Source organism: Nannobrachium achirus, assembly GCF_963921795.1.
Source record: "Nannobrachium achirus genome assembly, chromosome: 17".
NCBI lineage: Eukaryota > Metazoa > Chordata > Actinopteri > Myctophiformes > Myctophidae > Nannobrachium > Nannobrachium achirus.
Window position 1 is genome coordinate 62,491,104 of NC_137824.1, and position 144,179 is coordinate 62,635,282.

The 144,179-nt window shown below is 41.6% G+C and overlaps 4 protein-coding genes across 6 annotated transcripts in view; all 4 read left to right on the top strand.

Annotated features, from left to right (window-relative positions):
* Positions 1-17,810: 17,810 nt before the first annotated feature.
* On the top strand, positions 17,811-23,980 carry LOC308302596 (uncharacterized protein; the record flags this gene model as incomplete). Its single annotated transcript, XM_080746852.1, has 5 exons — positions 17,811-17,886; positions 20,487-20,656; positions 21,105-21,170; positions 23,049-23,258; positions 23,687-23,980. 5 exons carry the CDS (start codon positions 17,811-17,813, stop codon positions 23,978-23,980), a joined length of 816 nt encoding a protein of 271 aa, XP_080602978.1.
* A 12,517-nt stretch (positions 23,981-36,497) lies between these two features.
* prpf19 (pre-mRNA processing factor 19) lies at positions 36,498-71,833 on the top strand. Its single transcript, XM_080746381.1, has 16 exons — positions 36,498-36,671; positions 40,633-40,782; positions 41,114-41,190; positions 42,223-42,364; positions 43,134-43,207; positions 43,297-43,362; positions 46,576-46,617; positions 48,271-48,345; positions 53,381-53,456; positions 60,545-60,654; positions 61,752-61,907; positions 62,712-62,781; positions 65,096-65,269; positions 66,329-66,411; positions 67,317-67,422; positions 68,783-71,833. The coding sequence occupies exons 1-16, from the start codon at positions 36,653-36,655 to the stop codon at positions 68,878-68,880; spliced, it is 1,518 nt and encodes a 505-aa protein (XP_080602507.1). The 5' UTR covers positions 36,498-36,652; the 3' UTR covers positions 68,881-71,833.
* A 1,956-nt stretch (positions 71,834-73,789) lies between these two features.
* On the top strand, positions 73,790-103,709 carry tcirg1b (T cell immune regulator 1, ATPase H+ transporting V0 subunit a3b). Its single transcript, XM_080746380.1, has 21 exons — positions 73,790-73,917; positions 77,626-77,750; positions 78,472-78,550; positions 79,815-79,963; positions 80,287-80,382; positions 80,763-80,824; positions 81,847-81,973; positions 82,849-82,934; positions 83,142-83,235; positions 87,696-87,908; positions 89,533-89,683; positions 90,020-90,159; positions 90,366-90,523; positions 91,599-91,689; positions 94,009-94,127; positions 94,812-95,025; positions 95,888-96,058; positions 96,888-96,968; positions 100,121-100,238; positions 101,742-101,925; positions 103,381-103,709. The coding sequence occupies exons 2-21, from the start codon at positions 77,634-77,636 to the stop codon at positions 103,472-103,474; spliced, it is 2,544 nt and encodes an 847-aa protein (XP_080602506.1). The 5' UTR covers positions 73,790-73,917; positions 77,626-77,633; the 3' UTR covers positions 103,475-103,709.
* Positions 103,710-108,517: 4,808 nt separating this feature from the next.
* Positions 108,518-144,179, top strand: part of ints10 (integrator complex subunit 10) — a 43,040-nt gene continuing 7,378 nt past the window's right edge. For 2 of the 3 annotated variants that reach the window (XM_080745498.1, XM_080745499.1), the window contains exons 1-14: positions 108,518-108,716; positions 110,714-110,881; positions 112,453-112,520; positions 112,742-112,845; positions 117,503-117,642; positions 117,974-118,055; positions 120,691-120,816; positions 122,215-122,446; positions 127,010-127,179; positions 128,574-128,707; positions 130,466-130,628; positions 130,943-131,025; positions 137,576-137,719; positions 143,447-143,570. In XM_080745498.1, coding sequence (XP_080601624.1) covers positions 110,753-110,881; positions 112,453-112,520; positions 112,742-112,845; positions 117,503-117,642; positions 117,974-118,055; positions 120,691-120,816; positions 122,215-122,446; positions 127,010-127,179; positions 128,574-128,707; positions 130,466-130,628; positions 130,943-131,025; positions 137,576-137,719; positions 143,447-143,570 — 1,699 coding nt within the window. In that variant the 5' untranslated portion in view covers positions 108,518-108,716; positions 110,714-110,752. Of the gene's footprint in view, positions 108,717-110,713; positions 110,882-112,452; positions 112,521-112,741; positions 112,846-113,637; positions 113,654-117,502; positions 117,643-117,973; positions 118,056-120,690; positions 120,817-122,214; positions 122,447-127,009; positions 127,180-128,573; positions 128,708-130,465; positions 130,629-130,942; positions 131,026-137,575; positions 137,720-143,446; positions 143,571-144,179 lie in introns of those variants that run through there. The other variant, XM_080745500.1, reaches the window with a different exon arrangement.

Sequence of the window (144,179 nt, forward strand, 5' to 3'; positions counted from 1 at the left end):
TTTCATGACAGTACAGGTCAACTAAACAGTTTCATGACAGTACAGGTCAACTAAACAGTTTCATGACAGTACAGGTCAACTAAACAGTTTCATGACAGTACAGGTCAACTAAAAGGAAACTCAGGTAAGCCAACTTAGGCTTTTTTCCACTGAGATCCTCTCTTAACTCATATAACATTGAATGTTGCTACTGGGCCCTCCCTGGGGTCCCCACCCACAGGTTGAGAACCACTGGGGCCCCCTGGGGGTCCCCACCCATAGGTTGAGAACCACTGGGGGTCCCCACCCACAGGTTAATAATAATAATAAAGCTTTATTTGTATAGCACCTTTCATGACATGAAATGCAGCTCAAAGTGCTTTACAGAGCAGAAAATGAAGCACAGTTACTTAACAGAAAAAATAAAATACACATGAATACAATAAAGCAGAACAATAAAAACATAAAACATTGAAGAACAATTTCAGAACAGTGTGGACGTCAATAGCATCAAAGAGATAAAAAATTAATTCAGCTAAAAGCAAGAGTAAAGAAATAGGTCTTGAGCTGTGCTTTAAAGCTATCCACAGAGGCTGCCTGTCTTAGGTGTAGTGGGAGTTTATTCCAAACTGTCGGTCCGTAGAAGCAGAAAGCTGCTTCACCATATTTTTTATATTTCATTTTAGGCACATCGAGTAGGTCAGCACTAGAAGACCTGAGTGGGCGGTTTGGAACGTATCTATGCAGGCAGTCATAGAGGTACGAAGGTGCCAGACCATTTAGAGCTTTATAAACAAGTAAAATAATTTTAAAATCAATCCTAAAAACAACCGGGAGCCAGTGTAGCGACGCTAAGACTGGAGTAATATGTTCTCTCATCTTAGCTTTAGTTAAAACTCTGGCTGCCGCATTTTGAACAAGTTGCAAACTGTCAGTTGTTTTCTTTGGCAGACCAGAGAGAAGTGCGTTGCAGTAATCAAGCCGAGAGAAAACAAAAGCGTGGATCAGCGTTTTTGCATCGTCCAATGTTAGATAGGCTCTAATTCGCGCAATATTTCTAAGGTGAAAGAAGGCAATCTTGGTGACATGATTAATGTGTGTATTAAAATTCAATTCAGCGTCAATGATCACTCCCAGGTTCTTTACAGAAGTGTTACTTTCTTTAGACAGGTTACCAAGTCTACTTATTATTGATTCTCTCTGCGCAGTAGAACCAATTATGAGAACTTCTGTCTTGTCCTCATTTAGTTTGAGAAAGTTCTCACTCATCCAGCATTTTATGCTAGACACACACGTCAGCAATGGGTCTAGAGCACAGGGGTCGTCCGGAGCTACCGAAAGGTACAGCTGGGTGTCATCAGCATAGAAATGGAAATTCACACCGTGAGCGGAAATAAGTTCTCCCAGCGGCAGTATATAGAGGGAGAATAATAAAGGACCAAGAATTGAGCCCTGTGGAATACCAGAGCAGATGTTGTGTTTGTTTGACTCAAAGTCAGCTAGATTAACAAAGTAGCTTCTGCCTGTTAGGTAGGAGTAAAACCAGGACAAAGCTGTGCCTGACAGCCCTACCCAGTGTTCAAGACGTTGTATTAGAATTGTATGGTCAATTGTGTCAAAAGCCGCCGTTTGATCCAGCAGTAGGAGAACGGATACATTTTTGTTATCAGCAGACACCCTAAGATCATTAATTACTTTTAAAAGTGCAGTTTCTGTGCTGTGTCCTTTCCTGAAGCCGGATTGGAATTTGTTGTGCACCTTATTGTTCTGCAGAAATACATCCAATTGATGAAAGATAATTTTTTCTAGGACCTTGCCCAGAAAAGGCAAATTGGAAATGGGTCTATAATTACACAGCATGGACGGGTCGAGGTTGTGTTTCTTGAGTAAGGGCTTAACTACGGCCGTTTTCAGTGTTTCTGGAAAGACACCTGATTGTATAGAGTTATTTACTATTTTTAGGATATCTCCAATCACACAGTCTACAACCTCTTTGAGAAATGGCGTGGGTATTGCATCCAGCGAGCAAGAAGACGATGTCATTTGCGATATGGTTTTACGAAGTTCCTCTTCATCAATTTCACAAAATGATACTAGGCTGCCCCTAGATTTATCTACACTTTTACACATGGCACCATTAACCGCATTTGCATTTGTGACAGTATTATTCATAATACCAGCTCGAATGTTCACAATTTTGTTGTCAAAGAAGGATGCAAACTCATTACACTTTGCTTTAGAGGCAAGGAGTGACTGCTTGTAGGACTGGGGGGGGTTTAAGAGGCGTTCAATAGTGGAGAATAAGACCCTAGCATTGTTCTTGTTCTCATTAATAATTCCGGAAAAATAGGCCTGCCTAGCCAGACGCATGGTTTTATTGTACGTGGCTGTTAATGACTTGAGAACCACCGGGCCCCCTGGGGGTCCCCACCCACAGGTTGAGAACCACTGGGCCCTCTGGGGGTCCACAAACACAAGTTGAGAACCACTGGGGGTCCCCACCCATAGGTTGAGAACCACCAGGCCCCCTGGGGGTCCCCACCCACAGGTTGAGAAGCACTGGGCCCCCCTGGGGTCCCCACCCACAGGTTGAGAACCACTGGGCCCCCCTGGGGTCCTCACCCACAGGTTGAGAACCACTGGGCCCCCCTGGGGTCCCCACCCACAGGTTGAGAACCACTGGGCCCCCCTGGGGTCCCCACCCACAGGTTGAGAACCACTGGGCCCCCCTGGGGTCCTCACCCACAGGTTGAGAACCACTGGGCCCCCCTGGGGTCCCCACCCACAGGTTGAGAACCACTGGGGCCCCTGGGGGTCCTCACCCACAGGTTGAGAACCACTGGGCCAACAGTGAGGCAGAAGCAGGGCCGTCACAGTCATTTTATCCACTATTCACTATGTTTACTTTGGATTAAATGAATATAATGTTTATTGTACAGATTTAAACCTTGTGGCTGCAGTTTATATCACTGACTTCACTGTAATGTTATTTAAACCATCATAACATTGTATTCACTGTGTTTACAGATTTAAACCATGTGGCTACAGTTTATATCATTGTATTCATAATGTTTACATTGTATTCACTATGTTTACAGATTTAAACCATGTGGCTACAGTTTATATCATTGTATTCATAATGTTTACATTGTATTCACTGTGTTTACAGGTGTCAACCATGTGGCTACAGTTTATATCATTGTATTCATAATGTTTACACTGTATTCACTGTGTTTACAGGTGTCAACCATGTGGCTACAGTTTATATCATTGTATTCATAATGTTTACACTGTATTCACTGTGTTTACAGGTGTCAACCATGTGGCTACAGTTTATATCATTGTATTCATAATGTTTACATTGTATTCACTGTGTTTACAGGTGTCAACCATGTGGCTACAGTTTATATCATTGTATTCATAATGTTTACATTGTATTCACTGTGTTTACAGGTGTCAACCATGTGGCTACAGTTTATATCATTGTATTCATAATGTTTACACTGTATTCACTGTGTTTACAGGTGTCAACCATGTGGCTACAGTTTATATCATTGTATTCATAATGTTTACACTGTATTCACTGTGTTTACAGGTGTCAACCATGTGGCTACAGTTTATATCATTGTATTCACTATGTTTACATTGTATTCACTGTGTTTACAGATTTAAACCATGTGGCTACATTGTGTCCTGCTGGCTGCAGTTTACACCCTGCCTGTCATTTCAGGTATCAAATCATTTATCATTTATAATAACTAGAAAAGAAAATTTCCAAGAAATTTGAAGTGTGCCTGCAGCTCGCTAAGTCTGTGCAACCTTGTGTAGCGGTTGGTGTTAGCATTAGCGTTACATTTTTTAACATTAGCATTTTTTGCATAAGCTTTAACATTATGGTTCTTCATATGACACCACCCACAGCCATTTCGACTAATTAGTGGCGTTTTGGCGCATTTTCGGCCGTTATCACGGGTCGCACTAACGACATTTTTTTTTTGAAAAAATTGTTTTGTGAGAAAAAAAAAAGTTTTTTGAGAAAAAAAGTTTTTTGAGAAAAAAAAGTTTTTTGAGAAAAAAAAAGGTTTTTGAGAAAAAAAAAATTTTTGAGAAAAAAATGTATTTTGAGAAAAAAAAATTGAGAAAAAAAGATTTTTGAGAAAAAAAAGATTTTTGAGAAAAAAATCATTTTTGAGAAAAAAAATGTTTTGAGAAAAAAAAAATTTGAGAAAAAAAAATTTGAGAAAAAAAAAATTGAGAAAAAAAAATTTTTGAGAAAAAAAAATGTTTGAGAAAAAAAAAATTTGAGAAAAAAAATTTTTTGGGAAAAAAAAATTGAGAAAAATGTAAAAATTTAAGAAAATTTTTTTTGAGAACATTTTTTTTTTGAGAAAAACATTTTTGAGAAAAAAAAAATTTGAGAAAAAAAAATTGAGAAAAAAAAGATTTTTGAGAAGAAAAAAAAATTATGACACCAGCCGCGAGTCTGTACGACAAACGGTTCATGAGTTATAGAGGCACTTCCTGTTTGGCGAAGGACACTTCCTGTTACAGAGGGGGCGGGGCTTAATCAATTACAGCTCATCCCTATTGGCCGGAAAAAGACCAAAGTTGTGTGTGCATTTTAAAGTTTAAATCACGTTGATGGCAGAGTTATGTGGCGCCAAAGTTTCTGGGTTTTTTTCGGAGTCCCCCATTCTAAGTCAATGGGGTTTTTGGGCGTCGTTTTTTGCGAATTACATCGCAATCGTATCGCGGATCGGAAAGAAAAGTAATAGCACACCATTCCCGGCCAAGCCGCACATTTTGATGTATATATTGCGGGGGTGGCGTAAATTGTGCGGCAGTTATTACGAGCAGAAATTTGCAAGAACATGACTTACTTACTTACTGACTTAAGTATGGCGGATTACAATAAGTGTTTTGCCATTGCATGGCAGGCACACTTAATAATCAGGTATGTTATCATTTATCATTGAGTGATACCAGATCCTGGTGGCTTCTTCTGGTGATGTGACTTTTAGTGTTCCTCAGTGTGGAGAAGTAGTGTCATGTCTTCTACTCTGAGCCTCCCAGACTAGCACAGACCATGGAAGGATTTGAATGAATGGGCTTGAGACTTTAAGGCCCAGATAAACAGATTAAATGATTTGAATGAATGGGCTTGAGGCTTTAAGGCCCAGATAAACAGATTAAAAAATATCTTTCTCCATTCAGGTGGATGGTAAGATACTGATAAAAATAAATATATGTAACGGAGGTGATCCGAACCTCCCCACCCGGCTTCCAACCCGGGTCTCCCGCGTGAAAGTCCAATATCTTAACCATTTCTCACAAAGGGACATCCCTATGGGACGAGAGCAGATACTAGACTTTTGAGACTTCAGGCTGGGGCTGCGACTCTCTCGGCCACAAATATATATATACAGTATCTGTGACCGATATTTTGCCATTGAGGTGAATGGTAAGATACTGATAAAACAATATCTGTGACCGATATTTTTTATCTGTATCTTACCATCTAATCCACTTGAATGGAGAAAGACATGTTTTGGCCCAGTGGGAAATGTGCCTTAATGTTTATCTGGCCCAGTGGGAAATGTGCCTTAATGTTTATCTGGCCCAGTGGGAATGTGCCTTTAGACCCATTGAGAGATGCTGCACCCTGTCTTAAAGTTATTATCATAATTAATGATGTCATTAATACGAGAGATGATTATGTGTTGTGACAGTTTGTCTTGTGTCTCTTCTGACAGGTTTTTTGATGCGTAAGTATTGTTTTATCAATATTGTTTTATCAATATGTAAGTATTGTTTTATCAATGCGTAAGTATTGTTTTATCAATATGTAAGTATTGTTTTATCAATATTGTTTTATCAATATGTAAGTATTGTTTTATCAATGCGTAAGTATTGTTTTATCAATATGTAAGTATTGTTTTATCAATATGTAAGTATTGTTTTATCAATATGTAAGTCAACTGCAATCTTTTAATCAAACAAGTTATTATTTAATTATTTAACATCAAACATGAAAATGTGCTGTCAGAATGAACCCTGATGACCTTGCTGTGTGATTGACTGACAGGTGTCATTGTGATTGATTGACAGGTGAGTGTGAGGAGATGCAGGTGGTGTGTCATTGTGTGATTATTCTCGCGTAGCCAGACAACTATTCCACAATCTCCGAATGCTATATAGAGTCTGGAAGAGCAGCTCCCGAACGGCGAGTATCGGAAGTAGCCACTGCTGCACTGAACTGTAGTCCCATTGGAAACATAACAGAAGCACACTAGCACAGACAAAGTCATTCCAGCAGCATATTCTTGTTATGAGTGTATAGTTTAAGAAAACATTTGAAAACATCATGGAAGTAACACCAACAACACCAGAGAAAGACGAAATAACATCCCCAAAAATATTGAAAGAAGACATAAAGCTTCCAGTAGGACATGTTATTGCTACTGCACCAAGGGAGCGTTTGCATCACATCTGCTTTATCTCGCACTCATCGTTTCTATTTCCGTTTGCCAGACTGTATGCCGGGAGCATTTGCCCAGATCGCGTTAGGCAACAGTCTGGCCATGCGAGATCATTGTGTGAATGACTGACAGGTGTCACATGTGATTGACATACAGGTGAAAGTGAGGTCCTCCAGGTGGTGTGTGATTGACTGACAGGTGTCATTGTGATTGATTGACAGGTGAGAGTGAGGACCTCCAGGTAGTGTGTGTGGGGAAGGACTTCCGGCTGCCGGTCTACTCCGTGTCCAGAGTGGTGACATTTACACCCTCGTCCCCCCCGGGACCCCGCAGGGTCCTCCTGGAGAAGAATGATGTAAATGTTACCTTCCTACATCATGTTAGCCACGGGGAAATTTCGCTTTTGCGAACGCCCATCATTTTGACCGGAGGGTTAGCAACTCACTCCACGGAGGTTAAGGTTAGGGTGAGGGTTAGAGTTGGGTGTCGAAAAGATGACATGTAGTAACAGCGACACACTCCCGTTAGCAACATGCTATCCTATCCTATTAACCTCCGTGGAGTGAGTCGCTAACCCCCCGGTCGAAATGATGGGCCTTCGCAAAAGCGAGATTTCACCAATGTTTCTACACCATGTTAGCAACATAGCTTCATGTGCCTGCTATACTATAGTTTAATGTTCCTACACCATGTTAGCAACATGCTATCCTATAGTTTAATGTTTCTACACCATGTTAGCAACATAGCTTCATGTGCCTGCTATCCTATAGTTTAATGTTCCTACACCATGTTAGCAACATGCTATACTATAGTTTAATGTTTCTACACCATGTTAGCAACATGCTATCCTATAGTTTAATGTTCCTACACCATGTTAGCAACATAGCTTCATGTGCGGAAGTGTAATTCGTATTGGTGTAGATTAGGCCTTAGATAGCATGTTGTTTAGACACATGCTAGCTTCATTGTTTACCTGCTATCCTATAGTTTAATGTTTATACACCATGTTAGCAACATGCTATCCTATAGTTTAGTGTTTATACAGTTTATACATTTAAAAACTTGGGACATTCTCCATATTGATACTTTTACTTTAGTAACTTGTTCCTGCCGTTTTCAGGTTCGAGACCCACGGTTCGAGTGGACCAGAGACAGAATGCTGGTCCTCAGAGAAGTGTCTCACTCAGACCAGGGTCTTTATTCCATCAAACTGTCCTCTGGATTCACCTACGAGACCGTCCGTCTGTCTGTGTCAGGTCAGTCTGTTTGTCTGTCTGTCTGTCTGTCTGTCTGTCTGTCTGTGTCAGGTCAGTATGTCTGTCTGTCCGTCTGTCTGTGTCAGGTCAGTATGTCTGTCTGTCTGTGTCAGGTCAGTATGTCTGTCTGTCTGTCTGTAGTCTTGTGTGGCCACACACAGACGTAAAGGTGTTCAATAGCACTGATTTATTAAAGAAAATAAAAAGGTAGAACAAAGGAACTTTCCCTTAGTTTAAACTGCAGTGTTATTATCACAGTATTCTGCAGGTTAGTCCCTGGTAAATTCTAGTTTAAACTGAAGTGTTATTATCACAGTATTCTGCAGGTTAGTCCCTGGTAAATTCTAGTTTAAACTGAAGTGATATTGTCACAGTATTCTGCAGGTTAGTCCCTGGTAAATTCTAGTTTAAACTGAAGTGATATTATCACAGTATTCTGCAGGTTAGTCCCTGGTAAATTCTAGTTTAAACTGAAGTGATATTGTCACAGTATTCTGCAGGTTAGTCCCTGGTAAATTCTAAATGGTATCAGTATCCTGGACATCACAGCACCCTAAGGTGCCACAGCACCCACTGAGATTGAAACTCTGGTCTATGTTAAAGGCCAACTTCACCTCTGGGGCCGCGCTCACACATGTGCATCACGCATCGTCATCTTATCGTCTGAGAATGGCCACTGGGGGCGCCGTACTAATGCATTGTCAATGGAAGGTTGTTTGGTTTTATGTCGTTGCCGTGTCTCAAGCTCAACCGCAGCCTGTACGCTCTTGAAGAGACACGGCAACGACAAAACACCAAACAACCTTGCATTGAGAATGCATTACTACAGCGCCCCCAGTGGCCATTCTCATACGATAAGATGACGATGCGTGACGCAGATGTCTGTACGGCGCCTGGGACAACCAGATCTTATTTTATTGTTGTTTGGGACACAATCAACACAATCCTGAGTAATTATTTGTGTTCAAACTGTGTTTTGAGATATTTTAGTATTTCAGCAGTGCTAGTGATGCTTTTTGCATCATATGATGCAGCATGATGATGCAAAATGCATCATATGATGCAAAATGCATCACTAGCACTGCTGAAATACTAAAATACTCAGGATTGTGTTGATTGTGTCCCAAACAACAATAAAATAAGATCTGGTTGTCCCAGAGGTGAACTGGCCCTTTAAGTTTCTCATGGGCTCAAACATTACCATGAGGAGTACACACTTTGTCCACTAGGTGTCAGTCTTGTACTGTGTTGTACTGCACCAGTGGACACTGCTACTGTAGTAGGTAGGTAAATAAGGTTTGCATTGCAGAATTGCCGCATGCATTTCTGTATTGAAATAATGTAGATAACAGTGAAACATAGCAGATCTACAAGATGGAGGAAACTCAGGTCCAGTTTAGAGTTTAAGCTTTGAGGGTTTAGGACTCATTGTGAGGACAATGCAGATTTATATCATATTTATGTAACATTTATGTCAAGTCATTCAGGAGGAGTTATTAGTATTTATATAATATATATATAATGAAGTTATTAAAGGAGTAGTTCACCCCCAAATGACTTTTTTCCTATTGATTACTCATGCTATGGAGAGTAGAGTTCAATAATAATATATATATTTTTTTTTGTCGCATTCCTAAAAAAATTTGATAACAATAAATTTACCCCCATTCGTTCCGGATGGGGACCCGTTTCGAAACGGGTCCCCATCCGGAATCAATGGGGGTAAATTTACTCGAATCAAAAATTTCTCTTAGGAATGCGACAAAAAACAAAAAATATTATTGAACTCAAGTCTCCATGGCATGAGTAATCAATAGGAAAAAAGTCATTTTGGGGATGAACTACTCCTTTAATAGTATAATGAATAAACTCTAATTCCCAGAATGCATCAGGTCCTTCAGGAGGAGTTATAATGAATAAACTCTATTTCCCAGAATGCATCAAGTCCTTCAGGAGGAGTTATAATGAATAAACTCTAATTCCCAGAATGCATCAGGTCCTTCAGGAGGAGTTATAATGAATAAACTCTAATTCCCAGAATGCATCAAGTCCTTCAGGAGGAGGAGTTATAATGAATAAACTCTATTTCCCAGAATGCATCAAGTCCTTCAGGAGGAGGAGTTATAATGAATAAACTCTATTTCCCAGAATGCATCAGGTCCTTCAGGAGGAGTTATAATGAATAAACTCTATTTCCCAGAATGCATCAGGTCCTTCAGGAGGAGTTATAATGAATAAACTCTATTTCTCAGAATGCATCAGGTCCTTCAGGAGGAGTTATAATGAATAAACTCTATTTCCCAGAATGCATCAAGTCCTTCAGGAGGAGTTATGGAGAGATCTTCCAGCACTTCCTGCCTCACGACGCCTCCATCTTGGAGTTCTCCTCACGAGGTCTGATATTTATTATTATATTCATTATATTATACTAGAAGGTCGGCCGGCTACGCCGGCCTCCCCTCTAGGTCGTCGCGTTGCGTCTATAGGAGTAAATATTCGTCGAAAACAAATCCCTGAGGTACAGGGTGGCCACGATCTGATGTAGAGGTCTTCACGGGTCCAATTTGAACTACCCGAACCCAAAAGGACCCGGGGGAAATGGACCCGGACCCATATGGCCCCGTCTATCATTTGGAATTTGAGAACCGTTACCCGATCAGCCCCGAGACGTGATGGATCCGATCCGAACGGCCCCGCCTGTTATTAGAAAAATTGGATCCGAAACCCGAGCAGAACGGGAGATCCGAGACCCGAACCTGTCGCCCCGAAATGAAAGAATGCCAACGTTATTATATTAAGAGTTGTATCAGACATATTTCTTACCTAACGTCGCCACGGTGCTGCTGTTGCTGTCAGCGGCGCTGTGCCTCTCGCCAAAAGATGATCTTTTCCCAGACCAGTAAGTCAATGCGGACAGTTTGTAAATACAAATAAATCCATGTTTTTATTCCTTCTTTGGCTAGCCAATGCTAATGCTATCGTTTTCTGTCGCATGTGTTGTTCATTATATCTTTCTGCTTTGAGTGTCCATTTTGCTCTGCAGAGCATGACAACACGCAATGACAACTCCATTGTAAACCGTTAACCAAAACGTTACGTTAATATCTTTGATAATAATAACAATCCAACTGATACAGTCAGTGTTGTTGTGACTGAGTGAGTCAGTTCTCACAACCAATGCAACAGATTACATGCTGCATCTTTAGTGCCATCGTGTGGCGTTATCTATTTGGTGCAGTTGTTGCGTTCGCTTTCACTTCAATCTCGGCCTGTCTCGGCTCCACTCGGGTAACAGGAGATACCCGGAGAACCGGGGCAGACGGCCCCGGCCCCGGCCCGCCCCGCGGTAAAAGCTCGAAAACGGCCCCGTTACCCGGCTCGGGGCGGTTCGGATCGCGGGTAATTTCGGATCTCGGGCAGGTCCGAAGACCTCTAATCTGATGTTTTTTTTGAGAAAAAAAAGTTTTTTGAGAAAAAAAATTTTTTTGAGGAAAAAAAGTTTTTTGAGAAAAAAAAAGTTTTTTGAGAAAAAAAATGTTTTTGAGAAAAAAAATTTGAGAAAAAAAAAATTGAGAAAAAATTTTTTTGAGAAAAAATTTTTTTTTGAGAAAAAACAATTTTGAGAAAAAAAAATTTCTCCCAAAAAAATTTCTCCAAAAAAATTTTTTCGAGAAAAAAAAAATGTTTGAGAAAAAAAAATTGGAAAAAAAATAATAATAAATAAAACGTATTGGTGATGCGCTGACGTGGTGTATACGGATGTTACTGCGATTGAGGTGAAAGAGAAAAGTGGAAAGTTGTGAGCTAACTATTAGCTATTTTGTGTGTGTGTGTGTGTGTGTGTGTGTGTGTGTGTGTGTGTGTGTGTGTGTGTGTGTGTGTGTGTGTGTGTTCTGGCTACGCCCCCCTCGGTTGAAATTGGCACATGCAAACACAGTGGTGTCAAATTTCACTCTCTCTCTCTCTCGCTTGCCCGCCCCCCCCTCCCCTGTTGCCTCCTCTCTCTCGTGCTTAGCGAATGAGCGGACGGCATAGGGTTAGGGGCTGTATTCCTTACGTCCTAGACAACGACTACCTATGAGTTGAAGTCGATGTAAAGGGGGCGTTAATGGCTGGAAGTGGGATGCGGCAATAGGAGGAATGTATATATAAGATACTATAACATAACATTATATTATATCATACTACTCTTCCTCCTAGACTCCCAGCCTGTGGTTCTGTAGAACCATCAGTATGTTAGTTAATAGTTAGTATGTTCCTGCTTAGTGTGGGGCCTTAAGGGGAGCAAATGCTAATTTTGTGCAAATTTGTCTTAAAGCGCCAAATTTTGCACAGATGTAGGGGCTTGCTCTAATGATTTAGCTAGGGCGCCCGAGTTTGCGACCTTCGGGGTCGCCACAATCAAGTTGGGCTCCCATCGACTTTCTATACAGGAGGAATATACCCAGATTTGTCTTTCTTTTCTGGGTATTTAAGTAGGATGTGAGGGGTCTAACTAGGGGGTTGTCATGATGCTGAATCCATTGCAAGCATTTGTTTTGCACAAAAAACATTCCTTGGGCTACAAATGGTGCCAGAAAACGCCCACAAAACTGTGATTAGTAATGAAAAGTAATGAGTCATCACTTTTCATCACTAAACCAACATTTTCTGGCACCATTTCTAGCCCAAGGAATGTTTTTTGTGCAAAACAAATGCTTGCAATGGATTCAGCAACATGACAAACCCCTAGTTAGACCCCTCACATCCTACTTAAACTTTTCTGGGTATTTTCCTCCTGTATTGAGAGTCGATGGGAGCCCAACTTGATTTGACCGCTGTGGCGTCCCCGAAGGTCGCCAGCTCGGGCGCCCTAGCTAAATCATTAGAGCAAGCCCTGGGCTAACCCTAACCCTAACCCTGAGCTAACCTGCCCATCTGTGCAACATTTGGCGCTTTAAGACAAAATTAGCATTTGCTCCCTTAAGGCCCCACACTAGCTGGGGTGGCAGTGGCTCAGAAACCGTCATAAGAACAAGGAGGTCCCGAAAGGTTCCCAGTTCGATCCTGGGCTTCCCCAGAGTTAGTGTCAAAGTGTCCTTGAATTGAGCAAGACTCTGAACCCCTAACTGCTCCTGATGAGCAGGTTGGCACTAAATTCGCTCCATAGGTTGGTGCCAAGCATGGTTTCCTCTGACATCACTGTATGAATGTGTGTGTGAATGGGTGAATGTAATGAATGTGTGTGTGAATGGGTGAATGTAATGAATGTGTGTGTGAATGGGTGAATGTAATGAATGTGTGTGTGAATGGGTGAATGTAATGCACCATTTACCATTTCTCTTCAGGCTCCCCTCCAGACTCCCAGCCTGTTGTTCTGTGGAACCGCAGCGACCCGGACGTGGGCGGGGTTTGGGGGCAGAGGGGGCGTGTCCAGGAGCAGGAAGGGGGCGTGGTCTGGGTGGCGTCCAGGGTGACCCAGAAAGACCAGGGGAATTACACCGTCCGAGATGACCAGGGGAGGGCGCTGTCGAGGAGCGACCTGACTGTACATGGTGAGAAGACAACATGCACACGCACACGCACACACACACACACACACACACACACACACACACACACACACACATGCTTGTGTTTGGAACTACAACAACAGCATTCTCTCGAGACAGGGCTACTGAAAAGGAAGAGGGACAACCAGAGTGGGCGTTCCCTTTTGACGATGGCTAGCCAGATTGCAACAACAGTAATCAATCAATCAATCAATCAATCAATCTTTATTTGTCACATCACATTACAGGTAATATGGGTGAAATTCGTATTTGTGTAGACCCATCATTGCAGTGAAGAAAAGATAAAAAAAGCATAAAAAGCAAGAGCATAGGGGGAAAGGAGACAATAAAGTGCATGATACCACTAATCTGCCTAATAAATAAAATAGGAATGTATCTAGTGCTTGTTAATAAGATATATATATATATATATGTGCAAATTCTGTTAAACACAGTACAATCCAATCAGTCTCTGAGGTGGCAAAGATTAGCTCTTATTCAGCCTTCTGATAGCTGATAGGTAAAAACTGTTCAGGAGTCTTGTGGTGCTGCTCCCGATGCTCGTGTATCGTTTGCCTGGTCGGGGATGTGGGAGTGGTTTAAACAGACCGTGGCTGGGGTGGTGGATGTCCTTGATTATACTGCCAGCCTTAGCCACACAGCGTTTCTCGTGTATGGCCAGGAGGGGAGGAAGCTCACTTCCCACAATTCGCTGTGCAGTGCGCACCACTCTCTGCAACGCCTTCTGTTCAGCAGTGGTGCAGTTTCCGAACCAGGCAGTAGAGCCGCTCATCAGAACACTCTCGATGGTGCTGGTGTAACATGCCAGATCCAAACGTTGAAGAGGGTTTCAAATGATGGCTTACCCAGACATTGCATGCAGTATGTTTAACACACAGTGGAATAGTATGAAATGCAGTGATTATACTCTAGCACCAGTCAGCAAAAGAGTAGTGAAGTGTGACGTAATTTACACATCCTACCTGGTTTGCGGTTTTCTTCCCCCATTCTGAATTCCCATAGACTTTTTTCATATGGCGTCATATAAGAACTGTGTTCCACTTATAAACAAATGATCTCAGCGGTTTGACTCATATGGATATGAAGAATCAAGTGATGGTGAGAAAACGCTAATGTTACTGTTGCTGAATTAGTTACATTTTCACCAGAAACAGACCGTATCAAATATGAGTGACTGACTATCATAAACCAAACAGAGCTACCTCGCCGACAATATTGCAAAGACCGTTTGTTTATTTTTGGACCACAAATCTTATATGAGACAATATTCTCCATAGAGAATTACTTCATTGGATCCGGGGGATGAGTGAGTCACGTCATGACTTTGTTACTCTATAGCAAATGAAGAACATGTTAGTCCACTCAATGATAGACAAAGCATGGCCTCTTCCAGACAGAGAGACTGTTGGTCACTGTAGAGACTGTTGGTCACTGCAGAGACTGAGCAGTACCTGGCCAGTCTTTAGAGAGACTGTTGGTCACTGCAGACTGAGCAGTACTTGACCAGTCTTTAGAGAGACTGTTGGTCACTGCAGAGACTGAGCAGTACTTGACCAGTCTTTAGAGAGACTGTTGGTCACTGCAGAGACTGAGCAGTACTTGACCAGTCTTTAGAGAGACTGTTGGTCACTGCAGACTGAGCAGTACTTGGTCAGTCTTTAGAGAGACTGTTGGTCACTGCAGAGACTGAGCAGTACTTGACCAGTCTTTAGAGAGACTGCAGACTGAGCAGTACTTGACCAGTCTTTAGAGAGACTGCTGGTCACTGCAGAGACTGAGCAGTACTTGGTCAGTCTTTAGAGAGACTGCTGGTCACTGCAGAGACTGAGCAGTACTTGGTCAGTCTTTAGAGAGACTGTTGGTCACTGCAGAGACTGAGCAGTACTTGACCAGTCTTTAGAGAGACTGCTGGTCACTGCAGACTGAGCAGTACTCGGACAGTCTTTAGAGAGACTGCAGACTGAACAGTACTTGGTCAGTCTTTAGAGAGACTGCAGACTGAACAGTACTTGGTCAGTCTTTAGAGAGACTGCAGACTGAGCAGTACTTGACCAGTCTTTAGAGAGACTGCAGACTGAACAGTACTTGGTCAGTCTTTAGAGAGACTGTTGGTCACTGCAGACTGAGCAGTACTTGACCAGTCTTTAGAGAGACTGCAGACTGAGCAGTACTCGGACAGTCTTTTTGCAGCAATCCTCTGCAGTCCTCTGAGTTGCAGTCTGCGGAGCCCCAAACTTCCAAACACAAGACAATGAACTGCAGTTCTAACCAAGTGACTTGATGGCTCTACCAAGGGCTGATATTTCATGTTTGGATATGAAGCAAGTTTTCATATGCAGATCTAAAGAACAGCCTATTTCAAAGATGACAACTGATTTACTGGTACAAACGCACGCACGCACGCACGCACGCACGCACGCACGCACGCACGCACGCACGCACACACACACACACACACACACACACACACACACACACACTTGTGTTTTTACCACTTGTTCTCAAACCTTTTGCTTTTTGTTCTCTTTCATTTTTCATCCATTCATTCATCCTCTCATCACTATCCTATGTTCCTCACCATGATTGGTCCGTGTGCTGTATGCTATTCTCTGATTGGTTCCCGGTGCTCTATTTTTCACCCTGATTGGTTGGGTTCTCTATGCTATTCTCTGATTGGTTGTGGTGGTGACCAATCAGGGCACACCTCCAACGTGACGCGTTTCACCACAGAGTCCTTGTCCCTCCCCCTCCTGCTGCCCCTCCCCCAGTCCCATCTCATCTTCACCCCCTCCCCCCCACCACAGGAGGGCGCTGTGGGGCCCTTCGACCTGCGGCCCCCGCAGGGCCCCGTGCTGCTGCTGTCTGAGGGCCGTGTGGTGGAGCGGGTCGACCTGCGATACCGGGGCCTCATCTCTGTAGGAGGGGGGCGGAACGGGACCTCTGGACTGGTCACTATAGTCAGGTAATTATATTAATATATAACTCATCTCTGTAGGAGGGGGGCGTAACGGGACCTCTGGACTGGTCACTATAGTCAGGTAATTATATTATATTAATATGAATTAATATTAATATGAAGTCATCTCTGTAGGAGGGGGCCGCAACGGGACCTCTGGACTGGTCACTATAGTCAGGTAATTATATTATATATTATATAACTCATCTCTGTAGGAGGGGGCCGCAACGGGACCTCTAGACTGGTGACTATAGTCAGGTAATTATATTAATATTATATTAATATATAACTCATCTCTGTAGGAGGGGGCCGCAACGGGACCTCTGGACTGGTGACTATAGTCAGGTAATTATATTATATATTAATATATAACTCATCTCTGTAGGAGGGGGCCGCAACGGGACCTCTGGACTGGTCACTATAGTCAGGTAATTATATTATATATTAATATATAACTCATCTCTGTAGGAGGGGGGCGTAATGGGACCTCTGGACTGGTCACTATAGTCAGGTAATTATATTAATATTATATAACTCATCTCTGTAGGAGGGGGGCGTAATGGGACCTCTGGACTGGTCACTATAGTCAGGTAATTATATTAATATTATATAACTCATCTCTGTAGGAGGGGGGCGTAACGGGACCTCTGGACTGGTGACTATAGTCAGGTAATTATATTAATATTATATCAATATATAACTCATCTCTGTAGGAGGGGGCCGCAACGGGACCTCTGGACTGGTGACTATAGGTAAGAGTTAACTCATTTGATGCCCACGTGGTGTCAACGCGTCAATCTCTTTGATGTCTACGTGTGCCCATCAACGCGTTTGACGTGTTGTACAGTAAACTATACTGTACTGTAGCTACTGTACTTGGCTACCGCGGTGATGAAACAAACTCCATTTCCCTAAATGCAGCGTGAAATCACGTGACCAGGAAGTGCTGTCTCGTGCCTCGTTCACTGACCTGTAAAGCTGCTGCACAAACATGCAGTTTTCTCCGGATCTTTTCCTTTTTTTCTTTTCACGTTCAAAATGTGGCCTCTTCTACCGGCCGTCACACAAACGCTGTGGCACAGGATTATTAAAAACCGGTCCTGACTGAAAGAAAAGATTTTCGCGAAATAAACAGGACATGCTTGGATTACATTTACTCGGATTACTTTTTTCGCCAGGACCTCGAAGGTAGGCAGAATGGCGGGTTGCCATGGGCACCAGCAAATTAACCCTTGCATTCATCGCGGGCACCCGCTGTGTTAATAATATTATATTAATAATATATTAATAATATATAATTCATTTCTGTGGGAGGGGGGCGCAACAGGACCATGGGACAGGTCACTATTGTCATGTAGGCCCATTTACATTGATGTGAAAGCTGACATGTTGATTAATGTGCTTTGTCCCTGATAAATAAATAGGGTTAGGGTTACGAACCCTTTTCTACGCAAATTTCGAATAAAGTCTTCAGTTAATCAATCAATCAATCAATCAATCAATCAATCAATCAATCAATCAATCAATCAGTCAATCAATCAATCAACCAGATAAAAATAATAATAATAATATATATTCCAGACTCACCATGTCTCATGATGGAATGTATGACGTCAGAGACCAAGATGGAAACCTGGTGTCATCTACAACTCTGATGGTGATTGGTGAGTTCTGTGTGTATGTGTGTGTGTGTGTGTGTGTGTGTGTGTGTGTGTGTGTGTGTGTGTGTGTGTGTGTGTGTGTGTGTGTGTGTGTGTGTGTGTGTGTGTGCGCGCGCGTGCGTGCGTACATGTGTGTGTGTGTGTGTTAAGAGGACACCGAATGGAAAGCTGGACAGTCGCTCCCCTGGCTTTGTTGTGTGTTCAGACTGGTCAGACCTAAATGACTTGTGTTGCTGGGCTGATGTTAACTCTGAGGCGATGGCTGTCTCAGAGAATGTCATATCTGACCCCAGTATCTCTATCTCATAGTTGCTCTGACAAAGATACTGTCTCATAGTTGCTCTGACAGATACTGGGGTCATATATAAAGTCCTCTGAAAGTTGGTGTTCTGTTCCTGTACCAACTTTCACTGATAAATGCCTGAGGTCGCCTCCTGTGGACACAACAGCAATGACAGTGGCAGCACTGGACTGAGCTGAGACTGCAAGGTAAGACTGCATGTCTCCTTGCTGTGGACCACCTGTCTGTCTCTCTGTGTTCGAAATGTTGCCATAGATGAGTGTTTTAACAGCATTCATCTTTTGAGCATTGCTCAAAAACACCATTCCTTTGCTTTCATAATGTGTCCAGAAAGATAAGATATTCATTGCGACCGTAGGTCGCACTTACTATCAAAACCTGCACAAACTGTGAGTCAGTCCGTCAGTCAGTCAGTTTGTCCGTCTGTCTGTCACACCTCACACGTCACACTATTGCCCTGCTCATATCTCCGCAACCGTTGCCCCGATCCATGCCAAATTTTGCACACACGCTCCTTGGCTGCCAAACTACAACCTCCAATGACCCCCGGAGCTCCAGGGACCCCCAGGTCCCTGGGGGACCCCCAGATGTAAAAAAAGACCAAATGTGCAAAAATGACCAAATGACCACTCCAACATGGCTGCTCACGGGGAATTCCCGGGGAACACCGACTCCTGGTGCTCCAGAACGGATGCCAAAGTGGTGGCGCCCCCAGTGGAGGACCCCCTCCACTGCAGCTCACATAAAATGCCGTAACTCGGGCTAGGAGCGTCCGGGAGAGCCGGGGCCGGTACCTATTCGTCCGCCAAGGCAACGCGGAGACCCCACCCCTCATTTCTCACATAGCCCTCTTCTAGTGCCACCATGAGGCCGATTCTTGCAAAACACATTTTTGGACACTGCTCCTACAGATTTTGCCCTAAAATCACGCACATCGGTACACAGTATGTCTACACATTGCCCACACAACTAGGAACCAATGGCAGTTACAGCCCTCTTTGTGTGTACATGTGACCTACGGTCGCTTATCTCCCGATTAGGGAGTCTTACTGGTAATAACCATTTGTATTAAGCGAATGCAAAGTCCTTAGGCCAAGCAGTTGCCTCCTGGTCTGCTTTATGGAGGATGACTAATCCTCCTTCCAGTCTTTGGAGGGCAAACCTCTATGATGTGCTCCATAGTTTGCTCCTCTCCACAAGCACACAGTGGGCTTGGGCTGCTGCCCCATCTGTGAAGGCTGGCCAAGCAGGGGCCATGTCCAGTCCTGAAACCATTGAGTGTAGACCACTGTCCTCTTGGGAGGTTGGTGCCAGCAACCTGTTGGTTGAGTGTAGACCACTGTCTCCTTGGGAGGTTGGTGCCAGGAACCTGTTGGTTGAGTGTAGACCACTGTCCTCTTGGGAGGTTGGTGCCAGCAACCTGTTGGTTGAGTGTAGACCACTGTCCTCTTGGGAGGTTGGTGCCAGCAACCTGTTGGTTGAGTGTAGACCACTGTCCTCTTGGGAGGTTGGTGCCAGCAACATGTTGGTTGAGTGTAGACCACTGTCTCCTTGGGAGGTTGGTGCCAGCAACCTGTTGGTTGAGTGTAGACCACTGTCTCCTTGGGAGGTTGGTGCCAGCAACCTGTTGGTTGAGTGTAGACCACTGTCTCCTTGGGAGGTTGGTGCCAGCAACCTGTTGGTTGAGTGTAGACCACTGTCCTCTTGGGAGGTTGGTGCCAGCAACCTGTTGGTTGAGTGTAGACCACTGTCCTCTTGGGAGGTTGGTGCCAGCAACCTGTTGGTTGAGTGTAGACCACTGTCCTCTTGGGAGGTTGGTGCCAGCAACCTGTTGGTTGAGTGTAGACCACTGTCCTCTTGGGAGGTTGGTGCCAGCAACCTGTTGGTTGAGTGTAGACCACTGTCTCCTTGGGAGGTTGGTGCCAGCAACCTGTTGGTTGGGGTTTGACACCAGATGTTTGTTTGGGACCTCCTTGGACTCCCATTCCTTTTCCCAAGCTGATTGGATGGTGAAGTCAGCTGGTGGGGGGTTCTTCCAAATTGGTCGTCTAGATGGAAGCCGAGCAGTGGGTGGGTTGTATATGTCTGCGTGGATTGGTAGATGGGGAGAGTCTTTGGCCTTTTGAAGCATCCTTTGAGTAAGTGCTGCTCGCCGGATATGTGGAGGGGCCATGTTTGATAGGACAGGGAGCCAGGGGAGTGGTGTTGAGCCAATTGTCCTATTAATAACAGTAATGATAATATTCTCACATGTGTCCAGATAAGATATTCATAATAACAGTAATGATAATATTGTGTCCAGATAAGGCGGTGAAGTGGCGAGCGGTCCTAAAGTCCATCAGTGTTCCGTCAGGGATGTTCGTCTCTCTGGCCGGCTTCATCCTGTTCATGAAGCGTTACCCACAATGCAGTCTGGCTGACATCATCAGCAGCCTCACCAACCCCCGCACTGCTGCTGCACCGAGCGACCAGGTGGGGGCGCCACACACACACACACACACACACACACACACACACACACACACACACACACACACACACACACACACACACACACACACACACACACACACACACACACACACACACGCTGTCTATAGAACTACAGCCAATCATGTTGTGTTGTCTACAGGACTACAGCCAATCATGTTGTGTTGTCTACAGGACTACAGCCAATCATGTTGTGTTGTCTACAGGACTTCAGCCAATCATGTTGTGTTGTCTACAGGACTTCAGCCAATCATGTTGTGTTGTCTACAGGACTTCAGCCAATCATGTTGTGTTGTCTACAGGACTACAGCCAATCATGTTGTGTTGTCTACAGGACTACAGCCAATCATGTTGTGTTGTCTACAGGACTTCAGCCAATCATGTTGTGTTGTCTACAGGACTACAGCCAATCATGTTGTGTTGTCTACAGGACTTCAGCCAATCCCGACCCGGAACCCCCAGGAAGTGGACCCCGAGAGCCAGCCCTGCTCACATGGTAGGTTGAGAGAGCGTGGTCTGGGGACCCCCAGGGGTCCTTGGGGGTCCTTGGAGGGGATTCCAGGGGGTCTCCAGCTAAACGTGTTAACCCAATTAGCCCTCAATGCCAGCTATTTCCCGGTTAGCATAGTTTTGTACATATTGTACTTTCTGCTGTAGTTTCTGCTGTACCATGTTGGTGGCGCCGTAGAGGAGGCTGTTCCAGTAGTCTGGATGGCATGATTTTCTTTTTCGTAACGGCTATCTGGCAAGCCCCACCCTGGCAGCGTGTGATTGGCCTGCAGCAGTCCAAGGCTCTACAGTCCCTTTGAGCCGCATTGTCACTATGTGTACATGTTATCTTTTAGACAACCTAACTCTACCCCTAACCCTAAACATAACCTCCTCTACATGTTATCTTTTAGACAACCCAACTCTACCCCTAACCCTAAACATAACCTCCTCTACATGTTATCTTTTAGACAACCCAACTCTACCCCTAACCCTAAACATAACCTCCTCTACATGTTATCTTTTAGACAACCCAACTCTACCCCTAACCCTAAACATAACCTCCTCTACATGTTATCTTTTAGACAACCCAACTCTACCCCTAACCCTAAACCTAACCTCCTCTACATGTTATCTTTTAGACAACCCAACTCTACCCCTAACCCTAAACCTAACCTCCCTGGGGTGAAGCCAGAAAAAGTGGCACGACCAGGATACGAACCCGGGGCGCATGGATTGGAATCCTAGAGACCAATCCACCAAGCCACGGAGGTACAGGAGCTGGGAACAGCATTCTGTTTGTATTAGTAGGGGAGGAAAAGCCTCGCGTAGGGGAGGGGCCTCGCGAGGCTGCCACTCAAATGACGCCTGGCAAATCACAGCGCGTCTTTTCCGGGACAGATTGCCGTTACATTTAGATATCACGCGTCTGATGTGATGAAGGCATGGATGAGGGTCTCTGATGTGATGAAGGCATGGATGAGGGTCTGATGTGATGAAGTTATGGATGAGGGTCTCTGATGTGATGAAGTTATGGATGAGGGTCTCTGATGTGATGAAGTTATGGATGAGGGTCTCTGATGTGATGAAGGCATGGATAAGGGTCTCTAACCCTAACCCTAACCCATGGATGAGGGTCTCTGCAGCAGTTTGGGACAGTGTGGGATGGAGGTGGGCGGTGGGACTGGAAGGAGAGGGTGGGGTCCAGAGGGTGGGGTCCAGAGGGTGGGGTCCAGAGGGTGGGGTCCAGGATGACACCAAGGGTCAGCCTTGGGTGGAGGGATGATGTCAATGGAGCCGTCCATGTTCAAGTCATGAGTGGAGCGGGTGAGGACATCTGAACCAAAAATTATGGCCGTTGAGTTTCAGGAAGTTTGCTTGCATCCAGGTTTTAATGTCAGTCAGGTGAGGGTGGAGTGGGTGGAGTCAGTGGGTGGAGTCAGTGGGTGGCAGCAGTCATGGTTTTGGAAGGGAGGTAGAGCTGTGTGTCGTCAGCGTAGCAGTGGAAACAGAGGCCGTTGCGGGGGGAGAATGTAGAGGATAAAAAAGAAGAGGGCCAAGCTCTGAGCCCTGGGGGACACCGCGGATGACAGAGGTTGTGATGGATTTGCAGTTGTTTATGGAGATGAATTGACGTCTAATGGAAAGGTAGGGTTTGAACCAGGAAGAGGGCACTGCCAGAGACTGGTTCGATTTGAGGGGTAAGGAGTGGTCGATGGTGTCGAATGCAGCACTGAGCTCCACAAGGAGGAAGATGTTCACTGAGCTTAACTCTGCCTCTGCCTCTGACTCTCTCTCTGCCTCCCTCTATTCTCTCTCTCTCTCTCTCTCTCTCTCTCTCTCTCTCTCTCTCTCTCTCTCTCTCTCTCTCTCTCTCTCCATTCAGAGGTATACTCCTGTAACTGTAGACGGTGGGTGTCAGTTAACTCCACTCACTGTAAGACCCTGGATCCATGAGACACACACACCGGCCAATCGCAGCCCTGCTCCTCAACATGAGGCGCACAGATCGGCCAATGGCAGCCCTGCTCATCAACGTGAGACACACAGAGCGACCAATGGCGGCCCAGCTCATCAAACCACCACAACTACTGAGGTAATGATTGGTTGAGTTGTTGTATTGGAGTATCATTGATGAGCTGAGATTATATTTTCACCCATGTGCAGCTAATCTCCGGCACAGTTGGCCTGATCGACATCAAACATTCCCTGAATGCCAGAGCAGAACCTCTGACCCAAATGATTCTCATTGGCCCGTTATAGCGCCACAGATCGTTTTTATATTCCATCCTGATTGGCTAAAATCAGTTAAATCATAATCTGATTCATTAATATCATAATATTAGTTAAATCATAATCTGATTCATTAATATCATAATATTAGTTAAATCATAATCTGATTCATTAATATCATAATATTAGTTAAATCATAATCTGATTCTTTAATATCATAATATTAGTTAAATCATAATCTGATTCTTTAATATCATAATGAACTAAGTGTTTCTTCTCTCTGATCATCAGAACACCGCTGACGAGGAGCGTGAAGAAAGACAGATCTCCTTCTCGTTGCCCGGGGCGACAGACTGCCTCCAGACGTCCTCAGAATGTGTTCAGTTCCACTTCAGTGAAGACAGCTGGAGCAAAACCCCAGAAACACGACAACACATCCAACAACACATCTCTATACTCCCACTAGAAACACGACAACACGTCTCTACCCTCCCACTAGAAACACACCAACACGTCTCTACCCTCCCCTTGGACACAGACTCCTCTGCGTCCTGCTCTGTGTTCATCTCTCACAAACTATCATAGAGCAGGGCATTCACCAAATATTCGAATATTCGAATATCAATGTCACTATTCGACGTTGTTCACTGAAGTCGAATATTCGCTTATTTTTATTTTTTTATTGTTTTCTCTTTAAAACAATATATAGTTTATAAAGCTTGGCTAGGTAGGAAGTCATAAGAATGAGTTGTCCTGGTGGATGAATTTGTTAATGCTCTATACCAGGGGTTCTCAAACCTTTTTAGGCCGTGACCCCCAAAATAAGCATTATTTGAACTGGGGACCCCCACCCTGACAAGCACTTGGGATTGTAGGTATTACATTTAATGTGACTCGGTTCCACAGATAAATATTTGCGAGGCGTTGTGAGCATGTAGATCAGCTATTTTCACAATGTTCGCCTCTTGTACTTAATAATTGACAGTTTGGCCAGTCCTGTCGAATATTCCACTATTCGAATACTTTGAGGTAGAATAATTCAAATACTAAAAATCACTATTCGTGAATGGCCTAGATCACACATCAAACTATCATAGAGCACAGTGTCAGGCTGCGTTCACACATCAAACTATCATAGAGCACAGTGTCAGGGTGTGTTCACACATCAAACTATCATAGAGCACAGTGTCAGGGTGCGTTCACACATCAAACTATCATAGAGCACAGTGTCAGGGTGTGTTCACACATCAAACTATCATAGAGCACAGTATCAGGGTGCGTTCACACATCAAACTATCATAGAGCACAGTGTCAGGGTGTGTTCACACATCAAACTATCATAGAGCACAGTGTCAGGGTGCGTTCACACATCAAACTATCATAGAGCACAGTGTCAGGGTGTGTTCACACATCAAACTATCATATCATGGGGTTATTCTCTTAACATGGGAGTGGATGCGGATATTCTGTTAACATGGGAGTGGATGGGGATATTCTGTTAACATGGGAGTGGATGGGGATATTCTGTTAACATGGGAGTGGATGGGGATATTCTGTTAACATGGGAGTGGATGGGGATATTCTCTTAACATGGGAGTGGATGGGAGATATTCTGTTAACATGGGAGTGGATGGGGATATTCTGTTAACATGGGAGTGGATGGGGATATTCTGTTAACATGGGAGTGGATGGGGATATTCTGTTAACATGGGAGTGGATGGGGATATTCTGTTAACATGGGAGTGGATGGGGATATTCTGTTAACATGGGAGTGGATGGGGATATTCTGTTAACATGGGAGTGGATGGGGATATTCTGTTAACATGGGAGTGGATGGGGAAACATGGGAGTGGATGATTCTGTCTCTGACTGTCTGAACGTACCCTCACAGGGCCTGACCTCTGACCTGTCATAGTGAACACTGTGGAGTCTCTCCCAGTGGTCTTCAACAGCTTAGAGTTTCAACCAAATCTTTATTCTTACATGAACCACTTGAACCCTCTGAGAGTAGCACCCTAGTTGAACCCTAGCACCCCTACTCTGAGAGTAGGGGGTCCCTTCTTGAACCACTTGAACCCTAGCACCCCTACTCTGAGAGTAGGGGGTCCCTGCTTGAACCACTTGAACCCTAGCACCCCTACTCTGAGAGTAGGGGGTCCCTTCTTGAACCACTTGAACCCTAGCACCCCTACTCTGAGAGTAGGGGGTCCCTGCTTGAACCACTTGAACCCTAGCACCCCGACTCTGAGAGTAGGGGGTCCCTGCTTCACTCCTTGGCCTGGACAACATTGAAGACCCTGCTATAATATCCACAGCACTGTGACAGTCTATCCTGTTGTACAACAGGATAGACTGTCACAGTGCTCATCCCTGTTGCTCACTGGAAAAATAATACTGATTATAAAGCTAACATCAACACGTTGTGTGACAAAGTCTAAATTAGGTTTAAGACATTAGGAAAGTAGATGTTTGAAGACACTGATAAAACTGTAGACATTCCTTACGTTCCGTAGTGAAAGCTCTTATTGTACATAGTTTAGTGAAAGCTATTGTTGTACATATCTTAGTGAAAGCTATTGTTGTACATAGCTTAGTGAAAGCTATTGTTGTACATAGCTTAGTGAAAGCTCTTATTGTACATAGTTAAGTGAAAGCTATTGTTGTACATAGCTTAATGAAAGCTATTGTTGTACATAGCTTATCACCCAAGATAATCAACAGTCCTCGTTTCAACCAGCTTAATATTAATAATATATTTACACATTGTTTTGTTATTTTCTTCAGCATCTGTTTGACATCAGAGCCGAGTCCAGTGTCCACACAGAAATACTTTTTAACTGATGGCTTAGGATGTTCTGTCTTTATGGACCCTCACAGTGGAGTCAGTACTGCTGTATGAGACATGGACCCTCACAGTGGAGTCAGTACTGCTGTATGAGACATGGACCCTCACAGTGGAGTCAGTACTGAGACATGGACCCTCACAGTGGAGTCAGTACTGCTGTATGAGACATGGACCCTCACAGAGGAGTCAGTACTGCTGTATGAGACATGGACCCTCACAGAGGAGTCAGTACTGCTGTATGAGACATGGACCCTCACAGAGGAGTCAGTACTGCTGTATGAGGCATGGACCCTCACAGAGGAGTCAGTACTGCTGTATGAGACATGGACCCTCACAGTGGAGTCAGTACTGCTGTATGAGACATGGACCCTCACAGAGGAGTCAGTAATGCTGTATGAGACATGGACCCTCACAGTGGAGTCAGTACTGCTGTATGAGACATGGACCCTCACAGTGGAGTCAGTACTGAGACATGGACCCTCACAGTGGAGTCAGTACTGCTGTATGAGACATGGACCCTCACAGAGGAGTCAGTACTGCTGTATGAGGCATGGACCCTCACAGAGGAGTCAGTACTGCTGTATGAGACATGGACCCTCACAGAGGAGTCAGTACTGCTGTATGAGACATGGACCCTCACAGAGGAGTCAGTACTGCTGTATGAGACATGGACCCTCACAGAGGAGTCAGTACTGCTGTATGAGACCAAGACATGGACAAACTGACTCTATGGGAGCCAACCCAGGACAAAACAAGGATGCAATAGAAATGCATGTAATGACACATGGCCTCTGCTTCATGTCTCTGTTGTCACCTACCTCGACATGGACTGTATTGTACATTTGCTGTGATAATCCTATTAAAACACACTATAATGTACCGGTATATACAGTATATACTGTACATTATACAGTATATAGTCATGATTGATGAAATGTCTCCAGCTGCATATATTTTACCACTTTTAAATGAAATTATTTATCTTCTCTTTAAATTTATCTCTACTTTTTTCCTAATGTATATTTTTATAACGCGTCATAACATCCTGGAATAGTTATGCTTGAAATGATGATATAGATTTAAATGTGATTCTTACCTTAATAATAAATATAATCATCTGTGGTTATGAAATTCATTATTACATTCAAATTGTGTCACTGACTTTATCTGCTGTCAACGAGTAGTGTGTGTGTATTATTATTATTATTATTATTGTGTGTGTGTGTGTGTGTGTGTGTGTGTGTGTGTGTGTGTGTGTGTGTGCGTGCGTGCGTGCGTGCGTACAGTTTGAGAAGCAGTGAAATGCATGTTGTTATGACCAGGGATTAGTAGGTGAGCGAGGAACATAATATACTACTATAACATAGCGGTGGTCCTTGAGGGGTTCCAGGTGGTCTGCAGCCAAATGATGGAGAGTTGGTGACCAAATGGACCCTTATAGATACTCTAGAGCAGGGGTCTTCAACATTTTCAGGCCAAGGACCCCTTAGTTGAGACAGAGATGAAGCAGGGACCCCACAACCTTTTCAACGATTCCTTATAGTTTCATTGTTTGACAGCACAATCATCAGTGTATTTTGGCTTCATGTCAATTTGTGTTTTCAGATATTGAACCACTTGAACCGTCAATACTTAATAAAACTTGACCTTCTCTGTAGTCTGCTCCTTTCCCCTCTACACCAAACCTCTTTGCCAAAAATAGCCGATCTACAAGCTCACAACGTCTCGCAGAGCGAGTCGTTGTGAACTTGTAGATCAGCTATTTTTGGGCAACAATTCTCAGAATATGGACACTAGGGTTCAAGTGGTTAATAGGAGAAAAAACTTTCTATCACTCAAAGATTTGAAGGACCCCCTGTAGTAACTCTGAGGACCCCCTAGGGGTCCCGGACCCCCTGTTGAAGACCCATGCTCTAGAGTATGCTTCATGGTTAGACATTATTTTACAAGAAGTCTACAACACCATTAGAGGATGTAGAATAATTATTTTCAGCAATGTTTTGCTTGTTATCTCTTCTGTCACCAACATCCAAGGACAACAACATGTTCTTGGTGTTGGGTCTGAGAAGCAGTGGCGTTAGTTCAGAAAAAGCTACGGTATGGCAACATGATTGGTGTCTTGTATGGCAACATGACTGGTGTCTTCTTGCACGCGCGCCTTCGCGTGCGTGCAAGACACCAGTCATGTTGCCATACCTTAGCAACAGGCATGATATATTTATTTTAAGAAGAAGTACATATACTATATAATTATATATACCTAAAATATAATTATAACAGTAATACCTTGTTGAAGTGACCATTTTGTTAAACTTTGCATTTGTAGTTATTTTACTGTAATTTACCAACATAATAACTATAGGCGGGTGCAGATATGGTTTGACCCCAAAAAAATTGCAACAAAAGGTTTCTCAATGGTTTATTGTAGTATCAGGTGTACTTAATAAAATATCAAAAGTCTACCAAAGTCTGACCACTAGAAATGCATATTTTCAAGATGGCCGCCGCCAGTTCCTTAAAAGACCATTATTCCTTTATTATTCATCATAGACAAATATTTGTGGTGTCAAACCTCATATTTTGATGATCTAGGAATCCAATTAGCCTATATAAATTATAGTCAAGTGATTACAAGTACAATTATGTTAAAACAGTTGGTTATAATAAGGTTATAAGCATAATATGTTAAATTTGAAGACTTCCGAATGTAATTGGACTATGTGCCATAATGTCCAGTATTGATGATTTCAGTTATAATTAACATTTTGTTAAAGTTTTCAGGAGATTTCTTTTGATACCAATAAGGAATACATTCGTTATTACTGTGAGGTACTGTGAAATTTATAAAAACAGAGCGGCCATGTTATAGTCATTAAATATACACATTTGGGAACAAATTCCTTACCAAGAAATGTCTTCACCATTGTGTTTGATAAGGTCTAGTATCACATAAAAAAATATAATGAAATATAACTCCCCTAGGGGAACCTGTGACAGATGCTGAATGTTGTTGTGTTGCTGCAATCTTATACAGGAAAAATCTAAAGAATTGTAATTCTCACCTCAGTACGTAGCTTGTGATCAGTCAAACTAGAGTTTCTTCATAATTATGAATTCATTAAAAGCATTAGTTTTGCACTGAAACCACTGAGAGTCACACAACTGTTACCTCTGGAGGGTCCCCCCGGAGGGGAGTGGATGTGTGTAGCAGGGATAGAATGCACATTGGGCGGAAAAGGGAGCATGAGGGGTGAATGATGTGACGATCAGTGAGGGGGGCAGTGTGGGAGTGTAGAGGGGATGTGGTGGCTCTCAGGTGGGTACAGGTAGGTTCTGATAGGTGTAGGTTAAGAGGGGGTCTGGAAGCCTGGGATATCCTGTGATGTCCCCTTACCCGCTTTACATATCTGAAATGCTCCATACTTGAGGACTAAGCTGGGCCATCATGGGCTTGGAGAGGAGGTCAGTGCTGTCACCCTAGGTGTTTACTGGGTCTTGGCAGAGTAGTTGAGGAGTGTGGAATGGATAGGGTTCAGATTGACTTGTCACAAATGTCTTTTCTGGAGCATTTTAGCAGTAAGAGTGCAGATGGGACAGCTCATGACACGCTGTGCTCCAAGTCTTCCCATCTAACCAACTTCAAGGCCAAGGCAAGGCTGTGTCCTTGCTGCTATCTGACAGACAAGCATTGCTTTCTGCATACACCTCAGCTTTTTGAGCGGTGGTCACAACGCTCCTATACGTGGCCGTGTGTGTGGGTCTGTCTGTCTGTCTGTCTGCGTGTCTGTCTGTCTGTCTGTAGCCTGCAGTAACCTTTTCTGACCACACATGTTAAGGGAGGGGCGCTGTTGTTCAGGCCAGGCCAGACCAGGCACACACACACACACACACACGCACGCACACACACACAGGGGGGAAGGGGGGGGGGGGGGGGGGGGGGGGGGGGGCCACCGCTCAGTTCACACGGATGTGATTTTTAACTGGAGAGTGTAACAGCCAAGTACCCTCTGAGTCACATTGATAGATCACTAATACGCACTATGGGCTCCTGTTAATATTAATGGTCTTAGAAAAATACCAAACAACCAGACACTGACTCTCCTGTGAGCCGGTAATAGGGAAACCCCCGTCAGCCTGACACACAGTCATGCTCCACATGGTGGTTTTACAACCACCAACACTGGGAACTGGCCTTCCTCATTATCCATACCCACCCACAAGGGCCTATCATGGCCCGAAGAGCCACTTGGAACCAGTGGGACTATCAGTAAGCCAGGTGACACCCCTGTCGGCCAAATGCATGATCTTAATTCCAATACCTTACTTGCCTCCTCCTCACTCCATCCTCCAGTGATCCGGTTTGTGTCAAATGCTAATTTGTTTTTGGAGGAGCTGTGAGCCTCCTCCACATAACAACCCAGCTGTCTGACACATCATAACTAATTGTAGTCTCACCAAAGTTACGCTAAGCATGGAGCGTCTCTTAAAGCGAACCCAATTGTGAGGATGGAAGTTTGCGTATTGGCATTTGGCTATTGCACCACTAAGCATAGAGTTATAATAAGAATAGAGAGGACACCGGATCTCCCCGCCCGTCCACTTGTATTGAGTTGCTCACCCAGCGCATGAAGCCAAATTTCAACCCCTTCTTCCGGGTTTGAAACGTGACGTAGGCCTAGTGGGGCCTATGTGACGCGTTGTGCGTCATCGTTTGTGTTCATGGACACGATGTCAATACAAAGAAGCCTAGATGCAAGTTCATGTTTCTGGCCCCAACCGTTAAAAAGCTGCAGTACCTCAAACGGACACCATGTCAATTTGGCTTCAGGCCTCTCCCTGGTGTCTGGGGGCTTGCCACTAAGGCCTAAGAACCACCACCAGGAAATGACACGCCCCATTCTCTCTTACGGCCTATGGGCACTCGTCCTGGGCTTCCAAGTGCCCCACTACATAGCCCAATGGGACATATCTGAGCCAGTTGTTGTTGTTTTTCCACTTCTGACATGGGGGAGGAGAGAACTCATGTAACTGCCCAGTGCCCAGGGAGCTATCAAGATACCCTTACGCCCATACCCACCTGAAGGGCTCCTTATAGGTCCACTAAACTCTTAGACGAGAGCCCGCTTACCTTTTCACCCACCCCGGCCCCATCCCCATACTTTGCACCCTATGCCTTATTCACCACCTCTGCCTATAGGCACCCAGTAGACAATTACAGTAGGCTCAGACAGCTCTGCACTACCAAACCCCCTCTTTGCACACTCATACTGTTCCTAGAATATACACCTTCCTAATATATCAGAAAGTTGTTTTGAAAATCTATTTAATGTTGTTCATGTATTGCCCCTACAAGATGACACTGTGCTTGTCTGCAAGAAAAAGAAAAATCTAGTATGTACAGTAGGGGTGGAACTATGACATTTCAGCCTTGTTCAAGTGAAACACAAATGTAAAGAAATAATGGTATTTAATACGTATTAAGTTGGCCCTTTCAGTGGGTTTTAATAGAGTTACAGACACACTATTGGATTTCAGAATTATGTAATTGTATTTCTGCAATTTGGACAAGTCCAATGGATTCCTAGGCCACATAAACATAGGGTTTGACACAAAAAATGCTTGTCTAGGGTAAATAATGAAGGAGTTAGAGTATTTTAATGAATGTTTATCCATCCTGGACGCCATCTTGAAAATTACACCTTTCCAGTGGTCAGACTTTGGTAGACTTTTAGTATGTTATTAAGGACACCTAATACTACACAAAACAGTTGAAAAACCTTTTGTTGCAATTTTTTTGGGGTTAGGTGCTTTTTTTTCATAACTGCACCCGCCTACTAGCACAGATAGACAAAGTGGATTCATATTTAGAACTAACTTTTATCTTCCCCCCTGGCCTGGACCCAGGGTTCATACCCCTGCCATACCCAATTGACGCCACTGCTGAGAAGCTAAATGTCATCAAATGGAGGTTCTGTGGATCAAATGATGAATAAATAAATAATGGACCTTGATGTGAAGAAAGCTTGTAAACCATAAACCAGATATTACCGAATCAGCTAGACTCAGAGACAAAAGGTACGATGAAAAACGTAAGTGCTGCAAAAAGCTTAGAAAAAAATTCAACCCTGACCTCAAAATCCAAATCAAACATCTTACTGCTCAGTGCAAGAAACTCAGAAACCAGACAATCGCCCTAATTAGATCCGCCAAAAAAGACTACATCGACGTCAAAATTGACGAATACAAAAACAAACCACGAGACCTATGGAAGTTGCTTAACAACCAATTAGGCTTAAAACCTAAAACCATATGCCACAGCATAAACATCAAAACGGACGCCGCTCTCATTTCTGACAAATGTGAAGTGGCTACCCATCTTAACAAAACCTTTACCACCATGGCCCATTCACTGGTTGAAAGACTGGTCGCCCCATCTGGGCGGTATGGTGTAAAATTTGTTAAGAAATTCTACAATAAACTGGGCGTCAGAAAAGACAGTTTTAAACTTGCCACAGTGACAACTGATGAAGTGTTTAAAAAACTGAGCGCCCTACCTCAACACAAGGCCACTGGCCTTGATAAAATTCCAGCTAGATTTCTCAGAGATTCAGCCGCCACCATTGCGCCAATCATTACCCACATAATTAACCTTTCCATCGAACAGGGTCATGTCCCACAGGACTTCAAACTAGCAAAAGTAACCCCCCTGCATAAAAAAGGTAGCAAACTAGACCCTGGAAACTACCGTCCCGTTTCCATTCTTAGCTCCATATCCAAAGTCATGGAGAAAATAGTCTACGAACAGATTGCAAGATATCTCGATGAGAATAATCTGATTTACGAGTTCCAATCTGGATTCAGAAAATCTCATTCCACCGACACATGCCTTCTCTATTTGACCGACCAAATCAAACGCGAAGCGGATGACGGCAAATATAGCGGCATGGTCATGATGGACCTCCAGAAGGCATTTGACACCGTAAATCATTCTATTCTGATTGAGAAACTAAAAGCCATCGGTCTTGACAGCGCAGCAGTGAGTTGGATGCAATCTTACCTGGTGGGGAGGGAACAGGTGGTGGAGATTAACGGTACCCTGTCCCCCCCCCCTCCCAGTAAGCTGTGGTGTTCCTCAAGGTAGCATACTGGGACCTCTGTTGTTCCTAATATACGTGAACGACATGGCATCTGCTTGCGACTGCAACCTGTTCCTGTTCGCGGATGACTCGGCTCTCCTAGTCTCGGGCAAGGACCACTTGCAGGTTGAAAAGACACTTAACTCTGAACTAAGTAAGATCTGCACATGGCTTAACGACAACAAATTATCAATTCACCTGGGAAAAACGGAGTCCATCCTCTTTGGATCAAATCATAACCTCAAAAAAGTAGAAAACTTCACAATCAAAGTGGGTGACAAGGTCATAACACGAAAAAACGAAATCTCTTACTTAGGATGCATCCTTGAAGCTAATCTTTCCAGTGAAAAGATGACTTCTAAAGTAATAAATAAAATCAACCAACGAACTCGTTTCCTACAGAGGATCGCCCCGATGGTCAATTTCAACACACTGAAGACCATAGCTGGTGCAATAATCCAGCCCCTCTTTGACTACGGAGTCCACGTATGGTATCGTGACGCACCACAAGCCCTGAAAACTAAACTCCAAACAGCCCAAAATAAACTAATTAGGGTCCTGCTTATCCTTCCCTATCAGACTCACCTCACCGCTACTCACCAGTTAAGAGTGGGGTGGCTCAGAGTAGATGACAGAGTACAGCAACTTGCAATGGGCCTGGTGTACAAGATACACTACACCACTATGATACCCAAGTACCTTTCAAAATACTTTATAAACATTAAGGATGTCCATAATTACAACACCAGAGGCAGCGCCACAGACCACTTTCAACCCAGAGTCAAAACCAACAAAGGGTCAAACTCTTTTTTCTGCTATACCACCAAAATGTGGAAAGCCTTACCGAAGGCCATAAAGGAGTGTGGATCACTAGCATCCTTTAAAATTGCCCTGAAAAACCACTTACAGGCAGCAGCCGTTCGCAACTGGTAAAAAATGAACCCAGCCCAACCCTACCCTCCCCTGCCCCTTCTTTGTATATACTGTTTGTTTTAGACTTACTGTCTTTTTTTTTTGTTTTTCTTTACATATCTACTGCATAGTACTGTGTTCTATTTGTCTGTCATTCAATGTTATATGAGATACTTCAATGGTTTCCAGTGGAAATAAGCTTAGTCTTTTCATGGATCTCCTTTTAGTAGACCTTGTACCAGTGAACTGTACCGTCATGAATCTGTACATTTTCCTATGCAAACTTCTAATAAAGCCTTCAATCAATCAATCAATCAATCAATCAATGAAACTGTACCTTTTCCTATGCAAACTTCTAATAAAGTCTTCAATCAATCAAACCATGACATAATACAACCCACCTATCCTGTATCCTACATGGGCTATTTTTTACCATAACATTTTAGTTGACCTTGTGCCAGTGATGTCATGAAACTACTTTTTTTCTATTGCAAACTGCTAATAAACTCTACAAATCAATCAATCAATCAATCAATCAATCAATCAATCAATCAATCACTTACATTTTTGTATCTGTATTTTTAAATTACACATAATTGTGACTTAAGGCAGATGCAGTCTGGATTCTGGACACTGCGGTGTACACTTTAAATTATGTTATTCTGATGGAGAAGTAGGATGTCGACATTTGTAAAGCAGGATACAACCATAAGCTAACGTCGCGTCAACAGCGCTCACATTCACATCCGGTCTAGATCCCGCCCTACTGTATCCGGTACTTTCCCCGCACACACACATGCACTAACCGTTTCCGTTTCCGCTCTACAACCAGACCGGATGTTATCCCAGTCTAACAGGAGGAAACATTTGTTGCCATGTCTGCTTATTGTAAGCTACTTTGGGCTGGTTGTTATTCTGTAAAGTGACTTCTACATATTGATAGTTGTAGGTTGTTTATTGGTTGTTTATTGGTTGTTTATTGGTTGTTTATTGGTAGCCTCTAAAGCAGCTTCCTCCTGAAACCTTTGCTTTAAGAGGACTAGCAGGCCTAATGATTCCACAATGAATTGAGTACAAAGGACCCCAAAGGACCCCAAAGGACCCCCTAACCCTACCCTCCCTGCCCCTTCCTTGTATATACTGTACATACTGATTGTTTAGACTTACTGTTACCTGCCCCTTCCTTGTATATATTGTATATACTGTACTTACTGATTGTATAGACCTACTGTTTTCTTTTTCTTTCTTTTTTTCTTTACATGTCTACTGCATAGTACTGTGTTCTATTTGTCTGTCATTCAATGTTATATGAGATACTTAAATGGTTTCCTGTTGAAATAAGCTTAGTCTTTTCATGGATCTCCTTTTAGTAGACCTTGTACCAGTGAACTGTACCGTCATGAATCTGTACATTTTCCTATGCAAACTTCTAATAAAGCCTTCAATCAATCAAAACAAAACGTAAATAATGCCACGTCTGGCCCTGTTACAGATGTTGTCCAAAAATCATGCAGATCGGTACACAGTATCTCTGTAGCCTTAAACGAAACGGGTATTTCTTACATTGATGCTCCTACATATTATCATGCAAGCACCAGTTAAAGTTACTTTCCATCCCTCATATACTGTATGCACAGTGCACACCCCATAACCATAACCCACACCCTGCACATCATTTCACTGTGTGCACAGTGCACACCCCATAACCCACACACACACACACACACACACACACACACACACACACACACACACACACACACACACACACACACACACACACACACACACACACACACACACACACACACACACACACACTGCACATAATTTCGGAGCTCATATCTTTTAACGGGATAGTTATTATATATTTTTAAATATATATAGGCCTATAGCCTAGGCCTAATTATTAGGCCCTATTAGGTATTAAAAAGGTGTTCAAGATCCTTAAATTGTCATTTTACTGTCATTTGGGAGCCCTCCATGTGGCCCGGGGACCCCCTGTGGGTCCTCGGGACCCCTGTGGGTCCTCGGGGACCCCCTGTGGATCCTCGGGGACCCCCTGTGGATCCTCGGGGACCCACTGTGGGTCCTCAGGGACCCCCAGTTCAGTCTCTTCTCCCTGCTTGTTTTCTGAGCTGTTCTGCTTGTTTCTCTCACAAACCACAGACCTGGCAACCACCGGACCGTATCCCAGCATGCAGTGCGGTTTGTAGCGGCAGAGCAGCGCGTGCGACTCGTCAGTTTAAAACTTAAACATTAATTAAACAAAGTGTTTAATTAACTTCATTAATCAGCCTGTAAGGTCATTAATCTCATTAAAGAACCTGCAGCAGAAACAACAACAACAACAACAACATCAACATGTCTCTGGTTTGTGCCAGTAAGTAAACCTGATGCTAATGCTAACGCTGTTAGCATCCATGTTGTCTTTCATTCATTACGTTGTTTTAATTCATGCTATAATCATCATTAATGTGTTAATTAAAGCTATAATCATCTTAATGAGGTTTATTAATCATGTCAGTGTGTTAATGATCAGTCTAGTGATGTTAGTTAGCATCCATGTTGTCTTTCATAATCTTAATGTGGTTTATTGAGGTTTTAATTCATGCTATAATCATCATTGATGTGTTAATCAAAGCTATAATCACCTTAATGAACAGTCTAGTGATATTAGAATCCTTGTTGTTCATTTCATGGTTTAATAAACATGGCAATAATCTAGAGTTGCGGCTAGGGGGTCCCTAGGTGGTCCCTAGGTGGTCCCTGGCCCCTTCGGGACCCAGTTGACTTTTACTGTTGTATTGGGAAGGTAATTTAAGCGTCCCGAGAGGGGCTATAGGGGGTCCCCAGCCCTGGTCCTCTGTTCTCCCTCCTCTAGCGCTATGGACCAGAGCTAGGGGGTCCCCAGCTAAATGACGGAGAGTTGTTTATTTGGTAACCAAATGGACTCTCATAGATCTTTAACTCTAGAGTGTACGTGTGTTTGATTGATTGATTGAAGACTTTATTGTCAGTTTGCATAGGAAAAGGTACAGTTTCATGACGGTACAGTTCACTGGTACAAGGTCAACTAAAAAGAGATCCTAGAAAAGACTAAGCTTATTTACACAGGAAACCATTAAAGTATCTCATATAACATTGAATGACAGACGGATAGAACACAGTACTATGCAGTAGATATAGTAAAACAAAAAGTAAATAAAAATAAAATAAACAGTGCAAAAAATATATCCAGTAGGTAAATACAAAGAAGGGTCAGGGGAGGCTGGGCTAGGTTTGTTATTGCCAGTTACGAACGGCTGCTGCCTGAAAGTGGTTTTTCAGGGCGATTTTAAAGGATGCTAGGGAACCACACTCCTTTAAGGCCTTCGGTAAGGCGTTCCACATTTTGGTGGTATAGCAGAAGAACGAGTTTGGCCCTTTGTTTGAGTTGACTTGTGTGTGTGTGTGTGTGTGTGTGTGTGTGTGTGTGTGTGTGTGTTAACACTAACAGTATAATGATGTTTGCATCCATACAATGATGCTGCATGTATTCTTCGTTCTTTGATTGAGCTCCACATGCTGTTAGCTAAGCTGTCCTGCAGCAGTGCAACTATGTAGGTGTTGTAAATGGTAAATGGTGCATTTATATAGCGCTTTTATCCAAGGCGCTTTACATAGATTGTGCATTACATTCACCCATTCACGCACACATGCATACACCGGTGGCAGAGGAAACCATGCAAGGCACCAACCTGCTCACCGGGAGCAGAGTAACTAGGGGTCCAGAGTATTGCTAACTCAGGGGGAGCCCGGATTCGAACTGGGAACCCTTCGGGAACCCTTCGTTGCTCTAATAACGGGTTCTCTACCCCTGAGCTATGCCGCCCCCCTCTTTCCTTTCCTGGATTTGTCCTGGGTTGGCTCCCATAGAGTCAGTTTGTCCTGGGTTGGCTCCCATAGAGTCAGTTTGTCCTGGGTTGGCTCCCATAGAGTCAGTTTGTCCTGGGTTGGCTCCCATAGAGTCAGTTTGTCCTGGGTTGGCTCCTATAGAGTCAGTTTGTCCTGGGTTGGCTCCTATAGAGTCAGTTTGTCCTGGGTTGGCTCCCATAGAGTCAGTTTGTCCTGGGTTGGCTCCCATAGAGTCAGTTTGTCCTGGGTTGGCTCCTATAGAGTCAGTTTGTCCTGGGTTGGCTCCCATAGAGTCAGTTTGTCCTGGGTTGGCTCCCATAGAGTCAGTTTGTCCTGGGTTGGCTCCTATAGAGTCAGTTTGTCCTGGGTTGGCTCCTATAGAGTCAGTGTGTCCTGGGTTGGCTCCCATAGAGTCAGTTTGTCCTGGGTTGGCTCCTATAGAGTCAGTTTGTCCTGGGTTGGCTCCTATAGAGTCAGTTTGTCCTGGGTTGGCTCCTATAGAGTCAGTTTGTCCTGGGTTGGCTCCCATAGAGTCAGTTTGTCCTGGGTTGGCTCCCATAGAGTCAGTTTGTCCTGGGTTGGCTCCCATAGAGTCAGTTTGTCCTGGGTTGGCTCCTATAGAGTCAGTTTGTCCTGGGTTGGCTCCTATAGAGTCAGTTTGTCCTGGGTTGGCTCCTATAGAGTCAGTTTGTCCTGGGTTGGCTCCCATAGAGTCAGTTTGTCCTGGGTTGGCTCCCATAGAGTCAGTTTGTCCTGGGTTGGCTCCCATAGAGTCAGTTTGTCCTGGGTTGGCTCCTATAGAGTCAGTGTGTCCTGGGTTGGCTCCCATAGAGTCAGTTTGTCCTGGGTTGGCTCCTATAGAGTCAGTTTGTCCTGGGTTGGCTCCTATAGAGTCAGTTTGTCCTGGGTTGGCTCCCATAGAGTCAGTTTGTCCTGGGTTGGCTCCTATAGAGTCAGTTTGTCCTGGGTTGGCTCCTATAGAGTCAGTGTGTCCTGGGTTGGCTCCCATAGAGTCAGTTTGTCCTGGGTTGGCTCCTATAGAGTCAGTTTGTCCTGGGTTGGCTCCCATAGAGTCAGTTTGTCCTGGGTTGGCTCCCATAGAGTCAGTTTGTCCTGGGTTGGCTCCCATAGAGTCAGTTTGTCCTGGGTTGGCTCCTATAGAGTCAGTTTGTCCTGGGTTGGCTCCTATAGAGTCAGTTTGTCCTGGGTTGGCTCCTATAGAGTCAGTTTGTCCTGGGTTGGCTCCCATAGAGTCAGTTTGTCCTGGGTTGGCTCCCATAGAGTCAGTTTGTCCTGGGTTGGCTCCCATAGAGTCAGTTTGTCCTGGGTTGGCTCCCATAGAGTCAGTGTGTCCTGGGTTGGCTCCTATAGAGTCAGTGTGTCCTGGGTTGGCTCCATAGAGTCAGTTTGTCCTGGGTTGGCTCCCATAGAGTCAGTTTGTCCTGGGTTGGCTCCTATAGAGTCAGTTTGTCCTGGGTTGGCTCCTATAGAGTCAGTTTGTCCTGGGTTGGCTCCCATAGAGTCAGTTTGTCCTGGGTTGGCTCCCATAGAGTCAGTTTGTCCTGGGTTGGCTCCCATAGAGTCAGTTTGTCCTGGGTTGGCTCCTATAGAGTCAGTGTGTCCTGGGTTGGCTCCTATAGAGTCAGTGTGTCCTGGGTTGGCTCCCATAGAGTCAGTTTGTCCTGGGTTGGCTCCATAGAGTAGAGTCAGTTTGTCCTGGGTTGGCTCCCATAGAGTCAGTTTGTCCTGGGTTGGCTCCCATAGAGTCAGTTTGTCCTGGGTTGGCTCCCATAGAGTCAGGTTGCTTGCCTCTAGCTCTGGGTGTCTGACACAGTGACACAGTGCCCTGTGACCAGCCTCATCCTTCTCTTGTCTGTGACCTGTGGTCCCCATAGAGGACCAGTTTCTGATGTGGTCCATGAGACACCTGGTGCTGTTCGTAGCATTCTTGTGTAGACTGACTAGACTCCATCCACTTTCCTGTTGTGAGGATCCATGCCTCAGTCTGCCTCAGTCTGGATCCATGCCTCAGTCTGGTTGATTAATTAGTGTTTATGTGTTAATTAACAGTCTCCATTGAGGTGATTAATTAATGTTTGTGTTAATTAACAGTCTCCATCGAGGTGATTAATTAGTGTTTGTGTTAATTAACAGTCTCCATTGAGGTGATTAATTAGTGTTTGTGTGTTAATTTAACAGTCTCCATCGAGGTGATTAATGTTTGTGTTAATTAACAGTCTCCATCAAGGTGATTAATTAATGTTTGTGTTAATTTAACAGTCTCCATCGAGGTGATTAATTAGTGTTTATGTGTTAATTAACAGTCTCCATCGAGGTGATTAATTAATGTTTGTGTTAATTTCCGTCTCCATCGAGGTGATTAATTAATGTTTGTGTTAATTTCCATCTCCATCGAGGTGATTAATTAATGTTTGTGTTAATTCCAGTCTCCAACGAGGTTCCGGAGCATCCCTGCGTGTCTCCGGTCTCCAACCAGGTGTTTGAACGAAGACTGATAGAGAAATACATCGTAGAGAATGGAACTGATCCTATGAATGGACAACCCTTATCTGAAGAGCAACTCATTGATATTAAAGGTACCTTATTGTACTTGTTGTTGTTATTATTGTAATTATGAATCCAATCATGTGTTATTTCCTCAGTCTCATCCAATCACGTGTTATTTCCTCAGTCTCATCCAATCACGTGTTATTTCCTCAGTCTCATCCAATCACGTGTTATTTCCTCAGTCTCTCATCCAATCATGTGTTATTTCCTCAGTCTCATCCAATCATGTGTTATTTCCTCAGTCTCATCCAATCACGTGTTATTTCCTCAGTCTCTCATCCAATCATGTGTTATTTCCTCAGTCTCATCCAATCATGTGTTATTTCCTCAGTCTCATCCAATCATGTGTTATTTCCTCAGTCTCTCATCCAATCAGACCCAAGGCTCCCTCAGCCACCAGCATCCCTGCTATTCTCAAGTCCCTTCAGGATGAGTGGGTGAGTCTTTTATTCTGAAGTCCTTTCAGGATAAGTGGGTGAGTCTTTTATTCTGAAGTCCTTTCAGGATGATTGGGTGAGTCTCCACAGCTGTGCTTCTGACATTATTGATGAGATGATTGAGATCGTCTTGTAAATCCACGCTTCTGTCCTTTTATTAACTACACACAAGTAGCTGTTTTCCGCTATTTGAGTCCTTTGTGATGTTTTCACCGTTGATGCGTGTCGTTGCGACTCGCTGTCATATCCGTCATCGTGTCTATTTCATAATTGGCTCAGTTATCAAACCATTACATTTGTGTTAGAAGAAAAGCTCAAATATTGATTTAGATTCAGGTGTAATTCTGTCAAAATTAACTTCCTGTGGTCATAAGGTCATTTGTCTTTCCTGCCAAATTTGCACGCAATCGTAATGTTTTAGTAATTTAGTAATCGTCACTTGGCAGCCGATTCCAGTCATCACTTTAGGGGTGAAAAAGGTACAAAATAGTAATAATATAAACAGTTAGCTGTGATTAAACAAAAACATCTACTTTTCTTTAAACATACATGTATATCTCTGTTCCATCTGCATTCTCATCCTCCTTGCATGGGTTGTTGTTCTTCAGTCAACCTGTGGGTCGGCACCCCAGAGATACGTAGTTTACTAGTTAAATAAATCTTCTATGTTGATGTTTCCAGGATGCAGTTCTTTACTAGCTTATAGATTACTATAGTTAAATAATCTTATAGTTTACTATAATTAAATAATCTAATAGTTTAGTAGTTAAATAAGCATATAGTCTACTATTTAAATAATCCTATAGTTTACTAGTTAAATAATCTTATAGGTTTACTAGTTAAATAAGCATATAGTCTACTAGTTAAATAATCTTATAATTTACTAGTTAAATAATCTTATAGTTTACTAGTTAAATAAACCTTATATATATATATATTGTTTTCCAGGATGCAGTGATGCTGATAGAGCTTTTATTGTGATGTTTCCAGGATGCAGTGATGCTGATAGAGCTTTTATTGTGATGTTTCCAGGATGCAGTGATGCTGCATAGCTTCACGCTGCGCCAGCAGCTCCAGACGACCCGTCAGGAGTTGAGTCACGCTCTGTACCAGCATGATGCCGCCTGCAGGGTGATCGCTAGGCTGACCAAGGAGGTGGCAGCCGCTAGAGAGGGTAAGATATGATCTATAGACTCTATACCCGCTCTGTACCCTCTAGAGAGGGTAAGATACACTCTGTATACACTGTATACCCGCTAGAGAGGAGAGGGTAAGATATGTTCTATACTAGACTCTGTACCAGCATGATGCAGCCTGCAGGGTGATCGCTAGGCTGACCAAGGAGGTGGCAGCCGCTAGAGAGGGTAAGATATGATCTATAGACTCTATACCCGCTCTGTACCCTCTAGAGAGGGTAAGATACACTCTGTATACACTGTATACCCGCTAGAGAGGAGAGGGTAAGATATGTTCTATACTAGACTCTGTACCAGCATGATGCAGCCTGCAGGGTGATCGCTAGGCTGACCAAAGAGGTGGCAGCTGCTAGAGAGGGTAAGATATGACCTGTACCCGCTCTGTACCCTCTAGAGAGGGTAAGATATGTTCTATAGACTGTATACCCGCTAGAGAGGGCAAGATATGTTCTATAGACTAGACTAGCCTCACCAAGGAGGAGGTGATGTTCTAAACATGGATAAGGAGAAGGTAAGATGATGTAAACATCTACATGATGTAGATCAGCTCTCTTCAGAGCCCTGCATGGAGCAGAGCAGGATCCCACCGTATCCGCAGGACCGATACAGCTCTATATTAAACATGTTCTACTGCTCATATTCACACAGCTCTTGCTACTCTGAAGCCCCAGGAATACAGTATATAAGTTATGATTCTATAATATACAGCTCCATATTAAACACATTGTACTGCTTTCATCCAATCAGCTCTTGCTACTCTGAAGCCCCAGGCAGGATTGGTTGCACCTCAGGCTGTTCCCGCCTCCCAGCCCGCCGCAGTGGTGAGTTCATGCTGTCAATCAAAGCAGTCATCATTAAAGTGACATCACAATGAGCCAGTGTAGGTTGTAATGCTGCCTGTGTCCACCAGGGGGCCGGTGGAGAGCCCATGGAGGTCAGTGAGACGGTGGGGATGACTCCAGAGATCGTACAGAAGGTTGGTTTAATATTTATTATTATTCTATGATTATATAGTTATTTATTACGTTTACTATTATTATATGAATAATAATAATACTACTAGTTGTTAAAGGAATACCAGTGTTCATTTTGTCGACTAAGACTAAAGACTACCAGATTTTGATATTTTGTTGATAAGACAAGATCTTTACATTTGAGAAGGCACTGATCTGTTCTTTTCAAACCTCATTGGTTTTGCACAGAGAGTAGCAGACAGTATCAGATGTGATTGATACTGTTACTGTACTGTACTGTTTGATAAAACAAACCCGCTCCCGTCCACACCCGTTGACTTTATACAACCTGAAGGACAGACGGTATGAAAAGTGTGTCGGTGTGCCTGTGAGAGAGAGAGAGGGAGAGGGAGAGAGAGACAGATCAGCGGCTGTCCCCGCTGCTTGCGTCCGACAGAGGCTATATGCTGATCCCGAAAAATATCAAACATTTATTTTCCTGATCGTCCTCCGAGCCACTCGGCTGGGCTCAGATTGAATCTGTGAGCCCTCAACGCTAGACCAAATTTATGCCCAATAATCGGTCCCGTTTCAGATGCAGGCTGTCGGGAGGGTCATTAAATGCCCCGATTGTCGGCTAGTGTAAGGCCAGCTTAACCCTTTCAAAGCCACGGGGAGCCCCTTAAAAACAGTGGTACAGAGGTACTGCCGTGCAATCAATTTATTTATAAACATGTTTTAAAAAAGCAATGCACCAAATGATAACAACACGCTCGGATCGCTCCTGTGCAAAACGTGCATGAAGCAACTTTTTTGGTCGGCCAACTTACATTCAGGCATGCAAACGTGTAGCTTTTCGGCAAAAATCGCCATTTTGAATCCAAATTGGTCATTTGTGTGAATCGTGCAGATTCGTTAAAAAAACTGTTTAGGGGGGTGGGGGGGTGTCGTGTCGTCAGAGCAGCAGTGAGAAGAGGAGCGTTTATTTCTTATTCTCTACGCCGTCCGTTTTGTCAGTACAATTGTGTTGAAGGTGGATGGGGAAGTGGGTTGTTTTATTTTTTAACAAATCAAGCGCTCCCTTCTCTTGCACGCGACGTCAACTGCAGGCAGCGCTCAGTCAGAATTAGCCCAGCCAGCCACTGTACTGCGAGCCACAGAGCAGAGCGCTCAAACTCAAAGCTTGCAAAGTTGCTGTAGTGTGGTCGTGTAGTACTGTAGTTGTGGAGTGACTGTGGACTTATGGTTTTTGATTCGCTTCCATCGCGGTTGTGCGCTATTCTGCATCGATGTGTGACGTTATATAATCGATTGTAGCCTTGTTGATTTTACTCGACGATGATGCGCTAGCTACATGCTAACGCTAGTGCCGTGACTTGGGAGCGTTTCGCTGTTATGCCTCCGTTCTTTCTGCCTACAGAATGACGCTGAGACTAGTCACAAAAAGTCTCTCAAGAACAGACTGAGCTCGAGTTATAAGTGAAAAGGATCAACCTTTTCTTTGACTTTGACGATGGCTAGATTACAAAAAGTCAGCCAGGAGAATCCACTAAACCCTGGGTTGGGACCCATTTGTGGGTCGTTGACACATTTTTATGGGTCCCTTAATTTTTGGTTTTCTACATTTCGTTTTTAATTACAAAAAAACAATTACAAAACATTCCCTCCCCAAAAAGCTAAACATTTCATGATTAAAATTTTTTTAATTGTTTTTCTAATTTCATGAATAAATAAAATACAAATGATCAAAGAAATGATCTTAGAAAACAAATAGGCCTTTTTAAGAAGTAGTGAAAATAGCCGATCTACAAGCTCACAGTGTGCATTGTGTCTGTCTATGCCTATAGACAAGTCCCTAAATATTAGGATACTCCTATAACTATATCTGTAGGCTATATTATATTCTTATTGTAGATTTAATTTTCTTTATTATATCTAGAACAATCGGTGGTAGGCAACAAGTCCAATTTTTCTTCGTGCAAATTCACTCGACCCGTTCCGAAAAGGTCCAAAATTCCGAGCGCGGTGCACATTTTAACCCCTGAAATGTCACCTTTTTCACCTTGGGGCTGTTTGCATGTCTGTACATTGATCCACAGGGCTTAAAGTTCTCCGTCCTGGGGACGGATTTCCGTCTTGAGGAGTCCCTAGGGGCTATTTAACTCATACAGTGCCAAACGACTTTCAGAGCAACTTTCTCACTATGGACTTCCCTGCCAAGCGACTTTGGGCGACTTTTACTTAGAAAAAAACCCAAAAATGTTCCACCCCCCATACAACCCCATCTTTCAAACATGGCAGCCATGTTTGTTTACATCTGAAGAAAACATAATGGCTATTTTCTCAAGAATGCCTGAACGGATTTCCAATCTGATTTTTTTGTTTGAAAGCTGTGAACAGCCTGCACAAACATGGTGCATGATCTGTGCATGGGCGTGCATGATCTGTGCATTATAAATTACATGGAAGTCTATGGTCTATTTATGGCAATAATAGCGTAAAAGCCCATATTTAATTGGCACCGAGCGAGTTAAGAGATCAGAGCGGGGGGGGGGGCAATATACATTTCCGTCTCGGGATTTCTTTTTTGCTTTAAGCCCTGGATCCAGCTGCAGGCTGATTTCCACCGTTCATTTGCGTGGAGCCAGATGGGGTAAACCGCGAGAAAAAACAGAGGAAATGCGGAAAAAGACGAGGAGATGCGCTGGCCAACCGGCTGCATACACAATAGAATGGCACGTAATGGCCGCCTGTGGATGCCAGTTTCTCAGTTGCAGATGACGTCATCACGTCTCTGACGCTTTAACCCTTGAGATGATTTCTTAAAGAGACAGAGCACGACCGGTGACTGTTATCTTTTTTTTAATTATAATTAATTTAATTTTTAATTACCTAGTACGGGAAAAGACGGGCGGCTGATTGCGTGGACCGGACAAGTACGGGCAAGTACGGGAGGCTCCCCGTGGCTGGCAAACTGTTAAGACTCAATCAAAATTCACTGAAAAAAATTGCGGAATACTTCACTTAAAAATTGCTTATTTTCTATCAGTTACTCCCCACACAAAGCCTTGAATTCATGGAGTTGAATTCATTCCTAGGCCTGTAATTCAGTGACCGTTTGGTCTTAAAGCTGCTTTAAGATGTTAACATGTAATTCAGTGACCGTTTGGTCTTAAAGCTGCTTTAAGATGTTAACTTGTTCTGATGATCATTGTTGTGTTTCTCTTCCATTTCAGCTCCAAGACAAAGCCACAGTTCTCACTACAGAGAGGAAGAAGGTAAGGATATTATGATAGATAGTAGATATATATATATATATATATATATATATATATATATATATATATATATATATATATATATATATATATAATAGATAGTTAATAGATAGTACCACAGTTCTCACTACAGAGAGGAAGAAGGTAATGATATTATGATAGATAGTAGATATATATATATATATATATATATATATATATATATATATATATATATATATATATATATATATATATATAATAGATAGTTAATAGATAGTTAATAGATAGTACCACAGTTCTCACTACAGAGAGGAAGAAGGTAATGACATTCAGTACATTTTCACATCTTTACCTCTTGTTATTGAGAGCAGAGAGAGAACTACACAGTAAACTACCATGAAGCTAGCATCTATACACAGTAAACTACCATGAAGCTAGCATCTATACACAGTAAACTACCATGAAGCTAGCATCTATACGCAGTAAACTACCATGAAGCTAGCATCTGTAGACAGAGGATAAATGGTTTTCTGAAAAAACCCTTTTCATGTGGGTTACATGTCTCCATTCCGACACTAACCCTAAACCTAACCTCTATGGAAGTGTTGCCACTCCGACAATAAGAAGTCACTGTCATGTCAAGGACCCCCAGAATTGTATGTATTTGACCGTGGACTGCATCTCACCATATTGGGAACCCCAAGAAAGAAAGATTTGAGTTAGAAATGTTTGCTTTAAAAATATCTATTCAAAGATTTGCACAAATGGTTGATGTTGGGTGGAGTCATGTCTTTGGTAGATTTAAACTGTTGATGTTGGGTGGAGTCATGTCTTTGGTAGAATTAAATAGTTGATGTTGGGTGGTGTCATGTGTTTGGTAGAATTAAATAGTTGATGTTGGGTGGTGTCATGTGTTTGGTAGAATTAAATAGTTGATGTTGGGTGGAGTCATGTGTTTGGTAGAATTAAATAGTTGATGTTGGGTGGAGTCATGTGTTTGGTAGATTTAAATAGTTGATGTTGGGTGGTGTCATGTCTTTGGTAGAATTAAATAGTTGATGTTGGGTGGAGTCATGTCTTTGGTAGAATTAAATAGTTGATGTTGGGTGGAGTCATGTGTTTGGTAGATTTAAACTGTTGATGTTGGGTGGTGTCATGTCTTTGGTAGAATTAAATAGTTGATGTTGGGTGGAGTCATGTCTTTGGTAGATTTAAATAGTTGATGTTGGGTGGAGTCATGAGTTTGGTAGAATTAAATAGTTGATGTTGGGTGGTGTCATGTGTTTGGTAGATTTAAATAGTTGATGTTGGGTGGAGTCATGTCTTTGGTAGAATTAAATAGTTGATGTTGGGTGGAGTCATGTCTTTGGTAGAATTAAATAGTTGATGTTGGGTGGAGTCATGTGTTTGGTAGATTTAAACTGTTGATGTTGGGTGGTGTCATGTCTTTGGTAGATTTGTCAACATCAGTGTTTTATTCAGGGTGGAAGCAGTAAGAAGCAGTAAGTGGGAGAGGAGTTTCCTCTCCCTCCATTGGCTCCCAGTTACTGCTTACAGAAAGTGGGAGGGGGAGACGTGCAGAAAGTTCAGACTTGTTTTTATAAGAAAATGTTTGTATTGTGTGAACATTTATTAGGTTTTATAACAGTGTTTGTTGTGGTTTTGTTCCAGAGAGGAAAGACGGTTCCAGAGGACTTGGTTCGTTCTGAGGATCTGAGCAAATATCGTCAAGTTGCTTCTCATGCTGTAAGTATTATTATTATTATTTCTGTTATCCTCATTATTTATAGAGTGAGTTCCGCCGCATATTTCCGCCGCAGACAGTTGGCATTTTCCGCCGCAGACAGTAGAAAGGCAGCCACTAGCCAATGAGGTGGCATGATTGTATTTGAGTTCCGTCACAGACGGTATAAAGGCAGTTTAGCCAATGAGGTGTAATTGAGGTTTGAGGAAAGAAGTTGTAGCCAGCACTCAAGGAATCTCCTTTTCACATGATTTTATTTACCTCAATGGACAGAGTCAAGTCAACGGACGCGTTTCGACCCTTCGGTCTTCTTCAGCGTTGTATGAATACAAGTGGGAAGTGACGTATATAAATACGATGCATGACAATGTAATTCATGACAGCTGACAAAGCTGTAATCACATAGACAAATTCACAAAGCAATTATATTATCTACTTGGGTACCCAAGACAACTATCATGTGAATGACAATGTTTTTTTTTTTTTAACAAAATGTACAAAATACAGAGCCATATTTTATAATATATTGACAGAGTCAACTCTAGGGGTCTTGGGGGCACGGTGGCGCAGTCAGTAGTGCTGTCGCCTCACAGCTAGAAGGTCCTGGGTTCGATTCCCGCCGGGGGACACTGTGGGTGCTGGGGGCGTGTTCCCTCCTCCGCGTCATCAGTGCCCACACCCTAGGTGGGGTTGGCAAAAGGGCCTTTCTGTGTGGAGTTTGCATGTTCTCCCCGTGTCTCCTAGGGTAGATACCCTCACAAAAACATGCAGTAATCCTGGTCTCTATAAAGCCTCCCCCTGGCCAGCCGGGGCGCCTGATGGAGGGGAATGGAACTGGTTGGAATAACGTGTTCCTTCCACGCGCTACGTCCAACCGGGGAAGCTCCCCCTGTCAGGTGATAAGAAGCGGCCTGCTCACTCCTCATGCATTGAAGGAAGCATGAGCTCAGTTCGGGGCCCTCCCCAGGTTGGCAGAGGGAGAGTAGAGCCCAGGATCACAGCTTAGGCAATTGGCACCGGGTGAAAAAATGGGTTACAAAAATCGTGGGATAAAAATTTAGAAAAAAAAAAAAAAAAAACTCTAGGGGTCTTGGACCGGCCGGTCCTATGGCTTGCAAAGACCACATAGACACTAGATCAACTAGTAATGTACAGAGTAAATAGTAATATAAAGAGTAAATATATAAAATGTAAAAAAGTTTTAGGAGAAAGAGGACAATTGGATACACTGCATTTTTAATGCCTCAGGGTAGGAACATTTTTAGAATTGCCAATTAATGTACTCCAATGTTATATGAAATAGAAAAGTTATAATAAGAAATATTCTCAATTCACAGGAAGAGCTCAGTAAGAGCTCTTCATTTAAACCCTTAAGCCTCAATCAGAGTCCAGGGTGAAGAGCTATTCACTTCACGTGGTGTAGTTTTCTAGCTATCACCTAAAAATACATAACAAAGCATAGGTGATAGCTAGGAAACTACAACGCGGTGAAGTGAATAGCTCTTCACCATGGACTCTGTTAGAGCCTTTAGGCTGTTCAGTCTGGAGTGTGTGTATCCAATATGCCTCTCTGAAGTAAAGCTTTACCTCGATCACCACCTCTCTTTAGTGGGTTTACCACTTCAATACCCATGAACCTCAGAGTGCAAACGTCATGACCCACAGCATTAAAATGTCTAGCTACTGACGACTTTTCGTCTTTGTTACGAATAGAACGTTTGTGTTCTGAGAACCTGGTTTTGATTTCTCTGATCGTCTTCCCCACGTAACACAGTCCACATGGACACTTTAACAGATATACAACATATTTAGTTTTGCATGAAATTCGGCCCTTGACCAAATATTTTTTCCCAGAGTGTGGATGTAGAAATGACTCACTCTTAATCATTGCATTACAATGTATACAGTTTTGACAAGGAAAGTTCCCAGAAGGTAACGTGGACAAAAAGTGTTTTGGGGGATTATAGAGATCTGCTCTAAGCAGTGTATCTCTCAGGATCTTGGCCCTCTTATGGGCAAACACAGGCTTCTCTTTAAAGGCCTGGCCAGTAATTGAGGTGTGGAAAATCTGGGAGTGGTGTTAGCTGGGGTATTGGTTGAGCTTCACATGACAATTAACACGTCACCTTTGGGGGGGAAATATATAATGAGTTCTGCCGTATATTTTTGCCACATCAAACATAATTTTCCGAATGTCTGAGTGAGTGTCTGTCTGTCTGTCTGTCTGTCTGTCTGTCTGTCTGTCTGTCTGTCTGAGTGTCTGTCACAGTGTTTCTCCTCAGTGGCTGGAGCAATTGATCTGAAATCGCATCACCATTAGCATATGAACACACCTGACATAACTGTGAAGCCTGTTTGTCACTTTCACAAATCATATACTGTATATTAGCATTTTTATGGTGTCTCTACTATCTATTCTGCATCTAGCATGAGGCATATCTATTCTGCATCTAGCATGAGGCAACATGTTTAACCAGCTCTGTGTGTGTGTGTGTGTGTGTGTGTGTGTGTGGGTTAGGGTTCGGAGCTTATATATTTGAACGGGTAAGGGCTAGTATTCCTAATATGACAAGCGAGCCCACACTGTTTTGTAGGAACAGTATCTCTAGTTATTATTATTATTATAACCTAAGTCAATCATCTGTAAGTATATTTAAACCTAAGTGTATATTAGTGTGTGACATAGAAACAGTATATTTAAACCTAAGTGTATATTAGTGTGTGACATAGAAACAGTCTATTTAAACCTAAGTGTATATTAGTGTGTGACATAGAAACAGTCTATTTAAACCTAAGTGTATATTAGTGTGTGACATAGAAACAGTCTATTTAAACCTAAGTGTATATTAGTGTGTGACATAGAAACAGTATATTTAAACCTAAGTGTATATTAGTGTGTGACATAGAAACAGTATATTTAAACCTAAGTGTATATTAGTGTGTGACATAGAAACAGTCTATTTAAACCTAAGTGTATATTAGTGTGTGACATAGAAACAGTATATTTAAACCTAAGTGTATATTAGTGTGTGACATAGAAACAGTCTATTTAAACCTAAGTGTATATTAGTGTGTGACATAGAAACAGTCTATTTAAACCTAAGTGTATATTAGTGTGTGACATAGAAACAGTCTATTTAAACCTAAGTGTATATTAGTGTGTGACATAGAAACACTATATTTAAACCTAAGTGTATATTAGTGTGTGACATAGAAACACTATATTTAAACCTAAGTGTATATTAGTGTGTGACATAGAAACACTATATTTAAACCTAAGTGTATATTAGTGTGTGACATAGAAACACTATATTTAAACCTAAGTGTATATTAGTGTGTGACATAGAAACAGTATATTTAAACCTAAGTGTATATTAGTGTGTGACATAGAAACAGTATATTTAAACCTAAGTGTATATTAGTGTGTGACATAGAAACAGTCTATTTAAACCTAAGTGTATATTAGTGTGTGACATAGAAACAGTCTATACCTAAGTGTATATTAGTGTGTGACATAGAAACAGTATATTTAAACCTAAGTGTATATTAGTGTGTGACATAGAAACAGTATATTTAAACCTAAGTGTATATTAGTGTGTGACATAGAAACACTATATTTAAACCTAAGTGTATATTAGTGTGTGACATAGAAACATTATATTTAAACCTAAGTGTATATTAGTGTGTGACATAGAAACAGTATATTTAAACCTAAGTGTATATTAGTGTGTGACATAGAAACAGTCTATTTAAACCTAAGTGTATATTAGTGTGTGACATAGAAACACTATATTTAAACCTAAGTGTATATTAGTGTGTGACATAGAAACAGTCTATTTAAACCTAAGTGTATATTAGTGTGTGACATAGAAACACTATATTTAAACCTAAGTGTATATTAGTGTGTGACATAGAAACACTATATTTAAACCTAAGTGTATATTAGTGTGTGACATAGAAACAGTATATTTAAACCTAAGTGTATATTAGTGTGTGACATAGAAACAGTATATTTAAACCTAAGTGTATATTAGTGTGTGACATAGAAACAGTCTATTTAAACCTAAGTGTATATTAGTGTGTGACATAGAAACAGTCTATACCTAAGTGTATATTAGTGTGTGACATAGAAACAGTATATTTAAACCTAAGTGTATATTAGTGTGTGACATAGAAACAGTATATTTAAACCTAAGTGTATATTAGTGTGTGACATAGAAACACTATATTTAAACCTAAGTGTATATTAGTGTGTGACATAGAAACAGTATATTTAAACCTAAGTGTATATTAGTGTGTGACATAGAAACACTATATTTAAACCTAAGTGTATATTAGTGTGTGACATAGAAACACTATATTTAAACCTAAGTGTATATTAGTGTGTGACATAGAAACAGTATATTTAAACCTAAGTGTATATTAGTGTGTGACATAGAAACACTATATTTAAACCTAAGTGTATATTAGTGTGTGACATAGAAACAGTAACCTAAGTGTATATTAGTGTGTGACATAGAAACATTATATTTAAACCTAAGTGTATATTAGTGTGTGACATAGAAACACTATATTTAAACCTAAGTGTATATTAGTGTGTGACATAAACAGTGTTCTATGCTTGGTGAGTTCTTACCTTGACATGTGGAAGAACAGCTGCTCCACTGCACCACCTGCTGGTGGTTAAATGTAATTCAGGACTGATGCAGTTTTCACTTTAGAATGACTTGCAGCGCACGCACACACACACACACACACACACACACACACACACACACACACACACACACACACACACACACACACACACACACACACACACACACACACACACACAGCTGAGGAGAACATTTAGGGGTTTAGACAACCTCTTATTTGTGTTCAGTAATGAATCCATGTGTTCATAATATCAGGTTCTGCAACAATTACTATTTTCTTTTAGAGATTATTCAGTGGATTACTTTCATGATGAATTAAATGTGTTTCCAGGGTCCTATCAGTAATAATAATAATAATAATACATTAATGTGTTTCCAGGGTCTCCACAGCGCCAGTGTTCCTGGAATCCTGTCTCTGGACCTTTGTCCCTCTGACACCAACAAAGTCCTGACTGGTAACACATCTATATGTACAACCCTAACCCTAACACTATGCTATATATGCTGTATACATCTGGACCTGTGTCCCTCTGACACCAACAAAGTCCTGACTGGTAATATTATAACATTATATATATTATATATATATGTACTATATCTGACTGGTAACAATATAACATTATATATATTATATATATGTACTATATCTAACTGGTAACATATCTATATGTACAACCCTAACCCTAACACTGTTATATATACTGTATACATCTATATGTACAACCCTAACCCTATGTTATATATACATCTGGACCTGTGGCCCTCTGACACCAACAAAGTCCTGACTGGTAACATTATAACATTATATATATTATATATATGTACTATACCAGACTGGTAACAAATCTATATGTACAACCCTAACCCTAACACTGTTATATCTATACTATAATTTTGCGAATGTCTGAGTGAGTGAGTGAGTGTCTGTCTGTCTGTCTGTCTGTCTGTCTCAGCGTTTCTCCTCGGTGGCTGGAGCAATTGATCTGAAATCGCATCACCATTAGCATATGAACACACCTGACATAACTGTGAAGCCCGTTTGTCACTTTCACAAATCGTATGCTGTATATTAGCATTTTTATGGTGTATCTATATCTATTTAGCCTACAGTACCTTTTGTGACCACACATGTTAAGGGAGGGGCGCTGTTGTTCAGGCCATTAGCACAATCACACACAAACCCCCACACACACACACACACACACACACGGGGGGGGGGGGAGTGAAACGAAACGGGTATTTCTTACATTGATGCTCCTACATATTATCATGCAAGCACCAGTTAAAGTTACATTCCATCCCTCATATACTGTATGCACAGTGCACATCCCATAACCCACACACTGCACATCATTTGGGAGCTCATATCTTTGAACGGGTAAGGGCTAGTATACTATATACATCTATATGTACAACCCTAACACTATGTTATATATACTGTATACATCTGGACCTTTGTCCTTCTGACACCAACAAAGTCCTGACTGGTAACATTATAACATTATATATATTATATATATGTACTATATGTGTCTAACATATCTATATGTACAACCCTAACACTATGTTATATATACTGTATACATCTGGACCTGTGTCCTTCTGACACCAACAAAGTCCTTAATGGTAACATTATATATATATTATATATATGTACTATATCTGACTGGTAACATTATAACATTATATATATATATATATATGTACTATATGACCTGTGTCCCTCTGACACCAACAAAGTCCTGACTAGTAATATTATATTATATTATATATACATGTAGCACCCTAACCCTATGATACTGTATATATGCTGTATGTATGCTGTACATATAGCCTATATATGCTGTATGTATGCTGTACATATAGCCTATATATGCTGCAGCTGCAGGGTAGACATTAATGGAAGTTTACTACTGGCCCTCTGGACCAGTGGATTTTGATGATCACTGGCCCTGACACACCCGCACCCAAATCGCGAGCGCACGTCCTCGTTCATCCTCGAGACGGGCTTCTTTTTTCAAATTATTTTCATGAATTGAGTACAAAAGGACCCCAATGCAAACACGCCATTGAGCTTTCTGTGGTTTAAATCCTTTTAGTAGAACTTGTTGTATCTGTGACATGCAACATTCCCCTGACACCACTATAAGCACTGGCCCAGAACCATGTCATGTATTTTCTACACATTGTGTTACTAGTTTATGTGAGGAGACTCCTTTCACACTGTCTCACCACCCACACATCAGAACCATGTCATGTATTTTATACACATTGTGTTACTAGTTTATGTGAGGAGACTCCTTTCACACTGTCTCACCACCCACACATCAGAACCATGTCATGTATTTTATACACATTGTGTTACTAGTTTATGTGTGGAGACTCCTTTCACACTGGTTCACCACCCACACATCAGAACCATGTCATGTATTTTATACACATTGTGTTACTAGTTTATGTGTGGAGACTCCTTTCACACTGTCTCACCACCCACACATCAGAACCATGTCATGTATTTTATACACATTGTGTTACTAGTTTATGTGTGGAGACTCCTTTCACACTGTCTCACCACCCACACATCAGAACCATGTCATGTATTTTATACACATTGTGTTACTAGTTAATGTGAGGAGACTCCTTTCACGCTGTCTCACCACCCACACATCAGAACCATGTCATGTATTTTATACACATTGTGTTACTAGTTTATGTGTGGAGACTCCTTTCACACTGGTTCACCACCCACACATCAGAACCATGTCATGTATTTTATACACATTGTGTTACTAGTTTATGTGTGGAGACTCCTTTCACACTGTCTCACCACCCACACATCAGAACCATGTCATGTATTTTATACACATTGTGTTACTAGTTTATGTGTGGAGACTCCTTTCACACTGTCTCACCACCCACACATCAGAACCATGTCATGTATTTTATACACATTGTGTTACTAGTTTATGTGTGGAGACTCCTTTCACACTGGTTCACCACCCACACATCAGAACCATGTCATGTATTTTATACACATTGTGTTACTAGTTTATGTGTGGAGACTCCTTTCACACTGGTTCACCACCCACACATCAGAACCATGTCATGTATTTTATACACATTGTGTTACTAGTTTATGTGTGGAGACTCCTTTCACACTGTCTCACCACCCACACATCAGAACCATGTCATGTATTTTATACACATTGTGTTACTAGTTTATGTGTGGAGACTCCTTTCACGCTGTCTCACCACCCACACATCAGTAGTTTATGTGTGGAGACTCCTTTCACACTGTCTCACCACCCACACATCAGAACCATGTCATGTATTTTATACACATTGTGTTACTAGTTTATGTGTGGAGGCTCCTTTCACACTGTCTCACCACCCACACATCAGAACCATGTCATGTATTTTATACACATTGTGTTACTAGTTTATGTGTGGAGACTCCTTTCACACTGTCTCACCACCCACACATCAGAACCATGTCATGTATTTTATACACATTGTGTTACTAGTTAATGTGAGGAGACTCCTTTCACACTGTCTCACCACCCACACATCAGAACCATGTCATGTATTTTATACACATTGTGTTACTAGTTTATGTGTGGAGACTCCTTTCACGCTGTCTCACCACCCACACATCAGAACCATGTCATGTATTTTATACACATTGTGTTACTAGTTTATGTGTGGAGACTCCTTTCACACTGTCTCACCACCCACACATCAGTAGTTTGTGTGGAGACTCCTTTCACACTGTCTCACCACCCACACATCAGAACCATGTCATGTATTTTATACACATTGTGTTACTAGTTTATGTGTGGAGACTCCTTTCACACTGTCTCACCACCCACACATCAGTAGTTTGTGTGGAGACTCCTTTCACACTGTCTCACCACCCACACATCAGAACCATGTCATGTATTTTATACACATTGTGTTACTAGTTTATGTGTGGAGGCTCCTTTCACACTGTCTCACCACCCACACATCAGAACCATGTCATGTATTTTATACACATTGTGTTACTAGTTTATGTGTGGAGACTCCTTTCACACTGTCTCACCACCCACACATCAGAACCATGTCATGTATTTTATACACATTGTGTTACTAGTTAATGTGAGGAGACTCCTTTCACACTGTCTCACCACCCACACATCAGAACCATGTCATGTATTTTATACACATTGTGTTACTAGTTTATGTGTGGAGACTCCTTTCACGCTGTCTCACCACCCACACATCAGAACCATGTCATGTATTTTATACACATTGTGTTACTAGTTTATGTGTGGAGACTCCTTTCACACTGTCTCACCACCCACACATCAGTAGTTTGTGTGGAGACTCCTTTCACACTGTCTCACCACCCACACATCAGAACCATGTCATGTATTTTATACACATTGTGTTACTAGTTAATGTGAGGAGACTCCTTTCACGCTGTCTCACCACCCACACATCAGAACCATGTCATGTATTTTATACACATTGTGTTACTAGTTTATGTGTGGAGACTCCTTTCACACTGTCTCACCACCCACACATCAGAACCATGTCATGTATTTTATACACATTGTGTTACTAGTTTATGTGTGGAGACTCCTTTCACGCTGTCTCACCACCCACACATCAGAACCATGTCATGTATTTTATACACATTGTGTTACTAGTTTATGTGAGGAGACTCCTTTCACACTGTCTCACCACCCACACATCAGAACCATGTCATGTATTTTATACACATTGTGTTACTAGTTTATGTGTGGAGACTCCTTTCACACTGGTTCACCACCCACACATCAGAACCATGTCATGTATTTTATACACATTGTGTTACTAGTTTATGTGTGGAGACTCCTTTCACACTGTCTCACCACCCACACATCAGAACCATGTCATGTATTTTATACACATTGTGTTACTAGTTTATGTGTGGAGACTCCTTTCACACTGTCTCACCACCCACACATCAGAACCATGTCATGTATTTTATACACATTGTGTTACTAGTTAATGTGAGGAGACTCCTTTCACGCTGTCTCACCACCCACACATCAGAACCATGTCATGTATTTTATACACATTGTGTTACTAGTTTATGTGTGGAGACTCCTTTCACACTGGTTCACCACCCACACATCAGAACCATGTCATGTATTTTATACACATTGTGTTACTAGTTTATGTGTGGAGACTCCTTTCACACTGTCTCACCACCCACACATCAGAACCATGTCATGTATTTTATACACATTGTGTTACTAGTTTATGTGTGGAGACTCCTTTCACACTGTCTCACCACCCACACATCAGAACCATGTCATGTATTTTATACACATTGTGTTACTAGTTTATGTGTGGAGACTCCTTTCACACTGGTTCACCACCCACACATCAGAACCATGTCATGTATTTTATACACATTGTGTTACTAGTTTATGTGTGGAAACTCCTTTCACACTGGTTCACCACCCACACATCAGAACCATGTCATGTATTTTATACACATTGTGTTACTAGTTTATGTGTGGAGACTCCTTTCACACTGTCTCACCACCCACACATCAGAACCATGTCATGTATTTTATACACATTGTGTTACTAGTTTATGTGTGGAGACTCCTTTCACGCTGTCTCACCACCCACACATCAGTAGTTTATGTGTGGAGACTCCTTTCACACTGTCTCACCACCCACACATCAGAACCATGTCATGTATTTTATACACATTGTGTTACTAGTTTATGTGTGGAGGCTCCTTTCACACTGTCTCACCACCCACACATCAGAACCATGTCATGTATTTTATACACATTGTGTTACTAGTTTATGTGTGGAGACTCCTTTCACACTGTCTCACCACCCACACATCAGAACCATGTCATGTATTTTATACACATTGTGTTACTAGTTAATGTGAGGAGACTCCTTTCACACTGTCTCACCACCCACACATCAGAACCATGTCATGTATTTTATACACATTGTGTTACTAGTTTATGTGTGGAGACTCCTTTCACGCTGTCTCACCACCCACACATCAGAACCATGTCATGTATTTTATACACATTGTGTTACTAGTTTATGTGTGGAGACTCCTTTCACACTGTCTCACCACCCACACATCAGTAGTTTGTGTGGAGACTCCTTTCACACTGTCTCACCACCCACACATCAGAACCATGTCATGTATTTTATACACATTGTGTTACTAGTTTATGTGTGGAGACTCCTTTCACACTGTCTCACCACCCACACATCAGTAGTTTGTGTGGAGACTCCTTTCACACTGTCTCACCACCCACACATCAGAACCATGTCATGTATTTTATACACATTGTGTTACTAGTTTATGTGTGGAGGCTCCTTTCACACTGTCTCACCACCCACACATCAGAACCATGTCATGTATTTTATACACATTGTGTTACTAGTTTATGTGTGGAGACTCCTTTCACACTGTCTCACCACCCACACATCAGAACCATGTCATGTATTTTATACACATTGTGTTACTAGTTAATGTGAGGAGACTCCTTTCACACTGTCTCACCACCCACACATCAGAACCATGTCATGTATTTTATACACATTGTGTTACTAGTTTATGTGTGGAGACTCCTTTCACGCTGTCTCACCACCCACACATCAGAACCATGTCATGTATTTTATACACATTGTGTTACTAGTTTATGTGTGGAGACTCCTTTCACACTGTCTCACCACCCACACATCAGTAGTTTGTGTGGAGACTCCTTTCACACTGTCTCACCACCCACACATCAGAACCATGTCATGTATTTTATACACATTGTGTTACTAGTTAATGTGAGGAGACTCCTTTCACGCTGTCTCACCACCCACACATCAGAACCATGTCATGTATTTTATACACATTGTGTTACTAGTTAATGTGAGGAGACTCCTTTCACACTGTCTCACCACCCACACATCAGGACCTGGCGGTCATACAGACCGGGTTCCCACGGTCATGAAATTCCTCGAAATATTTTTCCAGTACTGGAAAAGTTTTGAAATTGATCGAGGGTCCTGGAAGGTCCTGGAAAAAATGTATACCTCTGAAATGACAAATTAAACATTGGCCAAATTGTCAAATATTAGAGGGAGAGCATGTAGATCTGCTATTTTCACAATAAATAAACCGTGTTATACAAAATTCCTCAACTCTTAGTGCTCACCAGGGTGCTGGGGTTCCCAGTTCCCAGTTCATTATTTCGGGGGTCACAGCCTGAAAAGGTTGAGAACCACTGGCATACACTACCTGTCTTTGGGCATTGCGCATAGGAGTAAATAAGCGACCTGTTATTGAGCTGAATTATTGTTATATAGTCTTGGAAATTGGGTTAAATATTCTGGAAAATATTCTGCTGTACAGAGCGTTTAGAGTCTTAACAACACAAAGTGTTTCTGTTATAAACAGTGCTGGTGTGAGGAGGGTGTTGGTGTTTCTGTTGTCAGAATGTATCTTCATAAATGACGCAGTTCTCTTGTGCTCCTACAGGTGGCGCTGATAAGAACGTGGTGGTGTTTGATAAGAGTGATGAGCAGATTGTTGCCACTCTGAAGGGTCACACCAAGAAGGTCACCTCCGTCATCTATCATCCCTCTCAGGTTAGTCAGTCATCTATCTATCTATCCTAGGTTAGTGTTATTATTAGTAGTAGTATTATTTATGATCTACCATCCATCCCAGCTAATGAACGCTTTAGAGACAGTCGCACTGAGGACGGCGCATGTCAGATGTTTTGGAGATGAAGCCAGAGAGGCCAGACTGAGATGGTTTGGACATGTACAGAGGAGGGACAGTGAGATGGTTTGGACATGTACAGAGGAGGATAGTGAGATGGTTTGGACATGTACAGAGGAGGATAGTGAGATGGTTTGGACATGTACAGAGGAGGATAGTGAGATGGTTTGTACATGTACAGAGGAGGGATAGTGAGATGGTTTGGACATGTACAGAGGAGGGACAGTGAGATGGTTTGGACATGTACAGAGGAGGACAGTGAGATGGTTTGGACATGTACAGAGGAGGACAGTGAGATGGTTTGGACATGTACAGAGGAGGATAGTGAGATGGTTTGTACAGAGGAGGACAGTGAGATGGTTTGGACATGTACAGAGGAGGACAGTGAGATGGTTTGGACATGTACAGAGGAGGATAGTGAGATGGTTTGTACAGAGGAGGACAGTGAGATGGTTTGGACATGTACAGAGGAGGACAGTGAGATGGTTTGGACATGTACAGAGGAGGATAGTGAGATGGTTTGGACATGTACAGACTACAGAGGAAGGACAGTGAGATGGTTTGTACACGTACAGAGGAGGACAGTGAGATGGTTTGGACATGTACAGAGGAGGGACAGTGAGATGGTTTGTACACGTACAGAGGAGGACAGTGAGATGGTTTGGACATGTACAGAGGAGGACAGTGAGATGTTTTGTACAGAGCAGGGACAGTGAGATGGTTTGGACATGTACAGAGGAGGGACAGTGAGATGGTTTGGACATGTACAGAGGAGGGACAGTGAGATGGTTTGGACATGTACAGAGGAGGATAGTGAGATGGTTTGGAGTACAGAGGAGGACAGTGAGATGGTTTGGACAGAGCAGGAACAGTGAGATGGTTTGGACAGAGGACAGTGAGAAGGACATGTCCCTCAGTGAGAAGGTTCAAACATGACAGTAATGTGTATTTCTATTTCCAGTCGGTGGTGTTCTCCGCCTCCCCAGACAGCACCATCAGGGTGTGGTCCGTTACCGGGGGCAACTGTGTCCAGGTGATCCGAGCCCACGAGGCTGGAGTCACCGGACTGTCGCTGCACGCTACTGGAGACTACCTACTGTCCTCATCTGAGGACCAGGTATGACTAATTATCTACTGTCCTCAACATTTATCCGCTTGGAGGAGGTGGATTTTGAGGTTTTATCGAATAAACTAAATGCGCATTTGTGAATGGAAACGGGTCAGAAAATAAATACGAATACATTATGACGTTCTGGTCCATATCTTCCTCCAACTTAACACTTTCCCCTGCCGCTTAACGTCCATAGTATAGCGTTTATAGCCCACAAAACAAACCATTTTTTGGTACACACGGAGTGACACCGACCGTGTGTAAATTCCTCCCGTTTTCAAGCCGCTAACCCTTCCTCATCACACGGTGTTGCTTGCCAAAAGTGGCCAGTCTACAAGCTCACAGCAGCTCGTATCCGCGTCTCCGCGCCACGTTGTGAGCTTGCAGATCAGCCACCTTCCAGAGGACGCTGAAACTTGCAGGATGAGCACTCTGTCAACCCATGCGACCGTCGCTAATTCGAATGACACCCGCAAATGGAAACGGGCTAAATTCGCTTTGTCTTAATATGCATTTCTGATAATTCGCTTCCCTAGTTCGAATAAGTTTATGGAAACATGGCTACTGGCTGTTTTCCTAATTATCTGACTGCACTGATATTGTTTATGTCCTTTGTACAATGCATTCTTATACTTAACATAAATAAACTTTTCGTGTGTGTGTGTGTGTGTGTGTGTGTGTGTGTGTGTGTGTGTGTGTGTGTGTGTGTGTGTGTGTGTGTGTGTGTGTGTGTGTGTGTGTGTGTGTGTGTGTGTGTGTGTGTGTGTGTGTGTGTGTGTGTGTGTGTGTGTGTGTGTGTGTGTGTTACAGTACTGGGCCTTCTCTGACATCCAGACCGGTAAAGTTCTGACCAAAGTCACCGATGAGAGCGGAGCCTGTGGTACGTATGATGATTATTATTATTATATTAATATCTGTGGTACGTATGATGATGATTATTATTATTATATTAATATCTGTGGTACGTATGATGATGATTATATATTTATATTAATATCTGTGGTACGTTTGATGATTATTATTATTATTATTATTATATTAATATCTGTGGTACGTATGACTGTTATCATTATTAATATCTGGTGCGTATGGAGTCTATTTATGAACTAAAAAGGTTTTCAAAGAGGAGCTGCTTAAAGGTGGGGCTTACACAATTTATAAATATGAGCTACAGTAGGTCTTCATCAGACTACAGTAGAAGGTCTTCATCACACCTACAGTAGAAGGTCTTCATCACACCTACAGTAGAAGGTCTTCATCAGACTACAGTAGAAGGTCTTCATCACACCTACAGTAGAAGGTCTTCATCACACCTACAGTAGCAGGTCTTCATCACACCTACAGTAGAAGGTCTTCATCACACCTACAGTAGAAGGTCTTCATCACACCTACAGTAGAAGGTCTTCATCACACCTACAGTAGCAGGTCTTCATCACACCTACAGTAGAAGGTCTTCATCACACCTACAGTAGAAGGTCTTCATCACACCTACTGTAGAAGGTCTTCATCACACCTACAGTAGCAGGTCTTCATCACACCTACAGTAGAAGGTCTTCATCACACCTACAGTAGAAGGTCTTCATCACACCTACAGTAGCAGGTCTTCATCACACCTACAGTAGAAGGTCTTCATCACACCTACAGTAGAAGGTCTTCATCACACCTACTGTAGAAGGTCTTCATCACACCTACAGTAGCAGGTCTGTCTCCTGGTCTTCAGGCCAAACAGCTTTTTTAGTCACTCACCTCAAATAGCAGATCTACAAGCTAGTGGCTGAGAAGAGTTGTGCGCTTTTAGGTTGGAGACAGTCCTGCCATGAAGTATAGATCTGTGCAGGTTTCAGCTTGATCATGTGTGTTTTTTTTATATCATGATCCTATAATTAACATAATTATATTATAATTAACATATAATTTGCATATGCCTTCCAGCTCTGACGTGCGCCCAGTTCCACCCAGATGGGCTGATCTTCATTATCATAATTAACATATAATTAACATATAATGTACATATCATTTACAGCTCTGACGTGCGCCCAGTTCCACCCAGACGGGCTGATCTTCATTAACATATAATTAACATATAATTTACATATTCCCTCAGCTCTGACGTGTGCCCAGTTCCATCCAGACGGGCTGATCTTCATTAACATATCATTAACATATAATTAACATATAATTTACATATCATTAACATATAATTAACATATCATTTACATATTCCCTCAGCTCTGACGTGCACTCAGTTCCATCCAGACGGGCTGATCTTCATTAACATATCATTAACATATCATTTACATATCATTTACAGCTCTGACGTGCGCTCAGTTCCATCCAGACGGGCTGATCTTCATTAACATATAATTAACATATAATTAACATATCATTTACATATCATTTACAGCTCTGACGTGCGCTCAGTTCCATCCAGACGGGCTGATCTTCATTAACACTTTCAATGCCACAGACGTAGATTGACGTAAATGGGCCAAAATGCGTCTGTGCCAATGACGTATTTTGACGTATATAATAAAAAAATGATTATTTTCCAAAAAAAAATTTTTTTTTCATTTTTTTTTTTTTTTTAAGACCTGAGATCAGAGAGATGCTTTTCTCTGTTTGCGTGTTGGCTCCCTCGTTTAGCTGATTGAGAAAATGTGTGTCCATTCTAGTGGATGGACACTTTTTTTGATTCATTCAGCTCTATCTCTGGAACCATTTGTCTGATTGACAAAATTCTTTTTGCCACTGAATCACAACAACTGTGTCTGTTTCTGTGGGGGGAAAAATCTAAAAAAAAAAATCTTTTCTTTTCATTGCATAGTAAAGAAAACACACAATCTGTCCATTCTAGTGGATGGACACTTTTTTTGATTCATTCAGCTCTATCTCTGGAACCATTTGTCTGATTGACAAAATTCTTTTTGCCACTGAATCACAACAACTGTGTCTGTCTCTGAGGGGAAAAAAATCTAAAAAAAAAATCTTTTTTTTTCTTCATTGCATAGTAAAGAAAACATACAAAATCCTGGCACAGGGACTTTGGGGCCATTTTGGCCTGGCATGGAAAGTGTTAACATATAATTAACATATCATTTACATATTCCCTCAGCTCTGACGTGCGCTCAGTTCCATCCAGACGGGCTGATCTTCATTAACATATAATTAACATATCATTTACATATCATTTACAGCTCTGACGTGCGCTCAGTTCCATCCAGACGGGCTGATCTTCGGAACAGGAACGGCCGACTCTCAGATAAAGATCTGGGATCTGAAAGAAAGGACCAACGTGGCCAACTTCCCTGGACACTCTGGACCCGTGACCTCCATCGCCTTCTCTGAGAACGGATACTACCTGGCTACAGGTAACCTTTAACCTTTAACCCCCTGACCCCTGAACCCTAACCCTAACCTTAACCCTAACCCCTCTGGACCCGTGACCTCCATCGCCTTCTCTGAGAACGGATACTACCTGGCCACAGGTAACCTTTAACCCCCTGGCCCCTGAACCTAACCCTAACCCCTCTGGACCTGTGACCTCCATCGCCTTTTCTGAGAACGGATACTACCTGGCCACAGGTAACCTTTAACCTTTAACCCCCTGACCCCTGAACCTAACCCTAACCCCTCTGGACCTGTGACCTCCATCGCCTTCTCTGAGAACGGATACTACCTGGCTACAGGTAACCTTTAACCTCCTGACCCCTGAACCTAACCCTAACCCCTCTGGACCCGTGACCTCCATCGCCTTCTCTGAGAATGGATACTACCTGGCTACAGGTAACCTTTAACCCCCTGAACCCTGAACCTAACTCTAACCTTAACCCTAACCCCTCTGGACCCGTGACCTCCATCGCCTTCTCTGAGAATGGATACTACCTGGCTACAGGTAACCTTTAACCTTTAACCCCCTGACCCCTGAACCTAACCCCTCCATCGCCTTCTCTGAGAACGGATACTACCTGGCCACAGGTAACCTTTAACCTTTAACCCCCTGACCCCTGAACCTAACCCCTCCATCGCCTTCTCTGAGAACGGATACTACCTGGCCACAGGTAACCTTTAACCTTTAACCTTTAAACCCCTGAACCCTGCTACAGGTCTCCATGCTCACAGAACTAAATATTGGACCTGATCGTTACGAGACACACGACATTCCCAAGGTGTTCATACTTCATATTAACATTCCCAAGGTGTTCATACTCCATACAGCAATACTGGAGGCACAATTATTATTTTTATTTCCACCAGCCATTTGATACTGAACAGCAGCTCTTAGTCTGTCTAGTGTCTACGATAGACACACACACACACACACACACACACACACACACACACACACACACACACACACACACACACACACACAGAGAGAGAGAGTTGTGATTATTATTAATAATATATTCTTATTATTTTAATAACAGGAGCTCAGGACAGCTGTCTGAAGCTGTGGGATCTGAGGAAGCTGAAGAACTTCAAGACCATCGCTCTGGACAACAACTATGAGGTGAAAACATCATTACTGTGTGTGTGTTTGTGTTTGTGTTGTGTGTGTGTGTGTGTGTGTGTGTGTGTGTGTGTGTGTGTGTGTGTGTGTGTGTGTGTGTGTGTGTGTGTGTGTGTGTTATATAATAATGATATTTATTAATATTAATTATGTTTCAGGTTAAATCTCTGGTATTCGACCAGAGTGGAACCTACCTGACAGTGTTTATTATATAATAATCATATTTATTAATATTATATTTCAGGTTAAATCTCTGGTATTTGACCTGACAGTGTTTATTATATAATAATCATATTTATTAATAATAATCATATTTATTAATATGAATTATATTTCAGGTTAAATCTCTGGTATTTGACCTGACAGTGTTTATTCTATAATAATCATATTAATAATAAATATGTTGTTATATTTCAGGTTAAATCTCTGGTATTCGACCAGAGTGGAACCTACCTGTTTATTATATAATAATCATATTTATTAATATTAATCATATTTATTAATATTATATTTCAGGTTAAATCTCTGGTATTCGACCAGAGTGGAACCTACCTGTTTATTATATAATAATCATATTTATTAATATTAATTATATGTATTAATATTAATTATATTTCAGGTTAAATCTCTGGTATTCGACCAGAGTGGAACCTACCTGTTTATTATATAATAATCATATTTATTAATATTAATTATATTTCAGGTTAAATCTCTGGTGTTTGATCAGAGTGGAACCTACCTGTTTATTATAATAATCATATTTATTAACATTAATTATATTTATTAATATTAATTATATTTCAGGTTAAATCTCTGGTATTCGACCAGAGTGGAACCTACCTGTTTATTATAATAATCATATTTATTAATATTAATTATATTTATTAATATTAATTATATTTCAGGTTAAATCTCTGGTATTCGACCAGAGTGGAACCTACCTGGCTGTAGGAGGCTCTGACATCAGAGTGTACATCTGTAAACAGTGGTCTGAAGTCCTCAACTTCTCTGGTGAGAAAAATACCTTCAAATAGAATTTATACCTTCAGTGTTAAAATATAACCTTATTCATGTGATTTACAGTATTCATGTGATTTACAGTATTCATGTGATTTACAGTATTCATGTGATTTACAGTATTCATGTGATTTGATTTACAGTATTCATGTGATTTACAGTATTCATGTGATTTGATTTACAGTATTCATGTGATTTGATTTACAGTATTCATGTGATTTACAGTATTCATGTGATTTGATTTACAGTATTCATGTGATTTGATTTACAGTATTCATGTGATTTACAGTATTCATGTGATTTACCCCACTGAGCACGCCGTCTAAAAGTGGTCTAATAGACGTATAGATTTGAAACTAAATGTAGACCTGTCTATATTTAGACGACTATTAGAAGTCTATTAGTCGTCTAGTCTAAGTTTAGACAACTAAAAAACGTTCAAATCTATACGTCTATTAGACCACTTTTAGACGGCGTGCTCAGTGGGACAGTATGCATGTGATTCATGTTATTGTGAAAGTCACATAAAAACTCCAGAATGGTGAAGGTTTCTTTCACTCAAATTCCACATTGTGTAATTGTCTCCACCAGGCCAAAAGGCATGTCTGAGACTATGTTTTGCCCCCTGTCCGTCTGTGTGTCCATCAGTCCATTTGTTACCAGATAATCTGCTGCGCCGTTGGCCCGGTTGCTGCCAAACTGTGCACACCCACTCCCTGGATGTATTGTAAAATATAAACTAGAGACTAACAAATTATGGTCCCCTCAGGTGATACCAATTAGTGAAAATATCAGTGTTGGCTTCTGGAATAATAGTTTCATGTCTCACATTTTGTGAGGAGAAAACTGAGATAAACTTAAATCTGGCTTTTACAGATCATTCACTGAATGTTAATGTGTACGTTGTGTAGAACAGTGTTTCTCAACCACTGGTCCTGGGTACCTTTGGTGTGCCCCTGAGAAGGGTCAAGCGTGCCCCTTGAAACTGCTTGAAAGCCAGTATTGTATTTATCATTTTAAAAATGATTTAAACTAGTGAAAACAGCCGATCTACAAGCACACAACACCTCGCACCGCAAGGCGTTGTGTGCTTGTAGATCTGCTGTTTTCACTACTGTTGTGCGACAGCCTTGTATGATGAAGCAGGGCTTTACTTTGTGAAGAAACGTACAAACTTGGAGATACAAGGTTTCTTCCCGACAGTGAGGATATTTACACCCCGTATTATGTTGGTGTGACCATGGATTCTTGGGACATGAAAAGTGTGGCCATGCAGAAAAAAGGTTGAGAAACACTGCTGTAGAATACACACGTGTGTATATTAATGTGTGTGTGTGTTGTGTACATTGTGTAGAACACACAGGTGTGGTGACGGGGGTGGCCTTCGGGGACAACGCTCAGTTCCTGTCCTCAGCAGGAATGGACCGCAGCCTCAAGTTCTACAGCCTGTAGATCTACAAGACCTCCTCTAATATCTGATCTACAAGACCTCCTAATGGACCGCAGCCTGAAGTTCTACAGCCTGTAGATCTACAAGACCTCCTGCAGTCCTGCAACACTTTAATATCTGATCTACAAGTCCTTTCCACAGTTGTCTCAACAGATTGCTGTGTAACAGAACTAAACTCTGTCTTCACTTCACAAACCTTTGATGTATTTATTGCACAACAATGTTTGGTTCACTGACCTTCAACACAGTGGAGGCAGACCTCCATAAGACCCCCATAAGACCCCATCTGAACAGCTGGTGTGCCAGGGACCCCCATAAGACCCCCATAAGAACCCATCTGAACAGCTGGTGTGCCAGGGACCCCCATAAGAACCCATCTGAACGGCAGGTGTGCCAGGGACCCCCTTAAGAACCCATCTGAACAGCTGGTGTGCCAGGGACCCCCAAAAGACCCCATAACAGATTATTTGTGTAAATAGCGTTAAAGAGGCCCTCTGGCGTCTGGCATTTTGTTTCAAACTAAATCTAAAGCCTCAAAACTCCTACAATTCTAAGTGCTTGTCAGGGTGGGGAGGGGGGGGGGGGGGGGGTCCCCCAGTTAAAATATGAATATTTTAGAGGTTCCCAGTTGAACCATTATTTTGGGGGTCCCTTGTTCAAATACAATTATTTGGGGGTTCCCAGAAACATCACATCACAAAACAAAAGGTACAGAATGACTTGATGATGATGAAGATCTCAGTAAATAAAAATGTAAAAAATAAATCTGAGTCACAGTTCCTCCTGTAGTGAATACATGTACAGTAAATACAGTACAGTACAGTAAATACATATTGTACAGTAAATACAGTACAGTAAATACATATTGTACAGTAAATACAGTACAGTAAGTTTTACAGTAAGTACAGTAAATACAGTACAGTAAATACATGTTGGTCTGGAAGTGAAGACGAGGTGTTTTCTGTATAAAACGTTAAATAATAAACAAGATGAGGAGACATGAGAGACGATGGTTGAAGGCGGTTCCACAAAATCCTGGACACGTGTTTAGAAATTGTCCAAATTATTTTTCAAAAGAAGAAAATTAAGCAGAGGTGAAAAAGGAAAGTCCTTGAGCTTTGCTTGTATAGTTTCTTAGTTCTAATGTCAGGGGGGGGGGGTCAAAATCTTGCCGTTTGTTTGTTGTGCATGATGGCCAGGCTGTGCGTGATGGCCAGGCTGTTTGTCTGAACCTTAAACACCAACCAGGCTGTTTGTCTGAACCTTAAACACCAACCAGCATTCAAGACAGCGACCACACTACATTACACTTGCAGGTCATGGCTGCTGTTTTGAATCCTGAGTGGTGTTCAATCTGTGTTGGTTTAAAGTTCAAGAAAGGTCCAACAGATATGAGGCATTCAGGAGTTTCTCCTGCATCTGGGATCCATATCCTCGGTAAAGTTTATTCTCGTCAGTTTGTTGAGCGTAATGGCCAGGCTGTTTGTCTGAACCTTAAACGGGCACAGATCTATTTCTATAGTTAGCAGCTGTGATATTTTTGTTTGTTTTTTGAAATCTATTCATTTTCCTTGCTGTCAGGTGGAAACCTGGACGTCCAAAAGTTTTATTTAGACAAGATGAATCATCTGTTGGTGTTTCATGGTCAGATGTTCAACTCCATGTCAACATGTTGTTCAGTGTTTATAAGAACCGAGACACACTTTCAGTTTCACTTCAAATAGTAAATAGTAAATACATAGCAGATCTACTGAGCTGTGAGCTTGTAGATCTGCAGATAGTGCTACTGTGGTGTGACACTGTTGGTATGAGGAAATGGGCATTAATTAGTTAATTTACCAGGAGAAAATACCATGGAGACGCTAGCTTTCTGCTTGACGGCAACAATAATGTTTAGAGGGGATGCATTCAGTATGCATTCCCATATAACCCTCTATGTCAGGGGTCTCAAACTGGCGGCCCGGGGGCCATTTGCGGCCCGCAAGACGATATTTTGTGGCCCCCACCATTATGAAAGTTTAATGTTAGTGCGGCCTGCGAGTTTTATATGAACCTCAAAACAGTTAATAATACAGTACAGTTAACAGTACAGTACATGTTCCATAAGTTAAACACAACTTGTTTACACCAGGGTCCTTGTTCATCTTATTTTGTGTTAAAAAATAAAGAAAAAATACATTTGAGAGGATTGAGGATTGATTTTTAAATTTCTTTGATGGGGAGATAGATACAGTAGTTGTTAAACTGGTATGAAACTACAGTATAATAATAAAACAAATTAGTGCACATGCACTAATTTGTTTTATTAGTGCACGCGCTGCGCACGCGTGCCGTGCATGTGCGCTGAGGCTGCGGCCCAGCCTCAGCCAGACTGCCTCCAGCGGCCCCAAGGTAAATTGAGTTTGAGACCCCTGCTCTATGTTATAGAGGGGATGCATTCAGTAGGCATTCCCATATAACCCTCTATAATGTTATAGAGGGGATGCATTCAGTAGGCATTCCCATATAACCCTCTATTACATCATCCTGATCTGTGTGCTTTTCTTTGTAACGTTGCGTACTGTTACTGTAACTGTAGCTGTTACTGTAACTGTAGCAGTTACTGTAACTAACTGTTATTGTAACTGTTACTGTAGCAGTTACTGTAACTGTTCCTTACTGTATCTTTAATCGTAGGCCCTCTTCAGTATCTGCTCCTTGGCTTTGTTGTTTCTCATTTATCCTGAAACTGTTATGGAATAAAACGACCATAAAAGCATAAAGTAATCTCTGTAGTGAATAAGAGCAGCTTTCACCCTCCTCTCAATATGTGAATTCATGGCCTTTTTGATCCCTTTGAACTTTTTGATTTACTGTTGTGTCTTTTTATTGTATATTTCTCTTATTCCTTTGTCTTTTGTGTTTTTGCTTCCCTGGTCTTTAAAAAACAATAAAACCATAACTTTTTGTAAAGCCGTTGGACTTCCAGCTCACTGCTCATTGACTGAACAACTATGAATCACAGTACAATATGTAATGTATATGATCTACAGTACTGTACTGTACATTACTATAAATAACAACTCTTACATTCTCTAATAGTCTAGACCAGGGGTCTTCAACCGGGGGTCCAGGACCCTTAGGGGGTCTTCAGAGTTACTACAGGGGATCCTCCAAATCTTTGTGACTTTTTGGTGTAGAGGAGAAAAAGAGCAGACTAAGTACAGAGTGAAAGGTGAAGTTTATTAAGTATTGATGGTTCAAGAGGTTGAATATCTGAAAACACAAATTGACATGAATCCAAAATACACTGATGATTGTGCTGTCAAACAATGAAACTATATGGAATCTATGAACAGGTTGTGGGGGTCCCTGCTTCATCTCTCTCTCTCAACTAAGGGGTCCCTGCCTCATCTCTCTCTCAACTAAGGGGTCCCTGCTTCATCTCTCTCTCAACTAAGGGGTCCCTGCTTCATCTCTCTCAACTAAGGGGTCCCTGCATCATCTCTCTCAACTAAGGGGTCCCTGCTTCATCTCTCTCAACTAAGGGGTCCCTGCATCATCTCTCTCAACTAAGGGGTCCCTGCATCATCTCTCTCAACTAAGGGGTCCCTGCATCATCTCTCTCAACTAAGGGGTCCTTGTCCTGAACTGGTCTAGACTTCTAGTAAAATAAGTAATGCAGAAGTTTAACAAGCAATTGAGAGCTTAGCATGAAACCAAATGAACCTTTAAGGGTCCATTTGGTTTCATGTTACGCTCTCAGAGTTACAGATCTATGAGGGTCCATTTGGTTACCAACTCTCCATCATTTAGCTGGGGACCCCCTGGAACCCCCTCAAGGACCCCTGGTGGTCCCCGGACCACTGGTTGAGAACCACTGATGTATATTTATTCACAAGCCTCTTATCATCACTGAGCGCTGACTGAAGGAGAGGTTACAGCATGTCACACTTTATATGATCCATGTTACTGTACAATATGTCATTTATATGATCCACGTTACTGTACAATATGTTATTTATATGATCCACGTTACTGTACAATATGTCATTTATATGATCCATTACTGTACAATATGTCATTTATATGATCCATTACTGTACAATATGTCATTTATATGATCCATTACTGTACAATATGTCATTTATATGATCCATGTTACTTTGACAGCACCACTAAATATACATTAACAGCTGTTTGGTGCACTGCTTCTTAAAGTGGGGGAGTGGGGGACCCCCGAGGGGTCCTCTAGGGGGTTCCAGGGGAGCTAAACAACACAGTAATGACAGCATGCATCAAAACCACCTAAACCCTGCATCTAATAACCCTGACATTTTTAAAAGACCTTGTATTTCCACAATTGATTAATGAAGTACCAGGTGTGTCATTATGTTCATTATTTATAGTCTGTCTGGGTTTTATTTCAACCCTCTGAACTCCAACACAATGTAACACTGAGGAGACATCTACAACCTAATTCATATCATAATATAGTAGGCTATAATGTTTTATATTCAGTGTTCTGTGTTGATATATTAGTTAAATAATAGTTATATCATGTTGTATATGTGTGATATTAGTTAAATAATAGTTATATAATGTTTTATATTCAGTATTCTGTGTGATATTAGTTAAATAGTAGTTACATAATCATGTATTTATTTGTTCTGGCTATCATGGGTGAGTCAGAGTAGAATGGGATCCATTCACTCTGCACGTTGCACATCCGGTCTGGGCCCCAGGAGCGGAAACGGAAACAAGGCACTCATAGATGTGTGCGTGTAAAACACCGGATACAGCAGGGCGGGCTTTAGACCGGATGTGAGCACTGAGCAGCCAATAGGAACCACAGAAACAAAAGACCGGTCACACGCACGTGAGGCCGTTGAAGTCATGTGACCTCCGGGAAACGGGAAGTGCAGCAGGTCACATGACTCGGTGTTGCTCACACACAACAACTCTCTTATAAACACTTTATATCAGATCTACAAACCCTCTGTCAGCTCCTCCACCTGTCTGTCCGCCGGGGATCGAACCGGACAGCCCGAAACCAACAGGTAAGACAATAGAGCTGTAAGGATATTTAATGTTTACTTCATAAAGAGTGTAAATAAACTGTATTGTTTTAACTCCATCACACACTGCAGCCTAACTAATGATATACACTATAATATACACATAATAATATACACTGTAATATACACATACATAATAATATACACATACAAACTATAGTAACTTACTTAACTGTATGTTACTGTATGTTACTGTATGAATCTATAATCTTTCTGCTCTTCCATTGTTGTGTGCGGCAGAGCAGTCATGTGCACGGCAGTGCGCGCAACCTTTGTTCCCAAACAATAGAAGTGTTTTTTTATTTTAAACAATACGTTTCATCCTGTAGGGTTAGGGTTAGGGTTAACTAACCCTAACCCTAACCCTACAGGGTTAGGGTTAGGTTAGGTTAGGTTAGGGTTAGGGTTAGGGTTAACTAACCCTAACCCTAACCCTACAGGGTTAGGGTTAGGGTTTACTAACCCTAACCCTGTAGGATTCACAACTCCTCAAACATTAATATTAGACTAAATAAATATCCATTCATCAGCCAGGAAGAGACATTATTCTAAACTTGTTCTAGTAGTTGAACTGTTAGTATCATCTTGTTTTAATGCTTGAAATGATGCTATATTTACTAATTTTCCTGGGGACCCCCACCTACTGGCTGTGATATTACATAATTTATTTATTCTTAAACACTGATATTAATTACATATATGTATTTATTCTTAAACACTGTTTGTTTGCATATGATAGATTGAATACATTATTAGAAGTGTGCATAGGAACAGTTCAATACAGTTAAGATACAAGGTAGGATTTAAACCTCAAAAAAGCACTATGGCTTGTTTACATTGGGGTCCTTTGTACTAAATTCATAGAGAATGTGATATTACATATAGGTTATAGGTATGTATTTATTCATAAACACTGTGATATTACATACAGTTATTTATTCATATACACAATAGAACGATATTATACACATTTAATGTATTCCATTGTCACAATTATCAATATCAATGGCACACTGGCAGAAGTATTTTTTTTGTTAAACATGGTCAATTAAATGAAGTCACCTAATTTATAGCAAATGACATCCTGCATATAATTCTACATTCATTAAAACTGACTGGGGAGGGAGTCAGGTTGATAGGAGGGTTATTGATCTGACTCTAATGATCCTTATAACAAGATCCTGACAATCACAATGTCAGAATGTTTGATGGTGTCTTTACAATCCATGTTAACATGAAACCCTGACCATCTAGAACATAATAATAATAATAACAATCCATGTTAACATGAAACCCTGACCATCTAGAAAATAAAAACATGGTGCTTCATTTCAGAAAGGTTGCTGACCCCTGGCCTACAGAAACATAAACGCCATGTCAGCTGCAACTCGTAGTTCTTTTAAAGCTGAGCTCTGACTTTAAACATTTATTATTCCCTCCTTTTCTCTTCTGGATGATTTTAGTCAGTCTGGCTTAGTCGAGAGAGAGATGAAGCAGGGACCCCCACAACCTGTTCATAGATTCCATATAGTTTCATTGTTTGACAGCACAATCATCAGTGTATTTTGGATTCATGTCAATTTGTGTTTTCAGATATTAATAACCACTTGAACCGTCAATACTTAAAGAACTTGACCTTGGCTTTCACTCTGTACTTAGTCTGCTCTTTTAGTCTTTTTCCACTCTACACCAAAGCTCTTTGCCGAAAATAGCCGATCTACAAGCTCACAACGCCTCACGCTGCGAGGCGTTGTGAGCTTGTAGATCTGCTATTTTTGGCTAAAGTTCTTAGAATATGGACACTAGGGTTCAAGTGGTTAGTATAAAAGTTTCTATCACTCAAAGGATTTGGGAGGACCCCCTGTAGTAACTCTGGAGACCCCCTAGGGGTCCCGGACCCCCTGTTGAAGACCTCTGTTCTAATGAATGAACATGCTGAGGTGTTTCATCTTTCTGCTCCATTTGAACCTTTCTATATTAAAGGAGCAGTTCACCCCCAAAATGACTGTTTTTTTTTTCATGGAGACTTGAGTTCAATAATATGTTTTTGTATTTGTTGCAATCCTAAGACAATGTTTATATTATGGTAAATTTACTGATTCCGGATGGAGACCCAAATGCATTTGTGTCCCCAGCTGGAATCAATGGGGGTTCAATTTATTGTAATAATCTTTTTGTCTGATTGAACTCAAGTCTCCATGTTTTGAGTCATCAATGGAAAAAGAGTCATTTTGGGGTGAACTGCTCCTTTAAGAAAGAGCACATGGTGGTTTGTCAGAATGGAAGTTCCTCTGATTGTTCATTATGAGTCACTGCAGGTGTGTGTGTGTGTGTGTGTGTGTGTGTGTGTGTGTGTGTGTGTGTGTGTGTGTGTGCGCGTGTGCGTGTGCGTGTATGTGTATGTGTATGTGTATGTGTGTGTGTGTGTGTGTGTGTGTGTGTGTGTGTGTGCGTGCGTGCGTGCGCGCGCGTGCGTGCGCGTGTGTGTGTGTGTGCTTGGAACTTCCCAGCTTCCTCTTCTGGTCATGTGACTGATTAGACAGCTGCTCATCTTCCAAAAAAGACGCATGTTTCAGTTTCAGCCAATCCTTATAAAGCTACTTTATCTTCCCTACCGGACGACAACCAGATTTACCACTTTGTAGCTCCAGATGACCCACTGCTGTCCTGCTCTGTCCTGCTCTGTCCTGTCCTGCTCTGTCCTGTCCCGTCCTGTCCCGTCCTGTCCCGTCCTGTCTGGCCAGCATCAGAATGTTCTGAAGCTAAATGAGGAAAAGACTGATGTTCTTCTCACCAATGGTTCAAATGAACAGACCTGACAAGTCAAGAACCCTAGGGGTTATTATTGAATGCTCACATCAGTCAAGTCACTAAGACTATCTTTTTTCCTCCTTAGGAATTATAATAATATTATCTCACTTAGTTTCAGAGCCTATCTGTCTCTGGACGACGCAAAAACGTTGATCCACGCCTTTGTTTTCTCTCGGATCGACAACTGTAATCGAATGCACTGTTTGCTGGCCTACCAAAGAAAACTACTAACAGATTACAATTGGTTCAAAACGCTGCAGTAAGAGTTTTAATGAAAACTAAGATGTGGGAACACATTAGTTTTCAGTCATCATTGCATTATTAGGGTTAAGTTACCTTTAGGATCGAACATTATTTTACTAGTCTATTAGGCCCCCCCCGCATCTCTCTGACTGCTTGTCTAGATAGGATCCAGGTTGCCCAATGCCCACTCAGGTCCTCTACTGCTGAGTGCTGACCTGCTCGTTGTCCCCACTAAAAGGAAGATGAAACAACTAAAATATGGCCAAGCAGCATTTTGCTGACTACTGTCTGACGGCTTGGAATAATCTCCCACTTTACGGCCAACTCTGTAGTTAGTTTTAAAGCACAGCTCAAGACCCACTTTTTCACTCTAGCTTTTAGCTAACTCTCCCTGCTGCTTGTCACAGTCTCACCTTTTCTGTTTCCGTTGGCTTTTATTGTTATTATTACTGTTTTTTAGTATTATTGCTTTTATATTATTGTCATTATGTGTAAAGCACTCTTGCTTTGTTTTTGTTCTTTGCCTGCTTTGTTTTTATGTGTTGCAGTTTCTGCTTGAAGGATACAGTAAATAAAGTTTATTATTACCGTGTCACACATAATGACCTGTGGTGTCATACCTGTGTTGTCCACTAGGTGTCGCTATGGGCTCCATGTTCCGCAGTGAGGAGGTGTGTCTGGTGCAGCTCTTCCTCCAGTCTGGCTCCGCCTACAACTGTGTCAGCGAGCTGGGAGAACTGGGCCTGGTGGAGTTCAGAGATGTAAGTTAAACTGGGCCTTACTGGGAGAACTGGGCCTTACTGGGAGAACTGGGCCTGGTGGAGTTCAGAGACGCAAGTTAAACTGGGCCTTACTGGGAGAACTGGGCCTTACTGGGAGAACTGGGCCTTACTGGGAGAACTGGGCCTGCTGGAGTTCAGAGACGTAAGTTAAACTGGGCCTTACTGGGAGAACTGGGCCTGGTGGAGTTCAGAGACGTAAGTTAAACTGGGCCTTACTGGGAGAACTGGGCCTGCTGGAGTTCAGAGACGTAAGTTAAACTGGGCCTTAATGGGAGAACTGGGCCTTACTGGGAGAACTGGGCCTGGTGGAGTTCAGAGACGTAAGTTAAACTGGGCCTTACTGGGAGAACTGGGCCTTACTGGGAGAACTGGGCCTGCTGGAGTTCAGAGACGTAAGTTAAACTGGGCCTTACTGGGAGAACTGGGCCTGGTGGAGTTCAGAGACGTAAGTTAAACTGGGCCTTACTGGGAGAACTGTGTTAAACTGGTGTGTGTACACACACACACACACACACACACACACACACACACACACACACACACACACACACACACAGTTCAGTGGTTTCCTGCATCATTAAAGTACTTTAATTTAATACACTACTACACTATAGTGGATTTAATACACTATCATTGTAGATGATCATCATTTTAGAGCTAGAAGTTTGTATGATTCTCTGTCTTGTGATTGGTTGAACAGTTGAATCCAAATGTCAACGCCTTCCAGAGGAAGTTTGTGGGAGAAGTGAGGAGATGTGAAGAACTGGAGAAAACACTGAGTAAGTTTAACCTCTAACCCTAACCTAACCCTAACCTCTAACCCTAACCTAACCCTATACACTAAACCTAACCCTATACTAACCCTAACCCTAGAGAGGTGAGGAGATGTGAAGAACTGGAGAAAACACTCAGTAAGTATTTATACTGTACCCTATACACCCTATACCCTATACACCCTATACACCCTATACACCCTATACCCTATACCGTATATACCCTAGTAGAGAGGTGAGGAGATGTGAAGAACTGGAGAAAACACTCAGTAAGTATTTATACAAAGTGATGCTAAGAATGCAGGGAATAGACTTTTTGGTTCCCACCGCGCTCTGACTCAACTGGTGCGGTGTCCCTTTAGATCAACATGTATTCATTGGAGGATGGATCGCACACAGTGGCAAGAGTTATTTTCTTATGAGAGACATGATAAGAATGCAGGGAGACATCTCGTTCTCTTGAAGTGGTGTAATTCTAGCCTCGCAACAGCCAGACTCTCCCAGGGGAGAGTCTGGGAGTTCTCCATAGACAATGCATTACGCGATGATGTAGTTACTCACTTTGACTGACAGGTCCAGTCAGTAGTCATCAGCGCATCAAAACATCATCGGGAGAACATCAAATACGTCTTTTCCAGACAGAAATTCCAGAAGTGCAAACTGTTGTTCTTTTTTAAGTTATAAAACGCTTAATGCAGCTTTTATTTGCGATTTGTGAACTCGCATCGGTTATGGGGGCCGCCATGTTTGTTTTAAAAATGTGAGAGCTGTAGCAGCCGCTCGACCAATCAGGAGCGCTGAGAGGTGGGTGGCTCCAAATGCAGCCATTTGATTGGAAATTAGAACGTAAGTTCTCATAAGGAGACCATATGGGAATACCACCAGACCGAGAAAGGAAGCACATTTAGCTCGGGATGGCCTGCCAGGCTAGTGTTATTCCACACTGGTACAAAGGGGTGCTTATTAATGTATTGACATATTATCTTGCTTATTATAGTGATGTGTATTACCTGCTTATTGTAAGTCGCTTTGGATTAAAAGCGTCTGCTAAATGCCTAAACTGTAAACTGCTACTATTCTGGTATCATTAGCACAATGAAACACATTTACTTTCATCATTCATTCATTCATTCAGTTGATCTAAAACATATTCTACAGTCTCTGTCCTGGTTATTATTATCTAATATATATGTGTAAACATTAATGAATGTTTATCATTGTAAGTTAAACTAAATAAAGGTGAATAAACTTCTTCTGTGTTTGTTTTCAGCCTTCCTGGAACAGGAAATCAAGCGCTCGTTGGCCCCGCCCCTCCGGGGTCCTCTGCCCGCCCCCTGCCCCTCCCCCGCCGCCCCCCAACCCCGAGAGCTGATCACCATAGAAGAAGAGAGCGAGAGACTGGCCAGAGAGCTGAGAGAGGTTAGTAGGATCATTATTATCACCATAGAAGAAGAATCATTATTATCACCATAGAAGAAGAATCATTATTATCACCATAGAAGAAGAATTATTATTATAAACATAGAAGAAGAATCATTATTATCACCCTAGAAGAAGAGAGCGAGAGACTGGCCAGAGAACCGAGCCAGGCCAGGTTAGTTAACCCAGCTCTCTCAGTACCACAGTGTTAATGTGTATATATATGTGTATACAGGTTTCCAGGAACAGGGACTCCCTCAGGGCTCAGCTCACCCAGCTCTCTCAGTACCACAGTGTTAATGTGTATATATATGTGTATACAGGTTTCCAGGAACAGGGACTCCCTCAGAGCTCAGCTCACCCAGCTCTCTCAGTACCAGAGTGTTCTGACCCAGACTCACTCTCTGACTGGAGCACAGGTGAGAAAACTACACCTCCCATACCAGCATTCATATAAGAACTACAACTCAGTGTCATATAGAACTACAACTCAGTGTCATATAGAACTACAACTCAGTGTCAGGCCAGGCTAGTTACAACTCAGTGTCATACTCGGTGTCATATAGAACTACATCTCCCATCACCAGCATACATTTAAGAACTCCAACTCTGTGTGTCATAAGTCCCATCACCACCATACAGTGTCATATAAGAACTGTGTGTGTGTGTGTGTGTGTGTGTGTGTGTGTGTGTGTGTGTGTGTGTGTGTGTGTGTGTGTGTGTGTGTGTGTGTGTGTGTGTGTGTGTGTGTGTGTGTGTGTGTGTGTGTGTGTGTGTGTGTGTGTGTGTGTGTGTATAGTCAGCACCACCAGCTCTGGAGAATCAAGGACTGTTTGATAATCGACAAGATGTTCACCTCAGGTAACCCCCCCCCCCCCCCCCCCCCCCCCCTTCATGCTAGCCTGTTGGCTTTGTTCCGTGATGTGTATGGTCTCTCCCCTCACAGTCTGGAAACGACTCCGTCGACTCCCATTTCTGAACGTCCGTTGTGACGTAGCGAGGGCGTTGCTGATTGGTTGTTGTTCCAACCAATCAGAGTAGGGTTAGGGTAGCTGCTTCATCAGCCAGCCAATACACACTGGTGTGATGGACTGACATCACCAAAGACCAATAGGAAGCCACGGCTGTGTGAGTCCCGCCTCCATGTCCCACCTTCCCTTGGAGATATGAGGCTCTCCAGACTGATGGAGAGACGATACAAATCACAGAACGAAGTGAACAGGCAGGCTTCCAGGCTACCCAGTGTACTGTCAAAACCTCGACCAGCTGTCAGTCTGTCAGTCTGTCAGTCACACGTCACACTTTTGCCCTGCTCATATATCCGCAACTGTTGCCCCAATCCATGCCAAATTTTGCACACTTACTCCTTGCCTGCCAAACCACAACCTCCACCCATCAATTCTCACATGCCCCTCTTCTAGCGCCACCATGAGGCCGATTGTTGCAAAATATTTTTTTGGACACTGCTCCTACAATGTTTGCCCTAAAATCACGCAAATCGGTACACAGTATAGTATGTCTACACTCATCTCTTCAACATGGATCTGTCCCATTTAGCGCCACCTTCAGGCCGATTTTTTCAAACACATTTTTGGACACTGTTCCTACAAATGTTGCCCTAAAATCACGCAAGTCGGTACACAGTATGTCTACACTCATGTCATCAACATGGATCTGTTCCATTTAGCGCCACCTTCAGGCCCATTTTTTAAAACTCATTTTTGGACACTACTCCTACAGATTCTGCCCTAAAATCACGCAAATCGGTACACAGTATGTCTGCACTCATCTCATCAACATGGATCTGTCCCATATAGCGCCACCTTCAGGCCCATTTTTTCGTAGCAGGAGTGGTCCACCCATCATAATGTCTCTGTCTATAGTTTTGTAGCAGGAGTGGTCCACCCATGGAAGGTTCCTTCATTTGAGCGTTTGCTGTGGAGAGCGTGTCGAGGGTACATCATCGTTGACTTCAGAGCCATGGAGGACCGACCGGAGACCAGCGAGACGGTAAGGGGGGGGGTTCTCTGTCCAGGGTGTTTTAGGGAAGGGAGAAGAGTCTGGGACGCGTGGAGCGTCGTCCAGGGTGTTTTAGGACGCGTGGAGCGTCGTCCAGGGTGTTTTAGGGAAGGGAGAAGAGTCTGGGACGTGTGGAGCATACAGTACATGTTTATTCAGTTACTAGACCTTACCCGTTCGAAGATATGTGCTCCAAAATATGTGCAGAGTGTGGGTTATGGGGAAAGTAACTGTAACTGGTGCGTGCGTGAGAATATGTGGGAGCATCATAATGTAAGGAGCAGCCCAAGGAGGAGTGTATATTTATGATGGATACAAATAATTTAGCTGCAAAATTAGCTGAATAGAATTATGGGGATGTATGCGCTTGCTCCACGTAGTTTTCCATACCCGTTGGAAGATGAGACAGTTACATCACATCAAACGCACCCGGTGCATGCGTGACCCGCGCATGCATGCAACCCACGTACCCACGTGTGCGTGTGAGAGAGAGAGAGAGAGAGAGAGGGTGTGTGAGAGGTGTGTGTGGGGCTACAGATCCCATGGCCTGGAAGAACGGACCGTAACCTTGACAACAGGCTTCAGAGTTGAACAGAAGTGGTGAAGAAAATGCTAATAAACAGCTTGAATTTGGGAAAAATTAAAATCGGGCTCCGTCACCATGTGTATAATGCTAATGGTCAATGCCATGTGAAAGTTTGGATCAGTTGCTGAAGCGGGTGAATAGATATAAATGTTAGAGTGTGACTGAGTGACTGACCTCTCTAATTATATGTTAGATGTATTATTGATGTGATTTGATTGGTTGACTGATCGATGTTTGTGATTGGTTGACTGATCAAGGTTTGTGATTGGTTGCCTTGCAGGAGGAGGAGCCAGTGCAGTGGACTGTCTTCCTCATATCCTATTGGGGCGACCAGATTGGACAGAAAGTCTCCAAGATCTGTGATTGGTGGGTGAGGTTGTGACGTCACATGATTTAATTTGTTTATCAGAAAACCTGAGTAACGTTTTTTAACTTCATGTCCCCCCCCCCCTCTCTCTCTCTCTGTCTCACACACACACACACACACACACACACACACACACACACACACACACACACACACACACACACACACACACACACACACACACACACACACACACACACACACAGCTTCCGCACACAGACCTTCCTCTACCCAGAATGCACGGCTGACAGAGAGGAGATCCTGCAGGGCCTGCAAGGCAGGATAGAAGACATCAAATCTGTAAGTTTAACAGATCTGTAAGTTTAACAGATCTGTAAGTTCAACAGATCTGTACGTTTAACAGATATGTACGTTTAACAGTATACATTATATCTCCTCTTTAATAATACCAATTTGTATTGTGTTTTATATCATTTTTATCATTGATTCGTCACCTTCACAACGAGGCGCAGTTTGTAAAGATCTGGCATTTGTGGAATGAGCAGCACAGCCAAACATGTGCATAGCACCCCTCCATATATGGTCCAAATGTCCTGGCAGGCCTGCAACACTGTTCTCTTGGTGTTCACCTTTGTTACTTGGAGCATTGAATGATTGCACTCTCTCACAGTAATAAGGAAAAGACAAAACAACACATATTGGCCATTTTTACACTTTGTTAATTTTAAGATTAGTGTAATTTTAATCCGAGAGTGAATGCCAGCAGAACAGTATTTTAAGCCATTTTGGTAACATTTTGATTGGCGCTACCCACCCGTTTGGCTGTGTAGCTCATGCCTTGAATGCCCCTTGCTTACAAGCTGTACCTCGTAGTAAAGGTGACAAATCAACAATGAAAATGATATAAAACACAATACAACTTGGTTTTATTAAAGAGGAGATATAATGGACTGAAGTCAAGTTTCCTTTCTTTTTGTGCTGAGTTTATATTTAACTGTTCTCTCTCTTCAGACAGAAGGATGAAAACTAATAATTATAATAAATCATAATAATTAACTGTATTCCAGGTCCTCCAGCAGCTCCTGGTCCTCAGTGGAAGGTTATAATATAACAATATAATAATAATTATAGTAATTATAATAATTAATAATATATATTAACAGGTCCTCTCCCAGACTGAAGCCTTCCTCCAGCTCCTGGTCAGAGCGGTGGCGGTTCTCCCTCAGTGGAAGGTTATAATGTAATAATAATGATAGTAATTATAATAACATGTATATTTAACAGGTCCTCTCCCAGACAGAACAGTGGAAGGTTATAATATAATAATAGTTCATAGACAAGATTGTGTGCACATCTCAAGCCTATATTCAGGCCAGGTGCTGGACATCAAGGTATCAGATAATGGAAGGAGAAAAACGCCCGCACACTGTTCATATGCTCCAAAAAACGTACTTTTATTATAGGCAACTGGCTGCAACGTTTCGACTTTACGTCTTCATCAGGCAAAAGTTTTTGCCTGATGAAGACGTAAAGTCGAAACGTTGCAGCCAGTTGCCTATAATAAAAGTAAGTTTTTTGGAGCATATGAACAGTGTGCAGGCGTTTTTCTCCTTCCATTATATAATATAATAATAACCAGTAAGACTCCCTAATCGGGAGATAAGCGACCGTTGGTCGCTTATCTCCACAAATAGGCCAAAAGTTTGTTTTACCAATTATCAAGACATACGGGCAGTTGACAGTTTGCCATGGTTACTCATTGAAGTTGAATCTCCATATATGGAGATAACCTACGCATCTCACTAAGTCTGACCTCACCAGCCCATATTTGGGCATGAGCAACTTATGTCTCCATATATGGAGATATGATGACATCACACAATCCTCAGCCGATGATGTGGCGTGATGTCATACAATACACAAACGAGCCCTACAGTATAAAGGGGCAATTCTTGCCAGGAAAGAAGCATTTCTTCGACTCAGACCTTATCGCCAGGGTTGGCTTATAGCAGCTGTCGGTAGGACCATATATGGATTCTGTTAGTGTGGATCTCCTAACAGGGCATCATCTGGGATACAATCCCTTTTATGCCCATATATGGAGATCCCTAACAGAATCCCTTTCATGCCCATATATGGAGATCCCTAACAGAATCCCTTTTATGCCCATATATGGAGATCACTAACAGCTAACAGAATCCCTTTTATGCCCATATATGGAGATCCCTAACAGAATCCCTTTTATGCCCATATATGGAGATCCCTAACAGAATCTCTTTTATGCCCATATATGGAGATCCCTAACAGAATCCCTTTTATGCCCATATATGGAGATCCCTAACAGAATCCCTTGTATGCCCATATATGGAGATCCCTAACAGAATCCCTTTTATGCCCATATATGGAGATCCCTAACAGAATCCCTTTTATGCCCATATATTATGGAGAAATCCCTGCTCTTAAGTATCTGACATCAGTGTGATGTCACCTGTTTATGCCCATATATGGAGATCCCTGCTCTGCGTATCTGGTTGCTATGGTAAACAGTTGGTTGCTAGGGTAAAAAAACATGGTTGCTAGGGTAAACAGTTGGTTGCTAGGGTAAAACCATGGTTGCTAAGGTGGTTGCTAACGTACACTAACAGACCAGCAACAACAGACTGTTGCCACAGCAACGTACACAAAGGTTTGTGTACACATGTGGTGTGATGTCATACTGATGCGGAGATATGAGCAGGGCAAAGGTGTGACGTGTGACGGACGGACGGACGGACGGACGGACGGCCGGTGGAGGTTTTCATAGTAAACTGCTCCCTTACGGGCGCAATAATTATAGTAATTATAATAATTATATTTAACAGGTCCTCTCCCAGCTCCTGGTCCTCAGTGGAAGGTTATAATATAATAATATAATAATAATTATAATAACATGTATATAATATGTATCAACAGGTCCTGTCCCAGCTGCTGGTCCTCAGTGGAAGGTTATAGTGTAATAACCAGTAAGGCTCCCTAATCGGGAGATAAGCGACCGTAGGTGGCTTATCTCCACAAATAGGGCAAAAATGTGTTTTTCCAAAATCTTCCTGATCCATGTTGATGACATGAGTGTAGACATGCTGTGTAGTGATATTCGTGATTTTAGGGCAAAAACTGTAGGAGCAGTGTCCAAAAATGTGTTTTAAAAATCGGCCTGAAGGTGGCGCTAGAATAGGGCCATGTGAGAAATGAGGGGTGGGGTCTCCGCGCTGCCTTGGCGGACAAATAGGTACCGGCCCCGGCTCTCCCGGACCCTCCTAGCCCGAGTTACGGCATTTTATGTGCGCTGCAGTGGCAGGGGGTCCTCCACTGGGGGCGCCACCACTTTTGCATCCGTTCTGGAGCACCAGGAGTCGGTGGTCCCCGGGAATTCCCCGTGAGCAGCCCCGTTGGGGTGGTCATTTGGTCATTTTTGCACATTTGGTCATTTTTTACATCTGGGGGTACCCCAGGTCCCTGGGGCTCCGGGGGTCCTTGGAGGTTGTAGTTTGGCAGGCAAGGAGTGTGTGTGTAAAATCTGGCATGGATCGGGTCAACGGGTGCGGAGATATAAGCAGGGAAAAAGTGTGACGTGTGAGCACATTTGGTCATTTTTTACATCTGGGGGTCCGCCAGGGACCTGGGGGTCCCTGGGGCTCCGGGGGTCCTTGGAGGTTGTAGTTTGGCAGTGTGTGTGCAAAATTTGGCATGGACAGGGGCAACGGTTGTGGAGATATGAGCAGGGCAAAAGTGTGACGGACGGACGGACTGACTGACTCACTGACTCACCCACGGACAGCCGGTGGAGGTTTTGGTAGTAAATGCGACCTACGGTCGCAATAAGTATAATAATTATAATGTATATTTAACAGGTCCTCTCCCAGACTGAAGCCTTCCTCCAGCAGCTCCTGGTCCTCAGTGGAAGGTTATAATATAACTAGAAGGTCGGCCGGCTATGCCGGCCTCCCCTCTAGGTCGTTGTGTTGCGTCTATAGGAGTAAATATTCGTCGAAAACAAATCCCTGAGGTACAGGGTGGCCACGATCTGATGTTTTTTTTGAGAAAAAAATGTTTTTTGAGAAAAAAAAATTTTTTGAGGAAAAAAAGTTTTTTGAGAAAAAAAGTTTTTTGAGAAAAAAAAATTTGAGAAAAAAAAATTTTAGAGAAAAAGAAATTGAGAAAAAAAAAGTTTTTTGATTAAAAAAAATATTGAGAAAAAAAAAATTGAGAAAATTTTTTTTTCTCAAAAAAAAATTTTTAGAGAAAAAAATAATGTTGAGAAAAAAAAAATGTTTGAGAAAAAAAAATTGGAAAAAAAAAAAAATAATAATAATAAATAAAACGTATTGGTGATGTGCTGACGTGGTGTATACGGATGTTACTGCGATTGAGGTGAAAGAGAAAAGTGGAAAGTTGTGAGCTAACTATTAGCTATTTGTGTGTGTGTGTGTGTGTGTGTGTGTGTGTGTGTGTTCTGGCTACGCCCCCCTCGGTTGAAATTGGCACATGCAAACACAGTGGTGTCAAATTTCACTCTCTCTCTCTCTCGCTTGCCCGCCCCCCCTCCCCTGTTGCCTCCTCTCTCTCGTGCTTAGCGAATGAGCGGACGGCATAGGGTTAGGGGCTGTATTCCTTACGTCCTAGACAACGACTACCTATGAGTTGAAGTCGATGTAAAGGGGGCGTTAATGGCTGGAAGTGGGATGCGGCAATAGGAGGAATGTATATATAAGATAATATAATAATAATTATAATAATATGTATATAATATGTATTAACAGGTCCTCTCCCAGACTGAAGCCTTCCTCCAGCAGCTCCTGGTCAGAGCGGTGGCGGTTCTCCCTCAGTGGAAGGTTCGAGTCCAGAAGTGTAAAGCGGTTCAGACGGTCCTGAACCTTTGCAGTCCCTCCGTCACCGACAAGTGTTTGATAGCCGAGGCCTGGTGTCCCGTTAGCAAACTACCAGAACTACAATCTGCCCTGAGAGAGGGAGGGGTAAGAGTTATAAACTACATTACCCATAATTCACCCTGTCCCATTGTCCTGTTAGCAAACTACCAGAACTACAGTCTGCTCTGAGAGAGGGAGGGGTAAGAGTTATAAACTACATTACCCATAATTCACCCTGTTAGCAAACTACCAGAACTACAGTCTGCTCTGAGAGAGGGAGGGGTAAGAGTTATAAACTACATTACCCATAATTCACCCTGTCCCAGTGTCCTGTTAGCAAACTACCAGAACTACAATCTGCTCTGAGAGAGGGAGGGGTAAGAGTTATAAACTACATTACCCATAATTCACCCTGTCCCATTGTCCTGTTAGCAAACTACCAGAACTACAGTCTGCTCTGAGAGAGGGAGGGGTAAGAGTTATAAACTACATTACCCATAATTCACCCTGTTAGCAAACTACCAGAACTACAGTCTGCTCTGAGGGAGGGAGGGGTAAGAGTTATAAACTACATTACCCATAATTCACCCTGTCCCAGTGTTCTGTTAGCAAACTACCAGAACTACAGTCTGCTCTGAGGGAGGGAGGGGTAAGAGTTATAAACTACATTACCCATAATTCACCCTGTCCCAGTGTCCTGTTAGCAAACTACCTGAACTACAGTCTGCTCTGAGAGAGGGAGGGGTAAGAGTTATAAACTACATTACCCATAATTCACCCTGTCCCAGTGTCCTGTTAGCAAACTACCAGAACTACAGTCTGCTCTGAGGGAGGGAGGGAGGGGTAAGAGTTAAACTACATGAATAGAACTACAATATGTATGAGAGAGGGAGGGGCTAAACTACATGGGGGGTAAAGTGCATATCCTAATATTCTAGAAGTTGTGTGGCTGTGAACTTTGTTTTTGTAGCTATAATTCACTGCGCCTGCTTTCTGATTTAGCGGAGGTCGCACTTGTTAACGTCAAACCGTGTTCTCCCAGCGAGACTGATGTTTATTTAGTTCCTTAATTTGGACGGTAAGCCCTGTTTGCTACTGTAACTGCAAGTTGTTTTTTAATAAAGACAGTTGGAAAAGGGTTGAATGATTCTGTTCTTAACAAATCACCAATATTTATTGAGAAAAAGATGCTGCAGTGCATTCAGCTATTAAGCTTGTTTAGAAACATGTGGGGCTGCGGGTCGGGTGCGGGCCGGGTCGGTCGGGCTTATTGTCAATCATGTCAGGCTGGGTTGAGTGGAAGAGGAGGAGTGGACCTGGATTCTTTCTACTGTTCATAGACAAGATTGTGTGCACATCTCAAGCCTATATTCAGGCCAGGTGCTGGACATCAAGGTATCAGATAATGGAAGGAGAAAAACGCCCGCACACTGTTCATATGCTCCAAAAACTTACTTTTATTATAGGCAACTTTTATTATAGGCAACTGGCTGCAACGTGCGGGCGTTTTTCTCCTTCTTTCTACTGTTAACATAGAAGGAATAGAAGGAATAACATAGTTATGTTAACATAGGAATATAAGTATATATATAACCTATATAATTAAATAGTGTTAACATAGAAGGAATATAAGTATAACCTATATCATTAAATAGTGTTAACATAGAAGGAATAGAAGTATAACCTATATAATTAAATAGTGTTAACACAGGTTTCCTCTTGTTTCCAGAGGAAAAGTGGAAGTGGAGTTGATTCCTTCTACAACCGCCTGCCCTGCTCCACCCCTCCCCCCACCCTGTTCCCCATCAACTCCTTCACCTCCGGCTTCCAGAACATCGTAGACGCCTACGGAGTGGCCAGTTACCGAGAGGTCAACCCAGGTAGGTTAGCCTAGCCACATGCTACCTACTGCTGTTAGCCTAGCCACATGCTACCTACTGCTGTTAGCCTAGCCACATGCTACCTACTGCTGTTAGCCTAGCCACATGCTACCTACTGCTGTTAGCCTAGCCACATGCTACCTAACCCAGGTAGCTTACTGCTGTTAGCCTAGCCACATGCTACCTAACCCAGGTAGCTTACTGCTGTTAGCCTAGCCACATGCTACCTAACCCAGGTAGCCTACTACTGTTAGCCTAGCCACATGCTACAGAGAAGTCAACCCAGGTGTGTGTGTGTGTGTGTGTGTGTGTGTGTGTGTGTGCGTGTGTGTGTAGCGGTGTACACCATCATCACATTCCCCTTCCTGTTTGCGGTGATGTTTGGAGACGTTGGTCATGGATTGTTGATGTTCCTGGCTGCTCTGTGGATGGTCCTAGAGGAGAAGGACCCCCTCCTGAGGACCACCTCTAATGAGGTGCTCTCTCACACACACACACACACACACACACACACACACACACACACACACACACACACACACACTTTAGTACAGAGAGTGTTGTACTATTCTCACTGATGGTGAAATGGATTTCGTTATGAGATCTACTATTCTATCCTGATGTGTGTTGTGGTCTTGTAGATCTTGTACATGTGTTCATGTATCTCTGTGTGGTCTTGTAGATCTGGAGGATGATGTTTGGAGGACGGTACCTCATCCTGCTCATGGGTCTGTTCTCCATCTACACCGGAGCCATCTATAACGAGTGTTTCAGCAGAGGTCTGAGTGTGTTCAGCTCAGCATGGAGCGTCAAACCCATGTTCTCACAGAACATCTGGAAGTAAGTTTAACTCTAACGTCTATAACTATAACTATAACTATAACTATAACTATAACGTCATTTATTATAGGAAATATAACGTCATTTATAACGAGTGTTTCAGCAGAGGTCTGAGTGTGTTCAGCTCAGCATGGAGCGTCAAACCCATGTTCAACCTGAACATCTGGAAGTGAGTTTAACTATAAACCCATGTTCAACCTGAACATCTGGAAGTGAGTTTAACTATGAACCCATGTTCAACCTGAACATCTGGAAGTGAGTTTAACTATAAACCCATGTTCAACCTGAACATCTGGAAGTGAGTTTAACTATAAACCCTAACCCTAACCCTAACCCATGAGCCAAGATGAACTGTATTCCATTTATGCAACAAATGGTAAAACCTACTTTGACGGGAGTCACGTTCCTGACCACATTGTTATATATTTTTAGTGAAGGGAGTCACGTTCCTGACCACATTGTTATATATGTTTAGTGAAGGGAGTCACGTTCCTGACCACATTGTTATATATGTTTAGTGAAGGGAGTCACGTTCCTGACCACATTGTTATATATTTTTAGTGAAGGGAGTCACGTTCCTGACCACATTGTTATATATTTTTAGTGAGGGGAGTCACGTTCCTGACCACATTGTTATATATTTTTAGTGAGGGGAGTCACGTTCCTGACCACATTGTTATATATTTTTAGTGAGGGGAGTCACGTTCCTGACCACATTGTTATATATTTTTAGTGAAGGGAGTCACGTTCCTGACCACATTGTTATATATTTTTAGTGAAGGGAGTCACGTTCCTGACCATATTGTTATATATTTTTAGTGAGGGGAGTCACGTTCCTGACCACATTGTTATATATTTTTAGTGAGGGGAGTCACGTTCCTGACCACATTATTATATATTTTTAGTGAAGGGAGTCACGTTCCTGACCACATTGTTATATATTTTTAGTGAAGGGAGTCACGTTCCTGACCACATTGTTATATATTTTTAGTGAAATGTGAGATGGTTTCTGTAGTGTTTTCATTAACATTACACAGTGTTCTTCACAGTGTTTACTTCCTGTGTGTCATTGCAGCTCCTCGGTTCTATCAGGAAGTCAGTTTCTGTCCATGGATCCTGTGGTGGAAGGAGTCTTCATCTCTCCTTACCCGTTTGGCATCGACCCGGTAGGTTTAGAGAACTAGCATTAGATAGATAGATCGATAGAGAGATAGAGAGATAGATAGATAGATAGATAGATAGATACCTAGCATTGAGATGGAATGAGCACTTATCAATACATTCAACGCTAGTGTTATCACTCTTATTCTAGATCCTGCTGGTATTACCATAGACGCTCTTCTGTGTGCGTCACTTCCACGTGTGTCACAGACACAGTTTGCCCACCGTGCTGAGGTTCGTTGGCAAAAACGCGCACGCGTGGAATATGGCCAGTAACAAGCTGACCTTCCTGTATTAACAGTTTTACTGCCAGATGTTGTTATTTATTTATTGGGTTTTGTGCCAGCAAAAGCACCTTACCTTTGCGATGTTATAGACAAAGATGTATTCATTTTTTTTCATCATTATTATTTTCTTTTCTCCTTAAATAGGTGTACTTTCGCTATACTAGCAGTAGAGGGCAGCCTCATGCAAGAATTAATGTGAAATGGCTGCGGTAGGCTCCCGTCCGTCAAGACAGCTCAATCGCTACAGAGCAATAGATCGAGAGAAAATAACAAGGAAGAGTGTTGTTACTCCATTGATGCTAACGTCCAGTGGGTTTTTGAGAGCACTTTTACAGGAGCTGTCTCTACGGTACACACCCGCGCTACCCCTCATCAGTTTACAGACATCAAAACAAGGTACAAAAGAACGAGCAAAAGAACGTACAATTGGCATCGCGCCGCCGGGAAAAATGGGGCGAACGGGAACGTCCAAAGCGGTAAAAGAGTTAATGACATCACTTCCTGTGTGTAGGTGTGGGTAGTCTCGCGTGGCCAGACTGTTGCCTCCGCGATTTGGTCAAATGCGCCCGGCATACAGTCTGGCAGATGGAAATAGAAACGATGAGTGCGAGATGAAGCGGAAGTGAAGCCCCCACGTCACTTCCGTTTCAGTCTCACATCACATATATTTATCATTATATAAATAAAAATCATATAAGCATGTTTAGCTTGCTGCTTAGCAGAAATGACATTTTAAAATATATTTTCTTGAACGGTAATGCCCGTTTTCGATACTCGCCGTTCGGGAGCTGCTGTTCCAGACTCTATATAGCATTCAGAGATTGTGGAATAGTTGTCTGGCTACGCGAGACTAAGGTGTGGGGTATTAATGACATCACTTCCTGTTCCTCTAGGTATGGGGCATTAATGACATCACTTCCTGTTCCTCTAGGTATGGGGTATTAATGACATCACTTCCTGTTCCTCTAGGTATGGGGCATTAATGACATCACTTCCTGTTCCTCTAGGTATGGGGTATTAATGACATCACTTCCTGTTCCTCTAGGTATGGGGTATTAATGACATCACTTCCTGTTCCTCTAGGTATGGGGCGTGGCCAGCAACAAGCTGACCTTCCTGTATTAATGACATCACTTCCTGTTCCTCTAGGTGTGGGGTATTAATGACATCACTTCCTGTTCCTCTAGGTATGGGGTATTAATGACATCACTTCCTGTTCCTCTAGGTATGGGTAGTCTCGCGTGGCCAGACTGTTGCCTCCGCGATTTGGCCAAATGCTCCCGGCATACAGTCTGGCAAACCGGGGAAGAAATGATGAGTGCGAGATAAAGCGGATGTGACGCAACCGCTCCCTTGGTGCAGTAGCAATAACATGTCCTACTGGAAGCTTTATGTCTCCTTTCAATATTTCTGGGAGCATTATTTCGTCTTTCCCTGGTGTTGTTGGTGTTATTGCATGATGTTTTCAAACGTTTTCTTAAACTATACACCCATAACAAGAATAGGCCGCTCGAATGACTTTGTCTGAGCTATTGTGCTTCTGTTATGTTTCCAATGGGACTACAGTTCAGTGCAGCAGTGGCTACTTCCGATACTCGCCGTTCGGGAGCTGCTCTTCCAGACTCTATATAGCATTCGGAGATTGTGGAATAGTTGTCTGGCTACGCGAGACTAAGGTGTGGGGTATTAATGACATCACTTCCTGTTCCTCTAGGTATGGGGCATTAATGACATCACTTCCTGTTCCTCTAGGTGTGGGGTATTAATGACATCACTTCCTGTTCCTCTAGGTGTGGGGTATTAATGACATCACTTCCTGTTCCTCTAGGTATGGGGCATTAATGACATCACTTCCTGTTCCTCTAGGTATGGGGTATTAATGACATCACTTCCTGTTCCTCTAGGTATGGGGCATTAATGACATCACTTCCTGTTCCTCTAGGTATGGGGCATTAATTACATCACTTCCTGTTCCTCTAATCACTTCCTGTTCCTCTAGGTATGGGGTATTAATGACATCACTTCCTGTTCCTCTAGGTATGGGGCATGGCCAGCAACAAGCTGACCTTCCTCAACTCTTACAAGATGAAGATGAGTGTCATCATCGGGGTCATCCACATGACCTTTGGAGTCTGCCTGTCCTTCTTCAACTTTAAGTCAGTAATTATTTTATTATAATTATAATTAATTATCTTTAATTCAGTCATCATCTTATTATAATTATAATTATAATTAATTATCTTTAATTCAGTAATCATCTTATATTTGTAATTAATTATCTTTAATTCAGTAATCATGTTAGTGTAATAATAATATATCTTTAAGTCAGTAATCATCTTATTATAATTATAATTAATTATCTTTAAGTCAGTCATCATCTTATATTTATAATGAATTATCTTTAATTCATGTTATTATAATTATAATATATAGATGTGAAGTCAGTAAATATGTTGGCATCTTTATAACTTTGAAGTCAATCATGTTTTAATGCAGAATGTGAGCATTCTTTAAGAAGGTTAATTTACATAAAGAGACTTGGGAGTCTTTAGAAAAGTGCTAACTGTAACTGCTTTACGGCGCTTTCCTCCTGGTTTTATTATAATTAATTATGTTTGCAATCAGAATCAGCTTATATATATATTATTTACACCTGGTACCTGAGCTCTTCTTCATGCTCAGTCTGTTGATAATAATAATTATAATAATTATATTAATATTCTTCTTAAAGGAACAGTGGTCATTACAGCAAGGTGTTCCTGGTCCTCCTACCAGAGCTCTTCTTCATGCTCAGTCTGTTTATTATAATATTTATAATCATATTAATATTCTTCTTAAAGGAACAGTGGTCATTACAGCAAGGTGTTCCTGGTCCTCCTACCAGAACTCTTCTTCATGCTCAGTCTGTTCGGCTACCTGATCTTCATGGTGGTGTTTAAGTGGGTCTCCTACCCCCCCTCCTCCTCCAAGATGGCCCCCAGCATCCTCATCCACTTCATAGACATGTTCCTGTTCGCTGACAACCCTGATAACCCTCCTCTGTACACTGGACAGGTTAGTATGAACTACCACACTACCCCCTAGTGGCCCCCTATAGTACTACACATCCTCATCCACTTCATAGACATGTTCCTGTTCGCTGACAACCCTGAGAACCCTCCTCTGTACACTGGACAGGTTAGTACTGCCCCTAGTGGCCCCCTATAGTACTACACCCCTTCTCTGTACACTGGACAGGTTAGTATGAACCCCTCTACTGCCCCCTACTGGCCCCCTATAGTACTACAACCCTCCTCTGTACACTGGACAGGTTAGTATGAACCCCCATATAACCCCTAACCCCCCTTCTACACCAATACAACCCCATACACCCCTAGTACCCATACAACCCTGCTCTGTACCCTGGACAGGTTAGTATGAACCCCCATATAACCCCATACACCCCTAGTACCCCCGCTACCCCCGCCCTGAGTGACAACCCTCACTGAACACAGGACCGGTTGGTATTAATACCATCTACAACTCTAAGGTCCTGGCTCTCATCTCAGTGTGTGTGGTGTTACCAGGTGGTCTAACAGTCTATGTAATGTGTGGTCTCAGGTCATCGTCCAGAAGGTGCTGGTGGTCCTGGCTCTCTTCTCAGTGTTTATGGTGGTGTAGGTGGTCTAACTATGTGTAATGTGTAATGTGTAATGTCTCTATGCTACCTCAGGTCATCGTCCAGAAGGTGCTGGTGGTCCTGGCTCTCCTCTCAGTGTTTATGGTGGTCTAACTAACCAGTGTGTGTGGGTGGTGGTGTAGATGGTCTAACTATGTGGTCTACCTCAGGTGATTGTCCAGAAGGTCCTGGTGGTCCTGGCTCTCCTCTCAGCTACCAGATGGTCTAACTATGTGTAATGTGTGTGGTCTATCTCAGGTGATAGTCCAGAAGGTCCTGGTGGTCCTGGCTCTCCTCTCAGTCCCGGTCCTCCTGCTGGGTCAACCTACCTATGAGTACGTGTGTCACCGCCGCCGCAGGAAGCCCCGCCCTGCTGTCACCATGGCAACCAATGACAACAACCTAGACCACGCCCCCGACGGACAGGAGGTGGGGTCAAGGGTCACATGGCTGGGTCATGGTGTTCAGGGTCCTACAATCAGAGGCGCCAAGTTTTGTCCACGCCGCGAGTGCTACTCCCCACCCGTTTGCATACATGCAATTGATGCAAATAGGCTATAGGAGCGCTCCGCGGGGTGCTGAAACCCCGCGGCACCCACAGACTTGGAGCCTATGCCTACAATAACAATAATAACTTTTCCATCAACAGCTGCCCATATGCATTAATACTCAACTGTCCACATGCATCATTCATACTCATTGCTCAAACCAACACCTCGATTACTCACTGCATGTACACACTACGCAGTACACTTTATTGTTCAGGGATAATTAACTGCGACCATAGGTCGCAGTTACTTGCACTCCTATACTATCCAAACCTCCACCGGCTGTCAGTCCCTCCGTCAGTCAGTCAGTCAGTCTGTCAGTCACACGTCACACTTTTTCCCTGCTCATATCTCCGCAACCGTTGCCCCGATCCATGCAAAGTTTTGCACACACACTCCTTGCCTGCCAAACCACAACCTCAATCAATTCTCACATGCCCCTCTTCTAGCGCCACCATGAGGCCCATTCTTGCAAAACACATTTTTGGACACTGCTCCTACAATTTTCGCCCTAAAATCACGCAAATCGGTACACAGTATGTCTACACTCATGTCATCAACATGGATCTGTCCCATATAGCGCCACCATCAGGACAATTCTGGAAAAACTCATTTTTGGTCTATTTGTTCGATTAGGGAGTCTTACTGGTATTAATTAATATTGTTTTTATTGTTCATTTATAATTAATATGAATTAATGTTGTTGTCAGGGAGATGACAGAACGTTGCTGCTGGCTGAAGACGGTTCCATCAACGCACGACACTCTGATGTAGAAGAAGAGGAGGAGGAGGTACACACACACACACACACACACACACACACACACACACACACACTGATGTAGAAGAAGAGGAGGAGGAGGTGCACACACACACACACACACACACACACACACACACACACACACACACACACACACACACACACACACACACACACACTGATGTAGAAGAAGAGGAGGAGGAGGTGCACACACACACACACACACACACACACACACACACACACACACACACACACACACACACACACACACACACACACACACTGATGTAGAAGAAGAGGAGGAGGAGGTACACACACACATACACACACACACACACACACACACACACACACACACACACACACACACACACACACACACACACTGATGTAGAAGAAGAGGAGGAGGAGGTGCACGCACACACACACACACACACGCGCACGCACGCACACACGCACTCTGATGTAGAAGAAGAGGAGGAGGAGGTGCACACACACACACACACACACACACACACACACACACACACACACACTTACGCACGCACGCCAGAGTCCTGCACGGGTCCAATTTTGACAACCCGCGCCCGCCCGGCCCGTCATTAATCAGATCCGTGGACCGCCCGCTACCCGTGATTATATAAAAAATCTAAACCAGATCTGCCCCGCCCGTCAAAAAATGTACCCGTCGCCCGCCCCGCTACCCGTGATTAAATGCATTAAAGTAAATAGCCTACAGCCGTGCGTGCCTTCTTCCAATGGCATCCCACTCTATTTTCACTCCATAGGCCCTAGTTGATCCCCCTGCATGCCGTCAGAAAATGCTGTTATTAAGCCTATTATTAATAGGTCTATTATTATTTGGATGAAGTAGAACAACCTTTAAAACTAATCATAATCATTTAAAATTGTATCTTGATCTGACACTGTCACGACAGCTTGCTGCTGATGCGTTCTGCCTCCGCTGCTGTGTGCAGTTGTATTTGTCATACGATGGTGTCGCGCATTGAAAATATCAGAGCTACAAGCTCACAACATGTCGGAACTTGCAGCTTTGTGAGCTTGCGTGTCTGCTATACTCGACACGCACCGTCATACGGCGAAGGAGCACATATCCAGCTTTTCACAGCTGAAAGAGGGAACTCGCTGTCTGTCTGTCTTCGTTCGCTCATCACTGTTTAGGCTACTGTTATGATGATAAACAGCCCGAGGTAATCTAAACCAAACCGGACCCGGTTGACGATAATAGAATAGTCATGGAATCACGTAGATATTATACAATCAAGCACCTTTCTGATCGCAGCAATGGATGTGGTTGAATTGGACAAGTTGATTACAGGCAAGTCATCCTTCCTTTCGCTCCATCATCATGACATAACAAAACAAACACAGTCACTCAGACTTGTAGGTTTCCATATTAAGGTGTAGGCTAAAGCCCAAATCATATTAGTTTGGGCAACTACATCGCGCTAGGCAAGCAGATCACTCGCGGCCACTTTATTCAGTTGTGTGTTGGTGTCCTCCTCACTGTGAGTGTGTGCGCTCCAGCCGGCTGCCGCCGCTCCATGTGTGTGTCTGTGTGACTTGACGTTTAGGTGGAAACAGTGCTGTATGCATGCCGTGGTTCTGTCTGCTCACTATGTGCGCTCTTGTGACGTTGTTTTAGGCAGAAACAGTTGTCTGATTTTCACAGTAAAAGGTCACCCGCCCGTGTTTAGTCGAGCACCGCCCGTCCCCGCACCCGCACATTTATAATAGTAAATATTCCGCCCGTCTCCGCCCGTCAATCACGGGTACCCGTCGGATACCCGTGGGGCCCCGACCCGTTGCAGGACTCTGACGCACGCACACACTTACGCACACACACACACACACACACACACACACACACACACACACACACACACACACACACACACACACACACATGCACGCGCACCATAATAATACAAATATGTATACTAATAATAATAATATGTATATGTATATGTTACAGTACAGTATGTTATATTACAGTTTGATGCAGCAGATGTCTTCATGCACCAGGCCATCATAATAATAATAATAACAATAATATATAATATATAGATGATAATAATGATGATGATTAGGGTAATATTAATATATATGTTTATGTTGTATTTACAGTTTGATGCAGCAGATGTCTACATGCACCAGGCCATCATAATGATGATTATAATAATAATAATATATATGTTTATGTATTTACAGTTTGATGCAGCAGATGTCTTCATGCACCAGGCCATCATAATGATGATTATAATAATAATATATATGTTTATGTTGTGTTACAGTTTGATGCAGCAGATGTCTACATGCACCAGGCCATCATAATGATGATTATAATAATAATATATATGTTTATGTATTTACAGTTTGATGCAGCAGATGTCTACATGCACCAGGCCATCATAATGATGATTATAATAATAATATATATGTTTATGTATTTACAGTTTGACCCAGCAGATGTCTTCATGCACCAGGCCATCATAATGATGATTATAATAATAATATATATGTTTATGTTACAGTTTGATGCAGCAGATGTCTACATGCACCAGGCCATCATAATGATGATTATAATAATAATAATAATGTGTATATGTGTTACAGTTTGATGCAGCAGATGTCTTCATGCACCAGGCCATTATAATAATAATATATATGTTTATGTTGTGTTACAGTTTGACACAGCAGATGTCTTCATGCACCAGGCCATTATAATAATAATATATTTATGTTGTGTTACAGTTTGATGCAGCAGATGTGTTCATGCACCAGGCCATAATGATGTATAACATGACATGTATACATCTATGTATTACAGTTTGACACAGCAGATGTCTTCATGCACCAGGCCATCATAATAATGATTATAATAATAATAATGTGTATATGTGTTACAGTTTGACACAGCAGATGTCTACATGCACCAGGCCATAATGATAATAATAACATGTATACATCTATATATTACAGTTTGACACAGCAGATGTCTACATGCACCAGGCCATCATAATGATGATAATAATGATAATAATTATAATAATAATATATATGTTTATGTTACAGTTTGACACAGCAGACGTGTACATGCACCAGGCCATCATAATGATGATAATAATAATAATAATAATGTTTATGTATTTACAGTTTGATGCAGCAGATGTGTACATGCACCAGGCCATCCACACCATAGAATACTGTCTAGGATGCATCAGCAACACTGCCTCCTACCTGCGACTCTGGGCACTGAGCCTGGCACACGCACGTATGTGCACTGTCACACTGCTTTGATTGATTGATTGATTGATTGATTGATTGATTGACTGAATTCTTCATTGGTCATAAATGTAAACAGAGGTACAGTCAGATATTAAGGATAAAAGGATAACACAATACTTTATTAGTCATAAATGTAAACAGAGGTACAGTCAGACATTAAGGCTAAAAGGATAACACAATACTTTATTAGTCATAAATGTAAACAGAGGTACAGTCAGACATTAAGACTAAAAGGATAACACAATACTTTATTAGTCATAAATGTAAACAGAGGTACAGTCAGACATTAAGACTAAAAGGATAACACAATACTTTATTAGTCATAAATGTTAACAGAGTACAGTCCGATATTCCCTCCCTTGTTTAAAATATCTAAACTGTGAGGGGCTCTGTAAACAAAATAAAACGAACTAGTTTTAGATTGTTAGCATGGTGTCCTATGTTACCATACCATATGTTACCATGGTGTAGGTAGGTTAGGTATGGGCACAAGGTATTCTCCAGTGCTTCAGTGTGATTGGTCTAAAGCAGACCTGGGCATTGTGCGGCCCTTTGGTTCACTCTGATTTTAACCAACATTTTAACCAACACTCAGACGTGAAGGGTGTTAAATAGCACATATTTATGAAACAAAGAGAAGGCCGATCAGGTGGAGTTAGCTGGTTTGGCAGAAAGTGTGGAGTTTTTACTACTTTCCATTGGTTCAATATTATTTTAACCAACACTCAGATATAAAGGGTGTTCAATAGCTCTGATGTATGCCAAAAAAATCTAAAACCTCAAAAATGGAGTTAAGAGGTTTTGGCCAGACAGTGATGAATTATACCGTACATAATTATGTACCGGTATATGTTATGTACATAATGTTATGTTACAGAGCTATCAGAGGTCCTGTGGGTGATGGTGATGTACATACAGTACATATATAATATATATCTATATATATATATGTTACAGAACTATCAGAGGTCCTCTGGGTGATGATGATGTACATACAGTACATATATAACATAACATACATATATATCTATATATATATATATATATATAATATGTTACAGAACTATCAGAGGTCCTGTGTGTGATGATGATGTACATACAGTACATATATAATATATATCTATATATATAATATGTTACAGAACTATCAGAGGTCCTGTGGGTGATGATGATGTACATACAGTACATATATAATATATATCAGGGGTCTTCAACAGGGGGTCCGCGACCCCTAGGGGGTCCGCGGAGGTACTGCAGGGGGTCCGCGAAATTATTGCAAAAAAAAAGGTCCCTGCTCCATCTCCCCATCAGTTTGGGGGTCCCCGGCCTGAAAACGTTGAAGACCCCTGATATATATAATGTATTATTAATGTTATGTTACAGAACTATCAGAGGTCCTGTGGGTGATGGTGATGTACAGACAGTACATATATGATATAATATAATATAATATAATATAATATAATATAATATATATAATATGTTACAGAGCTATCAGAGGTCCTCTGGGTGATGGTGATGCGCATCGCTCTCCGCTGGGATCAAACTACATTTCCATACCTGGGAAGTGTAGTTCTCTTCCTGGTCTTCTTCTTCTTCGCTGTTCTGACGGTCAGCATCCTGTTGGTGATGGAGGGGCTGTCTGCCTTCCTGCACGCGCTCAGATTACACTGGTAATATATTACATTTATATTACATTTATAAAGTAATGTGATTACATCCTGTTGGTCATGGAGGGGCTGTCTGCATTCCTGCACGCGCTCAGATTACACTGGTAATATATTACATTTATAAAGTAATGTGATTACATCCTGTTGGTCATGGAGGGGCTGAGTGCATTCCTGCACGCGCTCAGATTACACTGGTAATATATTACATTTATAAAGTAATGTGATTACATCCTGTTGGTCATGGAGGGGCTGAGTGCATTCCTGCACGCGCTCAGATTACACTGGTAATATATTACATTTATAAAGTAATGTGATTACACTGGTAATAGATTACTGTTTTAAAGTAATGTGATTACACTGGTGAGATTACTGTTATAATAACCAAGCACATTATATATCCCTTTAATAATACCAATTAACATAGTGTTTGATATCATTATTATCATTAATTAGTCACCTTTACAACGAGGTACAGTTTGTAAGGAACTGGCATTCGTGGAATGAGCAACACAGCCAAACGTGTGGGTAGCGCCCCTCCATACAGTATATGATCAAAATGGCCTGCAATGCTGTTCTCTTGGTGTTCACCTTTGTTGCTTGGAGCATTGAATGATTGCACTCTCCCACAGTAATAAGGAAAAGAAAAAGACAACACATATTAATACAATAAGCCACAAGAGGCGAGTGGTTACCGGGGGAGTAGACACCGGCTGAGAGGCGTTGGGAAACACGAGGCGCAGCTGAGTGTTTCCGACCCTCTCAGCCGGTGTATACTACCCCGGTAACCACAAGCCTCGCGTGGCTTATTGCCTTTCTAAAACGGTCACAATATTGCAACATGAAAATCATATACATGTACCAATTAAAACTGTTCTATTTCACTAATAATACACAATAAGGTCTGCTCTGTAAGAATGTATTTCCCGGCCAGGCTGCAGAAACAACACAGGTGCAGATAATTGGTGCACTGTGGAACACTGTGGAAAGAGATAACACACCTGGGTTTGATATAAACTGATTCAAGGTGTGGATTATAGTCTCATATACCACAGCAACCAGCCAATCAGAATCAAGGAATGGAACTAGCCATTTTAGAATGGTCATTTTTACACTTTGTTAATTTTAAGCTAAGTGTCAGGGAAGCCCAAAACGAGAGTAAATGCCAGCAGAACAGTGTATTGGTATTGCATTGGTCGGCGCTACGTTTGGCTGTGTAGCTCATGCCTCGAATGCCCAATGCTTACAAGCTGTACCTCGTTGTAAAGGTAACGAATCAACGATGATATAAAACACAATACCATTTGGTATTATTAAAGGGGAGATATATGGACGGAAGTCAAGTTTCCTTTCTTTTTGTGCTAATGTAATGTTCTAATGTAATGTGATTGCACTGGTGAGATTACTATTATACATGAGATTGTTGTGTTTCAGGGTTAAAGTTGTACCATTGTTTTTCAGGGTGGAGTTCCAGAATAAGTTCTACAGCGGTCAGGGATACAAACTGAACCCTTTCTGCTTCTCTGCGCTGATCCACGCCTCCACTCCCCTCTGATTGGCTGATCCATGCCTCCAGTGCCCTGTGATTGGCCAATCCATGCCTCAGCTCCCGTCTGATTGGTCAATCCACGCCTCTCTGATTGGTCAAATGATCTGATCTGCTATAATGTTAAGCAACACATCCCAAAGTGATTTTCTTCTCTTCTTTGTTTTCATAATTATTGATGAACGGCTGCGTTCACTTTGCACTCTGACTGTTATTATTGTAACCACATAAACAATGAACTGCATTCTAGCACAATATGAATGATGATGAATAAATATAGCTTCTTTTGTATCTGATATCAGCCCTGTGTCTGTTCATATTCATATCACCCCTGTCTGACCATATCACCCCTGTCTGTCCATATCACCCCTGTTGTAAGCTTGTAGATCAGCTATTTTTTGCAAAGAGGTTTGTTGAGGGAAAAGGAGAGCAGACTAAGTTATTTGACGGTTCAAGTGGTTCAATGTCTGAAAATACACATTACTCCAACATGATGACATCACACTCCAACATGATGACATCACACTCCAACATGATGACATCATACTCCAACATGATGACATCATACTCCAACATGATGACAGTCAAACAAGTCTAAGCTGTCTAAGAAATCTATGAACCTTTTTAATCTGCAACAAAATTTTACACAATATGTTGTGGGGGTCCCTGCTTCATCTCACTCTCATCTAAGGGGTCCCTGCTTCATCTCTCTCTCATCTAAGGGGTCCCTGGCCTGAAAACATTGAAGACCCCTGCTGTAGAGCTATGGTTGCTATAGGCAACCCATGGAAGAAGAGGAGGTCCGCACACTGTTCCAAAGCTCCAGCGACAAACAACGTTTCAACCCTTATAAGACGTGTGGAGCAACAGAACACAGGCAGAGAAAAGAAAGGAGTTCAACTGTTTTTATCCTGAATAAAATAAATACAAAATGTTCCAGTGCACAGCAGACAACAGAACTGAAGAATCAATGCATGTCATTCAACGGGGGGTCCGGGACCCCTAGGGGTCCTCAGAGTTGCTACTGTCTTTGTGTAATGAGAACTTAAAAAGCTTTAATTTTAATGTAATACAGTTTTATACTTAATTATACCTGCATAATTCTGCACTGTTTATCATTATCATACTATGTTAATTGATGATATGTTTTGGGTTGTGGTGTGTGTGTGTGTGTGTGTGTGTGTGTGTGTGTGTGTGTGTGTGTGTGTGTGTGTGTGTGTGTGTGGGGGGGGGGGTTAAGGGGTCCCTGCTTCATCTCTCTCTCAGCTAAGGGGTCCCTGCTTCATCTCTCTCTCAGCTAAGGGGTCCCTGCTTCATCTCTCTCTCTCTGCTAAGGGGTCCCTGCTTCATCTCTCTCTCAGCTAAGGGGTCCCTGCTTCATCTCTCTCAGCTAAAGGGTCCCTGCTTCATCTCTCTCAGCTAAAGGGTCCCTGCTTCATCTCTCTCTCAGCTAAGGGGTCCCTGCTTCATCTCTCTCAGCTAAAGGGTCCCTGCTTCATCTCTCTCTCAGCTAGGGGGTCCCTGCTTCATCTCTCTCAGCTAAGGGGTCCCTGCTTCATCTCTCTCTCAGCTAAGGGGTCCCTGCTTCATCTCCCTCTGCTAAGGGGTCCCTCCCTGCTTCATCTCCCTCTGCTAAGGGGTCCCTGATGCTGTGTAGCACTAACAGCCGTTTCCCATATTAAAAAGTGTTCAACTAAAACACAGACTATAAGCATAGAGGTAAATATATAATATTTAATATATAATATATATATATAGAGGTAATATAGCCTATAATGATATAAACGGACCAGAACACAGCAGCTCTATTTACAACTTATAAAGGAAAATAGAGGCTTTGCTGCCACCTCGTGGTGACAACGGACAACACAGAATGCATGTAGCGCGGTTCATTTCGACGACGGCGCAGCCGCAGTAGCCAGTCACAGACTTCGATAGAACACTGATTTCAATGTAACACACCGGAAATCTCTGTGTTAGAATGTGACTTGACCGTGTTTACACTAGCTAGCCAGCTAGCCTAGCCTAGCCTAGCCAGCTAACTTCAGAGGATAAAAACAAGTTCTGTTTTTATTAAACTGTCTTTATTACAAACGGAAGTTGTGTTAAAGAATCTTCTATCCTCTAGAACAACAATACAACACGTAGCTCGTAGAAACAGCTCTTAAATGTGTATATAAACAACTAAGCTAACAATGGCTAAAGCTAACGCAAGCTGCGCATGCTCAGTTCTCAGTCGCCGAAAATAGCCGAGCTGCAGATCGGCTATTTTCGACGGGTAAGGTTTTATTTTGTAAAGACAGCGGAAACGTTTGATTGACGTTAAAACTTTGACGCTTAACTTGACACACAAGTGTTAGTTTTATTCTGAAAACCTTAGTATTTACATCCGGTAGCATGTTAGCATGCTAGGCTAGGCTAGGCTAGCTCCTCAAATGATGAACATTGATGTGTTGTGTATTTTGTTGTAAAACTGTTTATTTCAATGAATCCAGCAGTTGAGTTAAATAATCACCAGTCGTTAAACACACTATTTATTATAAAGTTAAAATTACAACAATAAAAACACTAGTTTTTATAAAGTTAAAATAACGCTATTATTAAAGACAACACACATTACTAACCGCCAGAGGGCGCTATTATCCACTTGTTGCATCACAATAGGACAACTGTGACATAAGGTATTTTATTTCCCTCAGTGTGACCAGATAATATAAGGTAATAATAATGTAAGAGTTTGACTCAATTCAATTCAGAGCTTCATGGCTTCATGATGAGAAAACAGAACAAACTAAAACATATTAAAAAAAAACAATAAATGTAGGCTATATTGTTCAATTAAATACAGTAATGTGTAAACATAGCTTTTGTGTTAAAGTGTAACTGAGGGGTTTATAAAGTCCCCAGCTCAACCAGTGCTAGTTAGAAACCAAGTGGACCCTTACAGGTAACTCCAGGTCCATTTGGTTCCATGTGTACAGTGTGTAAATGTAAGACAGTCTGTCAGAGTTACATTGTTCTGATTATTCTGTAGGTCTAAAATCCTTACTGCGTCAAACTGCAACATCCTTGGTATTAAAACGGTTGTAAAAGCTGTAAACATCTTCTCTTATGGGGGTCCCTGGAGTAGCTTTTCATATGGGGGTCCCTGGTGTATCTTTTATATGGGGGTCCCTAGTGTATCTTTTCATATGGGGGTCCCTCAGTATCTTTTCATATGGGGGTCCCTCAGTATCTTTTATATGGGGGTCCCTGGCCTGGTGTATCTTTTGATATGGGAGGCTAATATTTGTCAATTTGGGGTCTTTAAAACGTGAGAACTACAGTTGTGTAGTCCAGGTTTAAAACGTGAGAACTACAGTTGTGTAGTCCAGGTTTAAAACGTGAGAACTACAGTTGTGTAGTCCAGGTTTAAAACGTGAGAACTACAGTTGTGTAGTCCAGGTTTAAAACGTGAGAACTACAGTTGTGTAGTCCAGGTTTAAAACGTGAGAACTACAGTTGTGTAGTCCAGGGTTAAAACGTGAGAACTACAGTTGTGTAGTCCACACACTAAAAACTGCTGGGTAGATTCATCTACCCAAAATCTGAGTAAAAAATGGTTTACCCATTATGGGTTATTATAATGGTGATTGTATGTATAATGGGTTGTTTTGTACAGCTCATACATTACCCAGCTGCTGAGTAAAATTGTTTTACTCAGTATTGGGTAGTTTTAAACTTAAGTTGGTCACCTGGTATGCAAAGCATGCTGGGAAAAGCATTTCTCAAGGTTTTCAGGGATATTTCTAAGCTTTTGGTAGCTAAAAATGCTAAATGTATCATATCCATGTGTCTGCCTTGGCAAGCTGACTGTCATATGTCAGAATTTCATTTGTCAGTATTTGCCCTAACCGTAACTGCTAGACTGCTAGCTTATGTTTGAGCTCCCTCACCTTACTGTTCTGAAAGAGAAGAACTCATGATACATTTGAGATTATTATGTTGATCTACTCTAAACTACTCAGATTATAGCTTTTCAACATTGTTGTATATATTTACAATTATGTACCTTTATGTTGATATTGCTATACTTGGAACAAATTATCTGAGAAAAAAACCCTGAAACAAATCTTATTTTATGTTAATGTCAAATCATATTAGCATGGTCATTTACGATGAGTAAAATATACTACCCACATGTGGGTAAAATATATACTAAATAATAGTGGTTGACCCAGAGCTGAGTAAAGAATTCTACCCAGGATGTGGTAGAATATCTTACTACGTGCTGGGTAGAAAGGACCTACCCATTTTTCTGTGTAAGATTTACTACTGTTGGGTAGGTCCAATAGTTACCCAGGGGTGGGTTATAATACAACCCAGATCGGGTTATTTTCAACCCATCCGTTTTTAGTGTGCAGGTTTAAAACGTGAGAACTACAGTTGTGTAGTCCAGGTTTAAAACGTGAGAACTACAGTTGTGTAGCCCAGGTTTAAAACGTGAGAACTACAGTTGTGTAGTCCAGGTTTAAAACGTGAGAACTACAGTTGTGTAGTCCAGGGTTAAAACGTGAGAACTACAGTTGTGTAGTCCAGGTTTAAAACGTGAGAACTACAGTTGTGTAGTCCAGGGTTAAAACGTGAGAACTACAGTTGTGTAGTCCAGGTTTAAAACGTGAGAACTACAGTTGTGTAGTCCAGGTTTAAAACATGAGAACTACAGTTGTGTAGTCCAGGGTGGCATCAGCTTGATGTTCAGGATTGTTTTGTCTTTATAATTATAATAGAATAGAATAATAAGAACTACAGTTGTGTAGTCCAGGGTTAAAACGTGAGAACTACAGTTGTGTAGTCCAGCTTGATATTCAGGATTGTTTTGTCTTTCAGCTTCATTCATTGCCTGGTTAATAAACCAGACTCTATCACACACACCGCCAGGGGGTGCTGTTGTGTTCGGTCTGGTTTATTAACCAGGCAACTTAATTCCGGGAAATAAATTACCTTATGTCTTACACGCATGGCTGTGACGTAGTTAGTGTGCGCCGGCTCTTCAGTGGAAGCGCTAAATGAAAAGATGTTTTTGTTTTACTTCAAAACAAACATCCACGTTTAATAACTAATTAAGCACCTTTATTTTAATAACCATTAAAAACACATACATTTAACACGTGGTTATTGATGTAGGAAGTTTAGAGCTACGGTTACAACCTGTATGAAATGTAATTAAATATTACATCTTTAATCCACAAGAAGAATCAACAATCCAGAGGTATTCTTATTTTATTGTTCTTTTAACTCAAGTATTAATACAAGTATATAAGTATATAAGTATAAATATTATATAAAATTAGTAGAATTCACTTGCATTTGAGTATCATCTGTAGGTTAACCTGTTGTTAAATTTATAAACCGTTTACTGTTTTATGTTTTACAATCACTACAAAATGTAAATAATGTTGTTTAGACGATGCGAGGTTCATTGACTCTTTGAATTGAGTACTAAAGACCTCAATGTCAACAAGCCATAGACCCTGTATCTGTTCTGTGCTTTAACTGATTATTCAATCAATCAATCAATCAATCAAATGCTATCCTATAGTTTAATGTAATGTTATTTAGACATCATGTTGTTTAGACATTGTTTATCTGCTATCCTATATTTTCTTTTCATTGATTGAATATTTTAACAGTTTGTGTGAGCTTGTAGATCGGCTATTTTCATCACAAAGCCCTAGATTAGAATGTCTGTGATCTTACATACTTATAACACTGTGTGTTCATTCCAAATACACAGCCATAGATGGGTCCTACTGCGTAGCGGTGAGCAGATAATCTGATGTGTGTGAAACTCAACCAATAATCAACTCCTTAGACTTGGAGACAGATATTGTCCTCTATAGCAGTGTTTCTCAACCACTGGTCCTGGGTACCTTTGGTGTGCCCCTGAGAAGGGTCAAGTGTGCCCCTTGAAACTGCTTGAAAGCCAGTATTGTATTTATCATTTTAAAAATGATTTAAACTAGTGACAACTGCCGATCTACAAGCACACAACGGCTCGCGGTGCGAGGCGTTGTGTGCTTGTAGATCTGCTGTTTTCACTACTGTTGTGCGACAGCCTTGTATGATGAAGCAGGGCTTTACTTTGTGAAGAAACGTACACATTTGAAACTTGGAGATACAAGGTTTCTTCCCGACAGTGAGGATATTTACACCTCCGTATTATGTTGGTGTGACCATGGATTCTTGGGACATGAAAAGTGTGCCCATGCAGAAAAAAAGGTTGAGAAACATTGCTCTCTAGTTTCATATCCCTTTGAAAGTTCTGGCAGAAAACGTGAGTTTAGTAAAATATCTCCACTTTTCCAGGAGTTTACATGGACGACATTCAGTCCAGAATGAGAGCTGGACTGAATATATAAAAACCTCTTTAGTGAAGCACAAACGTACGTACGCAGTAGGACCCATCTATGGCTGTGTATTTGGAATAAACACATTGATAGAAATATTACACCTTCTTATTCCCCTATGAGATACAATAATCCATCACAAAGAAATAAGACAGGAGAGTGATCAGAGTGAGAATGGAATGTTTACTGGAGAGAGAGAATTCAAGACAAAGGTACAACAGAATAATCAATGGTTCGTGCTCTCTCTGACAAATTATGTTTTGACATGAGTATAAGTATGATCATTTGGTCAGTCAATGGATGACGTTTCAACAGTTCATAGGATGTTTCCCCGAATGACAAGACAAAGATTCATAGTTTCCTTCGCTGGTGTCTGCACGACACCAGGCTGAGCCTTATAAACCAAAACAATTATCATTGTTTTAGGTACAGGCTCCATGGCAGTAGATAAGGCCTCATTTCTACCAGACAGAGACCTTGTGGGTACAGGCTCCATGGCAGTAGATAAGGCCTCATTTCTACCAGACAGAGACCTTGTGGGTACAGGCTCCATGGCAGTAGATAAGGCCTCATTTCTACCAGACAGAGACCTTGTGGGTTTGGTACATGACATTAAAGCATGGCACAGTCACAAGCTGTATAAGGGTCAGGTGGTCAGTTGGTCATCAATATGAATTGATAAAAAGATGATACAAACCATAACAAAATACCTAACACACGTACACACGAATACACAGTATACACGTAGACATACAAGTGCTGTATGTAAGATCACAGACATTCTAACCCTAAGTATAAATAAGTCATAAAAACACTAACATGAAGTTTAGTCCACTAAATGTGGTGCCTGTCTCTCTAGGACCCAGGAGGAGTCAGAGGAGTAGATCTATAGAACATCATGTCTGCCCAGAAGGACTGTGAGTTCCTGGTGAAACGAGCCAGAGATCTGGTGTCAGAAGATCCATGTGCTGCCAAGGCCTGGTTGATCACTGCTAGGACCCTTTACCCTAGCGACTTCAATATACAGGTAACTACATCTGGTGTAACACCCTGCCAAGGCCTGGTTGATCACTGCTAGGACCCTTTACCCTAGCGACTTCAATATACAGGTACCATAACCCTTTACCCTAGCGACTTCAACATACAGGTACCATAACCCTTTACCCTAGCGACTTCAATATACAGGTACCATAACCCTCTACCCTAGCGACTTCAACATACAGGTATACATCTGGTGGTTCCCCAATAGGCGGCCAATGGCCCGCGGCTTGGTACTCTAGACATAATTTTGCACTTGGGGAAAACTAATTGGGGAACCCTGTCCTAGCGACTTCAATATACAGTTACCAGAACCCTCTACCCTAGCGACATCAATATACAGGTACCCACATCTGGTGTAACACCCTACCGTTAGACTGGTGACTATTATTGTCAGACTCATTGAAAACACGCTTCCCTTATTATTTATTATTTATGTGTCATGATTTATTTTAGGGTTAAACATTTCATCCTAATTCCGTATTGCCATGGTTTTCTTACCTTTTACGCAGCGTGTGTGCGTGTCCATCGTGCACGATGGTGCACGTATCGTGTAAAAAAAAAAGAAAAAAAAGAAAACCCATGTTAATCTGAGCTTCCAACAGTAAGCAAACCAAAACAGGATCAGGAAACCGAAAACCGGTTATGTTCGCCTCCAAAAATGCAGATCCGGTTCCGGTGCCGTCCCAGACCGGAGGTACTTGGAAACCCCGGAGAGGTGATCCGATTCTGGATTGTTTTGAAGTAAATCTCATTAATTAATATCTGGGGAAACTCCTGCTCTGGCTGACTGGCTGTCAATATGAACTAAAGAGTTTATTTATTCCTATGTTTTCAGTATGAGATGTACATGATTATATTGATTTATTTATTTGTATCGTTTCAATATGAAATGTACATGATTATATTGAGTTTATTTGTATCGTTTCAGTATGAAATGTACATGATTATATTGAGTTTGTTTATTTGTATCGTTTCAGTATGAAATGTACATGATTATATTGAGTTTATTTGTATCGTTTCAGTATGAAATGTACATGATTATATTGAGTTTGTTTATTTGTATCGTTTCAGTATGAAATGTACATGATTATATTGGGTTTGTTTATTTGTATCGTTTCAGTATGAAATGTACATGATTATATTGATTTATTTATTTGTATCGTTTCAGTATGAAATGTACATGATTATATTGATTTATTTATTTGTATCGTTTCAGTATGAAATGTACATGATTATATTGAGTTTGTTTATTTGTATCGTTTCAGTATGAAATGTACATGATTATATTGATTTATTTATTTGTATCGTTTCAGTATGAAATGTACATGATTATATTGATTTATTTATTTGTATTGTTTCAGTATGAAATGTACATGATTATATTGAGTTTATTTATTTGTATCGTTTCAGTATGAAATGTACATGATTATATTGAGTTTGTTTATTTGTATCGTTTCAGTATGAAATGTACATGATTATATTGAGTTTATTTATTTGTATCGTTTCAGTATGAAATGTACATGATTATATTGAGTTTATTTATTTGTATTGTTTCAGTATGAGATGTACATGATTGAACGGAACGCAGAGAGGACTGCCCCTGCAGGCCGACTGCTGTATGACATGTGAGTAGATTTATTAATCCATTATAAATAAAATAATGTCTCAGGTTTATATTAAATAATGCATGATACGCATTCATATCTCAGGTTCATACACTTATATTTAACTTTATATTTATTCATATATTTATTTATATTCAAGTTTGGAGGTTTATATTAGATAGTATAGATACATAATGATGAAGATGATATATGGTTTATGAATATTAAATAATATGTTTCAGGTTCCTCAGCTTCCCAGACCAGCCGGTCGTTTGGAGAGAAATCGCTGTGATCACTTCTGCTCTGAGACAAGACTGTCTGGATAAACACTCTGCTTTCTTACAAGGTCTGTTTAATATTATATTTAATATTTAATATTTAATACCACTTATAGACTGTCTGGACAAACACTCTGCCTTCCTGCAAGCTCTGTTTAATATTATATTTAATATTTAATACCACTTATAGACTGTCTGGACAAACGCTCTGCTTTCCTACAAGGTCTGTTTAATATTATATTTAATATTTAATATTTAATACCACTTATAGACTGTCTGGACAAACACTCTGCCTTCCTGCAAGCTCTGTTTAATATTATATGTAATATTTAATATATGAATATGTTATTAAATACCACTTATAGACTGTCTGGACAAACACTCTGCCTTCCTACAAGGTCTGTTTAATATTATATTTAATATTTAATACCACTTATAGACTGTCTGGACAAACACTCTGCTTTCCTACAAGGTCTGTTTAATATTATATTTAATATTAAATACCACTTATAGACTGTCTGGACAAACACTCTGCCTTCCTACAAGGTCTGTTTAATATTATATTTAATATTTAATACCACTTATAGACTGTCTGGACAAACACTCTGCCTTCCTACAAGGTCTGTTTAATATTGTATTTAATATTTAATATTTAATACCACTTATAGACTGTCTGGACAAACACTCTGCCTTCCTGCAAGGTCTGTTTAATATTATATTTAATATTTAATATATGAATATGTTATTAAATACCACTTATAGACTGTCTGGACAAACACTCTGCTTTCCTACAAGGTCTGTTAAATATTATATTTAATATTTAATATTTAATACCACTTATAGACTGTCTGGACAAACACTCTGCTTTCTTACAAGGTCAGTTTAATATTATATTTAATATTTAATATATGAATATGTTATTAAATACCACTTATAGACTGTCTGTTTAATATTATATTTAATATTTAATATATGAATATGTTATTAAATATCACTTATAGACTGTCTGTTTAATATTATATTTAATATTTAATATTAAATACCACTTATAGACTGTCTGGACAAACACTCTGCTTTAAGGTCTGTTTAATATTATATTTAATATTTAATATATGAATATTTTGTTATTAAATATCACTTATAGACTGTCTGGACAAACACTCTGCCTTCCTACAAGGTCTGTTTAATATCATATTTAATATTTAATATTAACTACCACTTATAGACTGTCTGGACAAACACTCTGCCTTCCTACAAGGTCTGTTTAATATTATATTTAATATTTAATATTAAATACCACTTATAGACTGTCTGGACAAACACTCTGCCTTTCTACAAGGTCTGTTTAATATTATATTTAATATTTAATATATGAATATGTTATTAAATACCACTTATAGACTGTCTGTTTAATATCATATTTAATATTTAATATGTAATACATGTATATGTTATTAAATATCACTTATAGACTGTCTGGACAAACACTCTGCTTTTTTACAAGGTCTGTTTAGTCTGTTTACACTTTTTTATGGTCTATGGGTTTGCCGCTCTGACATCACGCTTTGACATAACTGTGATGTCATGGGAACCACTCTAACAGAACCCCTTTATGGCCATATATGAAGATCCCTGATGTCATCAATATTAAGCCCATATGTAACAGGACTTCATATGGGAATGCCCAAATATGGAGGAAGACAGCCCATATACTGCATGTGTGGCTGGTTCAGACAGGGATCTCCATGTATGGATTATTATGTTCTTATATATGTTCTTATATATGTTCTTATATATGTTCTTATGATGTTCTTATATATGTTCTTATATATGTTCTTATTGCGACCGTAAGGTCGCAGTTTAGTATGAAAACCTCCACCGGCCGTCCGTCCGTCCGTCCGTCCGTCACACACGTCACACCTTTGCCCTGCTCAATGTATACGTGTAACGCCTGATACTGAGGTGATGTGTCACTGTGACATCACAGATACTGAGGTGATGTGTCACTGTGACATCACAGGTGAGATCGCAGTGATGTCAGATACTCAGAGCAGGGATCTCCATATTTAGGCATAAACAGGTGACATCACAGTGATGTCAGATACTCAGAGCAGGTATCTCCATATATGGGCATAAAATGGATTCTGTTAGGGATCTCCATACTGTATATGGGCATAAAAGGGATTAGTGATGTCAGATACTCAGAGCAGGGATCTCCATATATGGGCATAAAAGGGATTAGTGATGTCAGATACTCAGAGCAGGGATCTCCATATATGGGCATAAAAGGGATTCAGATGGAGATTCAACTTCAATGAGTAACAATGGCAAACTGTCAACTGCCCGTATTCTTGATAATTGGTAAAACAAACTTTTGGCCTATTTGTGGCTTATCATCACATCCAACCATCTTAAGATACTCAGCTAGTGGGGAATGCTCTCTTCCCTGGTGAGAATTGCCCCTTTATATAGGGCTTGTTTGTGTATTGTATGACATCACGCCACATCATCAGCTGTGGACTCTGTGATGTCATCGTATCTCCATATATGGCCATCTCCGTATATGGAGATATAAGTCGTCCATGCCCAGGTATGGGCTGGTGAGGTCAGACTTTGTGTGATGGGTAGGTTATCTCCATATATGGAGATTCAACATTCCAGGTGTAACTATGGCTGCCCGTATGACGTGAGAGGTGGAGGCTGTGATATTTGTGGAGATAAGCGACCAACGGTCGCTTATCTCCCGATTAGGGAGTCTTACTGGTTATGTTCTTATTATGTTCTTATATATGTTCTTATATATGTTCCTATATATGTTATTGTCTCCACCAGCCGAAGGCTGAGGGAGAGTATGTTTTCCCCTCCGTCCGTCCGTCCGTGCGTCCGTGCGTGCGTCCGTGCGTGCGTCCGTGCGTCCGTCCGTCCTCGCAGTTTGTGAGCAGCTAATCTCAGTCACCGTTGGCCCGATCGCTGCCAAACTGAGCACACACACTCCCTGGATGCCAATCTAGAACCTCTGCCCCACATTTTTCAAATCAGCCTCATGGTGGCGCTATAACAGGCCGATTTGTGTGGCCTGGTTGTTACCAGCTAATCTCCGGCGCCGTTGGCCCGATCGCTGCCAAACTGAGCACACACACTCCCTGGATGCTAATTCAGAACCTCTGCCCCACATTTTTTAAATCAGCCTCATGGTGGCGCTATAACAGGCCGATTTGTGTGGCCTGGTGGAGACCTGTGCTCGGAAGAGCACTGCTTCTAGTTATATATGTTATTGTCTCCACCAGCCGAAGGCTGAGGGAGAATATGTTTTCCCCTCCGTCCGTCCGTCCGTCCGTGCGTCCGTGCGTGCGTCCGTGCGTCCGTGCGTCCTCGCAGTTTGTGAGCAGCTAATCTCAGTCACCGTTGGCCCGATCGCTGCCAAACTGAGCACACACACTCCCTGGATGCCAATCTAGAACCTCTGCCCCACATTTTTCAAATCAGCCTCATGGTGGCGCTATAACAGGCCGATTTGTGTGGCCTGGTTGTTACCAGCTAATCTCCGGCGCCGTTGGCCCGATCGCTGCCAAACTGAGCACACACACTCCCTGGATGCTAATTCAGAACCTCTGCCCCACATTTTTTAAATCAGCCTCATGGTGGCGCTATAACAGGCCGATTTGTGTGGCCTGGTGGAGACCTGTGCTCGGAAGAGCACTGCTTCTAGTTATATATGTTCTTATTATGTTCTTATATATGTTCTTATATGTTCCTATATATGTTCTTATATATGTTCTTATATATGTTATTATATCACTTGGACAAACATGCTGCTTTCTTATAAGATCTGTTTTTAATTTACGTCATATTTATTATAACTTATGAATGCCCCCAGAACATGTTATTTATTTTATATCAAAATGAGGGAGATTTACAGCCACAGCAAAGTGATATAGTCAGAAACGCAGCCATCTTGAAAATGTGTGAGTTTGATTATCATTTAGGTTACATTTTTATCTGTTGATTATCAATTAGGATTAAAGTTATCTCTTAGTTTTCTGTCTAACTGTGACGGTGCTTCTAACTTAAATTATTCTCAATTAGAATTAAACTGATTAGAACATGTTAGTTACCCCCCCCCCCCCAGTGTATTTTACATTGACGTCAATGTGTTGTTAAAGGGACAGTTCACTCTGTTTGATACGCGTCATCACTGTGACATCACTGTGACATGATGTCCTCACCGTGACATGATGTGTTGTTCTGTTGTGTGTTGTTTAACACGAGTGTGTGAGACATTGATGTGTGTAGTTGTGTTTGTGTATTGTTGAACAGGAGTGTTTGAGACGCTGATGTGTGTAGTTGTGTTTGTGTATTGTTTAACAGGAGTGTTTGAGAGATTGCATTGTGTAGTTGTGTTTGTGTATTGTTGAACAGGAGTGTTTGAGACGTTGATGTGTGTAGTTGTGTTTGTGTATTGTTGAACAGGAGTGTTTGAGACGCTGATGTGTGTAGTTGTGTTTGTGTATTGTTGAACAGGAGTGTTTGAGACATTGATGTGTGTAGTTGTGTTTGTGTATTGTTTAACAGAAGTGTGTGAGACGCTGATGTGTGTAGTTGTGTTTGTGTATTGTTTAACTGGAGTGTTTGAGACGCTGATGTGTGTAGTTGTGTTTGTGTATTGTTTAACTGGAGTGTTTGAGACGCTGATGTGTGTAGTTGTGTTTGTGTATTGTTTAACAGGAGTGTTTGAGACGTTGCCGGGCAGAGTTCAGTGTGAGATGCTTCTTAAAGCGACAGAACAATGTTTCAACACCTTGGAGAAAGCTGAGATGTTGTTACTGCTCCTCAAACGCTTCCCCGAGTCCGTCGTCCAGCATGGAGTAAGTATTTATACCAGAGTATTTATAGCTGAGTATTTATACCCAAGTATTTATACCTGTGTAGTTATATGTACTGTCTCTCTGCATTCTACGATCCTATAGTTTACTGAGACGCTTCGCTGTCTCTCTGCGTTCTATGATCCTATAGTTTACTGAGACGCTACGCTGTCTCTCTGCGTTCTATGATCCTATAGTTTACTGAGACGCTACGCTGTCTCTCTGCGTTCTATGATCCTATAGTTTACTGAGACGCTACGCTGTCTCTCTGCGTTCTATGATCCTATAGTTTACTGAGACGCTACGCTGTCTCTCTGCTTGTTTGTGTTTTCAGGTGAATCTTGGAGAGACCTTGTTGGAAGCAGAGATCTCAGAGAACTTGGACTCTCCTGTCAACTGCTTCAGAAAACTGTTTGGTCAGTTTAACCTTAACTTAAATTAACTTAACCTAAAGTGTTCAAGATCAACAACTCATCATGCTGCATCATATGATGCAAAATGCATCATCATTCATGCTGAAATACTAAAATATCTCAAAACACAGATTGAACACAAAAAATAACTGTGTTGATCGTGTCCCAAACAACAATAAAATAATATCTGGTTGTCCCAGAGGTGAACTGGGCCTTTAACTTAACCTAAAGAACAGTCTGTGTGAGAACACAAACTAACACATCATAAATATAATGAAACAAACAGAGACCTCACCTCTCTTCTCACTCAGTTGTTTTATTGAACATCAGCAGATCAATACATTCACATGTGGCTCAAATCATCAACATTAAAGAGGGGTGCCATAGTTTTGTACTTTTTCTGTTTTGTATGTGTCTATGGAGTTAACACAACCCTGACCCTGACATGTTGTTGTTATTAATATTATTATAATTAACTGTTAATTAAACATTATTTTTATTTACAGTATGTGACGTCCTTCCTCTCATCATAAACAACCCTGACATGTTGTTGTTATTAATATTATTATAATTAACTGTTAATTAAACATTATTTTTATTTACAGTGTATGTGACGTCCTTCCTCTCATCATAAACAACCCTGCCATGTTGTTATTAATATTATTATAATTAACTGTTAATTAAACATTATATTTATTTACAGTATGTGATGTCCTTCCTCTCATCATAAACAACCCTGACATGTTGTTGTTATTAATATTATTATAATTAACTGTTAATTAAACATTATATTTATTTACAGTATGTGACGTCCTTCCTCTCATCTACTATTAAATTTTTCTTAGAGCCGCATCCCACTTCCAAGCCCATACACGCCCATTTCGCCTCCACTTCAACTCATAGCTAGAGCAGATGTCGGTAGAGCGTAGGGAATAAAACCGCCCATAACTCTATCATTAGTGGCGTTTCCATAAAGCCACTTTTTGCGCATTAACGGCTTAATCGCAAAATGTTTTTATGGAAACACTTCAAAATGCGAATAAACTTTCATTATCCGCAAAAAAAGTTATCCGCTTGGAGGAGGAGGATTTTGAGCCTTTATCGAATAAACTAAATGCGCTTAAGTGAATGGAAACGGGTCAGACAATACATGCGAATAGATGATGACGTTCTAGGTCCATTTCCTCATCCCCTGCCGCTTTGTCCATGGTATAGCGTTAGCCCACAAAACAAACCTGTTGTTTGTTACACACGGAGTGACACGGACCATGTGTAAATTCCTCCCGTTTTCACCTCAAGCCATCGGTGGCGAGCGAACCCTTCCTCATCCCACGGTGTTGCGTGCCTGACGTGCCCAATCTACAAGCTCACAGGCACAGCAGCAGCTCGCATCCACGTCTCCGCGCCGCGTTGAGAGCTTGCAGATCGGCCACCTGACCTTCCAGAGGACGCTAAAACTTGCACTGTGCAACTGCAGCGACGCGACCGCGGTTTTCCCGGTGAACCGGTAGCTTTATGTATTGAGAGGAACTCTTGCCAATTTCGTAAGAGACTCGTCGCCAATTGTATTTAAAAGTTATGTGGGGCCATGATGATGATAACACCTTCTTCCCACTACTAGACAGCGACCGAGTCACAGCAGTCAGACGGTGCAGTGCTCAGGTTCGGTCTGATAAAAATCAGCCCGATCAACTCTTGCGACGTCGCTAATTCGAATGACACCCGCAAATGGAAACATGCTAAATTCGCTTTGTCTTAATGCGTATTTCTGATAATACGCTTCCCTAATTCGAATACGTTTATGGAAACGCCACTACTGGCCCCCCGTTGCCATGGTGACCGCCGTCCATTGGCTCGTATTCCCAGCTATGGGACCGGCGGATCCAATTTCAACCGAGGGGGGTGTAGCCAGAACACACACACACACACACACACAAAAATAGCTAATAGTTAGCTCACAACTTTCCACTTTTCTCTTTCACCTCAATCGCAGTAACATCCGTATACACCACGTCATCGCATCACCAATACGTTTTATTTTTTATTTATTTTTTTCCAAATTTTTTTTCTCAAACATTTTTTTTTCTCAAAAAATGTTTTTCTCTAAAAAATTTTTTTTAGAAAAATTCTTTTTTCTCAATTTTTTTTTCTCAAAATTCTTTTTTCTCAAATTCTTTTTTTCTCAAAAAACTTTTTTTCTCAAAAAACTTTTTTTCTCAAAAGTTTTTTTTCTCAAAATTTTAGAGATTTTTTTTTCTAAAATTTTTTTTTTTCTAAAAAATTTTTTTTCTCAATTTTTTTTTCTCAAAACATTTTTTTTTCTCAAATTTTTTTTCTCTAAATTATTTTTTTTCTCAAAAAACTTTTTCTCAAAAAACTTTTTTTCTCAAAAAACTTTTTTTTCTCAAAAAACATTTTTTTTCTCAAAAACATTTTTTTTCTCAAAAAAACCATCAGATCGTGGCCACCCTGTACCTCAGGGATTTGTTTTCGACGAATATTTACTCCTATAGACGCAACGCGACGACCTAGAGGGGAGGCCGGCGTAGCCGGCCGACTTTCTAGTCATGAACAACCCTGTTGTTGTTATTAATATTATTATAATTAACTGTTAATTAAACATTATATTTATTTACAGTATGTGACGTCCTTCCTCTCATCATGAACAACCCTGACATGCGTCTGCCTTCCAGTCTGCTTCATAAATACCTGCTGAAAGCTGCAGAGTTTTACATCTGTTATGTAACGCAAGGACACACAGCTGGTAACTAATATTATTATTATTATTATTATATGGTTTTACATCTGTTATGTAACGCAAGGACACACAGCTGGTAACTAATATTATTAATATTATTATTATTATTATTATATGGTTTTACATCTGTTATGTAACGCAAGGACACAGCTGGTAATTATATGGTTTTACATCTGTTATGTAACGCAAGGACACACAGCTGGTAACTAATATTATTAATATTATTATTATTATATGGTTTTACATCTGTTATGTAACGCAAGGACACACACCTGGTAACTATTATTACTACTATTATTATTACCCTTATTATTATTATATAGTTTTACATCCTTTATGAAATGCACACCTGCTTTTTGTGATTTTAGGCCACAATCTGTAGGAGCAGTGTGCAAAAATGTGTTTTTCAAGAATCGGCCTCATGGTGGCGCTAGAAGAGGGCCATGTGTGAATTGATGGTGGTGGAGGTTGGGGTTGGGCAGGCAAGGACTGTGTGTGCAAAATCTGGCATGGATCGGGGCAACGGTTGCGGAGATATGAGCAGGATAAAAGTGTGACAGACGGACAGTTGGTCGAGGTTTTGATAGTAACTGCGACCTGACGTTTGCAATTACCATTAACATCTTCTATCAACTCTGTGGTAAAAGTTTCACCACCCGACACCAATCATTAGTGATCAACAAGGCAATGTAGATTAGGAGGTTTGGAGCTTTTTGCCTCTGAAACTGAACATCAGGGTTCTATTTTCACTTGACATTTTTTTTACTAAATGAGGACAGAAGGATCTTGCAGACAGACTGACTATGTGCAGCACAGCCTGTTGTCCTCCTAGATAGGAGGTTTTTGCATTTTGGCCATCAAAATGCCACTTTTCTTTTCAAATCAGCCTCATGGTGGCGCTATAACAGGCCGATTTGTGTTTTTACCTATAACCCAGGTTCCATTCCATAGCTGAATGGTTACCCCCCGGCTCCACCGGGCGCGTCGAGCGTCAACGTCAGCGCTGGGAACGCTCCCGTTTTAATTAATGAAGGGTGCTCCACTGCCGACGTCAACGTTGGCGTCGGACGCTCAAATTCGCCCCGGTTCATTTTTTGACGCCGGCACGACGCCGTCATTTTGGTGTAGCCCTAGGGTTAGGGAGCCCGCCTGGGGAACCAGAGCCCCTGGTTGTCACAGGTTCGATTCCAGGCCAGAGCCCCTGGTTGTCACAGGTTCGATTCCAGGCCAGGGTAGCAATGTGGATGTGTGTCCCTGAGCAAGACTCTTAACCCCTAGTTGCTCACATGCTCCTTGTGGGCAGTGAATCAGCTGGGTTGGGGTAAAAATACTGAATTTCCCTTGCGGGGGGAGTGGGGGGAGTAGGTAAATATTATTATTATTATTATTATTATTGGACGACAGGCTCTCAGGAGGGCGGGGCTCTGAAGTCTCCGCCCACGCCGTCTTCCAGAAGCTCCACCTCCCAGCGGCATGTGATTGACGGGCTGTCAGAGAAGAGAAGAGTGATTGACGGGCTGTCAGAGAAGTCGTCAGTGGTGACAGATCCCTGGGACAGACTGATGGACATCCTGTCTGTGGTGGGGACGCGCTGCGAGTGGCAGGGCGAGTGGCAGGGAGCCATGAAGAGAGACCGGTAAATGTATATACACTTATACATATATACATATACAGTATAAACATATATACATAAATATATTCATAAATATATACATACATATACCGGTACATATATACATATATACATACATATATACATAATACATATATACATACATATATACATATTACTGTCTGTGGTGGGGACGCACTGCGAGTGGTAGAGAGACATGAAGAGAGACAAGTAAATATATACACACATATATATATATATATATATATATATGTTACAGCATGTTTGGGTAACTCAGGACGTTCATTGTAAGAGCGCTTGTTTCGTTCACCACACACTAATCACCACCAGATGGCGACGACAGCCCATAGACAGCCATTCACTAGTGCAGGCGCTGACGTCACTCGTTTGCGACTCCCTTTCTTTATTTACTAGCCTAGCTGGGCGGTGTTTAGCCATTAGCTTAGCCATTAGCTTAGCCATTAGCTTACTATGAGCGTTTATCTTGGGCTTGCCCAGGCCTTACGGCCTGGGCATAAATATAACGATTGCATTCACCACGGCTTCGTAACTCGCGCGGCGCTCCGCCGGCCGCGCGGCCCTGGCCCGCTCTTCGCGGCCACTCGCGCCTGCGGCGCTCGGGGGCGAAGAGCAGGACCAAGGTCCGCTTGCAATGTCGTGGACAATCGATGGGCTCCGCCTGGAGGACGTTGTTGTGGGCGACCGCTTGTTCCGCCCCGTGCGGCACCGCGAGTGCTCCGTTTCTCGGCCGTCCTGTTTCTCTAACATCCGGTGACATATATATATATAATATATATATATATATATATATATATATATATATATATATATATATATATATTTGAGCTGTCTGTGTATATGTCCATATTAGGACATATGCTGAGCTCCTCCACACAGTGAAGGACCTGTGTCTAATATGTGTTTATATGTCCATATTAGGACCAGGGTTTCCGCTAGGTATTTTTGGGGCCGGCCACCTTGGCCGGCAGGATTATATTTTACCGGCCAATCAATTAATTTATCGGCCATATTATAATGAATGTCACATGCGTGTTTGCAGATACTGTATGTGCAATGTGCATCCAACTGATAATTACATCATTTTATGTTAGCGCTGGGCTTCTTTCCTCTTTATCACAGATGCAATCTGTTCCTGTTTTTATAGTTAACTAAATAATATCTATCTACTACTAAATAATCTGTTCCTGTTTTTATAGTTAACTAAATAATATCTATCTACTACTAAATAATCTGTTCCTGTTTTTATAGTTAACTAAATAATATCTATCTACTTATGCAGAACTATTGCTTGCCAAAAAATAAGTGAATACAGTGAACTGCCTGTGTGCCACACAATAGTATTAATGTGTTAACTCATTCTGAGCCCCAGACATTAACGGATTATAATGTCCAAAGTGCCTCCTTCAGGTCCCATTCACTTGCGTTGTCTTATTTTGAAGGCCAGAAGTCCACACGCGAATCACTTCCGGTCTGACGTCATCGGATCGTGCGCTGGAACCGTTCCGTGTCCACGTGGAGTTGTGTAATGGCCGACCGGGAGCTTTTATAACTGTGTAACATAAGCGAGCATCTGCCTCCATCCTAGCTTCTAAAGTGTAGTTTTGAGATAATGGACATTAAAGATGAGATCCCCCGTCCACCTCAATGTTATGGATGGGACTATTTTGTGCTCGTGGAGCCGTGATGATGCGAAATCAGCGACGGATTTCATCTCCGGACCGCCGGCCATTCTTCTCGGTAATGTACTCGCCGTTACAGTAATAGATTACTTTTCCCGAGATATCCCGTGAATGGCACTACAGTAATAGATTACATTTCCCGAGACGTCTCGCGAATGGCACTAGATGAGTTAATAGTAACACATTAATCTACGTATGATTTGGTCTTTACATCTCATTAAACCTTAATATGCATACAAACTTTGTTTTGTTTTGTTAATGTTATGTTATGATGACGCAAGGAAGGCTGACTTCTCTCAGTTGCCTTAAATCAACGAGTCACCCACTGCTCACCACCACATCCATTTCTGTATCAGAAAGTCTTGTATAATATCCACGTGGTTCCACTGAGTTTCTGGTCCCTTTTTTATAATCGTCAACTGGGTCCGTCTTGGTTCAGATTACCACGGAGTCCGCACGGTTCTGTAACAGTAAACCCTGACTCCAGGGTCTCCAGCGGACAAGACAGCGCTGATTTGGGACAAGCGCTGGAGCTGCAGCTGTGAAGCTTGATGTGTGCTTCGATGTGTGCTACGGCCATACTTGATGTGTGTATGGCCGTGTTGCGTATCTATAGCAGATATACAAGCTCATAGCGCGGCAAATTGCGATATTTTCAACGTGCGTCACCATCGTACGACGAATAGGCTGATTGTAACAACGCAAGCACAGAAGAAGCAGCCGCGGCAAGCTCACCCGTCGGGATTTAAACCACGCTGACAGATCATGATACAAAAATGATGATGTTGTTTTAATGTTTGTAGCCGACTACTTTAACCAAATAATAATAAGAACTAGAAAAGAAAATTTCTACGAAATTTTAAGTGTGCCTGCAGCTCGCTAAGTCTGTGCAACCTTGTGTAGCGGTTGGTGTTAGCATTAGCATTACATTTTTTAACATTAGCATTTTTTGCATAAGCTTTAACATTATGGTTCTTCATATGACACCACCCACATGTCTGTACGACAAACGGATCACGAGATAAAGGGTCACTTCCTGTTTGGTGAGGGGCACTTCCTGTTTGGCGAAATAGGCCCCAATTAAGGTTAATGACTCTTAATCAAGTCATTTGATGACACCCACGCGTCTGTACGACAAACAATTCATGAGATATAGGGTGACTTCCTGTTTGGTGAGGGGCACTTCCTGTTTGGCAAAATAGGCCCCAATTAAGGTTAAGGACTCTTAATCAAGTCATTTCACACCACCCGCGCGTCTGCACGACAAACGGTTCACGAGATAAAGGGTCACTTCCTGTTTGGTAAGGGGCACTTCCTGTTTGGCGAAATAGGCCCTAATTAAGGTTAAGGACTCTTATTCTTGTCATTTGACGCAACCCGCGCATCTGTACGACAAATGGTTCACGAGATCAAGGGTCACTTCCTGTTTGGTGAGGGGCACTTCCTGTTTGGCGAAATAGGCCCCAATTAAGGTTAAGGACTCTTAATCAAGTCATTTGATGCCATCTACGCGTCTGTACGACAAACGGTTCACGAGGTAAAGGGTCACTTCCTGTTTGGTGAGGGGCACTTCCTGTTTGGCGAAATAGGCCCCAATTAAGGTCATGGACGATTAATGAATTAAAGCTGCAAGCAGCGATGACCGGGCCCTCGCAGCTCTACCCACGTCACAAGGCCAGCAGCCAATCAGAAACCAAACAGGAAGTCAGCCATTTCGACTAATTAGTGGCGTTTTGGCACATTTTTGGCCGTTATCACGGGTCGCACTTTAACAAGTTTTTTGAGAAAAAATTGTTGTTTGAGAAAAAATTGTTTTTTGAGAAAAAATTGTTTTGTGAGAAAAAAAATTGTTGAGAAAAAAAAAAATTGAGAAAAAAAAAATTTTGAGAAAAAAAAATTTTTTGAGAAAAAAAAATTTTTGAGAAAAAAAAATTGAGAAAAAAAATTGAGAAAAAAAAATTTTTTGAGAAAAAATTTTTTTTTGAGAAAAAAAAGATTTTTGAGAAAAAAAAAATGTATGACACCAGCCGCAAGTCTGTACGACAAACGGTTCATGAGTTATAGAGGCACTTCCTGTTTGGTGAAGGGCACTTCCTGTTTGGTGAAGGAAGCGTCAATTAAGGTTAAGGACTCTTAATCAAGTCATATGAAACCATCCACGCATCTGTACGACAAACGGTTCATGAGATGTAGAGGCACTTCCTGTTTGGCGAAGGGCACTTCCTGTTACAGAGGGGGCGGGGCTTAATCAATTACAGCTCATCCCTTTTGGCCGGAAAAAGACCAAAGTTGTGTTTGCATTTTAAAGTTTAAATCACGTTGCTAGGCAAAAGTATGGCAGAGTTATGTGGCGCCAAAGTTTCTGGGTTTTTTTCTGAGTCCCCCATTCTAAGTCAATGGGGTTGTTTTTCCTAATTACGTCGTAACGCGGATTGGAAAGAAAAGTAATAGCACCCCATTCCTGGCCGAGCCGCACGTTTTGATGTATATATTGCGGGGGTGGCGCAAACCGTGCGGCAGTTATTACGTGCCGAAATTTGTGGGATCGTCATTATTATTATTTTTATTAAGTATGGCGGATTACAATAAGTGTTCTGCCATTGCGTTGCATGGCAGGCACACTTAATAATAGGCTTAAATGATAAAATAGCCTAAAGGGAGCCAAATGATAAAATAGCCTATAAGGGAGACATTTTCCCAGCCGGTCACAGTGGCCGGTGGACTTTATAATTACCGACCAATTAAACATTTTAACGGTCAATGGCCGGTAAATACCGGCTAACGGAAACTCTGATTAGGACATATGCTGAGCTCCTCCACACAGTGAAGGACTTGTGTCTAATATGTGTTTATATGTCCATATTAGGACATATGCTGACCTCCTCCACACAGTGAAGGACCTGTGTCGCTACCTGCCTGGATTAGAGGGAGAAACCAGGACTCAGTGCTGCCACCAGGTGGTGATCTGTGCTGCACTGGTGTTGTTCCACAGTGCAGCACAGTATGTGTCTGCTGTGCAGCCGGGGCTGTTCTCAGGTCAGTTTATAACCTTATATACTGTATGTATCTACCATTCTATATGATTATAACAGGGCTGTTCTCAGGTCAGTTTATAACCTTATATACTGTATGTATCTACCATTCTATATGATTATAACTGGGCTGTTCTCAGGTCAGTTTATAACCTTATATACTGTATATCTACCATTCTATATGATTATAACTGGGCTGTTCCACAGTGCAGCACAGTATGTTTCTGCTGTGCAGCCGGGGCTGTTCCAAGGTCAGTTTATAATATTATAATATATGTGTTTTATCTATTATACTATTATTATGTATATCTATTATATCCTGTATGTGTCGGCTGTTCTCAGGTCAGTTTATAACCTTATAGATATATCTACTGTATATCTATATACCATTCTATATTATATATATCTATTATATCCTGTATGTGTCTGCTGTGCAGCCGGGGCTGTTCTCAGGTCAGTTTATAACCTTATAGATATATTTCAGGAGTGAACACATTGAACAGCGGTCAATAGATAGATATTTATGTATATATTAATGTATATACTGTATATATGTATATGTTTTTCAGGAGTTAACACATTGAGCAGTGGTCCATGGATAGATATTCATATATATGTATTAATGTATATAAGGTATACTATATATTTACAGTATATGTATTTCAGGTGTGAACACATTGAACAGCGGTCCATGGATAGATAGATAGATAGATACGTATATATTAATGTATATGGTATATATGTATATGTATTCCAGGTGTTAACACATTGAGCAGTGGTCCATGGGTCCATAGATATATATATATATATATATATATATATATATATATATATATATATATATATATATATATATATATATATATATATATTAATGTACATACTGTATATATGTATATGTATTTCAGGTGTGAACACATTGAACAGCGGTCCATGGATAGATAGATAGATAGTTAGATAGATAGATAGATAGATAGATATATATTAATGTATATGGTATATATTTATATGTATTCCAGGTGTTAACACATTGAGCAGTGGTCCATGGGTCCATATATATATATATATATATTAATGTATATACTGTATATATGTATATGTATTTCAGGTGTTAACACATTGAGCAGTGGTCCATGGGTCCATAGATAGATAGATATATATTAATGTATATAAGGTATATTTATATGTATTCCAGGTGTTAACACATTGAACAGCAGTCCATAGATAGATAGATGGATATTAATGTATATAAGGTATATATTTACAGTATATGTATTCCAGGTGTTAACACGTTGAGCAGCGGTCCATGGATTCTTCTAGAAGACCTCAGCTGGTCCATAGATAGATAGATGGATATTAATGTATATAAGGTATATATTTACTGTATATGTATTCCAGGTGTTAACACGTTGAACAGCGGTCCATGGATTCTTCTAGAAGACCTCAGCTGGGTTTACAACGACTTGGAGGAACGAGGATCCAAACATGGACATAAGAAACGAAAACTGGCCGATGGGAGAGAGAAGACCATGGTTATTATTATTATTAATATTATAAATAATATCATTTATTATGAAGAGCGGAGTGGGGAGAGCAGATGACACTAATTAATTCATATGCAGAAACTACATATTAACTGTGTTTGTGTGTTGTATTTGTGTATGTTTGTGTGTGCGGTGGTTTTGTATTTTTGGGTTAAAACAACATCTTTAAATTTTGATTGATTGAATTCTTTATTAGTCATTAATGTAAACAGAATTCTTTATTATTCATTAATGTAAACAGCAGGAGGTACAGTCAGACATTAATACAGCGTCCAGTGTCTCTAACCTAACCTAACCTAACCTAACCTAACCTAAGCCTAACCTTAAGCTTAAATACTGGAGTTTAATACAGCTTGTCTCTAACCTAACCTAAGCCTAACCTTAAGCTTAAATACTGGAGTTTAATACAGCTTGTCTCGTCCCAAACATGCAATGGAAACACTGGAGCTGAGATACAGGCAGGGTTTGACTCTAAGGTCTCAGAGGCACTTAGTAAAGGTCATGTTCTAGGGTTAGGGTCACTTAGTAAAGGTCACGTTCTAGGGTTAGGGTCACTTAGTAAAGGTCACGTTCTAGGGTTAGGGTCACTTAGTAAAGGTCATGTTCTAGGGTTAGGGTTAGGGTTAGAACATGACCTGTAGAGGCACTTAGTAAAGGTCACGTTCTAGGGTTAGGGTCACTTAGTAAAGGTCACGTTCTAGGGTTAGGGTCACTTAGTAAAGGTCATGTTCTAGGGTTAGGGTTAGGGTTAGAACATGACCTGTAGAGGCACTTAGTAAAGGTCACGTTCTAGGGTTAGGGTCACTTAGTAAAGGTCACGTTCTAGGGTTAGGGTCACTTAGTAAAGGTCATGTTCTAGGGTTAGGGTTAGGGTTAGAACATGACCTGTAGAGGCACTTAGTAAAGGTCACGTTCTAGGGTTAGGGTCACTTAGTAAAGGTCACGTTCTAGGGTTAGGGTCACTTAGTAAAGGTCACGTTCTAGGGTTAGGGTCACTTAGTAAAGGTCACGTTCTAGGGTTAGGGTCACTTAGTAAAGGTCACGTTCTAGGGTTAGGGTCACTTAGTAAAGGTCACGTTCTAGGGTTAGGGTCACTTAGTAAAGGTCACGTTCTAGGGTTAGGGTCACTTAGTAAAGGTCATGTTCTAGGGTTAGGGTTAGAACATGACCTGTACTTGCCCGTTGGGCAAGTACAGGTCATGTTCTACTTGCCCAAAGCTCATGCCCACTTGCCCGAAAAGTAATTCACCCATTATAAAATGATAGGTAAGATTTTAATAACCGCTCAATTTAACATTTATTTCTTTACTTTCTGGGGCTGTGTGATAAAAAATGTCATCAATACCTCCAAATACAAATACCAAACACCTACATAGCTATGATTTAATGTCTATGGTTTCACATCCTTTTATTTTATATTAAGTGTAACAACTGTAAAAACAACACATTATAGGTAAACAGTGTTCTTATTTTACATTCCATTGACCAGAAGAATCAGAGCACACTGGCCACGTTCTTTGTGTTTATAAATGGTTTTATTTACCTGCCGGGGGCAAGCCTTGGTGTCAATGCCTGGCCAGGCATTTAACCCTAACCTAACCTAACCCTAATCACACAAGTATAATAAATGAAATCTGTGTGTGTGTGTGTGTGTGTGTGTGTGTGTGTGTGTGTGTGTGTGTGTGTGTGTGTGTGTGTGTGTGTGTGTGTGTGTGCGCGCGTGTGTGCGTACGTGCGTGCTCTCAGAGCTCAGATGAGGAGGAGGGTCAGGGTAAAGGTCGTGGGGGTCATGGTCGGGTCATCGGTGTCAACAGGTCAGAGATGCCAGGATGGTCAGACGTTCTGGACGGATTCCGATTGGCCAGAGAGAGCTGGGAGCTGCTGACATCACACGATGCCCTGGACACTGGTAACCTTTAACCTTTAACCCTAACTAACACCACTAATATTATTCACACATGCATTCCAAGCCATTCACACTTTAATTTATCTTATCTTATCTTAGAGTTTAAGAAGATGTGTGCGTCCTGGATGACTGACAGCTGGTTTATCTTATCTTATCTTAGAGTTTAAGAAGATGTGTGCGTCCTGGCAGACTGACAGATGGTTTATCTTATCTTATCTTAGAGTTTAAGAATATGTGTTTTATCTTATCTTAGAGTTTAAGAAGATGTGTTTTATCTTATCTTAGAGTTTAAGAAGATGTGTTTTATCTTATCTTAGAGTTTAAGAAGATGTGTGCGTCCTGGATGACTGACAGCTGGCTGTGGTTCAGAACATTCATCACTGATATGATCATTTATCAGGTAAGATTACTGTAAATTACTGTAATTGCGACCGTCAGGGAGCAGTTTACTATGAAAACCTCCACCGGCCGTCCGTCCGTCGGTCGGTCACACGTCACGTCACATACGATGACATCACAGAGTCCACAGCTGATGATGTGGCGACATCACAGAGTAACAATATGTATTGTATGACATCACGCCACATCATCAGCTGTGGACTCTGTGATGTCATCGTATCTCCATATATGGCCATCTCCGTATATGGAGATATAAGTCGTCCATGCCCAAGTATGGGCTGGTGAGGTCAGACTTTGTGTGATGCGTAGGTTATCTCCATATATGGAGATTCAACATTCCAGGCAATGCTCTCTTCCCTGGTGAGAATTGCCCCTTTATATAGGGCTTGTTTGTGTATTGTATGACATCACGCCACATCATCAGCTGTGGACTCTGTGATGTCATCGTATCTCCATATATGGCCATCTCCGTATATGGAGATATAAGTCGTCCATGCCCAAGTATGGGCTGGTGAGGTCAGACTTTGTGTGATGCGTAGGTTATCTCCATATATGGAGATTCAACATTCCAGGTGTAACTATGGCTACCCGTATGACGTGAGAGGTGGAGGTTGTGATATTTGTGGAGATAAGCGACCAACGGTCGCTTATCTCCCGATTAGGGAGTCTTACTGGTATATTACTGTAAGATTACTGTAATGTATGATACTAGAAGTTTAGAGTTCAGAGTTTAGAGTTTAGAGTTCAGGCCGCTGCGGTGAAGGCCGCTTCACCGCCATGTTGCGGCAGTGTGGTGTGTGTAATGGCCAAATATGGGTAATTATTTTTTTGAGAAAAAAAAGTTTTTTGAGAAAAGTTTGTTGAGAAAAAAAAAGTTTTTTGAGAAAAAAGTTTTTTGAAAAAAAAAGTTTTTTGAAAAAAAAAATGTTTTGAGAAAAAAAGTTTTTTGAAAAAAAAAATGTTTTGAAAAAAGAAAAAATTGGGGGAAAAAACGCACGCACGCACGCACACACACACACACACACACACCCCTCTGTTGTAATTCGATACTCTACTCTGCTCAGCTCCTCTCCCCCCTCCCTCCCTCTGTAACTTGATACCCTGATGATCATTTTGACGTTTCAGCACTGGCCAGAATGTTCAGAATACTATGTCAGGACTGGCTGCTCTGCGTGAGGCGAGATGTTGTTAAATTGAAATAAATGCGGTTCAAAGAGTGGCATGTTTAAAATGTGGACAGTTGTAAATTTTCACGTTTGTTTGACGTGGTGGCTATGTTTGTGAGAGGTGTTTGTGAGAATATGTAGCTAAACATTCTGGTTTAGGTTTGCCACCAATTGCTCCAGTATAGATGCTTGATGACTATTACTGTGTTTTCTGAGTAGATACTCAGAAGTTGGGGTTTGGCGGTGTGGTGGTGTGGTGCGGTGTTCTGATTGGTTGGTTTTCATGGCCATGTCTCGAGTGCTTCTCAGCTGTGAACAATGGAGGAAATGACCGCTAAATGCAGCATTTACAGCTTTATTGGTTGTTTGGGCTTCATAGTTTCACACACATCAATGTGTAAACTAACAGCAGGTTTGCCAATGTTATGACTTACATCTCCTTTCAATATCACGTTAGCAACTGCTGCTTTTTTTTTACCTTCAGAGTTCAGAGTGAAAAAGCACACAGCTGCCTGTTAAAACTGGTCGTTCGTAAATAAGCCACACTGAACGCACTCTACAACGCCATGCCCACTGCACTGACTACACTGAGCACACACCCGGTGCGCATTTCCCAACGCACCCTTAAATAGAACATGGGTTTTGTAGAAATCAGCTGAATGTACGAACGTAAGCTTCTCATCTTGACCTCAACCAGAGTTCACATGCACTCACACATGCACACATTTATATATAATATATGAATATATTAATGTATATATTGATGAATATATTTATATATGTCAGGGTCAGTACCGTAAGGCTCTACACCAGATGAACAGTATATACCAGTAAGACTCCCTAATCGGGAGATCACACTGCTGACATCAGTATGACATCACACCGTACACAAATGACCCTTATATAAGACCGGCATTATCTACCAACAGATTAGTAACAAGATGTCAAAATCGTTGAAGGTTGAATCTCCAGATATGGAGATAACCAACACATCCCTCCATATATTGAGATAACCGACGAATCTCACTAAGTCTGACCTCACAAGCCCCATATTTGGACACGAACAACATATAACTCCATATATAGAGACATAGCTGCTGACATCAGTATGACATCACACTGCTGACATCAGTATGACATCACACCGTACACAAATGACCCTTATATAAGACCGGCATTATCTACCGACAGATTAGATGCAAGCAGGATCTCGACTCTGACACAACTCATCGGCTCATAAGCTGGTTCTCCCTCCATATATGGAGATAACCGACGAATCTCACTAAGTCTGACCTCACAAGCCCCATATTTGGACACGAACAACATATAACTCCATATATAGAGACATAGCTGCTGACATCAGTATGACATCACACTAGGCCTGGGGCGGTATGGACATTTTGTTACCGCGATTACCGTCTTCCCATTTACCGCCGGTACTGCGGTAATTACCGCACCCCCGTATCTATTAATTAAGGTTCGGCGATAAGCCAAAATATTGCAATCATCTTCCCAAAAGTCGCCTCTCCACAGTGGAGAGGCGACACAGCCTGACTGCCCGAGATATACTTCTCCGTACAGCACAGCGGGTCTGGCTTTCAAAGGAGCAGATCTACAAGCTCACACCACATCGCATCCGCGATGCGTTCTGAGCTTTTAGATCTGCACTGTCGGGTTACCATAGTAACGTAGGCTAGCTACTTGGGCTTTTCAGACACAAACGGCTATGTGAACAAACCAGAAGAGGAAGGGTAGTCAGATCGTGTACAGTGATTCTGTAAACTCACGTCACGTCTCAACTCTCAAATCACAGTGATTGAGTGCTGCTATATACAGGTTTTAGTTACAAGACTTGACAGAAAAGGTTATAAAATCGCCGACGCGCCGCTGGACGGAGCACAACGTGCGACGCGGTGGAGCTGGAGAAAGTAAAATAGTTTCATTTTCGGTTTTGTCCACGCGGCCCGCGCTCCGCCAGTAATCCGTATGAATAAAAAAAGATATGCCACAACACAAGGTATGTATTAACATCCTTGTGTCGAGTGGATTACAGAGAAAGTATATGCTGCATTGCTGCTCCGTCATAGAGTTGTGCTCCGTACTCTACTGCCCTGCGTGCACTGTGTGTGTGTGTGAGTGACGTATGTGGGCGGCTTCCAACGTGTGGTACACGGCCCAGAGCAGAGCGGCATGGAGCGCATGCGGTCCTCGCTTCTCCCCCGTTTTAAAACTCGCTCGTTCTCAATAAAAATAGCCTATTTTTTTGTCTTTTTTGACCGCGGTAAGGACCCTGACACCGCGGTAGGCCGCGGTATACCGCGATACGGCGGTACGGCGGTTACCGAACCCAGCCCTACATCACACTGCTGACATCAGTATGACATCACACCGTACACAAATGACCCTGACGGCACACACCAAGCAGGTTTTGATACTAAACTGCGACCTGACGGTCGCAATTATATTATATTATATTATTGCGACCGTCAGGGAGCAGTTTACTATGAAAACCTCCACCGGCCGGCCGTCCGTCACACGTCACACGTCACACCTTTGCCCTGCTCATATCTCCGCATCAGTATGACATCACACCACATGTGTACACAAACCTTTGTGTACGTTGCTGTGGCAACAGTCTGTTGTTGCTGGTCTGTTAGTGTACGTTAGCAACCACCTTAGCAACCATGGTTTTACCCTAGCAACCAACTGTTTACCCTAGCAACCAACTGTTTACCATAGCAACCATGTTTTTTTTACCCTAGCAACCAACTGTTTACCATAGCAACCAGATACGCAGAGCAGGGATCTCCATATATGGGCATAAACAGGTGACATCACACTGATGTCAGATACTCAGAGCAGGGATTTCTCCATAATATATGGGCATAAAAGGGATGCTGTTAGGGATCTCCATATATGGGCATAAAAGGGATTCTGTTAGGGATCTCCATATATGGGCATACAAGGGATTCTGTTAGGGATCTCCATATATGGGCATAAAAGGGATTCTGTTAGGGATCTCCATATATGGGCATAAAAGGGATTCTGTTAGGGATCTCCATATATGGGCATAAAAGGGATTCTGTTAGGGATCTCCATATATGGGCATAAAAGGGATTCTGTTAGGGATCTCCATATATGGGCATAAAAGGGATTCTGTTAGCTGTTAGTGATCTCCATATATGGGCATAAAAGGGATGCTGTTAGGGATCTCCATATATGGTCATAAAAGGGATTCTGTTAGGGATCTCCATATATGGGCATGAAAGGGATTCTGTTAGGGATCTCCATATATGGGCATAAAAGGGATTGTATCCCAGATGATGCCCTGTTAGGAGATCCACACTAACAGAATCCATATATGGTCCTACCGACAGCTGCTATAAGCCAACCCTGGCGATAAGGTCTGAGTCGAAGAAATGCTTCTTTCCTGGCAAGAATTGCCCCTTTATACTGTAGGGCTCGTTTATGTATTGTATGACATCACGCCACATCATCGGCTGAGGACTGTGTGATGTCATCATATCTCCATATATGGAGACATAAGTTGCTCATGCCCAAATATGGGCTGGTGAGGTCAGACTTAGTGTGATGCGTAGGATATCTCCATATATGGAGATTCAACTTCAATGAGTAACCATGGCAAACTGTCAACTGCCCGTATGTCTTGATAATTGGTAAAACAAACTTTTGGCCTAACAACGGTCGCTTATCTCCCGATTAGGGAGTCTTACTGGTATTATATATACTAGAAAAGGGCGGCCCAGCGTCTAGTCGGCGACCTGGCCAACTCGGGAACGATGTAAATAGAGAATGAATGCCCCGCCCTTTAATGCAAACCCCATTATACCTGTTGTCATAGGACCTGTTTTGACCATCTGTTTGCCTGTGTCCATTTATGCCCATATATGGAGATATCTGTATCTGTCTGTCTGTCGGCGTCCATTTTATGTCCATATATGGAGATCACTGCAGATATAGTTCTGGGTCCATTTTATGCCCATATGCCCATATATGGAGATATCTGTCTATTTGCGTCCATTTTATGCCTGCCCCACCCTTTAATGCAAACCCCAATATACCTGTTGTCATAGGACCCGTTTTGACCATCTGTTAGCCTTTGTCCCCACCCTTTAATGCAAACCCCAATATACCTGTTGTCATAGGACCCGTTTTGACCATCTGTTTGCCTTCTGTTAGCCTTTGTCCCCACCCTTTAATGCAAACCCCAATATACCTGTTGTCATGTTGGCGACCTGGCCAACTCGGGAACGATGTAAATAGAGAATGAATGCCCCGCCCTTTAATGCAAACCCCATTATACCTGTTGTCATAGGACCTGTTTTGACCATCTGTTTGCCTGTGTCCATTTATGCCCATATATGGAGATATCTGTATCTGTCTGTCTGTCGGCGTCCATTTTATGTCCATATATGGAGATCACTGCAGATATAGTTCTGGGTCCATTTTATGCCCATATGCCCATATATGGAGATATCTGTCTATTTGCGTCCATTTTATGCCTGCCCCACCCTTTAATGCAAACCCCAATATACCTGTTGTCATAGGACCCGTTTTGACCATCTGTTAGCCTTTGTCCCCACCCTTTAATGCAAACCCCAATATACCTGTTGTCATAGGACCCGTTTTGACCATCTGTTTGCCTTCTGTTAGCCTTTGTCCCCACCCTTTAATGCAAACCCCAATATACCTGTTGTCATGTTGTCATAGGACCCGTTTTGACCATCTGTTTGCCTTCTGTTAGCCTTTGTCCCCACCCTTTAATGCAAACCCCAATATATGGAGATCTCTGCACACACAGTACCGGTTGCGGAAAACTCTGATGTCAGACATCAGCTCCGCATTCGGGGATTCATTTTATGCCCATATCTGGAGAACGCGCGTGCCGGTGGGAAGAACGGTTCTCGAGATTCACATACATACATACACATTCACAGAGATTTTTTGTTGACTCCTGGCGTACGTGATGTCAGAGCCTTTTATGAAGTGATGTCACAATGAGTCAGCGATTGTGCCGATTTCCTCAGGAACAGCCTGATGTTAACAATCAGCTCCGCGTAAGGAGATTCCGAACGTTTCGCGCCGCTTCGGGAAAACCGCATGCCGAGTCGGGCCGAGGCCCGGCACTGCACTCCGCGCCGCAGCGGGGAACGCGCGTGCCGAATCTGAAGCCGGTGGGACGAACGGTTCTCGAGATACGCGGATTACAAACAAACAAACAAACAAACAAACAGACAGAGATTTGTCGCATTTATAGATAGATGTGTGTGTGTGTGTGTGTGTGTGTGTGTGTGTGTGTGTGTGTGTGTGTGTGTGTGTGTGTGCGTGTGTGTGTGTGTGTGTGTGTGTTTGTGTATATTTCAGGGTCATTACCGTAAGGCTCTACATCACATGACCATGGGAGTCCCGCCTCCTCAGAGCCCAGAGGTCAGAGGTCAAAGCAGTGTGGAGATGCACAGATCTGTGATTCAACAGGCTTCATGTCACTATGCTCTGGGAGAGTACAGAGTACGTATAGATCTGTGTTTATCACTACATACACACCCATTATAACATCACTATGATAGTCTATAGATCTGTGAATATCACTACATACACACCCATTATAACATCACTATGATAGTCTATAGATCTGTGAATATCACTACATACACACCCATTATAACATCACTATGATAGTCTATAGATCTGTGAATATCACTACATACACACCCATTATAACATCACTATGATAGTCTATAGATCTGTGAATATCACTACATACACACCCATTATAACATCACTATGATAGTGTATGTATATAGATCTGTGATTATCACTACATACACACCCATTATAGATCTGTGATTATCACTACATACACACCCATTATAACATCACTATGATAGTGTATGTATATAGATCTGTGAATATCACTACATACACACCCATTATAACATCACTATGATAGTGTATGTATATAGATCTGTGTTTATCACTACATACACACCCATTATAACATCACTATGATAGTGTATGTATATAGATCTGTGATTATCACTACATACACACCCATTATAACATCACTATGATAGTGTATGTATATAGATCTAATACACTGTGAATATCACTACATACACACCCATTATAACAGCACTATGATAGTGTATGTATATAGATCTGTGAATATCACTACATACACACCCATTATAACATCACTATGATAGTCTATAGATCTGTGGCTTCATGTCACTATGCTCTGGGAGAGTACAGAGTACGTATAGATCTGTGAATATCACTACATACACACCCATTATAACATCACTATGATAGTGTATGTATATAGATCTGTGAATATCACTACATACACACCCATTATAACATCACTATGATAGTGTATGTATATAGATCTGTGAATATCACTACATACACACCCATTATAACATCACTATGATAGTGTATGTATATAGATCTGTGAATATCCCTACATACACACCCATTATAACATCACTATGATAGTGTATGTATATAGATCTGTGTTTATCACTACATACACACCCATTATAACATCACTATGATAGTGTATGTATATAGATCTGTGATTGCCAGACCCATGAAATGGGTAGGCCTACATAAGCAAATGTCTGTCCGGGTTTTCTATATAAAGGGTATATATGATGATGACATGATGATGACATGCCTACAAAAGGCATGATGTCATAAATGATGATGACAGACAAGGGGTCTGGCACAACCAGGTTGACCTGGTCTAGTTATTACTACATACACACCCATTATAACATCACTATGATAGTGTATGTATATAGATCTGTGATTATTACTACATACACACCCATTATAACATCACTATGATAGTGTATGTATATAGATCTGTGATTATTACTACATACACACCCATTATAACATCACTATGATAGTGTATGTATATAGATCTGTGATTAGCACTACATACACACCCATTATAACATCACTATGATAGTGTATGTATATAGATCTAATACACTGTGAATATCACTACATACACACCCATTATAACATCACTATGATAGTGTATGTATATAGATCTGTGAATATCACTACATACACACCCATTATAACATCACTATGATAGTCTATAGATCTGTGGCTTCATGTCACTAAGTAGACTAAGTAGAGATCTGTGATTATCACACTCCATATAGGTGTAATGATATAGTAACTGAACACACACACACACATGGTGTGTGGGTGTAACCCTAACCCTAACCATGGTGCGAGCGTTTGATTTTCTCTCAAATCCTGCCGTGAGGGTGTTTCTTTTTTTTCTTTTTTTTTTTTTTTTCTTTATAATTTTTATCCCACAATTTTGTAACCCATTTTTTCACCCAGTGCTAATTGCCTATGTAATCCTGGGCTCTGCTCTCCCTCTGCCGCGCCTGGGGAGACAACGGACTGACCTCATGCTTCCTTCTATGCATGAGGAGTCCAAGTTGCTTCTTTTCACCTGACAGTTGAGATTTCCCTGGTTTGGACGTAGCGCGTGGAAGGAACACGTTATTCCAACCAGTTCCTTTCCCCTCCATCAGGCGCCCCGGCTGGCCAGGGGGAGGCATTATTGAGACCAGGATTACGTGCATGTTTTTGTGAGGGTATCAACCCTAGGAGACACGGGGAGAACATGCAAACTCCACACAGAAAGGCCCTATCGCCAACCCCACCTAGGGTGTGGGCGCTGATGACGCGGAGGAGGAACACGCCGCCAGCGCCCACAGCGTCCCCCGGCGGGAATCGAACCCAGGACCTTCTAGCTGTGAGGCGAAGCGCTAACCACTGCGCCACCGTGCCCCCGAACCCTAAATCCTGCCGTGAGGGTGTTTCTAAGCACCGCCCGCATGCACAGGATAGTGACTGAATGGCTCCGGGCGGGGCTTGTAAAGGCGAAAAGTGCCTCTATTCTCCAGGCACATACTCGGCTGTTAGTTTAGGTTGCTATGCTAGCGTTTTTGATGTGATGTTCACCCACATAGCAGCTAGATCTGGATGAAAATAAACATGTGTATGGATCGAATATGGTTCTTAACATGAGACTGGTCTAACACATAAGTGTTGTTTCCCTATATTTTGGCAAAAAGAATGACTTGACTTTATAAACACACTGGCTTCTGTAAGTCCTGTTCCTGGATGTGGCTGGTAAACAAGGAAAAGTCTCTTCCTGGTGGCGGAGAAGTGTACTTTTTTCTTTAAATAATGGAATTCTATGATTTTCATGTTGCCATATTGTGACCGTTTTAGAAAGAGGCTTGTTGCTACCGGGGTATTATTATTATTATAATTATTAAGTGTGCCTGCTATGCAATAGCAGAACACTTATTGTAATCCGCCATACTTAAGTCGGTCGGTCGGTCGGTCGGTCGGTAATGTTCTTGCAAATTTCGGCACGTAATAAGTGCCGCACAATTTACGCCACCACCGCAATATATACATCAAAACGTGCGGCTCGGCCGGGAATGGTGTGCTATTACTTTTCTTTCCGATCCGCGTTACCATTGCGACGTAATTCGCAAAAAACGACGCCAAAAAACCCCATTCACTTAGAATGGGGGAAATTTCGGCACGTAATAACTGCCGCACGATTTACGCCACCCCCGCATATATATATATGTATATATATATACACATCAAAATGTGCGGCTCGGCCGGGAATGGTGTGCTATTACTTTTCTTTCCGATCCGCGATACGATTGCGCAATTCGCAAAAAAACTACGCCCAAAAACCCCATTGACTTAGAATGGGGGACTCCGAAAAAAACCCAGAAACTTTGGCGCCACATAACTCTGCCATACTTTTGCCTAGCAACGTGATTTAAACTTTAAAATGCACACACAACTTTGGTCTTTTTCCGGCCAATAGGGATGAGCTGTAATTGATTAAGCCCCACCCCCTCTATAACAGGAAGTGTCCTTCGCCAAACAGGAAGTGCCTCTATAACTCATGAACCGTTTGTCGTACAGACTCGCGGCTGGTGTCATAATTTTTTTTTTCTCAATTTTTTTTTTTTCTCAAATTTTTTTTTCTCAAAACATTTTTTTTCTCAAAATTTTTCTTTTCTCAATTTTTTTTTTCTCAAAGCATTTTTTTTCTCAAAATGTTTTTTTCTCAAAAAAATTTTTTTCTCAAATTTTTTTTTTTCTCAATTTTTTTTTTCTCAAAACAGTTTTTTTTTCTCAATTTTTTTTTCTCAAATTCTTTTTTCTCAAAACACTTTTTTTCTCAATTTTTTTTTCTTTTCTCACAAAACAATTTTTTCTCAAAAAACTGTCGTTAAAGTGCGACCCGTGATAACGGCCAAAAATGCGCCAAAACGCCACTATGCTAATGCTAATGTTAAATAATGTAACGCTAATGCTAACACCAACCGCTACACAAGGTTGCACAGACTTAGCGAGCTGCAGGCACACTTAAAATTTCTTGGAAATTTTCTTTTCTAGTTATTATATTATATGCTGGCTGAGAGGGTCGGAAACACAAGGCAGAGCCGAGTGTTTCTCAACGCCTCTCAGCGCCTCTCAGCCCTTTTTTATATATAATAAAAAAGTTTAGGAACCCCTGCTCTATATTGTATTGTATTGTAGTGTAGTGTAGTGTAGTGTAGTGTAGTGTATTGTATTGTATTGTATTGTAATGTATTGTATTGTATTGTATTGTATTGTATTGTATTGTAATGTATTGTAGTGTAGTGTAGTGTAGTGTAGTGTATTGTATTGTATTGTATTGTAATGTATTGTATTGTATTGTATTGTATTGTATTGTATTGTAATGTATTGTAGTGTAGTGTAGTGTAGTGTAGTGTAGTGTATTGTATTGTATTGTATTGTAATGTATTGTATTGTATTGTATTGTATTGTAATGTATGTGTTATATTGTGTTATATTGTTATACAGATGGCATGTGAGAAGGTCTTAGACGTGGTCAGTTCTCTATAGTGTATCGTATCGTATTGTATTGTAATGTATTGTAGTGTAGTGTAGTGTAGTGTAGTGTAGTGTAGTGTAGTGTATTGTATTGTAATGTATGTGTTATATTGTGTTATATTGTCTCATAGATGGTGTGTGAGAAGGTCTTGGACGTGGTCAGTTCTCTATAGTGTATTGTATTGTATTCACCGCCATGTTGCGGCAGTGTGGTGTGTGTAATGGCCAAATATGGGTAATTCTTTTTTTGAGAAAAAAAAAAAGTTTTTTGAGGAAAAAAAAAAGTTTTTTGAGAAAAAAAAAAAGTTTTTTGAGAAAAAAAAAGTTTTAAAAAAAATGTTGAAAAAAAACATTTTGACGTTTCAGCACTGGCCAGAATGTTCAGAATACTATGTCAGGACTGGCTGCTCTGCGTGAGGCGAGATGTTGTTAAATTGAAATAAATTCAAAGAGTTCAAAGAGTGAAATGTTTAAAATGTGGACAGTTGTAAATGTTCACGTTTGTTCGACGTGGTGGCTATGTTTGTGAGAGGTGTTTGTGAGAATATGTAGCTAAACATTCTGGTTTGCCACCAATTGCTCCAGTATAGATGCTTGATGTATTGTATTGTAATGTATTGTATTGTAATGTATATGTTATTATTATATTGTCTCATAGATGGCGTGTGAGAAGGTCTTAGACGTGGTCAGTTCTCTGTAGTGTATTGTAGTGTAGTGTATTGTATTGTAATATATGTTATATTGTGTTATATTGTTATACAGATGGCGTGTGAGAAGGTCTTAGACGTGGTCAGTTCTCTATAGTGTATTGTATTGTAATGTATTGTATTGTAATGTATATGTTATTATTATATTGTCATACAGATGGCGTGTGAGAAGGTCTTAGACGTGGTCAGTTCTCTATAGTGTATCGTATCGTATCGTATCGTATCGTATTGTATTGTAATATATATGTTATATTGTTATACAGATGGCGTGTGAGAAGGTCTTGGACGTGGTCAGTTCTCTATAGTGTATTGTATTGTATTGTATTGTATTGTATTGTATTGTAATGTATATGTTATTATTATATTGTCATACAGATGGCATGTGAGAAGGTCTTAGACGTGGTCAGTTCTCTATAGTGTATCGTATCGTATCGTATTGTATTGTAATATATATGTTATATTGTCTCATAGATGGCGTGTGAGAAGGTTCTAGACGTGGTCAGTTCTCTATAGTATAATGTATTGTAATGTAATGTATTGTAATGAATGTGTTATATTGTGTTATATTGTCTCATAGATGGCGTGTGAGAAGGTCTTAGACGTGGTCAGTTCTTTGGTTCCTCCTCATCAGAACCAGGAGAACATCCTGAAGAGCTCAGAGGAGAGCAGCGGCAGCAGGGTTAAACATAAACCCCGAAAAGGTTAGAACACCCTATGTACCTTACCCTAACACCCTAATGTTACCCTAAATGTTACCCTAACACCCTAATGTTACCCTAAATGTTACCCTAACACCCTAATGTTACCCTAAATGTTACCCTAACACCCTAATGTTACCCTAAATCCCTAATGTTACCCTAACACCCTAATGTTACCCTAAATGTTACCCTAACACCCTAACCCTACCCTAACACCCTAAGCCTAAGTTTCAAGGTGCATCAGTGGGTTTGGAAGGCTTGTTGGAGCTGGAGAAATATGCATTACATCATTAAACATTATGTATGTTAAATCATTTAAACACATGTTTATCAATCATTTAAACACATGTTTATCAATCATTTAAACACATGTTTATCAATCATTTAAACACATGTTTATCAATCATTTAAACACATGTTTATCAATCATTTAAACACATGTTTATCAATCATTTAAACACATGTTCATCAATCATTTAAACACATGTGTATCAATCATTTAAACACATGTTTATCAATCATTTAAACACATGTTTATCAATCATTTAAACACATGTTTATCAATCATTTAAACACATGTTTATCAATCATTTAAACACATGTTTATCAATC

Bases quoted from the DNA above. Each gene is read 5' to 3' on its own strand.
- prpf19 (XM_080746381.1), top strand. The intron at 42,365-43,133 runs GTAAGATATGAT...TCATCCAATCAG, and splicing joins GGTGGCAGCCGCTAGAGAGG to CTCTTGCTACTCTGAAGCCC. The intron at 65,270-66,328 runs GTAACCTTTAAC...TTTTAATAACAG, and splicing joins CGGATACTACCTGGCTACAG to GAGCTCAGGACAGCTGTCTG.
- tcirg1b (XM_080746380.1), top strand. From the start codon at position 77,634: ATGGGCTCCATGTTCCGCAGTGAGGAGGTGTGTCTGGTGCAGCTCTTC. The intron at 80,383-80,762 runs GTGAGAAAACTA...GTGTGTGTATAG, and splicing joins ACTCTCTGACTGGAGCACAG to TCAGCACCACCAGCTCTGGA. The intron at 100,239-101,741 runs GTATGTGCACTG...AATATGTTACAG, and splicing joins ACTGAGCCTGGCACACGCAC to AGCTATCAGAGGTCCTCTGG.